Raw genomic sequence first — 132,859 nt, forward strand, 5'->3', positions numbered from 1 at the left:
AAAAATAATAAGCCAACAAAGATGTTGTAGATAAACAATAATACTCACAAAAATATCAACCATATGATTTGCATATGTCACTACTTTATCCACTATCAACATTGCATCATATTGTTCTTTAGATTACACATTTTTTGCTAAACTTTCTTTATTATTGAAAAATTTTATGCTTTGTAAGACTAATCCATAGTTATTTTTCTCTATGAAATCCTGATATAAGGGCAAGAAAGAGTGTTAGAAGTATTTGGATTATTCTATAATGTAATATACTACTTATATGTATAAGTACATAGATCAATAGTTGTGATTCTATAATTAGAGATGTGATTCATGGAAAGATTCTTAAATTCACATTTTAATGTGTAGATAATTAATCATTTTAATATAATTTAATATATTTTGAATATGATATTAGAGTTATAAATAAAAATATTTGATTTTTTTATAAAAATCAATATAGATAGAAGTTTTATTAAGAATAAAATTACTAAAATTAAAAATTAGATTGTAATAAAAATAATAAAATAATCTATTAAAATAATAAAAATTCATAAAGAATTTGAAGTTCTAAAAATCATAAAAACTAAAAATAAAGATAAAATAGAATTCCTTAAAAATAGATTAATAAATAATTTCAAATAAACTTTAAATTAAAACTATTGAAGATGATTCAAAAGATGGACATTAATTATATTGCCAAATTTAATGATTCTTATTTCAATATATAAAAATATAAACTAATATTAATTTTTAAGACCAAGAAGTTGTGATTCATCGTAAGTGGTGAAAAACTCTTATTAATAGCACTAATAGTAGCTAAAATTGCTACCAAAATTCTAACTTTATTTTCTGTAGGAGTAGAGAATATAAGCGCATGGATAGACAATGATGTCTTGTTTTCAATAATACTTCACAATTGCGTTGGAAAAGAACATTATTTCACATATATGATTTTGCACATCAACATATTTAGTATGATAAGAGTTAGAAAAAACAGTTGAATCATAAGATGATGTAACAAAAATATACTTAAAAAAAAATTACATGCTTTAAAGATGAGAAAAGTTGTTAGTATTATCAAACACATACAAATATTTAGAGTACATTTAATATATTTTTTAGTAAAAAGATCAACAATTTCAAATGATGAGGCAATTTTTATCCTAATGAGAAGTTTGTTTATAGTTCTTTTATTTGCTTTTTAAAAAGATATTTTAAAATTATTTTAAAATTATTAATAATGAATTTGATATAATAAAAATTCTCATGAAATAGATGAGTTTAACATCTAAAATTTATAAGTACTACATGTAGGCAAGAAATTTCCAAATTATAGTAAGAAATCATATTTCAATAAGAATTATAAAAAGGGTTTACAAGGAAAGAGTAATAATTCCAAACCATATGAAAAGATGAATCTAACTGTCGATAAGAAATATTCTTTCTATCAAAAATTATGTTACTTAATTTAAGAATACTGAAAAAGAATAATAATTGAAAAACATAATAACAAAGAAAAAAAAAAAAACAAATGAAGTTACAAAATTAATCAAACCATATATAGCAGCACTTATAGGCAATGAAAAATCAAATTGTATATGATAAGTGGACTCAAGAGCAATTCAATATATGTATTATGAATTAGAAGGATTATAAAATATGCTAAAAATGTAAAGATAAGCAAGTTGTCTACTTAAGAGACAATTATCCATCATTTATGATAAAGGGATACAATGATGTCAACATAAAATTTATAAATGGAGATGAAAAAATTATACCAAATATTTTATATATACCAAGATTTGTAAAGAATTTATTTTCTACCAAATATCTAAATAAGGCATGTAGAGAAATTCATATGACAGTTAAAACATCTATGCTCATAAATACATTTGGTCAAATAGTTGCAACATGCAAGTTAAACCTTGACTAATACAAATTAGCTATAATAATTATATTAAATAAGAATCAAATTGCTATTTCAATTACTATATATTTAAATAAATTTGATTTGTGGCACTTAAAACTATGAAAAATAAATCATTTTTTTTTACTAAATACTAACAATAGGAAAGAAAAATTTACTACTTTGATAAAAAATAAAAAATAAAAAATAAAATTAGTTCTATATTAGCCTTATATAGAAGGTAAGTAATATAAAGAAAATAAAATCCTATACAAGGTATAAAAAGAGCTACACAACAATTAGGACTTATATATTCTAATATTTGTAGACATAAGCAAGTTGAAACATATTCCAAAAGTATTTCTTTCATTATATTTATTGATGATCTGTCAAGATATTTTTATATTTATTTAATGAAATAAAAAATAAAAATATTTAATAAATTTTATTCATACAAAAAATTTATAAAAAAATACAAATAAATTTAAATTTAAAATTTTAAAATTCAATAGTGGAAGTAAATATAAATGGATTGAATCTAAAGATTTTTATGATTAAAAAATAAAATAAGAATATACTACAATCTATATAGCATAATAAAATGATTTTTTAAAAATAAAGAATAAAATATTAGTAGGAACAATTCTTGCAATACTATCTTATTTAAAATTGCTTCCAATTTTTTGAAATAAAGTGCTCCAAATATGAAATTATCTTCAAAGTAGGAGTCTTACAAAGGTTGTATAAGATAACAAGATTCCATTTGTATTATGGTATGGAAGGCAATCTAATTTATCTTATCTTAAATTATTTGGATGTAAAGCCTATGTTTTTATTTGTAAAGAAACTGAAAAGAATTAGATTTTTATTTTCAAGAAGCAATATTTACAGGCTATAATGAAGAATTCAAGGCCTATGAATTCATAAATATTAAAAATAGAAAAATCAATATTTCAAGAGATATTATTTTTAATGATGTTTTATATGATGTAAAAGAAAAGTTATTCTCACAAAAAGATGATCAAGAGATTCTTATTGAATTATGAATTTTAATTAAAAAAAACATAATTTTTTTTTCAATGAACGTCTTCACAACCAATAAAACCACCAAGAGATTGACATGTATATAATCAACAAATAATTCTACATATATTTGATTAATAAAAAACATCTAATAGTTCTTAAAATTTGAGAGGACAACTCCTTTCTTACATTGATGTAATTGAAGTATTCTCTCCACATTCATTACATAATGATTATAAAACCTTACTTCTTAAAGATAATAAAGGCAATTCTACAATAAGAGAGCAAAGCCTTCCATCTAGTGAATGACCTATAAGAACAATTAAACCAATTAAAAGGTTGTTAGAATCCATACAAAGAAAAAAAAAAGATATAAACACCAATGATAAAAATATCATTAAGCTCAAATAGTTTCTATTAATATAAAAGTTCTACAATCTATTCAAGAGACATTAAAGAAGGTAGATGTTAAAGAATGGCAAGCAACAAGTATTGCTAAATTTAAATCATTATACAAAAATAATACATGAAAAATGATAATTATATTTTCAAATTAATATCCAATAAGATCAAAGTGGATATTTAAAATTAAAAATAAAGTTGATTGAACTATTAAAAAATATAAAATCAAATTAGTTGTAAGAAGATTTATTCAAATTCAAGGTATTAATAAAAAGGAGATATTCTCTTTTGTAATTAAACTTAATTCAATTAAAAACTTCTTTGCATTTATCACTCAATATAATGTAGAGATATATAAATTATATATTAAAATAGTATTTTTAAATGATTTTATAGAAAAGACTATCAAGGACATGAATCTCAAAGAAAGAAATCCTCAATACACTCTTATGACATTAAAAAGAACTAAGAAGTCATTCAAAGATGATATATTATTGAACTAAAATGACTATTACCAAAGATAAGAAGACTAGAAAGTCTTGAAATAAGACTAAGGACTAGAAAGGTATTAACAAGAGTAAAGAAGGCTTCACTCTTGCCTCCATATATACTCTTAATGAGGAGCTATGTGGTATCCTATAGGACCTCCAAAACATGTTGACTTTATAAAACACGTATCTTAAATTGTAAAGTAAGTTTTTTATATGTACACCACATAGTTAGCTTATTTCGCAAGCTATAAACACGTACTTAACTTATTGACTAAGTTTCTAACCTACCAATCAAGTACAAACATATATAAAGACAAAGCAGTGTTTATAAAGCTTCTAAGGAGCTACTTTAAAAGATATTATGAAATTTTATCTACTTTTATCCACTTCCACCTAATCATATAAGTATTTATTAAAATACTTATGCATATCCATGATATTAGCTCCTCTTTTAGGAACAAGTTCCATGAAGAGTGGTCTTCGTATGTTGAAGAAATCTAAGATGCAATAAATTGTATTTGCACATACTTTGATCTTTGTTTTCTTTGAACATAGTTGATAGGTTATCTTAGCCATTGATAATATCTAATACCAGGACAAAAAGACTACTATATTATTTGAATGTTGTTGAGGCTTTCATAACTTCCTTCAAATAAAACATTTGGAATACCATCACAAGTTGTTCCTACCTCTAATAAAATCACCAAACATTGGGAGTCTCTTCCAAAGTCATGATTCCAAATACGTTGTATTTCACCATCTATTCAAAGAAGGATATGTTCTTCTTGAGGATCTTCATCTCAATTTTTTCATCTTAAAGGTTGTGACAATTATAATGTTTCATCTGGTAACTCTGCAAATAAAAGCTTTTAAGTTGAATCTGCTGATAGTTGATTCTCCATCTCCTTAGTATCACAAGTACATAAAAGCTACAAAACAAATAAAAAAAAGAGTGTTATCTTCATTTAATCTTGTTTATTTTATAGCAAAGATTTACTACTCTTTAGCTTGATTTTGATGGATGTTATCAATGAAAAGCTTCAACTCTCTTTGTTGCATTTGTAAGATTCTTTACTGGCTCCCGTGCGCATTCACTAATATCATATCTACGTAAATAAAGAAGATAGTCTAACCTATTTTGGTACCACTTCGAATCCTAGACTTCTTCTACCTTGAATTCTTGATTATTATCCACTTTATAGAAAGTTGTAGCATTAGTCTTCTTTCTGAGATATTCACTATTTTATATGGCTCAAAAAGAGATATGTGAAATATGAGGTGGATCTTCATAGATTCCAATCGATATAATTGATAAGTAATATGATTGATTTATCCAAGCATACAATAGTCAAACTTGTCACAAGGATAAGTAGTCTTAAGATTGCAATGAAGTAACTATACCTTATTGCATACATTGAATTGTGGTTGTTTCTTGTAATAGGTATCTCCAATAATTTTTTTTGTTCTTAAGCTCCCTTTAATTGCACCTTCATTGTTGCATATAGCTTTGACAAATAATTTGCCAAATCTTTTGCCGTATGATTATCAACTTTTGAAAAGACAAAAGTATCAAGTTCTAGATGATAACCATAGTTGACAAAAAAAAGTGTTTATTGAGTGGAAGAATATATCAAATTATTATATGCTAATTGAAATAAGACCAGTCTATGTCAAATATTTAAGACCCTTTTGATCCACAAAAATATAAAACTTTATCACAAAATAAGACAAACTGGACTAGAACAAAATTCAATAGAACTAAATAAAATGAAACACAAAAGATAAAACTAAGAAACTAAAATTAGAACAAAACAGAATAAAATATGAATGTATAAAATCCAATTATATTAAGAAAAAGAATCTAAAGTTATACTTAATCAGATGTTCCAAAAGGCTTTGGCCAATCCTATTTATATTTTGTTCTACTACCCTAGACTTTCTAAAATATTCTTAGATGATAGACCCTACTTAGATAACTGCCTTAAACTCCTTCTAGAAGATTCAACGATAGACCTTATTTAAATAATTATCCTAAATTCTTTCTAGAATGTTTTAAAATAGATCCTACTTAGTCAACTAGTATAACCCCAATTCTAAAATACTTTTATGATTTTTCAAACATGGTTCTAATTACATATTCCTATATATCAATAATATAAATATTTTATCTATACCCTCTATAGTTAATCCTCCTCTACTAATGCGAAACATCCTCATTTTGCTTTTGATGGTATCTCCAAGTTGTTTCTTGATAATAAGTAAAATTTTGTATAGATTTTCATGAAATTCCTTCAATTACAAAACATGAAAGATTGGATAGATCCAAATATGTGGCAGAAACTTGAGGCAGTATGTGACATTAGAAATCACTCCAAAAATGTAAAAAGGTCCAAGCCACCGAGGTACTAGTTTACATATTTAGATTGATGTAGCAAGTGACAAGTCAGCATTGGAAGTAATACCTAATCACCTTCCTGGAAGGACTTGTGTTGCCGGTGGTTATTTGCATATTACTTTCATCAATTTTATATAATAAAGAAGTAGTGTTGTACATCTTATAAGGCCATTATAAGCCATTGTATAAATTCGTCCATTGTCAGGTTATCGATATCAATGAGATGATGGAAAGTTGTCGGCATAATTGGATGTTGACCAATATTAAGAAAAAATGGTGAATGACTAATATTTGATTGAATACTATTAACATAAGTAAACTCAAAGGATGACAAGTATTCATCCTAATCATTATGATGAACTACCACAAATGCTCATAGCATATCTTTTAAGGTTTGATTTGTGCACTCTATTTATTCATTTATTTAAAGATAGAAGATTGTAGATATGGCAAATAATGTGCCTAGTAGCTTGAACAAGGCTTGTCAAAAACTTCTCATAAAGCATGGATCTCAATCTGAAATAATAACATGAGATAATCTATGGTGACAAAAGACAGTGTCAAAGAAGACTCGTGCAAGCATTGGGCTATCAAAAGCCAAGCAAACTAGAGCCAAGTGAAGTTGTTTAAAAAGTCGATCTATAAAGATAACAATTGCGATTTAATTATAAGGCATCTATAGCAAATACATAATTAAATACATAGTCACTTACTCTCGACGTGCCATAGGTAGCAAAATTAGCTACAATAGTCTATGAGACATTGCATTGCATGCTTTATGATGTTGACATGACTTGCAAGAATATACAAAAGCTCAAATATAACAATCCAAACTGATCTAAAATCATATCTTTAAGATTTGTTCTAAAGTCTTTTTTTGCCCCAAATGTCAAGATATTGGGATATCATGTCTCTCTTAAGGTATGAGTATTTGGAGTATAACATTGTCGAGTACATAAATCTACTTTTTAAAATAGAGCAAGTGATCATTAAGACTATAATCTTGATACTATATATTATTCAGTTTTAGCCTATAACTAACCATCTTAAAATAAGCATCTTGATGCGTAGCTTCTTTCTATTTTGCCTCTTTGGTTAGATTTGAAATGATACTACTAATGGTAGCTACTTTTGTTTTTTGTTTTTGTTTTTGTTTTTGTTTATTTATTATTTGTCTTTCAAGTCTAATCTTCATAATAAGCTATCTAGCATAATATGTTGTCATCCTTGCTTGTATTCAAGCTAGATATCAAAAAGTTCTAATTATTCTTCTTTATGATAATGTTGTGATTTTATATTTTTTAGATACAAATCATGTAGCAAAGATCAATGGTCAATCCAAATAACAACTAGCTTTTCCAACACATAGAGTTGCTACAACTTTGTGGCGTATATAATTGCTAATTGTTTTTTACCACATACAAAGTAATTGCACTTTATCCTTTTAAGCTTCTGTGATTCATATGTCACAGGTTGAAGGCCCCTATTAAAATCTTATTGAAGGATCGTTCCAATAGCAAAGTCAAAAGCATCAATGTCAAGCATACAAAGAAATTTGGGATCATACAGTTGCAATATGGGAGTAGTAATGAGTGCCTCCTTCAATCTATCAAAGGCACTTTGCTGCTCCAATTTCCATTCAAATGAGACACCCTTTTTAAACAAGTTTGTCAATAAAGCAGCAATGTGTGCAAAATGCCAAACAAAATGGCAATAATATCTAACAAGGCCTAAAAATGAGTAGACTTCAGAAGCATTTTTAGACGTTGGTCAATCTTCTACCACTTTCACCTTATTTTGCTCCATACGCATGCCTTTGGAGGACACTACATACCTTCAAAAGATGACTTTTGACTTCCAAAGTTTATATTTAAATTACTTGGAATAAAAGCAACTATCTTGTAGCTAGCATAACACTTCTTGTAGGTGTTGCTCATACTCTTCAAGGATTTTACTATGTACAAGGATATCATCAATGAAATCAATTATATATTTATCCAAAAGATCTTGAAATAATCTGTTCATGTGACTCGTGAAAGACGCTGGAGCATTGGTGAGACTAAATGATAAAACCATCCATTTGAAATGTCTGTAGCACATACAAAATGCGGGCTTTTTTACATCTTCTTTTGCAATAGGTATTTGCCAATAGCTGCTTCAAAGATCAAATTATTAAAGATGGTCGCACCTTAAAGTTGATCAAAAAGATCATCTACACATCGAAGTAGATATGCATTCTTAATAGTCAGCTTATTGATACCTTGATAGTTGATGCAAAGGCAAAGTCTACCATCCTTCTTGAATGCAAAGAGTATAGGTGCTCTCTATAGTGATGTACTTTTTCAAAGAGGCTTTTATCTAAAAATTCATCTAATATCTTCTGCACCTCTTCAAGTTTTTTTGATGCTATGTAATAAATTTTTCAACTTATTGGTTTGGCTCTAATGAATAGTTCTATTTGAAAGAGGGTACCTCAATTAAGAGGCATGCCATTAGGTAGGTCTATTAGAAAGACATTCCAATATTCTCAAATGAATTGTTTTGCTTGTTTTGTTTCTTCAGCTGACTTCTTCACTACTAATGCAAGATTAGAAACCACTATATGTACTGGTTGCTTATATTGTATTTGCTTCTTCATAAACATCATCCTTACAAGTAAGTCTTTGGTTGCAGATTATCTTTTCTCTTCACTTGATGCAAAGGTGCAAAGAGTCACCTTACATCCACCATTCTTAAAAGAGATTGTCTTTGCTATTCAATCAACTTACTTATTTTCTATTGTTAGCCATAGCATATCAAAGATAACATCATATCTTAGCTATGTCATCTTGAACCTCTCTCTTAAGCTATAAGTGTCTATCAACTTGAAGGTTTCTTTTTTCCATGTTTCACTCAATACGTTCTCTTGGTCATTTGCAAGGTATATGCTTCCTCCTTTGATTGCATTAGTTTTAATTCTAAGTCGATTGATAATTTTAATTAAAATTTAATTTTTTTCTAAAGTTACAATCTACAAGTACTTGACATAGTTGTCCTCTTAGTAGTCTCATTAGATGCACCAGTTGATTTTTTTTATAGTTGTCCAAAGTCATGCCATTTGTCTTTGAGAGACAATAGCTATATCTAGAATTAGTCCTCAGTGCCTTTATTAAGGAACCTCATTTTCTCGCTTTGTCTCATTATTGACTTAGTGAATTTTGAGATTATGAATTTACCTTGTTATGTTGATACTTGAATTTTGGTATTTTAGACAACCTCCGATTTGAAGGCTTGATTCCCAAGAATACAAACACAATTCCTTTTGCACCAATATTTGTCATCTTTATAGTGTCAATGATCTTTATATAACATCAATATCTATTAGTATTGATTGTTATGCCATAGTATTACATAGTGGCATAGAACTTTGTGCTTTAGGTCATACTCTACAATTTCTAAAATCTATAGTATCAACATTTTTTGCAATCCAGATTACCTCTTTGAATGTTTGTAGATCCCTTCGTTCTACCTCTCACTAGATTCTAAGTTTCAAACCTCGTAGGAATCAATCCATCATCTTTGCCTCCAAAATATTATTAATTTAGAGACATAAGAACTTAAATCTAGACACATAATTTTGCATTAAACTAGATTATGTAAGATTTGTCAACTAATTGCGTATTATCTTTTTTGCATTGATAGACCAAAATTGATTCCTATATTCGGTTTCAAACTCCTCTCAATCACAAAATCCACCTTGAGCTCCATAGTTTTGAACTTGATGTTTCCACCAAATGGCTGTCGTATCTTTCAAATAGTTGATGGTATACATAATTCCTTCAGTGATATTTGTTCTAAATAAATGGAGGTATTGTCGCATGTTGAAGAGCCATTGACATACATTTTTTTGTTTTGAAGTTCCAGAGTACATACTAGGCTTATGTAATTTCAGCTTAGTAGATGTCGACTCTCTTATCCTCAAGGCTTCTATTTATCCTTGTAAAGTAGCTATCTGACCTAAAATGTTCTATATTTGAGCCTCCATCTGGAATTCTTCTACTATATCTTCCATGCTGTAATTTCTTTATTAGATTCCACTATTGCAATGCCCTTTCACCTCTTAGTTGACTTTTTAAGAGTAGCTCATCATTGCCTCAACACAATAATTAGTGTGACTATAACAACTGACTTTGGACTAGATGATGACTATTGATATACTATTAAAGAATAATTTAACATTCGTTTTAATACCAATGAAACAAGACCAATCTATTTCAAGTATCTAAGATCCTTCTAATCTAGAGCAATACAAAATGTCATTACAAGATAAGACAAACTGGACTAGAATAAAACTTAAAGAGAACTAAACAACATGGGACACAGAAGACAAAACTGAGCAACCAAAATTAGAATAGAATAGAAAAAAATACAAAATTGGGTTTTGTATTTTGTTTTTCAATAGATTGTCTTCTTTAGCAACCATGCTTCTCATTTTGTAGTTGCATTGTTTTTTTTGGATAATACTAAGCAGTGTGTTTAGCTTCTCTACAATATAAGCATAAGCCTTTTTGACATTATTAAGACTTTTTTTACTCTTTGAGGAGTTTAAAACGTACTATATCAATTTGCATTGATTTTGGCCTCGATGAATAAGTTTCTAAAGACTTTGGAGTTGCCATCATTATTTGATTTGTTCTTCTCTAGCCAAATTGTTATTTTTGACATCTTTCAAATAATCAATTGTTGTATGCAATGTCTTCAGCAATAAATTATTTCAAAGATTCTATCTTTGGCATTGTCAATAATAAATCTTTTATTTTATCCTTCAATTCATATTAAATTTAATTAATAAAGGCTTTGTCATTCCAGTCCATGTCTTAAGTGAGGTTTTAGAATTCACTAGCATATATGCTGGCTAATTGTGATCCTTGCCATAAAGATAAAAGCTTAGTATGTACTACTCTTTTTCAATCACTTTCTCCAAATAAAGGCCATAAGCACTTCTAAGAATGAATTCAAATCATTAAAGAATTACAAATTCTTTTTCATTAAAGGTGCAAACCAAAAGAGAGCACTTTCTCATAGAAGTGCGCTTATAAATCCGACTTGAATAAATCCATGTGTGTATTGGAAGGGATACAATCTTAAATATAACTTGATTTGTTGTAGAAATTCTCAAAATTTTGATCTTGTTCCAACAAACTTCTCAAGCATATTAATTCTTATTCTTGTCATACTTGTAGAAGCAAAACTTCGTGAATTTGGTTGCAAGGTTGATCTACTTGCTTCTTTCAACTGCTTAATTTCTTGCTGTAGACTCTGAACTTCTTCCATAAGCATAGGCATAGTACTTCCATGATTCATATTAGAAAAATATGAGATTTTTACTCTTCAAGTGTTGACAAGCTCATAAAGATCTGCAATAGTTGTAAATCTATTTTTAATTTTGCTAAGAGTAGCATCCATAATCTTTCCTTCTACAGTCAACTCAAAAAAATTTAAAAAGTTAATTTTAAGGAGTATAATCTACAACCTCTAATATCAAATGAAATTTTTTATAAAGACGAGTAATTCACTCTCTTTAAAAAAAAGATCAATGTTACAAAATAAGATTTTTTGTTTAAAGTTGAATAGTCAACAAGCTTCAAAATACAACAATAGAAGTGAGATAATTCACTCACTTCTAAAATAAGATAAAAAATAATAAGTTGGAACTCTTATTAAATTGTTAAGAATATGAATCTTGAAAAAACAAATCTTTAATATACTCTTGTGACACTGAAAAGAACTAAAAAGTCACTCAAAGATGATATATTATTAAACTAGAATGGCTATTTCCAAAGACAAAAAGTCTAAAAAATCTTGAAATAGGACTAAAAAAATGTTGATAAGAGTGAAGAAGGCTTCATTCTTATCTTCATATATACTCTGAACAAAGAGCTATATGGCAATATCTTATAGGACCTCCAAACGTGTTGACTTTGTAAGACACGTATCTTAACTTACAAAGTAAGTTTTCTATATGTGTGCCACATAGTAAGCTTGTTTTGCAAGCTACAAATATGTGATTAACTTGATTAAGTTTTCAACCTACCAATCAATTACAAACATATGTAAAGTCAAAGCAGCCTCTACAAAGCTTTTAGAAAGCTTTTCTAAAAAGTATTATGAAATTTTATCTACTTTTACTTACTTCTACCTAATCATATAGGTATTTATTAGAATACTTTTGTATATCCATGACAAAAACATCTACATGAGTATTCTTGAAGATTTACTTACTTAACATACTAATATAGTATATAAATTAAAAAAATCATTATATTATCATAAGAAATCTTTTAAAACATAGTATCAACATTTATATCAATAATTAATTCTCCAAAACTATCATTGCTTAGAATCAAATACAAGCATCTATATATATAATATATATAAGATTTTATAATTATAATTTTTTATATTAATGACTATATTATTATAAATAATAATATTTTTTTAATTTAATAAGTCAAAATAATTCTACAACATGAATTTGACATGTCTAATGAGAGTAAAATATACTATACAACATTGCTATTATACAAAAAAAAAAATGGATAATCTTTTATTCATAAAAATATTTAATAAATAAGCTTAATAATTTCAATATGTTAAATTGCAATCTATTAATCATATCTATACAACCATGCATTTATTTAAGTAATGAAAAAAATTGACTTCATAAGATCATCCATATTCACAAATTGTTGGTAGTTTCATATATACCATTGTAAATTCTAGATCTCATTATCTTTATGCTATAAATAATTTAGCATAATACCTATCTAAACCAAAACCTTCACATATTCAAACTTTGAAATAAATAATGAGATATATTAAAGGTATACTAAATTTTTGCATAAAATATCAAAAATTGCCATAAGTAGACTTCTTGCATGAATTTCTAGGTACTGATTAGGTAGGTAATAAAGTATCTGAAAATTACTTGATTTTGTTTCTAACTTGCACAAGGTGTTATCTCCTAAGGTAGCAAGAAACAACAATTAATATCTTTATTATTAATATAGTTAAAGTACATGGCACTAATCAAGACTACAACTATAATAATATGTCTACAAAAATTACAAAGTGAGCTTCGCTATTTCCAAAATAAAACAACAAGAATTTATTTAGATAACTAAAATATCATTGTTTTAAGTAAAAAACTTAAATATCATTCATAAAGCAAGCATATAGACAATCAATATCATTTCACAAAAAAAAAAGTTACTTGTAAAGCACATTCAGCTTCAATATGCTTCAACTATATATATGACAATAGACATTTTTATTAAGTCCCTTCTCAAAGATAAACATTTTTAATGCCTATTTCATCAAGGATTATGTACAATTCTTTAAAGTTAGTTTAACTTGAGTGAATAAGAAAATTCTATTATGAAAATTCATACATTGATGGTTTATTTTAAACCACCACAATATAATCATGATATCAATTTAACAAAACCAAATATACAACAACACCTTGCTAATTCATAGAATAGGAGATTAATTAATAAGTCAACTTATTAATTATCCAAAAATTATCCAAGTGTAAATCAATAATAAAAATTTCTAAATCGATAATACATGATTTCATCAATGATGTAGTAGCAAGCTTTGTAGAACGAACAAAATCTTCTTCATTGCCAACAATTACTATTACTGAAGAGAAAACAACAAAAACAACTATATTAACCACAATATTAGTATAATCTATGCAATTATATTGGTACTAGCAACATTGGCCTCCATCAATAATATTAGCAACATTTGCAACAACACTAACTGCTATATTTTTGTAATTTCAATTAAAAAGAAATTTAAAAGAAATTACAAAAAGAATATAAAAAAGTTATAAATTAACCTCAAAGATAAATAACAAAGAAATTCTAAAGAAATACAAAAATAAAAACTTAAAAAAATAATAATAACCTTAATAAAATTAAAAAATATATATCTTTAAAAATAACAAAGAATCCTTTAAAAATACTAAAAATAAAAATTCTAATAAATCTTAAGTAAATCCTACGTAAATCCTAATCAAATTTTGATGTAGTTCCAATCAAATCCTAATAAAACTTTAATAATTTTAAACAAATCCTAAAAAAAATTTAATCAAATTTTAATCAAATCTTAGTCAAATCTTAAATAATTTTGAGAAATTCTTAAATAAATGTTAATCAATTACTGTAGATATTTTAGAACTTCAATAAATATTAATTGAATCATTGATCCTTATTGAACTTTCACTCAAATTTCAATCTACATGTAATTAACAATCATACAAAATTTGAATGAATTGAATTCACCAATTGAAAGCAAAGCTTCCAAAATCTCTTGGATGTTGGCCACCTTCTTTCTCCAACTTGAATGCTGATCTTTCAATAAAAAATTTTCTTTGCTAAACTATTCAATTGCTTCAAAATTTGATCAATGTGTAGATTTCGAAGTCTAAATGGCTTTCACCGATTTTTGCTTCAATCAAATAAGCAAATGTTGCAAGATCACAAAAACCTTCATTGACCCTACATTTCAATAATTCAAGACCATAACTCACAAAAACTCACAACCTTCAATCTGATCACTTGATTGATATCAAAATTTTCACACACATTTAAAACAAGCATAATGACAAATTGACAAATATTCACCTATAAATATGCTATAACACTTGCACAATCCTAATATGTAGATGATTGATCATTTTAATACAAGTTAATATATTTCCAACAAGATGTTATTTTGTTTTTTAGATGTTATATATTTTCCAACAAGATGTTATAGATATAAGATGTTATATATTTTCCAACAAGATTTTAATACAAGTTAATATATTTCCAACAAGGTGTTCTCATCCTGTAGAAGGAATGGAAATCTCATCCACAAAACTCCAATAACAAAATATTATTCTTGGATAGGTTGTTTTAGAAGTTCCTTTGGTTTAGTATTTATTTCTGTATTATTCTCTAGTCTTTGGACTTGAGTTTCCCACTGTAATGTGCTTAACTTCTAGCACTCTGACATCCGTTTTTTTAGCTGCTGACTTTGAAAACCTAATGACTTGGAAACTGCGGCAGGAACAAGCTGCCGACAGATCATGCCTGAGTGTGATCGACGTCGAGTCAGAGGAATCTACCTTATCGCAGGCAATGTGTAATTTCCAGTTGCATCTGCAAACTCTTATGCGCCAACCATGAGGATATAACACTTAGCTCAGCAACGAAAACCTGTGCAACATGCGTGGAAACGACAGACTCGGTAGTTGATGAAAAAGGTGAAGCAATTTGAGTACCACGATGGTTTCGGTGCGCATGTTTGGCTCAGACAGTGGATGCGGGAATTCCGCTTGACTTCTTAATTGCTGGAGCAGAACTCCACAACTACCAAGAATAGTACACACTACATTTCAGTAATCACGTACCGGATGTATCGATCATCTCTGGCAACAATGTACGTGCTAGAATAGTACACACTGGATGCATAACACAATATGCACAGTAAGGATTGAAGCATTCGTGAGCAGTAATCAGCGCTACTTGATGTGTATAGTACAAGGAAAATTTACAGCTTAATCTCGGTAATAGAAAAATCTGCATATACTCTTCAATTATGCTACGAAATTCACAAGTCACTCTGCCACAAAAATAAGGCATAGCTTGCCATGACGTCGGCATCCTCGGGCGCTACTTCCAACGCTTGTTTGTACAGTTCTTCGGCTTTGTCGGCGTTATTTAGCGTTTTCCAGGAGAAGCACGCATACTCACAGAGCAACTTGGAGTCAAGGGGGTTGGATCGCACTGCGAATTCGAAGTACTTCTCAGCACTGCCGTTTTCCATCCACATCTCGTTCAAAAACTCGGCAAATTCTTTGGGCAAATGCGTTTTTCTTCCTATGTCTAAGCCTCCACTCCTGCTGCCATGGAACACCGCCGTGCGAGACGCCAAAACATCAGGGGTGTCATCATGTGCTAACCATCCATCTCGAAAAGCTACTGGCTCTAAGGCATCGTCAAAAATGGGCCGGCATCCGCGGCTGTTACATTCCACTCTTCCCACAGCAGCGACCGACTCGAAGGAGCCTTGTAAGGCAGCTCCGGCAGTCTCACGACCGCGAGGTACAGCATTCTCCACTTCGACATCTACAACTGCGTCGACAACACGTGCACGCAACATGTTCTGCGGAAACCGGTTCACAGATGGTTGTCCAGCAAGATTTGCACGTCTCAGGGAAGGCCTCACCGTACAGTACTTGGCATCTTCCCTATCCGTTGAAGATGGACACGATAACAGCGCCTTTGAACCGAGTCTGGGCGAGAAGAATATTTGTGCAGCTGGTGTGCAAACAAGTCGCAATAACGAGCTCCCGAAAGCCATGACGTCCAACAAAATCTCACCACAACCTTTCGAAGACGACCTCCTCTTTCTAACTAAAAACTCGTCAATCCAGTACTATCACACACCTTAAATCATAACCGCACAACTTCCCCCTCATGCCTCAAATGTGCATCACACGAACACATGCATTTGACCAAAAAACATTAAAAAAAAAAAATTAAAAAATTAAAAAATTAAAAAAACATTAAAAAGAAAAAACATCTACCGATCTACACCGCAGCTCACACAGAGTCTCGCTTTAACCTTATCTCACAGCCGTATCCGGTGATCTAATCCTCGAAACAAAAGGAAATCGTCAACAATGCATGACCGTTCTTCTAAATACAATAAAACGAAAAAACTCCTTCAAGGAGCTCTCGAAATGGTTCCTACAAACTGCCTGAACACAAAGAGAACCACAGCGAACTTAACAACGCGACGAGTCTGCCAGCTAGTTTGCTAATCGACAAGAGGCTCAGAATCGGAGCAATGCGGGAGCTCGTCTCCGCAACACACCAACAACAACATTAAGGCTCCCTCAATTTGCTCTGCAATTTTGTAGGCCGAGCTCCGCGAGGTCCAGTGGTTGAGCGTTTTCAAACGAGCTGATGACAAGTGGCCTGGCGCAGCCACGGCCATAGGACCGGTCCCAGAGGGCCCGTAACCGACAACAGGGGCGCGGTGACGAGGCGACGGAAAAAGCATGAGCGGCATGGGGACCAACGTGCCATTACCGCCTACTTGATAAGCCTATTCTCAAGGACTGGACTCTTCTTATCATTCCCGTATATATATTCCGTATGTGACCCCCGGGTTTTTATGTACCTCTATACCCTTGTGCATACTTGGCCCGTCTGGCGTGCTTTCTTTCGTATCTACGTATCTGAGATCGTACTAGTGTGATATAATGTCAAGTGGTGCAATTTGTGTTTGAATATTCAACATGTTGAGTTGGGTGGGCGATCAATAAAGTTTTCTTTTTTTCTTTTTTACTGGTTTTCTATACAAGTGCCATTGAGAGACGTGTTGCTTGCAAGGGAATCAAAAAGTTGGATAAAGTTTTTGTTCAATATGGCAATGGAAAAAGACTAGCTTGTAACATCTCATGAATTGGCAGCGGTTTCTGATACAGTCACCCAAATTGAATACCAAACAAGTTCTGGATGTGCAAAAGTGAGAATAAGAATGATGATGATTGTATTATTCTTTTCAATATCAACTTGGACCTTTGTGCTTCTTTAGTCTTATTAAGAGAATGACTTCTACAACTGCAATATTTTTTAAATTGGAAGAAGGATAAGTTGATTTGATATGGCTTAAATTTTCTATCGATGGAAGTTTTTTGTGATTAAAAAGTAAAATGAAATTCCAGGGAGGCTTTAATTGTACACAAGAGAGACTCTCCTTGTTGAAGTTTGGTTTTAAACCTGGTTCCTGGTTTAGGTTATGCAACTGTTGGTTAAATTATTTTGTTAAAATAGCCATGTACAGGCTTGCTTAGAAAAAAATGAAGAAAACAAAAATCATAAAGAAGAAAATTTAAATATACATATACATGCAGTTTTAATAAAAGATGGCAGCACGCTACTGCTAATTTAATCTTTTGTACTCATGACGCTCTTAAACGTAAATTAAAACTCGTACATTGTGAAAAAAAAACATGACGTCAATGAATTTCTTGAACAAAAAGATTTGGATAAAGAATTACTGAGTACTGTTTTTAGAATCATGGAATGATAACATACTACATCTCTAACAATCACATATCTAAACTAAAACGTATATGAAAACTTTGTTACCATTCAACCAACAAACATTACCCAAGTATAATAAAACTTGAATCCAAGGCAGGTAGAAACTCTCAAACGGCACGAAGCGCGGAATTCCATTCCATCGCATCGCCTCGGAAGGGGCGTCGCAATCTCTGAATCGACTCGAATGGTGCATTATCGAAGTGGGTCCGGATCCGAAGCTGACCGGCACCGGAAGTGAGCGCTGGTCTCCCGCGCGCCTTGTAGCAGTGGATCGATTCTACAATTACGGTGTTGCGCAGTATCGATTTCTGATCTGAGGGGGTGAAACTTCTGCAGGCAGGCCTGACTCGACAGGTGACGGCCGGCATGGCCACTGTCGCATGTCTATCAATAGACAGGCTCATTGTTGTGTTCCCGCACGGGGCTCAGACCGGAAAAAGGATGCCTCACATGGCCCGTGGCGCCTGTAATCTCTTCTCGTCCACAAGTTCGATCTGCGCTCTGGTTTGCTTTTTGAACATGAGGTGCAAGCCACTCTTTCGGATTTTCTAACCTGTCGCCGACCAATCGTGGCCGCGGTCCTGATTAGGTCAGGATTCCTCCTCCCCTACGGAGAATCGGGCCAATGCTTAGTTGCTTTCGTATTTTGGAGTTTTCACATGAGCGGACACCATGACAAGACGCTTCCTCATGTCTCGCCCCGGGCCCTCTCTTTCCTGATGGATCCGCTCTTCTCTCTGCCATGTAGACTCCTATTTGGTTTTGTCACTGAATGCAATGGATCATTAAGTTTGCTGAGGTGGATGTATTGTTCTTAGGATTCCGAGCTTCAGTTGTCTGTAGCGGAATTGCCAGAAGTGGGGGTTTAAATCATGATAAGACACTTCATTTGGCATGATGCTGTTGTTTTGCGTCACTTGTAAAGATCTGGAATGGGGTGGTGTTTGATCGAGGGTTGGAGCGGTGGCGGGTTCTGCACCGCTTGTGGCTGTTCAAGCATGGTTTTGCAGATTTTGGATCATTGACGGATCGATTCAGGAAGATATGGAAGTGCGACGTAAACGGTGGCATAAAAGTGAACAGTGTTAACTGAGATTTGGTTCAAGATGAGTCTGCGTATCTTGATTAGCCAAGAAATGTCGTGAGCCCCAGATTGTCTTTCTTTGACGTGGAGGTGGTCTTCAAGTTCGTATTTACTGAATACACTATAGGGATGTTGTCTTTTCACACAGGATAATTTTTGGAAACCTTGTAACGCAGTAGTAAAGCCACTCTCTGCGTTGTGTTATAATTGTGACAGACGATATAGTTTCACTTACATGACCATGAAAGTGCTTCGGATGAAATCTTCGTAGTGAACGTCACGGAAGGATGGGGGATGTCGTAGTGATAGTCACTGCCTTACTACCGACGGCGACGTTAGTCTGCACGGTGGCATGTTAAGTGAATGATCGCCAAGGATCTCAATGTCAATATCATCGTGGTCATCCTTCTTCCCCTCCGATCCATGGCCTCGTAAATCTCTCTTCACATGAAAAAATAGTAAATCAATAAAATATTAAGTGTGTGAGGACTGGAAACTGGATACTACGGAAATCTGCTGCACTTACACTGAATAAAAGCCAGTTTCGTGAGAGTTACCGCATTACAGGTGAAACTTGAATCAATGGTTTCTGGTGAAGTGTTGAAGGTTGGGTTCGAAAACAGTAGCACATTCTTCAATTTTCCTGACTAGAAAGTATTTACCGTGGAGGGCATATCGAAAAGAATTCCACTCTTTAATGTTCTTTCGCTGGCTGTGCCATTGACGCCAAGAACATTCTTTTTGTTACTTTGATAAGAGGTTCTACGAGTTCCATTTCAAGTATCCATCCGCAGCTGAAACACTTGGTAAGGAATAAGCGCAGAAAACTATCACTAGTATAACGCGATGTGTTTTCCACATGGCCATGTTCAGAGAAATTTCTCTGCACTGACATCAAAATACGTTTGTCAACCAACGAAGTGCACAACTGATCTATTAGTTTTCTTGTTTTAATCTTTAGTATTGGTTTCAATCTTTAGTATTGGTTTCAATATGCGCATGTTGATATAACTGCTCAACACAAACAATTCGAAAATTATCTATCCGAGTTCGCAGGGAATGTGAAAGCACAGAAACAGCGATAGGATTGCGCATCCTCATTCAGCAGGTCGAATAGTGTAACTTGTCACTATTTCCAGAAATCACAAGCTTACTCCGCCTTGCTCGAATATCCACTAGTTGCAACTGGATCGACACAGCATAAATGCTGCTGCTACTTCACAATCCTAGACACCAGAAAGCAGGATACCCAAAAGAGACGTCGAAGCTGAAGACAAGGAAAACCATCACAAAGCTATATTAGATGTTGAACCCAACTAGAGAACATCTTCTCATAACAGGAAAACTACAATATGCCGGTTGCTTGTGATGGTGTGTGCATGAGTTGCGGACATAGAACAAGGACTAGTGCTGTAATAGCGAAGCTTGAGACCACGAAATTCTCGACGCAGCAAGGGACACAGGAGACTTATAAGCAAAGCTTCAAAACGCTCTGGAATCAATGAGACACAATATGTGCGGTGGATCAGTAGTTCGGCCGACTCTGTGGAATTTGCAGTGAGCTTCAAACGCCACCATGGCCCACCGTCAACAACCTTCTTCCCTTTCAATTTTCCGAGCTGGCACAATCTATTTCATGCTTTATTTTACTTTTGTGCGCTGGCATGGTTCACAAGTAAGCTCCACCCGGCACAGTCCACGCTGGCTGTTGAGAGTTTAAAGACATTGGATTTGGACATTGGGTTCATGCGTACTTTCCATGGGTCTTGTTTGGTACACCATGTGATCAACTTATTTATGTGGGATTGTTGGAAAGTATGTAGTTGTAAGGTCTTCGATTTAGTTGTAAAAAGTACATGATTGAATGCACTCACAAAATCTGTATGCTTTCAACTCTTCAAAATATCAGTATATGCAGAGGATTACTTTGCCTCTTGCAGCACGTAGAAGAGTTTGGGTTGAGTTTGTTACCAGATGTGGCTCAGGCCATGAAAGCAATTTCTTTTTGCAGGATTCCTAAGGTGTAAGAAAGGGTAGTCGTCTATTTTTATTTTTTGTTGTTTTTGGTTTGTATCTGCTATTGTGTGCAACATAATGTTAAAATTTGAGAAATTAATAAAATTTTAGAATACATCAAGTTCTGTGTTAAATGAGTTGAAATGAAATAAGAGTTTCAATACATAATATTCTCTAAGCATGTGTCTTATTAGAAATTTTTGTGACTTACTAAAAAGAAAAATAATCTATGTAAGTATGTAGACTACACTATAAGATTAGAAAACCACACTCAATATCATTAACTCTCATTGTTAATGAATCATTGCTAAAAGCCATTTCAATAAGTTATATTAGGTTTTATTGCAAAAATATACTTAAATTTATAAATTTTTTATAAAATCATTGGAAAAGAAAAACTATAAAGTCTCAATCTCCTTAGGAATTACTTTTGTAATAATTATCATTACTAGCCATAATAAATTATAGAATAATATTCTACTATTAAAGCTAAAAAAATTATATTTTTATAATTTTTAAATATAAAAGAAAGAATAATTAATATTTGAAATTTTTTACCATATAAAACTTAGTGTATATGTATATATTTCAAGCACATGATGCTAATTTTATGCTAATGTTATTTAAGATTGAAATAAAATCAAAGATATAGATTTCATTAAAATTACAAAATTTATTATCTTTATGAGCCTTCTATATAAGAATAATTTCTTGCAACTAAAAGCAAATCTACATCAAACTTAAGATAATATATTTCAAATAAATCTCACTATTTAATTATTTTATTTTTTAGAATTAAAAAATAATAAATAGAGGTTGAAGTTAATAATATGGTTATGATACAAAAATATTTTCTTATGATTTATAAAAAATTGTTTATGAAATTTAGGTTAGTTTTAAAATCGAATAATCAGATTGAAGATTTTGAATATTGATAAATTAAAAATTAAAGAACAAATGTTGAATGGATATCATTTTTAAAAACTACATTTACCTTTGTAAGAAATTAAACTTTATTCCTATATTTTTTTTTCTTTTTTTATTTTGAATAAATTGCTTGGAGCTAAATTTTAATATGATTGTTAAAAATTTGTTAATATTTTATCCTAAATAAATATTATTTTACTAATAAAAAAATAATTTATGATGAATAACACATCTATAATAAATATCATTAGATATATTCTATATTTAAATTTGATATTATTCATATTTATGGTTTTGAAATATTTTATTTATTTATTTATAAATTCTTGCCATATTTTCAAGGACATGAACATTAAAGAATTAAAATATCAATATACTCTTGTGACACTTGAAAAGACTAAAAAATCACTCAAAGACGATATAGTATTAAACTATAATGGCTATTGCCAAAGACAAGAAGACTATAAAGTCTTGAAAGAAGACTTAAGACTAGAAAGGCATTGACAAGAGTGAAGAAGGCTTCACTCTTGCCTCCATATATACTCTTAAGTAAAAGCTATATCGCAATGTTCTATAAGACTTTTAAAATTTGTTGACTTTGCAAAACATGTATCTTAACTTCAAAGGCAAGTTTCTATATGTATGCCATATAATTAGCTTATTTCGCAAGCTACCAAAATGTGGTTAACTTATTGATTAAGTTTCTATCCTACAAACACATATAAAGTCAAAACAGTGTCTATGAAGCTTCTTTAGAAAATATTAAAAAATAAATATATTTTTACCTACTTCTACTTAATTATATATATATATATATATAGATATAGATATATAAATAAATATTAGTATAAATATGTATGTCCCTGACATTATCTCTCTTTTTAGGAACAAGTTCCACAAAGCAGTCATCATATGTTGAGGAAATTAAAGATGTGGAAAATTGTATTTGCCACATACGTTGATCTTTGTTTACTTTGAAGATTGTTGATAGGTCCTCTAAGCCATCGATAGTGTTACATACCATGGCAAGAAGACTATCCTATCATTTGATTATTATTAAGGCCTTTATAACTTCATTCAAATAAAATATTTGGAACATCATTAGGAGTTGTTCCTACATCTAATAAAATCACCAAACATCAAAAGTTTCTTTTAAGGTGATGATACAAAATACATTGTATTTCACCATCTATTTAAAGAAGGACACATCATTCTTGAGGATCTTCATTTTGATTATATCTTCTTGAAAGTTGTAACAATTATTATATCTTATCAAGTAAATTAGCAAGTGAAAGCTCTTGATTTGAATCCACTATTTCTTGATTTTCCATTTGTTTAGCATCACAAATGCATTAAAGTATCAAACAAGAGTAGAAGATAGAATATTATCTTCCTTAGATCTTATTTTTTTATAACAAAGATTTTGTATACTTCATCTTGATTTTGATGCATGTTGTTGATAAAAAACCTCAACCTTCTTATTGCATTTGGAAGATTCTTTGTTGGCTCCCATATATATTCACTAATATCATATTTGTACCAATGAACAAGATATTTTAATCTATTTTGATGCCACCTTGAATCTAAAACTTCTTCTACTTCAAATTTTTAATTATTATCTACTTCTATAGAAAGAGGTGACATTTGTTTTCTTTCCAAGATATTCATAGTCTTATATGACTCAAGAAGAGATATATAGAATATGAGATGAATCTTCATAGATTTTAGTAGATATAATCTATAAGCAACAAAATTGATTTATTCATAAATAGGAAAAAGTTCAAGCCTATAATAGTCCAACTTGACACAAAGACGAGTAGATTTGACATTGCAATAAAGTAATCATACTTTGTCATCCACATTGAATTGTGGTTGTTTCTTGTAATAGACATCTATTATTGTATTACATGTTGTCTTGCTCAGAAATGCATTGGGCACCTAGCTGTGGAAGATGGGGTTGTGTTTCACAAGTATCCAAGAAATCCTAATAGGTTTCACCCATATGAGAAGAATATAATCTGAATTTCAATTCAAAAGTGCTAAAAAACACTCTTCTTAGTAGCCTTAACTATACATAAATCCCAATTACCTTATTACTTTCATATTTAAGCAATTTAGATTTTTCTTATAAGCCCCAATCCTAATCATTGAGTTTTAATAAGCTGTAACATCCAATCTGACAATCCACTTGATATAAAATTTTGCATACAATTGTCAATATAAGTCTTCTATTTGCTCGAGAATTTTTATCCCAATCGAACTTACAAATTGTGAGAAAACCTCCAAAAATTGCACTAATATTACTCGGCCTCAAACTTGAAAAGTGAAGTAGAAATCCCAGTAGTGATTTCTCCTTTTTCAACCATTAACTTTGACTCAAAATTGGTATGTAGCTTAATCTTCAAGTCTTTCAATACCATGCCAAATTTCACCTTGATCTGACTAATAGATCTCCAGATATCATAGAAATTCTACCCAACCTCAAATTGCCAACTTCCAAAATCCTCTTGTGCTAAAAATCAGATATTCCTAAACCATGCCATTAGATCATCACAAAATTTTGTATACATTTAGCATACCCAATAATCCAAACAGAATCAAATATTTAACTATAGATGTTACACCAATTGCATGAACTAGCCAAAATTGCTAGCCTTAAATATATTATATAAAATCCAAATCACCAATACAAACTCTAACTTTGAATAAAAATTTTTAAGTCCTCAAAAATCTTCCAAAAAAAAATCCTTATGCCTTTGGAAAGAACTTTAAGCTAACTCTCAAACTCTATCCTCTGATCTTCAAATAGATCCTTATATTGTCCTTGGCCATCATTTTAGTGGTCACATGTCTCATTTCAACCCTGTCTCACAAATGGTCGACCCTTGGGTGTCAATCTAACATATCCTAAGGATTATTTAGCGCAATCCTACTCTCAACTTAATCCTAGTACCAACCATACTAATTATTTACCTCTTCTAACTTGATTTCATCAATTTATGGTCTTTCTAAAGTAGTAGAAGAGTCTCTACAACCTATAAGGTAAAATTACTAACTAACCTTCAACCTACTAACTATTGAGATAAAAAAATAACCTAAGAGGCTTTTATAAAAGCCATGTTTAGATACATCAAATTATAATTAAATCAAGATAATTAGATTTTAATTAGAAATTCAATTTTGATTATAATTTCATTATATAGTCGTATTACATTACGACACCATATTAATTTCATGTCATTCATAAGCTTCCTTTAACTATGCTTTCATTGTTGTATGTAGTTTTCACAAACAATTTGCTAAATCTTTTGCTATAAGATTATGAGCTTTTGAAAATTTAAAAGTATCAAATTATAAATGATAACTATAATTAGCAAAAAAAGGTATTTCTTTAGTAGAAGAATGGATCAAATTATTATACGCAAATTCTGACAATGGTAAAAGATTTGTCCAATCATCTTGATGACAATTGATGGTACACTTCAAATACTACTCCAAAACTCGATTCATCTTTTTTGTTTGCTTAATAGTTTGAAGATGAAAGATTGAAGAAAGCTTTATATCTACCTTTAAAATCTTAATATAAATTGAGTCCTCCTATTTGATATAATATCTTTGGATAATTTATGATAGTAATAAATGTTAAGAAAAGCTTAGCCATTTCTTCTTCTATAATAGATTTTGTATATGGTACAAAATATGCTATCTTGATAAAATAATCTACTACCATGAATATAAAAATATACAAATCTGAGATTAGAAGATCCATAATAAAATCTATAGAAACAAAAGACTATGATTGTTTTAGAATAGGCAATGGCTGAAGAAGTCTATAAGATCAATGGCAAGGAGTTTTGGATCTTAAATAAATATCACATGATTGCACAAAGTCTTTGGCTGGCTTTTATATTTGAGGCCATCAAAAATCTCTCGATATTAGCTCTAAAATCTTATTATATCTAAAATATCCAACTGTTAGAAAGTTATGACAAGCTTAAAGAATACGTAATCATGTTTTTTTTATTTTATTTTATTTTATTTTATTTTATTTGGATTGTATAATCATTCGTCAAATTATGATAAGTTGTTTTAAAGTCAAACTTGAAAGTATCATGAGATATAAAAGATTTTTTTTTGATATCATAAACAAGAGGATTAGAAGATATATTTGATTGAATTTGTTGACAAAATTTAAATTAACAGTCGATATTGACTTTATTGCTTAAAGGTGAAAATATTCCAACTTTAAGATAATTATTCTTTATTAATTAAAAGATACATTCTCTTCTTTTGATATAAGATAAGAACATCTAAAAAATGTGTCTAAGAAACCTTGTTATTTTTCATGTCAATAAATGATCTTAAAATCAAATCTTGATAAAGACATGATCTAACAAGCTTAACAATAATTTAAATCACATGCCAATATAAAATATTCAAGGTTCTTGTGATCTATATACATGGTGATTGGACTTGAGGTTCTTTCTAGATAATAATGCCATTTTTAAAATGAATCTACAATTACAAGGAGCTCTTTGTCATGGATCCCATAATTAATCTTGGTTGCTTAAAATTTTCTAGGATAGAAAGCTATTAGATGGAGTTTATCATCTACTTTGATTTGTAACAATAGTGCACCTAAAGCAAAATTTGATGCATTTGTTTCCATAAAAAATACCATAAAAATGTCAATATAATATAAAATTGATGTAGATGTAAACACCTTCTTTAAAACATCAAACAATGCTTTGGTTTTTTTATTCTACTTAAATTTGGCTTTATAAATCAACATATAAATGGAGCTACAATTTGAAAAAAAATCTTGAGGAAGATTTAATATTAATTAGCAAAGTCTTGAAATTATTGCATATTTCTTATTTTTTTTAGAATCTTTCAATCCATAATAGTCTAAATCTACTTCAAATCTATTATTATCCCTTGTTGGAAATGATATATCCTAAGAAGTTAATTTTGAGTACTATGGAAGGTATACTTTTTTAACTTGGCATATCATCTTACATCTCTATGTTTTTGTGACACATAATGAACATGGACTTTATACTCTTTTATATTCTTAAAATAGATTAAAATTTCATCCAAATAATACACAACAAAGTTATCAAAAAATTCACAAAAAACATCATTCATTAGATATTGAAAAGTAATTCATACATTCATGAATCCAACGAGAATGATTTTATATTCAAAATATCCATACCTGGTTCAAAATGTAGTTTTCCATTCATCTCCTTCTTTAATGCATATTAAATTATATATTCCACATAAATTTATTTTTATATAGATCTTTGTTTAATTAAATTGATGAAGAAATTTTGAAATCAAACATAGAAGATACTTATTTTTGATGGTGATCTTATTGAATTTTCAATAATTCATATACATCCGTAGAGATTTATCTTTTTTCTTCACATATAAGATAAGAGCACTAATTAAAAATTTAGAATGGTGTATGAAGTTCTTATCTAAATTCTCATCAATGTATTCTTTGAGTGCAACCAATTCGTTTTGTGATAGGCTATAGATTGGTTCAAATGGTGGTTGAGCTTCTTTTTAAAGATTAATGAAACAATCATAAGGACAATGCTCTAAAAGAATATGTGCATTCATCTTTTCAAAATCGTCCTAAAAATCTTGATATTGATTAAAAATACTACTTAAAATTTTTACTATTAGAAATGGATGTAGCATATATAATAAAATATGATCCTTCTTTTGCCGCATGTATAAAAGTTCTCTCATCAGTTAATAAATATTTAGATGTATTAGACTTATGTATTTCTACTTGACTTACAATTTTTTTTGATTAAACTATCAAAAAAATTAAGATTACAAGAAATCTAATCCATTTGAAGATTAAATTATTTTAACCACAATAATCCTAAAATAATTGGATTAAAAGAAGTTCTTAGCACATTAAATATTATTATGCTATTATAATCTTTAATTACTACATCTACAGGAATAGTGTCATAGGTAACATCTCCAAAAGACAACAAATAACCATCTATGACCTTTATATGTACAAGTTTAGTTTTCTTGACTAAAAATACTTCTTATTTTTTGACAAAAAAATTATCCATAAAATAGGAAAAGGCTCTTGAATCTAATAATACAAAGACTTTGTGATTTTTAGGTCCTAAAGACACATCTATTGTAAAACAAAATGAAGGATGTGAAGAGATAATTGGACCTTTATTAGGTGTTGCATATGATTTTAACTGCACAATTTCTATTATTGTTAAAAAAACTTATTTTTTGACACATTGTCTTTTTTTGGTAATTGTGATCCTTATTTTGTGATTGCATTGCTTTTTTGGATAATGTTAAGCAATGTACTTAGCTTCTCTACTACACAAGCACAAATCATCTTGATGATGTTGTTGTATTGTAATTATTTATACTATGTAAAAATTAACTAAAATAGATAATATATTTATAAATTTTGATATATTTTAGAGTATTTAGTAGATTAATTTAAAGAGAGTTGATGTAAGAAAATTTATTTTGATATTTACTTATATTGATTATAGTATTTAAAATATATAAGATTTAAATATTTAGTATAAAATTTAAGAAGAAGATTGGAGTTCAAAAATGAAGATCTAAACCTCTAAGAAGCTTATTTGGAAAGATGAAAGCAAGGTATGGATTGATGAAGGCTAAAAATAAAGATCTTTATCCCTATTAGTTGAAGGCCATGTTTAATAGGCATTCAATAGGTTGTTTGTGACCATAACAAGGATTTTGGTAACTTTTAAAGAACATTCGAGAATCAACAGTAAGGATTGTAAGGTTTAGGATTTGGGCTACAATTTTTGTATAAATTTTTGAAGATTTGGAATTATGGTAATAAAGTTATAGTCATTTGAAGTTAAAGTATCTTTTTAGATATATTATTGCTATTTTGACGATACAATGAGTTTCATGATAGATTTTAAAAATTGAGAGAGACAGCCGCAAGGATGATTTTAAGATCTATATCTATTGTGAAAGAAATTCTACATTTGGAATTTCTATGAAGAGATTATAGAGCATTGAAAACAACATATGTAATTCAAAGGTAGTAAGTAAGTTGTTTTATTGATAATAATGGTTGGAGCCATATCTTGAGTTTCTAGATGAATTTTTGACTCAAAATTTTCAGAAGTGTGTTATTAGATTAAGAAGTTATATATCAAAATTTTATGGTATTTGAATACTTATTTTGTGAGATATGAAGAAATTTGCATATGAGTATATATAAGCAAGGGATTGAAGATACTGTTAGGATTTTGACAATATCTTAAGATCTGTAATAAATTTACAATTGAAATTTGTTAAGATAGTTGTTAAAAGTATATTAGTACTTTATATAAAAAATTTGGATTTTTTTGGACAGTCTTATCATGAAATATGAGTTATTGAAGTTTGGAAAAAATTCACTTTAAGGATACACATGGTTTTATAATATTTTTATCACATTTTAGGTGATCTTTGGTACTTAGGGCTTATATATTGATGTAATTGCCCCTATAGGGACAATTTTATATATAAAATTGGTATTTTTTTTTATTATTCTTTTATTTTATCTTGAGGCTTAGTTGAGCAATTAATAATAGCTAAAAGTTCAACGCTTTTTTAAGAAAAATTCTTTCTAATCCAACAACATTAAATCTTTTTCTGCTGTGTGAAGGATTTAAAATGTATTGCATGAATTTGCATTGGTTTTGGCCTTGATAAATAAGTTTTTGAAAACTTGGAAATTGCCATCATTACTTGACATATTCTTCTTTAGCCAATTCTTTAATTTTGATGCCTTTCAAGTAATCAATTGTCACAAGCAATAGCTTGCATAATAAACTATTTTAAGGATTTGTCACGGACATACATATAATTACCTATATGAATAGATAAAAGTATGTAAAAGTAGATAAAAGTAGGTTAATTGTGTAATATCTTCTAGAGAAGCTTCTTAGAAGCTTCATAGACGCTGCTTTGACTTTATAGGAGTCTATAGTTGACTTTTAGGTTAGAAACTTGGTCAACAAGTTAGCCATGTGCCACGCATGTTGGAAGCTTAAAGAACAAGCTAACTACGTGGTCCATCCATAGAAAACTTGCCTTGCAAGCAAAGGCATGTAGCCTAGAAAGTCAACATATATTGGAGGTCTTATAGAACATCGCCACGTGGCTTCTAGTTAGATAGTATATATAGAGGCAAGAGTGAAGCCCTCTTCACTCTTGTCAACTCCTTTCTTGCTTCTAGTCTAGGTTCAAGAGTCTTTAGTTTCTTGTCTTGTGGCAATAGCCATTCCAGTTTCCTTTTAATATACCTACTTGTTTATATTTTGACTTATTATATCGAGATAGCCTTTTGGTGTATATTTTTCCTCATCGAGTCTTTGTCCTTGACAGATTGACAAGAGTACACTTACAATATCAGAGCTTTGTCTTTTCTTGATTAAGAGTGGATTACCCCTTTTTCTTGATAAGACATAAGCGCATTAGAAGTTGCGGATTACCCTCTTTTAAACTGATATTGTTCTTAGTATTTTCTTTGTTATCAATTCCTCTCTTCTATTTGTTTTGAGCGTTGTTAGACATCTCTTCTTTTCTAAGTGCTACTATGGCAGAGCTTGTTGAAATGAAGAGTGCAATGGCACAGATGCAAGAACAATTGAGGGAGTTAATGCTTGCGATGTATCAACTCAATTTACCACCACAAGGAGCAACAAGAATGGTAGGAAGTGAAGATATAGAGATGATTGGGGCTGCTTCAACATCTGCACCAAACCATGTCCCTTCTCCCAGAATGGAACACCCTTCGAGTGTTAGAGAACCGAGAGTTGCCTTGCCCGAGAAGTTTGATGGTACCAGATCCAAGTTTCGAGGATTCATCAATCAGGTCCAACTAGTGATTGAACTTCAACCCCAGAGCTACCCAACTCCAGGGTCACAAGTAAGATTCATTGGTACACTTCTTTCAGGTTCAGCATTGTCATGGTTTTCATCTTTTCTTGAACGACGAGATCCAATATTGGATAATCTGGAGGCTTTTTTGGCGGAGTTTCGATCCATGTTTGGAGAACATGATGCAATTCGTGTTGCAACCAACAAGATCCGTATTTTGCGACAAGGCAATCGATCAGTAACATTATATGCTTCGCAATTTCGACAACTTGCAACTGATATCAAGTGGGATGATGCCGCACTTGTGAGTCAATTTCTCTATGGATTACAATATGAGGTAAAGAAATTGATGCTTAATTTACCTGATCCTCAAACATTGAGTCAAGCAATTGACTTTGCTGTGAAGTGCGACAATCGACTTTTTGAATTTCGATCCGAGAGTCGCACAAGTGGGCCTCAACGTTACTACAATTCAATGGCAACACCGACGTCTCCTCAACACATACCTTCGGAAGTAGAGGATATGCAAATTGATGCGGTACGTTTCAAACCTCTTACTGAGCAAGAAAAGTCTCGTCGTCGACAAGAAGGATTGTGCTTATATTGTGGAGAACCTAAGCACACTGCTCAACATTGTCCAAAGAAGCGACGTAACTACAAAATGAGGAGTACGGCTGTCAAAGAAGACAGTATGTCGGAAAACGAGTACGTCCAGCTACAATAGGGACCGTGCGGCTGGAATCTTGTACAACTTCTAATAAAGGTCCTATCCTCTCCTCAGAACCATCTCCTTGTTTTATAATAGATGTGCGTTTAGGACCTAATAATTACAAAGCCTCTGCCTTGGTAGATTCAGGAGCCTCATCTTGTTTTTTAGATGAAGAATTTGCTAGATGTCATAGAATATCATTAATACAAAAAACTAAACCTGTACACGTAGAAGTCATAGATGGTCGTCCATTGTCTTCTGGAGATGTAACTCACGAAACACTTCCTGTAGATGTAGTAATAAATGGTCATAGTAGTTGCGTAATTTTTAATATAATTAGATCTCCCTCTAATCCAGTAATTTTAGGCTTATCATGGTTAGAAAAGTATAATCCTCGAATAGATTGGATTTCTCGTAAACTTGATTTTCCTCAGAGCATTAGTAACAGTTCTATTAACCAAGTAAAAAACCATGAGTCTAGTATAGTAAAACTCACACCTATAGGTGCAAAAGCATTTATACACGCAGCAAAAGAAGGATCAACTTTTGCTATTTATGCTGCACCTATTTCTGAAAGCGTAAAGACTTCAAGTGGCATTCCAAGTCAATATCAGGATTATCAAGACGTTTTTGAGAAAAAGAATGCAGATATTCTTCCTGAGCATCGCCCATATGATTGTTCAATCGATCTCAAGGAAGGAACTCAGCCACCATTTGGACCAATTTACAGTTTATCGCAAGATGAGTTGGCTGAACTCAAGACATATATTGACGAGAATTTAGCGAAGAATTTCATACGCCATTCAAAATCTCCAGCAGGAGCTCCAATTTTATTCGTAAAGAAAAAAGATGGAACTTTACGAATGTGTGTTGACTATCGAGGACTCAACAAGATCACAATCAAGAACAGGTATCCATTACCTTTGATATCAAGACTCCTTGACCAGTTAAATCAAGCTAAGATCTATACAAAAATAGATCTAAGAGGAGCATATAATCTAGTACGGATCAAAGAAGGAGATGAATGGAAGACTGCGTTTCGAACCAGGTACGGGCATTTTGAATATAATGTCATGCCTTTTGGACTCACGAATGCACCAGCTGCTTTTCAACATCTCATGAATGATGTATTTCGTGAATTCTTAGACAATTTTGTCGTCTGCTACCTAGACGATATCCTGATTTATTCTAAGAATGTTGAAGAACATGAAATACATGTTCGTCAAGTATTACAAAAACTGAGAGATGCAGGATTGTACGCCAAGATGGAAAAGTGTGTATTTCACACTACTCAAGTTGACTTTTTAGGATACATCATTTCAAATGATGGTCTTATGATGGATTCTAAGAAAGTCCAAACAATCATGGATTGGAAGATTCCAAAGACTGTGAGAGATGTCCAATGTTTCTTGGGATTTGCCAATTACTATCGGATCTTCATCAAAGACTTCTCACGAGTTGCAGCTCCACTTACACGCTTGACTAGTAAAGATAAATTCCAATGGAATCAAGAAGCGGAAGCAGCATTTGAAGCCTTGAAGACATCGTTTGTCTCTGCACCAGTCTTATATCGTGTTGATTTTTCCAAGGCATTTTTTATGGAAACAGACGCATCGGATTTTGCCTTGGGTGCAGTTTTATCACAAATGGGATCAGATGACAAACTTCATCCGATAGCTTTTCATTCAAGAAAATTCTCAGCAGCCGAGATCAATTATGAGATCCACGATAAAGAACTTCTTGCAATCGTGGATTCCTTTCAAGAATGGCGTCATTATCTAGAAGGTGCTTCTAGTCCAGTCACTGTGTATACAGATCACAAGAACCTCGAGTATTTCATGTCAGCACGCGTGTTGAATCGTCGTCAAGCTTGTTGGAGTATGTCTTTGTCAAGATTCGACTTCATTATCACTTATCGGCCAGAAAAACAACAAGGTTTGTCCGATGCCCTGTCTAGACGTTCTTATTTTGCACCAAAAGAAGGAGATGCAGCTTTTGAGCAACAAAGAACGGTCCTCTTGAAACCGGAGCAATTTCATCTCCGAGCAATGAAATCAACATTGACTGTTGATTCAACTTTTCTCAAGCAAATCCAGTCCAGTATGTCCTCAGACCCTCTTGTTCATGATATCGAGAATAATTCTTCCAAGTCTCATGATTCTTCTAAGTTCGAGTTCAAGAATAATCTATTATATTTTGAAGGACGCCTATATGTTCCAGAAGGAAAAGCACGTTTGCGTGTTCTTCAAGCACGTCATGACTTTCCAGCAGCAGGGCACTTTGGATATAATAAGACTCTGGAACTCATATCAAGAGATTTTGGTGGCCACAAATGTGGAAGTCAGTCAAAGACTTTGTACAATCATGTGATATTTGTTCAAGATCAAAAATTCCTCGACATCGACCTTACGGACTTCTTCAACCATTACCTATACCAGAACAACCATGGTCTTCTGTTTCTATGGATTTCATCACAGATCTTCCAAACTCAAGATCTTATGATTCTATATTTGTGATAGTAGATCGTTTCACCAAGATGGCACATTTTATGCCATGTACAAAATCTATCACAGGTGAAGAAACAGCTAAGCTTTTCATTGATAATATCTATCGCTATCATGGATTACCTAAAGATATCATATCGGATAGGGGAACTCAATTTGTGTCGAGATTCTGGAGGACTCTTTTCAAGATTTTAAAAGTGGACATAAAACTATCTTCAGCTTTCCATCCTCAAACTGATGGACAAACAGAGCGCGTAAACCAAGTCTTGGAACAGTATTTAAGGTGTACCATCAACTACCAACAAGATGATTGGACAAACCTTCTACCATTGGCAGAGTTTGCTTATAATAATACGGTACATTCCTCCACGCAACAAACACCTTTCTTTGCCAATTATGGCTATCATCCACGACTTGATACTTTTGATTTTTCAAAAGTTGATAATCCTGCAGCAGAAGATATGGCAAATCGGTTGTCAGAGTTACATGCAATAATGAAGGCGCAGTTGAAGAAAGCTCAAGAACGACAAAAGATAAATACAGATGTATATCGTAAAGAGCAACCACAACTCAACGTGGGTGATAAGGTATGGCTACTTCGTCGCAATATCAAGACCACTCGACCTTGTGACAAATTGGACTATCGTAGGCTTGGCCCCTTTTCTGTTTCTGAACAGATCAACCCAGTTGCATATCAGTTACATCTACCGGAGTTAATGAAGATCCATCCTGTATTCCACGTGTCTCTTCTTGAACCATATAAGACAGTGGATATACAAAGAAGAAGACAAATGCCACCGCCTCCTATAGAAGTAGATAATAATGAAGAATTTGAGGTGGAAGAGATATTAGACTCAAGGCGGCGCCGAAATAAGCTGGAATATCTTGTTCATTGGCGCGGATATGATATTAGTGAGCGCACATGGGAGCCATCCAGGAATCTAGGAAATGTATCAACTAAAGTCAAAGTTTTTCATCAACGACATCCATCAAAACCAAGATGAAAACCTCTCTTATAAAAGAGACAAGATTGAGGCAAGATAACATTCAATTTCCTATCCTTGTTTGTAACTTCTTTACATTTGTGACGCTAATTAGATGGAGAGCCAACAACCAGTGGATTCAACTCAAGAACCTTCGTTTGCTGACTTACCGGATGAGATATTGCGATTGTCACAACCTTCAAGACGACGCAACCGAGATGAAGATCCTCAAGAACGACATGTTCTTCCTCGAATAGATGGTGAGATACAACGCATTTGGTATCACGACCTTGGAAGAGATTCTCGATGTTTGGTGATATTATTGGAGATAGGAACGACTCCTGATGGTGTTTCAAATGTATTATTTGAAAGAAGTTATGAAGGCCTCAACAGTGATCAAATAACAGGGTGGTCTTCTCGCCCTGGAATGGGACACTATCGATGGCTAAGAGGACCCATCAACTATCTTCGAAGAGAACAAAGATCAGAGTATGTAGCAAATACAATTCGCCGCATATTAGATTTTCTCAATATATAATCACCGCTCCTCGTGGAACTCGTCCCTAGAAGGGGGGGTAATGTCACGGACATACATATAATTACCTATATGAATAGATAAAAGTATGTAAAAGTAGATAAAAGTAGGTTAATTGTGTAATATCTTCTAGAGAAGCTTCTTAGAAGCTTCATAGACGCTGCTTTGACTTTATAGGAGTCTATAGTTGACTTTTAGGTTAGAAACTTGGTCAACAAGTTAGCCATGTGCCACGCATGTTGGAAGCTTAAAGAACAAGCTAACTACGTGGTCCATCCATAGAAAACTTGCTTTGCAAGCAAAGGCATGTAGCCTAGAAAGTCAACATATATTGGAGGTCTTATAGAACATCGCCACGTGGCTTCTAGTTAGATAGTATATATAGAGGCAAGAGTGAAGCCCTCTTCACTCTTGTCAACTCCTTTCTTGCTTCTAGTCTAGGTTCAAGAGTCTTTAGTTTCTTGTCTTGTGGCAATAGCCATTCCAGTTTCCTTTTAATATACCTACTTGTTTATATTTTGACTTATTATATCGAGATAGCCTTTTGGTGTATATTTTTCCTCATCGAGTCTTTGTCCTTGACAGGATTTTACCTTTGGCATTGCTAATAATAAGTCTTTGATATTATCTTTCAACCTATATCAAAATTAATTGATAAGGCCTTTGTCATTCTAATCCACGTTGCAAGTAATATTTTGAAATTCAATGGCATATATGGTGGCTAATTGTGATTATTGCCATAAAGATAAGAGCTTCGTTTCTGCTAGACTTTTTTGATCACTTTCTTTGAATGTAGCTATAAATGCTTTTAGGAATGAATTCAAATTATAAAGGAGTTACAAATCTTTTTTTATTAAAGGTACAAATTAAAAAAAAATACTTCTTGATAAAAGTGCATCTATGAATCCAACTTAAATAAATCTATTAGAATATTGGAAGGAATGCAATCTTAAATAGACCTTAACTTGTTGTAGAAATTTTGAATTTTAAATCTCATTCCATCAAATTTATTAGGCATACAAATTCATATTCCCGTTATATTTGTAGAAGCAAAACTTCTTGGATTTAGTTGTAAGGTTGATTTAATTGCTTCCTTCAACTACACAACTTCTTACTGTAAGTTCAAAACTCCTTCTATAAGCATAGGATTAGTATTTTAATGATTGGCACTAGTAATGCGTGAAATTTTCAATCCAAGAGTATTGACAAGTTTGTAAGTATCTGCAATAGTTTCAAATCTATTCTCACTTCTATTAAGTATAGAAACTATGATTTTTCCTACCATTTCAAACAACTTAACACATCCATAAGTCAAATTAGTTGGTGTCAGGGTAGAGAGGAGTTGCCTCAAGAAAGCACTGGGTTCTTCGCTGTCACTTATTGCTCACTCAAGTCTTGAAATAAGAAAGCAAGTACATCAAACATATAAGTCTTAAGTTCCCAAAAATATCCAAAATATAATAAAAAACTCTAAATTCTTATATATCCTTATGAGTATTATTTTTGAACTTCAACAATGTATATCTTCCAATTGGACTATTTAAACATATTCAAAATTTACATGAAGTATTGATGTACTTCTAACAACTACCATAACAAATTTCAATAGCAGATTTATTGCGAATCTTAAGATATTGCCAAAACCCTAGTAGTAGCTTCAAACCCTAGTTTTTATACACGTGCATGCTATTTTCTTCATATTTCACAAATTAAGCATTCAAATGCCACAAATTTTATATATATATATAGCTTCTTAACAAATTAATCTACCTTCTCTAAAAGGTTTGAGCCAAAATTTCATCTAGAATCTTAAGATATGACTCCAACCATTACTATGAACAAAATCACTCACTTACTACCTTTGATTTGGATGCACTGACTTCAGCTCTCTATAACTTCTTCATCCAAATTCCAAATATAAAAATTCTTTTATAAAAGATATAAGTCATGAAATTGCCGTTCCAGCCGCACCTTTCGAATTCCAAAAACTAATGTAAAACTCCTCGTATGCTCAAAAGAGCAACAATATGTCTTAAAATAATAACTTAACTTCAAATGGCTATAACTTCTTCATCCTGATTCCAAACTCACTAATTTTTATGCCCAAATTGTAGCCCAAACTCTAAACCTTACAACTCTAGCTTCTTATTTTCAAATGCTCCTTCTGAAGTTGCCAAAATCCTTGTTGTGGGCACGGACAGCCTGCTGAATGTCCATTGGACATGGCCTTCGACCAATAGGGATAAAGATCCTTACCTTTTGCCTTCATTTGACCATGCCTTAATTTCATCCCTGCCTATTAGCCTCCTAGTAGTTTAGATTTTCATCCTTAGACTTCCACCTTCTCTTAAAGCTCTATACTAAACATCTAAATCCTATATAATTTAAATACTATAATAAAAATAGATAAAATTCAAAATAAAGTTTCTTAAATCCACTTTCTTTAATTAATTATTAACCATTCTAACGTACATCAAGACTTATAAACATAAAATATGTTTTAACTAATTTTTATATACTATAGGCATTTACAGTTTGACAATGGAGATAATCTTCAACTTCTAATATCAAATGAAAATTTCCACAAAGAGGAATAATTTGCTCTCTTTAAGGAAAAAAAACCAATGTTAGAAAACTAAATAGTTTCTTTTAAGATGGATAATTTGCAACCTTCAAAACACAAGAATAGAAGTGAGATAATCCACTTATTTTAAAAACAAGATAAGAACAATAAATTAGCACTCTTGCCAAATTGTCAAGAACATGAACCTCAAAGAACTAAAATATCAATGTATTCTTGTGACACTCAAAGAGACTAGAAAAATTATTCAAAGATGATGTAGTATTAAACTAGAATGGCTATTTTTAAGGACAAGAAGAGTAGAAAGTTTTGAAATAAGACTAAAGACTAAAAAGGAATTGACAAGAATAAAAAAGGCTTCACCCTTGCTTCCATATAATCTTAACTAAGAGCTAAATGGCGATGTCCTATTAGACCTCTAAAATGTGTTGACTTTGCAAGATACGTATCTTAACTTGCAAAATAAGTTTTCTATATGTACGTCACATAGTTAGCTTGTTCCACAAGCTACCAACATGTAATTAATTTATTAACTAAGTTTCTAATCTACCAATCAACTACAAATACATATAAAGTCAAAGCAGCGTCTACAAAGCTTTTAGGAAGCTTTTCTAGAAAATATTATAAAATAAATCTATTTTTATCTACTTCTACTTAATCACATATGTAAATATTAGGGTAAATATACATATATCCATAATACCTATTCATACTTGATAATGTAATTATTACATTATTTATTATTAAAAAAAGAATAAAAGTTTAATAAAAATTTAAATTTATAATTATATTTTAGAATAGTGACAACAAAAACCACAAAATAAACAATCTATTAACATTTAAAGCTTATGATGTTATAACATAGAAAAATTATTCTAAATTATTTATAAGGATTAAGAAATTACTTAGACATGTATTGTCAAACTAAACATCATCAAGTAAATTTTCATAATTTTAGATTTTGTTATGGTCATTCATTGATGTAAGGTCATAAACTATTTACATTTTATTTATTATTTTATTTTATTATTTATTTTTAAATTATCAATCACTAATTTGCATTCGAAATTATTGAAATTAATAAATGAAAAAAGAATAAAATATTTAAAAATATTTAATTTTAAATCATTGAATTCCATTTTTATTTTGATTATATTTTTGGAAAAATCAAACAATCAACCCAAACAATGTTACGAAGGCGATGGCGTGACGGCGGCGGCGACGGCGGCACCGCGCGGCTGAGGCAGCCAATGCCAAAGCAGCGGTAGCGGCAGAGCGGCGGCGCTTTTGGCACCGACGCTGCGTGCCACCTGCACGGGGCTTTTGCACGAGAGTGCAGGTGTGTCTGGATCGCGCCGCTTCTCCATTTTGTAGGATCAGCTCCTTTCCCTGCATTGATTGAGATTGTTGTAGAGCCCCCATCTGCCAGCCAGGTGGTGGTGTGTAGTTGCAGCTTCTTCGCGTAGGGAGAGCTCCGCCTGTTTTCGAATTGCTCTCTTGGTTTGAAAACTGGTTCAACTCGTGGTCTGCCTCTCTGTGTTGGGATCGTGCGCAGTTGGGCTGGGGCGGGGTTGCGATCGATTGATCAGGGGCATTGAGAATTGGGTTTCGTCCGAAATCCTCTTTGGTGGGGAGAATGGGGATGGATGCGGCGGAGTCGACGTGAGGGTGCTTGAGCTGAGGTCCCCATTTTTGAATAGGGTTAGTAGATTCTGTACTTCTGTGACTCAGCTAGCGATTTCGAATTCATGTTTGACATTTGGTTTAATTGCAGTGTATTTGTGCTCTTGGTTCGAATTTCCTTTTGGAGGGCTGTGGTTTGGTTTTTTGGGAGAGTTTGTTTCTTTAGCTCTTCTCAGTTGTTCAGTGTGTGAGTAGGTGCAACACTCGTGCTAAGTAGTAGTACCCTAAGACGTCTTTGCAGCTCAAGCTGAGTATCCTCCGTTCTTTTTTTGTCTTGCTTCCTGTTACAACTTTGTGTCCTTGAATTGATTGAACGGTGGCTGTTGTCGAATAGCTCTGATAGCATCATTAGAAGAGAGATGGGTAGCCCAAGGGAAGTTTATAAGGAATTAGCAGCCGGACTGCAATGTTCTCTTGGCTCTATTGTGCGCTTGTTCACATTCAATGGCACGGATAATAATTATACCTTTGTGACGACCAATCGACCTTCAGAATATCCCTCCCAGTCTTCTTTTTTTCTATGTCTTGTTTTTCAGCGATGCTGCTCATTGAGAAGACTCAAATCTCTTGGATATTTCATGCCTTGCAGAATATTTGATCTTGAACGGAGGAAAGTCTTCGCTTGGATTGCGAGAACTATAGCGCGGCGGCGAGAACAACGGATTTCAAGGATTCTTCGAATTACTGTCCTGTAGTCAGCCGTGGAAAACTCTGTAGAGATGGTTGTCGTATTAGTTCCGCCAGGCAACATGACCTCAATGAAATATGCTGCAGCTTCAGCCACCTCATTATGCAATAGAAGCAATAGAGTAGTGGTTACAAATTCCAGGATACACTTACAATTTAGAAACGGAATTTGTTATGGAAAAAGACAGATTGGGATTGGTGGATGCTGGTCAAAATCATTAAGAATAGGGTATAGGAAGTTACAATTTTGTAAACTTCAGAGCTTTGGTTTTAGTGGCGTGGATCAACCGGCCAGATCTAGTAGCGGTTCACAATTTAATGGCAGAATGAACAATCTCAATCATTCTACTCGAGCGGGTAACTTCTTCAACCAAGCCTCATTATAAATTCTAATTTGCCACTGTAATCGAAATAGCTCGTTCTCGATTCGGTCTAACCGAATTTTTCAGACTGCCGTTTGGTCGTGAAATCCTTGTGTAAGTTGGTTTTATAACCCCGCTCTGTGCTGAAACTTACAGATAATTGTTTTGCAGAATGGAAATCCACTGAATCTAGTCCTTTTGAACCTAAATTATGGCTGCCCGCTAAACTCGAAATACCCAAACAATTGCGATTTTGGGAAGCAAATGAGCAGTGGAAAAGAGAAATTTCAGCCTTGAAGACAAATCCAGTAGCCCCACAGGAAAAAGAATGTTCTGATTTTGAAGAGGAACTTTTGTTTAGTGAACACACAGTAGATGCTCAAACTGCTAGAGGATATCTATCCCCAGCTGCCATAAACACCATCGAACAATTTAGCAGGTTTATTTCCATGATAACTCCGCCTTCCTGCCTCCTGCTTACTGACCTCTTTTCGTGCAGTTTTAGGAAGATATTTGGTAAATATTATGGTTGACTCGGGATGGTAAGTTTTAGCTTCGAGAAGCAGATTATAGTAATAACTCGTCACTGGCATGAATTGATGATTTGAAACTTACGTTACAAATAATTCGCAGATGCATCACGTGTTGTCATCCTGGTTTTACCATCCTGTTGGAAGGACATCTGGATGAACACTCCACCTTTGTAAAGCCCAGTCAGTCGTTTTATCACTCATAAGGAGTTGTAGCATAATGTGCAAGATTATTTTATAAATGAACAAGTGTTCACTTTATTTTTTAAAGAGATATTCTTTGTCACAAGTGGCCGTCATAATCTGAGCACAGCGTTTTGTTCCTATGTGTTCTAGATTAAACGGCATGACCGGAAAGAAGATGAGGTCCAACTTTGAAGCAACTGCATCTGTTTCTGTTCAGAACGACGCAAAGAATCTTGTAGAGTTTTGCGTCTTTCGGTATTTGGTACGGTCAGGCGCTGATGTTCACCCTTCACTCTGGGTAAACATCCTCTCTGATCCTTTTTGTTGTTCTTTACGCGCCTCTTTGTTGTTCTTTACGAAAGAAATGCCTCTTCTACGTGTCTGTCATTCTGAATTTCGTGAATGCGATTCTATGAACGACATGAATTTGATCATAGCTAGTTTCCGATTGATGAAGTCGAAGGGCATCTTTTCTGTTATAGTGCGAGGCGCTGTTGGCAGAACGGTAATGGCAACCTTGACTTGGACCTTTTAATTGAGAGTACGTATGGCTCAACAGGATGCAGCCTTCCGGCGATTGACATTCACAGCGATGTTAGCTTGGCAGCGGCCCTACCAAGAAGATCTTCGGTCTCTTAATAACGCAAGCAACCGTTCTAAACTTGTGAGTACCTAGCGAAATGCTGTTATACCTGATTTATGTTCTAAACAAGCATGTTAATTCGGTTTGGTCAGTTTTCCTTGTTCTGTTGTTGCTTGAAAGCTTTGCGAACTTAAGATCTTTTTAATAGAAGTGCGCCGTGCTTTTGACAAGAGCTTGAAGATGTTCATATAAATTGTGTCCTTGCTGCGCTGCCAGCCAAGAGGTTTAGTTGGTGAAGAAGCGTTCGTTAGGATAGCTTCCTCAATTCCTGGGGCCGCGGATCGAGTGACAGCACACCGTCTTTATCGGGTCCTTTCTCGTAACATGAAGGGGCTATCATTTGAAGTTTGGGACACGTATATCAAAGAGTTATGCGGGTGAGTATTGGCAACATTCAGCTAGTAGGGTCTCGCAATTTTGCAATGCATCTCTGTAGCTTGAAGATGGTTTAGTAGATTAATGATGTCATTTTATCTCTGGTCAGGACTGGAGACATCGACGTGTTTGCTCCTCATTTGTTGTCAGTTTAATTTCTGTCACCTTCCAAATTTTCGTACTGATGTATGGACGATCATGTACACACACAGTGTGCTCGACGAACGGAAGCTCTACCAGCGGACGGAGGCCTCAACTCTTGGCCTTGAACCAGGTGAGACGATCCTCAGTGTTGGAAAAAATAAACGACAACCAGTGCAGAAATGGAATGGGACTATGGTGTGGCCTGGCCGACTCACGCTTACTGACCGCGCTCTTTATTTTGAAGTAAGCACGCTTCTTTGGAATGTCGATGAGAGATATTTTCATTCGATCATCCCAGTTTTGCCAATGTCTTGTATCAACTATGTCATGCAATACTTAAGATTGTGGGAATGAATATTACTGGTTGGCTGTGCGAATAATCCTCTTATTTCAGTCTGGTCCCTTCTTCTTTTCTTTTCCCTAAAGGAGAACTGGATTGTATGAGCATTATCGCTGTAGACGCGTAAATTTCCTTGCTTGATTAATTGCCAGTAATAAAAATTCAGTTTAGATTTTAGTATCAGAGTCTTTCAGTGTACGAAATGAAGTTTGCGTTGTGTAGGCTAACAGCTTAACTTCGCACCAAGCTCCCGTCAGATTGGACCTGACACGCGGAGATGCTATAGTTCACAAAAAGAGAGTTGGACCTTTCGGTGCGGAAGTGTTCGATTCTGCTATTTCAGTAGCTTCCAAGCCAGAGTAAGCAATGACCTTGTGTCTTATCACCACTTTGCATAGTTCTGCTTCTTCTGTGTTTTTCTGATTTAGTTCCAAGCGTCCCTTGAATTTGTTTATGCAAGTTTTCTCGTCTCGTTTTTCTAATTTGACACTGCCGCATCTTCATTGACAGTTCGGAGCCGTGGATACTGGAATTTGTGGATTTTGGAGGGGAGAAACGACGTGACACTTGGTTAGCTATTGTTAAAGAAATTGATACAGCATACTGGTTCATTGGGACGTATGGCCCCAAAGATAAAGATCCTTCATTGAAGTACATGGATGGGTCGAAACTAGGGCGTAAGAGGGCGCTTGCATCTGCTTCGAACAGCATTGCTAGGCTACAGGTATCATTTTTTCTCTTGACCTCAACTTACGAGGTCCTGTCTTTCTATCAATAAATAGTCACGCGCCTGTATCGAATTTGGGCTTTTTACAACGTGACAATGCTTTTATGATTGAACAGGCCGTTCAACACATGCTTGGACAATCGTCAGAAGATCCAAGCAGCCTACTCCAGTTTTATTCCATTAAGGATGCTCCAAGTGCGGAGTTGGTATTCGAGACGCTTGCAGTCACAAATTGGGCTGGCCGCATGGACTCAAGGGCCAAGGAGTTAGCTGTATCCAATGGGGTGGGAGAGGAAACGCCAGGAGCTGGACAGAATGCTATGGGTGAGGATGGGAGCATCTATCTGTCCAAGTGGATGACGGCGCCAACATGGAACTCAACCAAGTCTCAGAACTTCTGGAAAGCTTACAAAGGGGGCATATCACGAGGCTTGGTACTCGGTAAGAACTACGTCGTTGGGGGCTTGACGAATCTAGACCGAGCAGTTCGAGCATGGCAGGAGCAGAGCCGCGTTATTGACAAAACAAAGGCAACGATTGATGGGGCTAAACTGAAGGGTATCCCTAACAATGTGGATCTTCTCAAGGTGGAGCTTCTCGTTTCCGAAAGGATTATTTCGCTGGATTTAAAAAGATTATGTAGAACATGTTGTCTAGTTTCTATGCTGCAGGGACGAGTGGCCCTAAAGCAAATCCTTGCCAACACCAAGCTAATGTGAGGTTTACTACTTTGCAGGAGCTTATGCTACCATTTTCAATAATTGCCGTGAACTTCCAGAAACTGAAACGATGGGAAGAGCCAGGAGTAACTGCAGGGTTTTTAATAGCAGCTATGGGCGTGGTGTACATGTGCGTTGCATCTATCTGATCCGCTTGAAATAAGTTGAAATTTTATTATCGTTCATTTTTGTAGTAAATTTTGCTGCCCTTAATTGTACTGAAGTGGAATGCAATATTTTTTCTTGTCCCCCAGGAACTGGCTCCGCTACTTGTTTCCTACGATGCTGCTTACATGCGCTGGAATACTTGTTGCATTGCGAGGTCTAAAAGTGCAAGGGCGACTTGGGGATGATTTCGGGAAGTTGACCATTCGGGATCAACCGGAAACGAACACTATTCAAAAAATTATGGCATTGAAGGACGCATTGACATCATTAGAAGATTTTCTACAAAAGGCCAACATCGCTCTTCTGAAGCTGCGGACCGTTGCACTCTCGCGGCACTTGGACGTTAGTGATCGTCTTCTCCTCTGCGATCCCTCTCCTTTTACTCACTCTCTTAACTGTGATTTGCCATCGACGATCTTCAACGATTTCTGCATATTTCAAAACGATGCCGCGTTCAAAGTCACCCATGTTGGTTGTCTTTGGTGTGTGCAGTCTACGAACGAGGTACTTTGGTCGCTGCTGGCAGCTGGCATTGTCTCTTGGTTCGTCCCCTTCCGATATCTTTTGGCTGCAGTTCTCGTCGATCAATTCACTGCTGATCTGCCGTTCCGAAGGAAGAGCGTGGAGGAGTTTTTCAACCGTGTCAACGACTGGTGGTCCATGATTCCTGCTACGCCTGTGGAGGTCCTGCCCCCAGAGAATACCTCCAACACCACTGACGCTCATCTGCCAGAGTCCAATCAAGGAGAGGCCGTGTTGCAGGCTCTCTCCGAGTGGTTGGGCGACGATCAATAGCTTTAGTTCTAAGAGCAAATTTTGTAGGACTTCACTACTACAGCCTCGTAGGGGCATCTTGTACAAGAGCCATGTTCCACATCTGTACCATAACAGCTTAGCGTCATCCATTTGGGTGTGCTTCATTTCTTTCCAGCTACTCCGCCAAAAACTTGACGAAGACTTCTTTTCACTTTTGGAGCAGAACGCTGAGATCTAGAACATACTTGCAAGACTGCACAAGCACCGCATACTTGTTCACATACATGCCCTTCATCAAAGGGAATTATGGTGTGACTCTCACCGACACTGTACATTCCCATCCTCAGACAGTTGGCAGAATTCATTTTTTCCTACTCGTGATACTTATAAATTTGGGTATTTTGATCTGTACTTTCACATTAGTCTAACACACAGAAGTGTACTGGAATGTATTAGTCTCATTCATAATTATCGAGACAGTGTTACTGATCTAATGATATTCTCCTTTGATAACTCAAACTACAGTTTGTTTCTTTTTTTTTTTTTTTTCTTGAAAAATATACAATTAATTATTATCAAATGTTTTAAATTGATTACTTTGAGTAGTCCTTTGTTTTTGTCACCAATGGAATCCAACATTGTTTTGGCTATGAAGTCCAATACCTACGCCCCTACTACAACTTATTAGACAAGGGTCTTAAGAGCAATTTAATTTTTAAAAATTAAATATATATATATATATATAAATTGTAAATTAAAAGATATACATAATATGAGAATTTGTTAAGATCTTTGGTTTATTTTCATTCATTAAGTAGAACTAACAATTAAAAATGAATAATATAAAAAGTAGAAAGATTGAGATTATACTTGTAGAATATTGTGACATAGGAAGAATTTAGGATTTGATGTGGCTATGGTCTTACTTTATAGTTATTATACTATCTATAATTACTAACATACCTTGTGTCTATATATTATCTAACTAGGAGCTACATGGCAACAATCTATAGAACATTCAATACGTGTCTAACTTGCAAGACAACTTTCTTAGACGTGTGCTACATGGACAACTTATACTACAATTCACCAACATATGTATCATATTGCTAACTTATTGGCTAAGTTTCTAACCTACCAATCAACTACAAACATATACAAAGTTAAATCCATGTCTATAATGCTTCTAAAAAGCTTCTCTATAAGATATTACCAAATCTATCTATATATACTTTCTACCTAATACTTATAATTTAGATAATTATGTACATTTATAATATTATTCCTCCTTCTAAAAACAAGTTCTACAAAAAGTAGTAATCACATGTTAAAAATATCTATAATGTGACTAATTATATTTGCTATATATTTTAATCCTTATTCTTTTTGAAGATAGTTGATAGGTCCTCTCATCTAACAATAGTGTTCTATACTAAACATGAAGACTACCCTGATATTTAATCATTGTTGAGTGCTTAGTAACTTTCTTCAAATAAAAAATTTAAAACACCATCAAAGGTGGCTCCTACCTCCAATAATATCACCAAACATCAAGTCTCTTCCAAGTTTGTGATACCAACACATTGTATTCTTCTATCTTTTTAAAAAAGAATATGTTGTTTTTGAAGATTTTTATCTCTATTACAACATCTATAAGGTTGCAATATTTCAGTATGTTGTTTGGTAGTTTAATATATAATAGTTTTTGAATTAAATTTATTAGTTGTTGATTCTCTATCTTCTTAGTACTACAAATACACAAAAATCACAAACAAAGATAGAAAAAAAAAATACAATCTTCACTAAACCTTGTTTTTTTATAGTAAAAAATTAATTAATTCTTTATTTTAAATTTGATCTATATTGTTGATGAAAAACATCAATCTTATTTTTTATATTTGCAAGATTCTTGGTTGACTTCCATGTGCATTAAGTAATATCATATCTACGTCAATGTACAAGATATTTCAACCTATTATGCCACTATTGTAAGTCTAAGACTTCTTTAACTTCAAACTCTTGATTATTGTCCACTTTTATAGAATGAAGTAGCTTTTGTCTTTTACTTTTATAGATAAAAATAGACTAATAATTTTTTTGGAAATTATAATTTAATTTTAATAATTAAAAAATATCTTCTTATAATATGACTTGTATATTTGATAGTATTTTTTTAATATATAGATACAACACTTATAAAAAGTGATAATAAATCTATGTCATGGACATACATATTTATTTCAATAATTACCTATATGATTAAATAGAAATATGTAAAAATAGATTAATTTCATAGTATCTTTTAAAGAAGCTTTATAGATACTGCTTTAATTTTATGCATGTTTGTAATTAATTAAAAGGCTAGAAACTTGGTCAACATACTAACCATGTGGCACACGTGTTAATAGCTTGTGGAACAAGTTAACTATGTAGTGCATATGTAGATAACTTGCATTGCAAGTTAAGACATATTTCTAGCAAAGTCAATACATGTTGGAGGTCCTATAGAATATTGTCACATAGCTCCTAGTTAGAGAGTATATATAAAGACAAGAGTGAAGCCTTTTTTAGTCTTATCAATGCCTTTTTAATCCTAACTCTTATTTTAAGACTTTCTAGTCTTCTTAGATTTGTCAATAGCCATTCTAGTTCAGTATGTTATCATCTTTGAGTGAATTTTTAGTCTTTTTGAATGACACAAGAGTATATTGAGGATTTCCATCTTTGAGATTCATATCCTTGACAATCTACTATTGTTATAAATCTTTTAATTTTTTTCAATATTCTTTAAGTAGGAATTTCTTGTATTATCAATCTTAAATATAGAAGAAATATTTTTAAGTATAAAAAAATCAATTATATCTAATTAGATATTTTAAAATTTTATATATAAATTATTAATTAGTTTAAATTAATTAATATAAATTGTAGTCTAATTTAAGTTATCATTTTTTTTAATTAATTAACGTTTACATATCCACTTAATTTTTATAAGAAGATCTTGTATGATCAAACTTTAAAGGTAAGATAACTTTTAGTTTTCTAATGCTTGAACAATGTTCTTCTTTAAGAGAAGTAATATGATTTTGTGTAGATGTTGAAGCATCTCTAATGATCTTTATATATTATATCTTGCCAATCTTGTTGTTCCTTGTGGTGGTAAATTGAGTTGATGCATTGCAAGAATTTACTTCTTGATTTGCTCCTGCATTTATATTATTGCACATTTCATTCCAAGAACCTAGGCTGTAATAATAAAATAAAAAAAAGATGTCTAATTTCACTCAAGATAAGTAAAAAAGAGAACTTAAAGACAATTAGATTTTAATAATAATATCAAATTAGAAGTAGGTAATCTACAACTTCTAATATATTTATGTCTTATTTTTTTTTAAAAAAATAATCTAATTTAAATAAAAATAAAAATAAAAAGCTCTAATATAATAAGTAAATCTTATCAATATGTTAAAGATAAGAATTCAAAGAATGTAAATAAACAAGTGAGAGATCTTTTAAAAAAAGATATTAAAAAAGAAATAAATAAATATGTGTATTTGAAAAAAAATTGGAATGACTATTATCAAAGAGTAGAAAACTAGAGTCTCTAGAAAGTAAACTAGAAGTAAGAAAAGAATTGGTAAGAGTAAAGAAGACTTCACTCTTGCCTCCATATATATTATCTAATTAGAAGCTATATAGCGACATTCTATAGGACCTCAAATATGTATCCAACTTTCAAGACTCGTGTCTAACTTGCAAGACAAACTTCTTATGTATGTACCACATAGTCAACTTGTATTACAAGTCATCAACATGTACAATACATGGCCAACTTATTAGCTAAATTTTCAATCTATCAATCACTTATAGACATATATAAAGGCAAAGCCATATCTATAAAGCTTCTAAAAAGCTTTTTCACAAGATATTATAAAATTTAACTATTTTTGTTTACTTTTATTTATTCAAATTATCTAAATAATTATTGGAATAAATATGTATAGCTATAATAATAATCTACAACTTTTATAAGATAATTAAAGAAGTCAAATAATTTACTTATTTCTAAAATAAAACAACAACAAATTAGCATTCTTCTTAAATTACTAAGGATATAAATTAAAAATAATAAAATCCTCAATATATTCTTGTGTCACTAGAAAAGAGTAGATATTTACTCAAAGATAGTATGGTATCAAAATTAGAATGGCTATTGCTAAAGACAAAAAGATTAGAGATTCTTAAAGCAAGACCAAGGATAAAAAATTTGTTGACAAAAGTGAAGAAGGCTTCATTCTTGCATCCATATATATTATCTAACTATGAATTACATGACAATGTTCTATAGGACCTCTTACACATGTCTAATTTATAAGACAAGTTTCCTACATATGCGCCATATGGCCAACTTGTACCACAAATCTTGAACATATATAATATATGACCAATTTGTTAATCAAATTTTCAACCTATCAATCAACTACAAATATATATAAAGTCAAATTTGCATTTATAATGCTTCTAAGAAGATCATCTATAAGATATAATCAAATCTACATACATTTATTTTCTATCTAATACTTCTTATCTAAATAATTATGTATGTTTATAGTATAAAGTGTCATTTAAAGAGACATAAGAATTTAAGAAAGACTTTAATAAATGATTAAAATAGAAAAAAAGTAAAAGACATCAAATAAAATTAATTTAAAAAAGATGTTGTATGCAAGCTAAATATACAAGCTAATTAGGTCTTGGTTAATGTTGGAAATTACATTTAAAGCTAATCCATGTTCTAAAATTATTATGACTTTAGCATGTAATATACTTAAAAAGTTCTGAATTGTTTGTTAAAAAAAATAGATATAGGATATTTAATATTTATTTTTGATAAAACTTTAAATTAACTATTTAAGTATTATTTTTAACAAAAAAAGAATTGAGTTGTGATTCTGCAAAGTATATATAGAGATGTGAAATATATATAATAAAAAATACAAATTAAAACCTTTTTATTGTTTACATGGTGATTCTTTTGTGGCATTTGCATCAACAAGATAATAAAATTCAATATATATATATATATATATATATAGATATAAAGAAAATGTGGTTTATGATTTTGATGTAATTAGTGATACTATTATTTGAAAATTCAATGGAGTATTCACATTTAGATACACCATCAGAGCATGTTGTTGAAAGTCAGAAAAATGATCAATTCTTCTTATTAACATCGTATCTAAAAAAAAAAACCTCCTAATGGACTCCATGTAGGCTCCACATAATATTTTTCCATTTCAAAAACTTTGCAAGTCAGCTTTAACTAATATCCAAAGATTTTAACACTAAAAATAGAGCTTCGCCCATTAGAAGGAATCGTTGAAGCTTCTCGTTGAGAATTTCCTTCAACGTAAGTGACTCTCATACAAAGCCACCTTCATCTTTGCTTCTAGAAACCACAAGCTATTTCCCACGTGGAAAGTCCAACTGGACTCCAACTGAGAAACGGGGCTAAGGTGGCACTCGCCACTTTCCCTGCCCCTCCGTCCGCCACGTGGCAATCCACCATGCAGCGCCACGCCGCACAGTCCCATATACTTTCCATACATCAGTTAGCCCAGCTCATGCAAGAGACGAGGCGGCGGATCCAGCATCCAGCGCTTTGCTGTTCACGAGCGGCAGACAAGTGGATTGCAACGCAATCTGCAGTTGTTCCAAAGAGCGGATCTGGTGTGGGAGAGATCTGTGGGCCGTTGTCTCTTTCCTTCCCAGTCCATTCCATGGTCTTCCTATATATTTTGCCCTCTTCCTACGTTTCTCGTGTTGTAAGTTTTGATTACTGTAGCTGAACTAACAAGCTTAGGATTTTCGAGACCGAGAGGTGGGTTCTTTCGTTACAGCGTAGGAGTTCAGTTCCGTCGTTGACATTGTTGTGTTTAGATTGTAGTGTTTGTTCTTCTGGATAAGCTGCGGTTTCGACGTGGGTGATGTGTTTGCTTATTTGCAGTGCTGTCTTGTGGTATATTTAGTGTGTTGACTTGCATGTGGTTTTTTTTGCGTGCTTTGGAGCACTTGCCTACTGTTGTAATTTTCATCGCGTGTAGACTGCAAAATTTGAATGTGAGTTGTAGGCTTCTCGTTGAGTTTTACAATTGGCTAAGTCTTGGTCGAGCTTTCTGTCATATAGGTGTACAGAAAAGGTATCGTGACTGGATCGTGAAGTTTTGAGGAGAAGAACGCAAAGAATTGGTGTTGATAAGTCTTTCGTCTTGACGTGCAAAAAGCAAGACGAGCAAATATGGCTTCGGCACATATCGAACCCAAGGATGTACAGACGTATTCTACCATGTTCAAGAACCCAGAGCACTTGGAAACGCAAACGTGCACCATAACCTCCAAGAAAGATGAGTCACAGCCCATGCGCGTTGTAGAGTTTCACGGGAAAATGGACATGAAAGTGAAGATCCGCCCAAAACCTTTGATCACAAATCCGGTGAGTAAGACGCTCATTGTTCCTCTAGGCATGTGGGTTGCATGTGGGTTAAGAATTCGACGGTATGATTGTGTGGTTTGGAGCAAAGAGCAGCTACATTTTATGTACTCGCATAAAATTCACAGTGGCTCAAACATACGATTCAATTGTGGACAAGGGATTTTGCAATGGGTAACGTAAATGGAAACTGGAGTAAAGCGTGACTTGTTGAGTTAATCATCTGCAGGCAGACGTGATTCTTCGTGTCACCACAACCGCCATTTGTGGCTCCGACCTGCACATGTACATGGGCGCCATGCCAGGAATGAAGAGTGGCGACATTGTTGGTCATGAGTTCATGGGCGTGGTGGAAGCTGTGGGTCCTGAGGTTAAAGATATTAAAGAAGGTGAATTAAGCTCGCATTCTAGATTGTTATTAAACCTCACTCATATCTCGGCAGTCAGTTGTGGTTTAACAATAGGTTCAACGATCTGATAAATTGTGAGTTGAACCGGCTCGGTCTTCTCGACGAGTGCTGAGAACTGGATCGTGGTCTTGAGCTAGGTGACCGTGTAGTCGCCGCGTTCGACATTGCGTGCGGGCAGTGTTCAGCCTGCAAATTGGAAAACTATTCTGGCTGCGATTCCACCAATCCATCTTGGGAACAGGACGTGATGTACAAGGACAGGTATATTGAAGGTTTTTGTGGCTCTTTTTCATGCTTTTAAGCTTCGGATTACGGAAGCCATGCAGGCACACGGTTTTTGTTTTCAATTGCAGTGGTGTTTCTGTTAGGTTTACCAATACAGTGCTGTGTACTCCTCCGTGCAAGAGATTGTCTGGTTCTAGTCTAGAAGTTTGATATAGTCCTCGCGTCTTGCAGAACTTGTGGCATGTTTGGCTACTCTCATTTAACCGGCGGATGGGATGGTGGTCAAGCTGAGTTCGTGCGCGTTCCATTTGGTAAACCCCTGTCGCCCTTTCAGTCAGTAGGCTGATGCCAATCGTCTTACATAGAGTCAGCTATTTCGAGAGTCGGAAGATTGTCGTGTGGAGTTTCTACTTTATAAATCTGATTTGCAATTTGGTTGTGAAAATGCAGCTGATCGGAACTGCTTGAAGGTTCCGGCAGAGCTCGACGACGAGCATGTCATTCTCTTGTCTGACATTTTACCTACCGCATGGCACGCGAATGAGTTAGGCCGTGTTGGGAAAGGTGACAATGTTGCAATCTGGGGTTGTGGACCAGGTATTTAAACGATTCGATTGTATGTAAAATCCACTTGTCTTGAGGGTCACGATTTAATGTTACTTTTGCTGAATTTGATAATTTTCTCGTCCCTCAGTTTATAAGCTGGTCGGTATTCTCAGCTAGAAGGTTTTCTGGACTTGTGCTGGGGATACTCGATTTTTGTTTATCCCTGAATTCCCTGTTGTGACAAATGAGGCAGCTTTTTGGCTTATATTGTGGGAAACGTTCCTGAATTTTATGCTTTGAAATGCAGTTGGTATACTGGCTGCTCAATGTGCGTTTCAGCGGGGAGCATCCCGCGTGGTCATAATCGATGAACAACCTTTCCGCTTGGACTTCGCTAAGAAGAAAGTGCCGGGCCTGGAGACTATAAATTTCAAGGAGAAGAAAACGGTCGAAGAGCTCCGCAACTTGTTTTCACACGGTCCCGATGTTGCTATTGAAGCCGTTGGGGTCCATTATGTGTCGGTGAGTGAAGAAAACAAATCTCTGCACACATAAGATCTATATCGAAGTTATGCACAATTAAAAACTGCATTCCGTGTGCTTCAGCTGTGCCTGTTAGTTAATCTACAATTTCTGGTTTCGTAACTATCAAGCGTTTCTCTTTGCAGAATCCTCTCCATAAATTGGAGGTTATGATTGGATTGGAGACTGACAGTACTGAAGTCATAAACGAGTGTATTTATGCTGTTCGCAAGGGAGGGCGTATCGGTGTTGTGGGTGCTTATGCTGGTTACGCCAAGTAAGTTGGTTTTTAATGCAAATGTTTGGAATCACAAAATTGAGGATGCAGACAAACATTCAACGATTCCTTTCACCTGACGTCTGCATTGGTTGATCAAATGAGTAGAATGTAAGAGTTGCTCAAATGAACTGGTTCCAAACCTCATAGATTTAGGATCTGTGGATTCTAATCTTTGAGGAGGTTTTGATTTGCAGCCATTTCAACCTTGGAGCCTTCATGGAGAAGGGTTTGTCCATGGCAGGAGGTCAAACACCTGTGCAGAAATATTGGTAAAATACATGACTTGCGTATCACTATCTTGTCATTTCTTTGAACGTAGAACAATTCCTTTGAATTCACGTACTTAGAACGGGCTATATGCTTTCCGCCTCAAGGTGCCGGTACAACTTCCAGCATTACAGCTTTGTGGACAGAAGCTGTTGACCTCAGTTTGCCTATCACGGATTGGAAATAGATTAATAGATATTGCATCTTTTGAAGCTGTTCACTTTTTAGAAGTGTGTTTTCACAGGCCTACATTACTGCCACTTGTGCAATCTGGAGAATTGGATCCAACCACAGTCATCACACATATCCTAGGTCTGGGTGAAGCTCCGGAAGCTTACAAACATTTCAACGCAAAAGACGAAGGATGGATCAAGGTCCTGGACATTAAGACCAACAAAAGTAGCGTAGACGCATTCACTTTACTATTTTGTACCTAAACTTTGTTTACCTCACAAAAATTTAGTGACTCAAGAATTTCTGATTCTGGAACGCAGGTGCTGATGAAACCACAAAGCGACACCGATGTCATAACCGTAGAAGGTCCAGGCTTGAAAGAACGTGCTCGTAACTTAATCTCTGGTGCTGTCTCTGGAACTATTCACACTGTCCAGAAAGTATCAGAGACCGTGTCCTCTGCTACGGGAGTCATGAGCACTGATGCAAATAAAACGTAAGCAACATGCTTGTCGAAGTCAAGCAATCTGGAAAAACAACTGTGACTTCAACCTTCTTGCACTGTGATCCACTTCATACTTGTCAATGACTAAACGTATGTTATTTTTTTGTTATCTTGCAGGGCATAAAATTATGATGGCCAACATTTTAGTTGCTCTGCAGCAAGAAGCTGTCTATTTCCAATTTCCACGAGGGTTATATGAGAGTGCTGTCAAGACTTGACTTAATGTGCATTGTGATGAGATCTTCTGTACAGTGCACAGTTTCGGAGGGCATCTTGAGAAGGATGGAATTTCTGGCTTAGTGCGGTGTGTGACATAAAGAAGTCTTCGTCCCATTTCAAAGGGATTTTTAAGCAGTTACAAAAGCCGTCTCTGTGCTCACCGAAATGAGTCGGTGGTGCTGATCAAGTAGAGCTAGGAATCAGTGTAATATCGGCAGGGAAAAACATTGCGTGTGAAGGTAGGATTTGTTGAAAAAGGCCTGAAGCATCCAACACTGTATGTGTGTCTATATATGTATATATACATATGCATGGCTGTTCATATGGATGTTTCCCTTGATGATGCAATGCACATTTCGTGCATTTACTCACGGCACATGAGCTCTGCTCTTTATGTTTGATTCCAGCTAATCAACTTTAATCAACAGAAGACTTTATCTCTCGAGAAACTGCATGTCGACTGAGCGTGTCACCGTTACCTTCATTAAGTCTTACAATCACTAATATTATATGATTATTTACAGTTCCTAAAGTAAAGGAACAAGTGAAGCTTGTTGATTGTAGACATTTGAGTATGGTCGTAACTGTTTGAAAAGTCAGTGCTGAATCACATGGAATATTAAGAAAAGACAAGTTTTATGACAAGTTGAAGGTGTTGTAATTGTATTTGACAAAGAATTTTAATACTACCATTTGTGGGGTAATGGATAATATGTTACCATATCAAAGGATTAGTTGGAAATGAAAAATGTCTGTTGGATAAAATAAACAAAATAGCAGTAACAAATGATTTTTTACAGTTGTGCTTTGTCTAAAAACCTAGATAAAGAGTTGTCAATTTCATCCATGGAATCTTACGTTATAATTTTAAAGAAATTTCGATACCTTTCGAGCAAAGTGCGTCACTTTACGATTCTGCAAGACTCTTCAAATCATTAGAAATCTAGAAGCCCCTATAACTTCGTCCTAGTTTAACTGTTTGCTTCCAACATTTGTTTATATTAAATATTGTTCTTCCTTGAGATTGTGATAAGGCTGTACTACTTAAAATTGAAAAGAATTTTTATTTTAACTACGTAATTCAAAATATAAAGGGTAATTTTCTTTGGTCTTAAAAGAATTGAACCTCAAACCTTCTTGTCCTAATACAAGATTAAAAAAATTAAAATTAGATTAAATTAAAACTCACAAATTATTATATATGTTTACAAATCTATCCACAAAAAAAAATATTTTTTTATAAATTTTGATGGCTTTAAAAATTCAATATAAAAAGAAATAAAATATGAATCTTAAATCCAAAATAATTATTCCTTGTAGTTGTGATAAGGTTGTACTACTTAAAATTGAAAATAAAATGTATATATATATATATATATATATATATACACACATTTTATTTGAGTAATGTTTATTTGTAACATCAATATAATATTTATTTTTAATATCCAAATAAGAACATAAAATATCTTATATGAGTTTTTTTCTAATATCACAAAATATACACATATTTGTAAATTTTTCATGTTATAAAACTTTGAATTACTAAAGATATATCTTTAACATTTAATATTTACTTTGCATCTTTAGAATAATATTTTAATATAAATTTCGATTATTACAAAATTTCATAATTTTTTTTACATTTACATTTTATTACAATAAAATTAATAAAAAATTCATCTTTTATTTTTTTAATTGTAGTGATTGTTTTGAATTTTTAAATTTCAAATTTTTATGGTGAAAAACTTTTTATCTTCTTTTAATAATAATTTTTGACATTTCGTATGAATTTAATCCACAAAACCATAATCATTAATCTTGTACATTTCTAGTTTTATTTCTCTCTTAAATACTTACTTGTAAATGGTTTTATATTATTTTATTATTAATTATTTTTAATTAATTAAAAAAATTAAAATTATTGATTAAACGAATAATAAATACTTTTAGAATTTTGGCTTCAATATATATATATATATATATATAATATTTTTACATATATGTTTAATATAAAATTGGTATACATATGTTTATATATATTCTTAAATTAATATACTAATATCTACTAAGAAATTATTAAAGATTATAAACTACTTCCAATCTTATCTTTAAATTGACTTCATAGAATTTGAAGGATTTTGTTTTTATTTAGAATTAGGAAGCTTAAAAGAAATAAGTAGAAATATGTAAATTTAATAATATCTTGTAGATAAGCTTCTTAGAACCTTCATAGACTGAGATTTGACTTTCCATATGTTTGTTGGTGATTTGTAGATTGAAAACTTGGCCAACAAGTTCATCAGGTGTTCCAAACATTGACCACTTGCTTTTTCAAGTTGGCTTCTTATTGTGCAAGTTGTCTATGTAGCACACATGTTGGAAACGTATCTTACAAGTTAGATTCATGTCTCATAAATTGGACACATGATAAATGACCTATAGAATGCCACTACATATCTTCTTAATAAGATAGTATATACAAAGGCTAGAATGAGATCTTTTTCACTCTTGTCAATGTTTTTCTTGTTTTTAGCCTTATTTTAAGAGTCTCTAAACTTCTTGTCTTTGGCAATATCTATTCTTGTTTCTTTTTGAATATATGTACTTTTTTATTTTTTTTATTATCTCAATTTGGCATACATCTTATTTTTTTATTTATATTCTTTAAATTCTTGTTCTTGACACAAGTTTAGTATAACACTTGAGTCTAATAAAAGCCTTATTAAAAAGTTTAGGAAAGATGGCAAATAAGACATTGATATTATAAAAAATTTTATTCCATTAATTATGATTTTTTTTCTTTTAGACCAAAAAACAACAAAAAATTGAATACCTTAGCTATTTGCAGAATTGTTGTAATATGCAAGTACAATTATAGACTATTGTAGAGATAGTAATAAGAATCATGAAAAACATAAATTTATTGAAGTATCCAACAAGTTATTTCTTATCTATTATAATTGAGATTAACAACTACTTCAAAAGAATTCTATATTATTTAGAATTACATTGAAAAAAAAGAATAAAATTATTTATGTTGACATCTAGCTACTAAAAAAATAAAAGAAATGGATACAATGAATAAAATTTTGTTGGCATGAAGTATTTGTGTAGGAAGATAAATCAAAGCAAGAAGGCAATTACTACACTTGTTTCTTTTACTATCTTTGAATACACAAGTAATACTCTAATAGCTTGATCTAAATATTTTTTTTAAAATATTAAATGGCTATAAAGGGTATAAATCTAAACAAAATTCAAAAGACTATACATTCATGTTTTACTAAAGAAAAGAGAAAGTAGGTAGAGAAGAAATAAATATAAGATGGAAAATTATTATATTGGCTATAGTGAAGTATAAGGTAGATAGAGAATCTAGAACTAAGATTAGAATACAAGAACTTTTTTGAGAAGACTAAGAATGACCTCACCTTTGCCTCTGTGTATACTATCTACAAAGAAGACCTTGTAGAAGCTTTCTAATGACCACAAGATTAAAGGCCAAAGCATTAAGTTGTAAGTCACTTTTAACACATCATCTTAAAAATAAAAAACTTGTAGAATATATTTTAATAGCCATGTGAGATATCTATAGGAATCTAAAGATCTGATTTGTATCTAAGAAACTTTCTTAGAGTTTATTAACTTTTTTTAACATGTTCTACCTACTTCTACTTACTTTTATTTACTTCTATTACTTAAGTAATTTAAGTATTTATTACAATTAAATTTTAATTTAATTTTATATTTTTAATTTTATTATAAAGACATAGAATATATTAAAGAATATAATATTATGCTAGGTAAATTACCTTAATGAAGAAATAATACCTATAATACTATAGATCAATAATTTTAAAACTCTAGTTTTTAGTAAAAACTAAAAACATTGATATTATTATTACTTCTTGAAAATCAAAAAAATCACATGTCAAATTAATAAAATTATTTTAGATATCTATAAAAAGTAAATAAATATAAGTAAATAAAATTAAAAAGAAGCAACTTGAAATAGATTGAATATGTAGTATATTGCTTATAAAACATTAAAAAAAAAGGAGGTATATGGACACCCTGCTTGTGCCATACACTACATGTACACTTAATAAAACTTGTATTTATATGAAAAGAAAAAATTAGAATGAATTTACAATACAAGGTTCCTTAAATGAAACTAATAAGCTTTTTAAAGTGAATGAAAGAATTACATAAAATTTATTATGATTTTTTTTAAAATTAATTTGTGCACTAAAATAATAATACTTTTAATTTTTAATTTTTTCTAATATTCTTGTGATCAAAATCACCAAAATAATCAAGCAACAGCTTTAAATGTTTTACTGAAGTAAAATCATCCAATGCTAAAAATTATGAAAACATTTATATAAGGCAAGACGACACACTAGTTCTTAAATAACACAAACAATCTTTAAATTTGTTTAAATAAAGAAAAAATTAATCTTTAAATATAAATTTAGAGAACCTAAACACAACATTTACTACTAAACACACAGCAAAAACAAACAAACACAAATTTAACACTTCACATATTTATTCAAGGAACAACAAATATACCATTCTTCGTGTGATCATTGTACAAAAGCAATACTACGTAATTCTTTTGAAAAACTATAGAAATTAGCCACAATATTCCTTCTCTCAATCAAGAATGTGCTCACCCAACACATCACAAAGGGGGGGGGGTGTGTGGGTTCACAAGGGGGTGTTGAATTAGGGTTTGCATGTCCGATGCTCGCTCCACCATCACATCGTCTTCGTCGTCGTCGTCGTAGTTTTGTGCTTGCGCGTCCTCTTGGTCATGATTCGGCGAGCCAAGTGCGAGAGCATCATCACCACAAAGCATGCGATCCACGCAGCCCGACCTCCGAGAGCCTGCTGCATGCTCACCACCCATCTCGCTTGCGACGTCGTCGTCCCCACCACCAGCAACGCCACTAACGCTGCCGCCACCGGGTACCGGCTCACCACGACACCGATCGTCGGCTGCGTCACCGTCACAGAATTGACAGCGTTGGATGATGGAGCAGATGCGACTAGCCTATCGAAAGCAAATTCGGACAGTTTACCTTGAGATCTGCGTCATAACGGATGATTGAATCCTGCTTGCCAGAGTACGAGATGAGAGACAGCCCTGTTTTCGGGCTGTAGTGCTGCTGCACTCCGCGGCCGTGCGTGAGCGAGTAGGCATACAAGATCTTCAATCGGTACTTGCGCATCAATCCCTCGAGGTCGACCTGGTTTTTCTCGTATCCCTCCCACGGCAGCTTGAGCTTGTGCATCGGCCCCCTTCCTCGGATGTAAATTTCTATCGTTACCCCATCGCTTCCCCACTTCGACATTGCCACACAATCTCCCTAATTTTTCAAAACTTTGACCCACACCAACCCTGGCATTGAAATATTCTCGGCGCTGGTCTGCGTCAGTCAATAGAACCACTTCGGATTTGCAGCACATTGCATGCGTTGATACAGGAATATTATCGCCTTCGTAACGGAATGAAAAACAGGTTGAACTTAAAGACGGAGGACCATTCTACATGGAACGGTCATCCGCGATTTCAGGGATCTGGGTTCCGACATCGAGCACAATAGGCAAATGAAAAAAATGTGTGAAAAGGACTTGTTGATTGGAGCTCATTATCAACACCGCTTAATCCTTTTATTAGACATTGAATTAGAGCAGGCTAAGGTGTCCATTCTTCCAAGTGGGTTCTAGCGATTGAACTCGATACTGCCCGCTTTCCGAGGATTGTTTGTGCACGTCGAGCATTGGGTATGTGTTTGGGATGGTTTTAATTGTCACGATGGGAAAGTTCCGGCTGTTTGCGCAGTAGATTTGGCGGATGCGGAACCTTGTTGGTTAGTAACGGAGGTGCGTCATGCGGTTTTCATTATCAGTAGAAGATTCTTACTGTTCGAATCGGACGTGGTTGCAGGGAGTGTGCATCGCATTGCATCGGCGATTTCCCTAGGGTTTGGTTCGAGAGATTGTGGAGGTGGGTTTGGGGGGAAAGGCTTCGTGCAGTCCCATATTGGAAGAGTATGTAGGAATTTTCCTGATCTGAAGAGAAACCCTAGAGATGGTGATGGAGGAGGTGTTCACTGCCTCAGCGCCGGCAGTGAACATGCTGGAACAGATCCGAACGCTTACGGATGTTGGGGCCATGACGCGGCTGCTGCACGAGTGCATAGCTTATGAGAGGAGCATTGACAACGAGCTGGAGGCGCTGCTGGAGGAGCGGCATGGGCTGGAGAAGAAGCTCGGGGGGTTGTATCAGTCTGCGGAGGTGCTAGAGTTTGTGAGATCGGATGCTGAGCAGATGTTGCGGAGTGTGTCGTCGACTTGCGATTTAGCGGATCACGTGAGTGGCAAAGTTAGGGAGCTGGATCTGGCGCAGTCGCGAGTGCAAACGACGCTTGCGAGGATTGATGCTATAGTGGATCGCACCAATTGCATCGATGGGGTGAAGCAGGCTTTGGAGGTTGAAGATTACGAGACGGCCGCCAAATATGTGGAGACGTTTTTGCAGCTCGATTCGGAGTTCCACGAGTCTGCTCCGGGTTTGGGCAACGCCCCCGGGAGGGAGACTGAGAGTGAGCAGCGAAGGCAGTTGTTTGAGTCGAAACAGAAGTTAGAGGCCATTTTTCGAAAGAAGCTCGCGGCAGCCGTTGAATCCAAGGATCACGACAATGTGGTGCGATTTGTGAAGCTGTATCCTCCTTTGAGATTACAGGAGGAAGGGCTTCGTTCCTATGTAGCTTATTTGAGGAAGGTGGTTGCTATGCGAGCGCGTGGCGACTATGAAGTTTTGATCGAGGCTTTGGGATCCACAGATGGGGGGCGAGGTGCAGGAACAGCGGATTTTGTTGGAATTTTGAACAACATTTTTAAGGATATTGCGTTTGCGGTAGAGGAGAACGAAGACCTTTTATTTGATTTGGCGGGGGAAGAAGGAGTTGCTTTGGCTTTGGTGGAGCTTCAGGAGGAATGCGATGCAAGGGGTTCTTTAATCATCAAGAAGTACATTGAACAGAGAAAGCTTCTGAAGCTTACAAAAGATATTGCTGCCCATTCTAAGCATGATATGAATTTCGACATGAATTTATTGGCTGTTGCTGCCCCCCCAGAAGGACCGGATCCACGAGAGATCGAAGTTTGTTTGGAGGAGATGATGCTGTTGAGTCAGACAAGTGAGGACTATTTCCACTTCATGAGCACAAAGATGAAAGAGGCTGGGGCTACAAGCGGGCAACTGAGCCCGAGGGAATCTAACAGTTTCAAGGCTGGAAGCTTTGGCCTCTCAGTGCAGGAGTTGGTAGGGTACTACATTATTCTGGAGGAGTATTTCATGAGCGAGAACGTGAAGAAGGCTATCCAGATTGACGAGCTTGTGGCAGACGGGATGACTACTTCTATGGTTGATGACGTTTTTTACGTCCTGCAGAGCTGCACGAGGCGAGCGATCTCGACCTCCAGTCTACTATCTGTGCAGCAGATCATTAACCACACTGGTTCTTTGCTAAACAACGATTTCAGCGAGGCTTTGCAACGCAAGATTCGGGAACCAAGTCTGTTTCTGAAGCTATTTTCTCAAGGAGTAGCCGTGCAGAAGGCGGGCGCTGAGGTCTCCGCAGCTCTGAACAACGTTGATGTTAGTGCGGAGTATGTTGTGAAGCTTAAGCATGATATTGAGGAGCATGCTTTTGAGGTAACTACTTTGATTTACGACTGAATATTACAATACTTACACTTGACCTTAAACAGCTAATCGAATCACTAGAGCAAGTTGTTTTTGAAATCTTCGCCATACAGAAAATCTGTTATACCGGTAATTTATTGCTGTTGTCCAGATTCATGGCATCCGTTTTAATATCAAGATTTGGAGTCAAGAAGATGATGCAGATTGGTTATTGATTATGCGTTTAATGTAGAAATTAAGCATTTTGATGTTGAATCAATCATGGCAGAGTTTGTAGTTCTGTTTAAAATTTGAAGCTTGAATGAACCGGAGGTATAGGAATCGGGAACAGAACCACTCTAGTTCTGATTGCCGGTGATTATGTTATGTTGAACTGTAAAGGAGATCATTAAATTAAAGAATGTTATATGAGCTTGGGATTTCTGAAAAAAGGAAAGCTCCGGTCTGACCGCGCGTGCGTGATTGCTCTCAGACACTCATAGCACCTGGAGAAAGGGAGAAGGTGAAATCTGCTCTTCGGGAACTAGAGGACATTGGAAACCGTTACAGGCACATTGGAAATCAAGGATTGGAGCAATTGGCCAACAGCATTGTACCGAGATTGCGAAATCTTTTAGACGTGGTCAGGATCTTTGACCCCTTTCTCTTTACAGTCTTATCTTCTCAGTTTTTATTGGCTTTCATATAATCCATTCTTAATATGGAGAAACATCAAGCATGAGCAGTACTTCTGACTTGCTTTAAAACTTGGTCTCGTGCTTTGCAATTGAAGACTCCTGAATAGAACCTCCTCGCGAACCTACTTGGTTTTCTTTCTTTCGGACTCGATGATCGCCTCGGAAAATAGGTTCTAAATCTACTTCGTCATCGATTATCAACTGTTATTGAGGCTTGCTGATTATTCGCATTTGATGACAGGTCGGAACTGTAAGCTATGAATTAACAGAAGCTCAGTATGCTGAGAATGAGGTGAATGATCCATGGGTACAGAAGCTATTGCACGCAGTTGATGTCACAGTGACTTGGCTGCAACCACTTCTGACAACAAGCAATTATGACTCGCTGGTGCATCTGATAATTGATACCTTAGTGAAACGTCTGGAGGTTCTAATGATGCAAAAGAGGTTCAATCAACTCGGAGGTCTTCAGTTGGACCGAGATGCTCGTACACTGGTTGGTCATTTCTCAGCCATGACTCAACGAACAGTCCGTGACAAATTTGCTCGTCTTACACAGATGGCTACGATCCTGAACTTGGAAAGGGTGTCGGAGATTCTAGATTATTGGGGTGAGAACTCCGGTCCAATGACATGGCGCCTCACTCCTACTGAAGTGCGCCGCGTGCTTGGACTCCGGGTTGATTTCAAGCCTGAAGTAATAGCGGCTCTCAAGTTGTAGATTTCTAGCCCACCATGTTATGCAAGCCCTTTCAATTGCTGGCGTTGAATTTAATATTTGTTCAAAATCAGGCATTATGAAAAATAATGATACTACTAATAACAATAACTATGATGGTGTTAAGTGCAACGTTTTCGTAAATTTACTTTTTACATCCGCAATTGCTGAGACGAAAAAGAAAACACTTTCCAAGTTCAAACCGATTGTAACTATGATTGATAAGGAAGTGGGTATAGTGCAATGTCCATGATGGATGAACATGACTTCTACACTACAATAAATAAATTGAAATGTTTTCTATGCTGCATCACCCTGATACTGTCGCCTCAAAGACCAAAGTATTGTAAGTGCCACTTAATAGCAAATAGCATTCTTATGAGTTTGTATCGTTTGAGTTGAGCACGTATTTCCTCTACTGGTCTATCGTATCTGCAGTATATCTTCCGACCTGTTCTTGACTTTGCTTGGATTCGAAGTGCAGTGACATCCGTCCTCCCTCCTGCATTAAACCCAGGAATAAGCAAAGATGTCCTGGAGACAATGCAAATACAGTTCAAATGTCAGCTCACTTATGTAAATAATAAGCTGTGAGCACACTTAGGCTCTGGATCTCTCAAAGTAGGAAAGTTCAAACCAGAAACATCCTAAGAAAAAAAGAAATTGCGATTAAACACAAGATTACAATGCCAGTCACCGCATTAGTAAATGATACAGAAGAGATTCAATGAATTCAGAGAGCAAAGACTTGGTATGCTTACGTTCTTTGTCGTCGGTTTCATTGCAGGCGGTTTTGTAAGCCGGCTATAGTTTCCTTTCTCCTTGAAGAGTTGAGAATAGTGATGCTTGCAATATAACCTTCCTTCTAAAGACGCGTAGCTGGATACACTTATGGTGCAACTACCATGCGCGCATTTGAAGCAGGACTTGTGATACGGCAGGTCTTCCACAGTTGTCTGGCATCAGATAGACGGATCCGTGAGTTGGAACGGAAACTACCGAGAAGCGCCTCACTCAATCTATCACCAAGGATTACAATCCTCAAGCAGGCATGAGGATGTGGTAAGATTTCACCTTTTCAAGGGGGTAGACAGTTTTGCCACACGCGACACATTTTTCTTGTGTACCAACAAACTGGGTCGAACCTTTGGAAGGCGTCTTGTTCTCCAACATCCAAGGCCTAAAAATGTTAATACATGAATGCATGAAAATGATAACTTGGACAATTGCGAGGTTGCAATACAACCATCGCAATCCATCAGAACCACGCAACAAGAAGCTACGAATATGTATTTCTGTTACAAAAATATTCTGTTCAAGCACTACAGTGGAGTAGAACAAAAGAGGCACACCTGAAACCTCTCGTAACCAGATTGCCCTTTCATAGAAGCTGCTCAATCAGAACACATGTGCAATGAGAATTTTAACTCTAACAGACAATGCGTTCATTGAAAAACTAAACAAGATAAATAAAAAGAGTGAAAAAACTAAGATGCGAGACACATACTCAACTGAATTCCTGAGTGTGCAAAATCGAATCTATGAGCTCAAGAGGCAAGTGGTGCTCACCCTGTTGATCGAAGCTCTTCTCAAAGCTCCCCGTCGTTTTGAGTAGTTGGTCGAAATGGGGTCTGCAGTAGAGAACTCCTTCCAAAGATGCATAGTTCCCTAACTGTGCAAAGCGAAGTGGCATATGAGTGTGACATGGCAACGCTCGTCGTCTCTGCAATATAGAGGAATTATCTAGCAGAATTGAATTTCGGATACGATGCATACCATCTCTTACGGAACAGAGAAGACCTAATCACTGCAATCTCGTACACTGCCAAGACATTCCAACACACCAAGGGAGATCCACAAATCCTAGACAACATCGAGCCTCCCTACGAGAATTTCACTTCTCCTTTAGTAACTCCAAATTCTAAAATGGCTCCTGACCTACGAACACGTTGAGGAGTGTGGACGTCGATTTGGTCTTCCCCCAGAAAAAAAGGACGTAACAGGAAATACTACGATGAACCATTGCCGAGAATGTGGACAACGCCAAACCTCTAAATTCGACCAAGTCCTGCAGACATGGCTACCGAATTTTACCATTTGATTGCTTATTGGTTAAAGATGATTGGTCGACTCATTGAAATGCACAAAGAACACACCATGGAATATCAATACAAAAGAATGAGTCGCAATTCATGTGCTGACCAGCCACGATGCTTTGACAATGCATGGAATGCCAGCCAAAAACTCATTCTACGCAACGACCTTGAGCGTCCCCTTGCAGTGATGGCACCGGAAGCAAGCCTTGTGGTACAAAACGCCATCGGCTCTCAACTGATCCACCAAGTAAACAGTCTTGTCGCACGTCTTACACTTGGGCTGTGCTACAACGAGCGCCATCACGACCCGATCTGCGCACCACTCCCGTCCAAAGCGCCGTGCCCTGCCGCTCCAATTCGTGCCGCGCGTCTCTCTCACCCAAAATCTACCTCCATCTGCGCAAATCTCCGCAACCCATCACGCGATTTTTCTCTCTCGGGGACACCCCAGCGGCAAGAGGCGCAATCAGCCTGAAGGGTGGGGACCATTTCCCAAGCGCCGTTTCTGTTTCCTTACGATACAGTATTCAAATTCCCCAGTAACGAACACCGCATTGGAAGGGACGCCGATCGGCGGAGTCGGTATTCACAAGGTGGATGGTCGCTCTTCAAATCAATTAGTTTATACAGCAGGGCGGATGAACATGTGAATTGTGGGAAAGGTTCAAATTTTATTGAGTATGCGTGCTAAATGTAGTGGGCCAAACATGAAGGGTGATAAGATTTAGTCATAGGAAGGTACCCTACATAGAAGTTTGAGAGATGGAGAGTAGATAAGTAAAAACCTAAATCTTTAAAATAATATAACAAAGGAAAAGGAAAAATAACTATTGTCAATACTAAGATTTGAATTTGAGATTTACTTGAGATGAAACACTTTTCTAGTCATTCAAAGAGTCTCTATAATTCTTGATTTTAATTTGAAATACACAATGTTTATTTTTAGAAAGAATTCTTTCTATTGTCCATTTACCTATTGTCTATTTAAACTTAAATATAAAGCATAGGCAATGGACAAAGACTACACTTCTTTGCTCCAAATTTAACTTTACAAATAGAAATCTATTGGATAATATTTATATATGAATTAATTCTAAATTTTGCCTACAATTCCTATGGTTGCTTAATGTCCCTCTTGTGGTTGCAATTCTAAAACAAAAACTATGTTTTTGTTGAGAATGTTTAGAAAGACACAAGAGTAATAGTAAGTCATACACACACATAAGAGTAGTAGTAAGTCATATACACAAGAGGGTTTCTAATGAAAGAGAGCTTCTTACATAAAAATCTATTGGTCTGGTTGTGTCTCGTATATAAGAAGAGAAAAGGGGAGAAGATAAACAGTACTTCCCTATTAGATACTAAATATTGTAGCTACAGTATTTACTATAGTCTACAGTAAATATTATGGAGAGCGCTAGCTACATTTAATGATCTCAACACTCCTCCTCGCTCATCATAATATTTACATAATATAAAATTTGTATAGAATTATGATCTATACTTTTTTGTGATCTTCCAAGATCAATAATAGTTGCCTCATTAAAACCTTATCTAAGAAAACCTTATTGTATTTAAGGATAAAACCATAGATGAAGGAAAAAGAGAACAACATCATTTTCTTTAATTATTTAAAGAGCTCATTAACTTTCTTATTCAAGAAAAGCAATTCGCCACATACCAATACCATAAGTAAGTCGACGATGGTTGCATAATGGGAAAGCTTTGGTGAAGAGATCAGCAAGATTATTTGTAGATTCAATTTTCTTAATTATAAGTGTTTGATCAATTATCAAGTCATGGATATAACTAAAATATTTTGGATCAATATGATTTGTCTTGTCGCCTTTAATGAAACCAACTTGCATCTGTGCAATACAAGCAGTGTTATCTTCATGCAAGATAGTTAGAGAATCATCATATGAAAATCCACAGGTTGTTTGAATGAATTTATCAATTGATCGCAACCAAATACATTCTCGAGATGCTTCATGTAAGGCAATAATTTTTGCATGGTTGGATGAAGTTGCAGTTACTATTTGTTTCATTGATTTCCATGATATTGTACCTCTATGTCTTAAAAATACATATCTTGTTTGAGATTTAGCTCTTGCAGTATTAGATTTGTATCCTGCATCACAATATCCAACCAATTTTGGATCTGCTGATTGTGTGTAATATAATCCCAAGTCTTCAGTACCTTTTAAATAACGTAATAAATATTTGATGCCATTCTAATGTCATAGTGTTGGAGGTGCACTATGTCTTGCAAGAACACTAACTGCAAATGCAATATCTGATCTTGTAGATGTAGTTAAATACAAAAGTGCTCCAATTGCTGCGAGGTATGGATATTGATCTCCTAATATTTCCTCCTCCTCTTCGCATGGGTGGTATGGATCATGACCATCACGACCACATCCAACCATTGGTGTGGACAATATAAAAGCATCAATCATATTAAATCTTCGCAAGATTCATCTAATAAACGTTAGTTGGTAGAGATTTATAACAAATGGTAGTATTTTTATAATGTTTATTTGTCTAATAAACGTTATAGTTGTAATACATGTAGATGTAGTATCCACTAGGTTAAGATCATCAACATATACAGCGATGATCACAAAACCAATTTTATCTTGTTTGATAAATAAATAAGAGATTAGTGGATCACTTATAAAATTATTTGTAATTAAATAATCTCAAAGATGTTGATACCACATGCGTCCGGATTGTTTTAAACCATACAAGGCCTTACATAATTTAATACCACAATATTGTCTTGGAGCAGGTCGATTTGGAGTTCCTGTTTCTAAGCCAGGTGGAACTTTCATATAAATATTTGCATCAAGAGAACCATATAGATATGTAGTTACTACATCCATCAGATGCATCTCAAGGGTGGCATGAACTATCATTCCAATAATATATCAAAATGTAATTGAATCCATGATTGGAGAATATGTGGATTCATAATCAATGCCAAATCGTTGATTAAATCCTTGAGCAACAAGACAAGCTTTATAGCGGATCATTTGGCCTTGAGCATCTCGCTTGCATATTAATACCATTTTATATCCCACAGGGCAAGATGTAAGAGTATCTACAGTTGGACCAAAGTTTTTCCTCTTATGCAAAGAGGCATATTCCTCCTCAATAGCAGTTTTTTATTTTGACCAATCAGAGCAACACATCGCCTCTTCAATGGTTTGAGGTTCAGGATCATCTTCCTCGCAAGAAAGGGCTTCTATAATCATATATGCAAATGATTCATCTACCGAAATAGATGGTCTGTTCCAAATATCATATGTAGCACAATACAGAATAGATAATTCTTTACTCAACTTGTTCTTATTCCTTCCAATTCTAAGATTGTTTTTCATAGGAATTGAAAGTACATTATGCATGGATATGTCATCATGAATTGATAGTCCCGCAAGATGAGTGGCAATTTCTTGAGAAATAATAACAGGATTAGTCAATTTTATAGCTTTCTTCTTACGTGGTTGCTTATCTAGTCCACAAGTTCTTTTAGTTGTTGTTGTTATAACTTGAGGTATTATAATCAATGGCACTGCAATCTGAGTAGGTGCATTCTGAGCCTCATTAATAGGAACTCTTGTAATTCTAAGTGTATCATTGAAGCCATTAGGTGTTTCATCTGCGATCCGTTTTAGATGCAAAATCTTAGCAACTTCAATTTCTGCCAAAGATGTCCTAAGATCGGGACTCATTGTAAACGTTTCTAGTGCTTCAAATATGAGTACTTTATTTCTTTGTTGATTGGATACTCCTCCTTGAAGAGGTGAAAATATATTTTCTTTAAAACGATAATTTTACAAATGTGCACGTAATAATGTGCCAGTTGATGGATCAACAATATGAATAATGCTTCATGAATCAAAACCAACATATATGCCTTCTTGTCGATGAGCTCCAATGGTACGTCATTGAGGTTTTGGTATTGGAATCCAAGCACGGCAAGAAATTACTCATAAGTGAGATACATTTGGAACACAACCCAAAATGAGCTCATGTGGTGAAACAATTTCAAGAGAAGAAGGGAGGAGGCGTATTAATGTTGCACCATGTAAAATTGCATGATCTCACATAGATGCAGGTAAATTTGCATGAAAGAGGAGTGGCCAGGTAATGAATTGTATATGCTTTATAAATGACTCTATAAGTCCATTTTGAGCATGTTCATATGGAATATAATATGTCACCTCAATTCCTATTGTAGTACAATAGTCTTCAAAAGACTTTGATGTGAATTCTTTTGTATTATCCATACGTAATATTTTTATAGGATAATCAGGAAAATGTGCCCGAAAATAAATAATCATAGATACAAGATTGGCAAACACTATGTTTCTAGTTGATAATAATGAAATATATGATTGTTTACCTAATGCATCAACAAGGACCAAAAAATAACGAAATGGTCCTGATATTGGATTAATAGGACTACAAATATCACCATGCAATTTTTCAAGCATTGGTGGTAATTCTTGTGGAAGTTTCCAAATTGAAGGCCGAGTAATCATTTTACCTTACACACATGCACAACATAATTCCATAGAGTCTACATCCGTAGGCTTTAAATTGTGCCTAGTTATACATGGAATGATCTTTCTAAATAATGTGGATCTTGGATGTCCCAATCATCCATGCCACAAAGAAACATGACTCTCTATGATAGATGATGCAAAATTAAATATAATGGAAGGCCGAATCACAATTTGGTATAAACCATTTTTTGTAGCAAAAGCTTTTTCAACAACTTTATGGTTCTTCGCAAGAACCAAAACCTCTTTTCTATTTAAAGTGGCAGTCGAGAGATGATAACCATTAATACGCACATCTCAATAGCTGATCAAACTCCAAGGTGATGAGGGTGCAAACATCGTATGTTTATATTTTATGATGGAATCCACAGGTAATTTTACCATGGCTGTGCCCTCTTAGAAACAAAACGCATTTACTCCAGCCATGGTCATCATATTTTTAGTTTACCAAGTTGAAGATTTTTCAATAAAAAATCTTCTATCTCGCAAGATAGTATGTATTGTTGCAGAATCAATGAGCCTATCATTTGATTCATCATTAGAGGTTTTGTCATTCATATAAGCCTCTAACTCATCAACACCAATTGAATCCATCAATGCATCCATAGTATGAACTTGACGAGCCTCAGCTCGTAGTTTCTTATTTTCTTGGAATATTTTAATAAAATATTCTGAAGTATGGCATGCATGTGCTAAATATCCAATCATTCCACACTTATGGCAAGAACGCATCTTTGATTTTTTTTTTCTACTATAATTAATATTAGAATATTTATTCTTTCTATATGGGTAGAAATGGTCATGACTATGACTACCCTGATATTTATGAGCATGTTTTCCATATTTATATAATTTCTTCTTAGACTTTGAAATATTAAGTGCATGAGATTCTAGAACTATAGTTCCAATAGGACGAGCTTTCGCATTGCATAAGAATAGCTCATTTTACTTCTCTGCAAGAAGTAAATAGGACATGAGATCAGAATGACTCTGAAATTTCATATTCATGTATTGTTGTGCAAGCACAATAGATACAAGAGGAAATGTAGAGAGAGTTTTTTCAATTATTTCTTCTTTAGAAATGCTTTCTCCACATAATCATAATTGTGAGACAACACTATATATTTTACTATTGAAAGCATTTAAATTTAGAAAATTTGATACGTAAATGTGTCCAATTATGATATGCACGTGGAAGAAAAATGGTCTTTTGATGATCAAACCTAGATTTAAGATTCTTCCAAAGTTCTATAGGATCTTCCATTTCTAAATATTGATGTTGTAATGCAAGTACAAGATGATGACGAAGGAGAAGAAGTGCTTTCCAATGAATAGCAGGAGATATAAAAATACTTATTATAAGAGATTCTTCAAATATAATGGCATCTGAGAGTTATTCTATAAATAAATTTACTTTTACCATTTTTGTCCATAATAAATAATTATTTCCATCTATAGTCAATGGTGGAAATAAAAGAGCTTGAAAATGTTGGGATGTACTAATAATAGTTGGAACCATAGTAGAAGCAGTTGAAGATGTTGAAGCACTCATTATAAATAAATCTGTAAAGAAAATACAAGATCAAGTAGAAAAGTTGAGTAAAACATACCTTAAAATATAAAGTCAAATAAAATGATAAACTTGAACTTGAAATATATATATTACTCAACTTTTACATATATATATATATATATTAGGGAGGTTGTGGATTAAAATAGCAGAACAACAATAAGATGGCGGCAGCAGGCAGTGGTAGGGTGGCAGGGTCGCAGTGGCGGGCAACATCGACAATGGGTTTGGCAGCAACTCAGCAGCAATTTGGCGACTGTTTGGCGGCAGTTCAATGGCTATTTGGCGGCAGTTTGAGACGCAGTAGGGAGTAAGCTGGGATAGAGCTGGGCTGGATCAAGTACTCTAAACAAGTATTTTAAGCAAGCAGGGCAGAGAGTGGAACAAGTGCTCTAAGCAAGCAGCTAATGTGTGAGGCACTAACAAGAAGAGCAACAAGATCATGAGGTAGACACAAAACAAGAGTAGCAACAGGTTTGAAGAGTCAAGACTAGAACAAAAAAAATTGTGATAGTGTGTAGAAGAGAGTCATGCTGATAACATGTTGAGAATATTTAGAAAGACACAAGAATAATAGTAAGTCATACACACACACAAGAGTAGTAGTAAGTCATACACGCAAGAGGGTTTCTAAGAAGAGAGAGCTTCATACATAAAAATCTATTGATCTGGTTGTGTCTCGTATACAAGAAGAGAAAATGGGAGAGGATAAATAATACTTCTCTACTAGATTCTAAATACTGTAGCTATAATATTTACTATAGTCAACAGTAAATATTATGGAGAGCGCCGGCTACATTTAATGATCTCAACAATTTTACAATTATTTTAGACTTGGTAAGCTTTTACCAAACCAATTACCTAATACTACTTGGGGTCATTAAAAAATACTTTTTAGCTTTTATTCATTCAAGATTTGGCCCAAATTATTTGGCACATTTTTACATGTTATTCATTTGTTTGTCTCTTTCTTCTTTTTTTTCTTTTGTTTTTGATTAAAAAACAATATTTAACTTGAGTGCATATTGCTCGTGTTCATTCTGAGCTAAGATTTATCTTTTAAGCCTTTTTGAGTTTACTAGAATATAATTGACTAGATAGAATTATTAGAATAATATATAATTTGTATGCTATAAAATAGAGATTAATATTGATTTAATAATTTTATTAATAATTATTAATTGAATAATTTTATATTTATACAATCTATCAAATATAATAAAAAATAGAATTCTATGTTTTGTTAGAAAATAAAAAATTGTGTTTTTTTAATTAATATAAATAATTAAATAAAAACTTTAATAACAATAATTTTATAATATATAATATATTTTTTATAAAAAAATAAATATAAAATCTCAAGATATATTTTTATACAAGTTTTGTTGACAAGACATTAAATAACATTCAATAAGATGATAATTTTGATAAAGGTGGAGGATGATCTCTTTTGATGCATTCACACTCTAAACATAATTAAATATAATTGCATTATTACTTGTTATTTTTGTCAATTCATAAACTCCTATTTAATCTTAACATCACTAATTAGGCATTTTTAGTCACATTAGTCTTTTTACTAAGTCATTTTATTCAAGAAGCCTATCTTCTATTATTCTAAAATCTCATTATTTTAAATAGTAGAAAAGTATTAGTCTATTTGAACTCATATTATAGATTGGTTTTCCTTAATAATCAAATATTAACTAATATTTGATGCTAATAAAATTTATATTTGAAATTTATTGCATATTCTACAAAATTTTACACATTTCTTATTTTTGATAATAAAACAAAATTTCCTTCTCTAAATATTAAAACTTTTAAATAGTTTTTATATTTTAATTTTAATTTTTAAAAATAAATATACATATACACATGTATATACACTTATATTTTATATATTATATTTTTATAATTTATTTTATATTTTAAATTTAATATAACTTTATTTCATACTTTTCAATCTCTATAAGTCAAAAATGAATTTTCTAAGCTCAATAAATAAAACTTTACAAATCTTTAAAAATATTACTCAAATATCACAATAGTATAATTTGGATTGACATTGAGGATGAAAAAACCACCCTAAACTACAAAATAACACCAAAAAAAAATGATAGTTCTAATCCCAAGTATGAAATCTAAACAATACTTGTATCCTAGCACACAAAGGTTACTCTATGTATTAAAAAGTAAAAAAAAAATTGTAAAAAAAAAACCTGATGGTGCTTATGAATGATAATTTTGCATTTCACGATAGAAAGTTGACTACACTATTGAGAAATCTATTGGTCCAGGTACAGGAAAGTACGAGCTCCAAGTGTGGGTGTGTCGGTGTGTGCACATACCGACAAACCGACACCAGGCAGAGTGAGTGGTGTCCCAACCGAGATCTCCTCATCGGTGTGCTCGACATGACTTGTTGGAGTGTGAATCCACCGCGTCATTCTCCCCGCCCTCAATCCAAGTGCCGCCTGTGTACAACATATAACACAGGATGTGCTTGAGGCTGTGTGGAGATCTGTAGGCTTGGTCATCTATCAAGGTTCCTGACGGTCTTCCTGAGGAGATGCTTTGCTTAATCTCTTGCTTGCAATGTACCACGTCATGTTTAGCTCTGCTGGATCGTAGAGTTTCAGTTGATCTCCTGCAGAAGGATCTGCGACAAACTGCGGTTGCCCGAGTTGGGGTTTAGAAATGGGACAGAGTTTATGATGCGGTTCTTGTTCAAGTCGGAGTTGCAGCAATTGAGACAGCTTGCGCTGTTCAATGAGGTGGGAATGCGTTCTGTACATGCGCAGGTTAACGTTTGGAACTAGATTCAGAGGTGGTCTGGCGGAGGCTGGGCATGTGGGTTTTGGGATTTTCCTGGGACGGTCTTTGGGTCTCTTTCTTTGACTGAACATACACTGTTGGCACGATCTCGTGAATTGTGAAAGTGTCTCGTACGACCTCTTATCGGAGGAAACGAGATGACTGTGCTTGGTCTTGGGAAGTCCGTGCGCCGGCGGTTGTTTTATGTGGAATGAGTTGCATGTCATGGTGTACATCGTGGCTGGATTAGATGCAGAGTGTGGAGCGAAGCTGATGGAATTTTGGAGGCTTAATCTGTTTTACGCAGGCGAGGATCAGCCATCTGGTTATGTCCATGAGATAAACAGGAACCGCTTGGATTCTCCCTGAGTTGTCTTCAATAAGCTCCATATCACTCCAGCTTCCGGTTGCTGATTATTGAGGGCATAAACAGGCATTTTGTGAAGATTTGAGGCATCTCTAATGAGTAGTGTAAATGTGGCAGCATCGTTAAATAAGGGCTACATGGATAGGAATTCAATTCGATTGCTTCCCCACAAGACCAATGCAGATGAGACATTGAGGGGGGAAGTTTGAAATTTTAGGAAATCCTTGAGAAACTTTTGGAAGGGCATGCGCATTTGTTATGCAGTTTCAGAGCTCAAGGAAGATGTATCCTAGACAGAATTTATACGAGTGTGGCTTAGGGGAGCATTGGCGTCTCCAGATTGGGGATGTGAGTCCTGCAGCCTTTGCGCGCCAAATCGGAGGCTGTGAGGTATGGAAACTCCTCCCCGGATAAGACGAGAGTAATTTCCTGGTCTGCTCGTACATCTGGCTGCTCCTCTGGCAGCAGACCAGCATTATTTTGCATGGTTTCGGTGCTGGATATATCGTAAAAAATAAAGCGTGTTCGAGTAAATGTCTACATCACCCTCGGCAAGGAATCATAGCAGGGACAGCTATTAATTCATATCCCGCCTTGACAAGGTTCATGTGCCTTCTCCCGTTACTTACAACTGAGTTATGAACCGCAGGAACTTGTTCGCCGTTTTACTATGTATGGGGAATTGAGCGGTCATGGTGGATGTGTTAGTTCAGTGTCTTTCGATCCAACCGGGGAGCTTTTAGTGTCTGGATCATTTGATCAGGTTATAATTGTGTGGAACTGGGCAGAGAGAAGGCCAGTTTTCACTTACAATTCTGGCCACGAAAAAAATGTGTTCCAGGCCCTGGTAATGCCACATTGCGATAATCGCATCATTGTGACCTGTGCGGCCGATGGCCAGGTCTGTTAAACCTATTCTCTTCTTCTGGGTTTCCTGTATAGAGACATAATTTTTTATTCGATTGTGATTAGTTGATCATTTTACTCTTTCCATCCTAGTTTTATGTTTCTGATTGCGCTTGACAATTTCACTACTGTCAATGCTGTCGCAGACCTTTCGGTTGTTCCCTTGGACACCTTAGAGATGCTTTAAGGCAAAGCCCACATGAGTTTGCAAATGTGTCATACTCTTGCTAGAAAAAAAGTAGCTCTTGAAGTCTTAATATGGATCTTCTCCTTCTTTTCTGTTTGTTTGCATTGCTTCTTTCATGTCTCAGATTCTTTGCTTCACTTATTTTAGCTTCCACCCTCGAGATGCGCATGTTTCGTGGGCTCAGGATGACGGTCGACTTATCACAAGTTCTTGAGCAGGTGAGATATGGAGCCATACTACAAGATGGGTCAGCAAAAACGAAATGTCTTGGACAACATAGGGGCCACTCTCACAAGATGGCAATTGAGCCTGGCAGCTCTCGCATTATTTATAGTTGCGGAGAAGATGGCGTGGTACAACACGTACGTTTGCTTTTTTCCTACTCTTCCTCATGTGTAAGGAACATAGAGATTGCAACAATATTTTGTTCATTGGAAGGTACACATTGTAATCATCAGTGATATGTGCAGCTCCACCTGAAGAATTTCTATTACATTGACTAAGAAAGTAAGAGTTCTGCGGTTAATTCGAAAAGAAGTCTATCTTCATCATTTGACAATCTAATGGAGATATTTGTTTGGTTTTACTATGAGCTTACCACGGTAACCCATTAAAAGATGATGTTCATTATGTAGATAGTGCCGCAACAGTTAACATGGACCAACCTTCCTGTTCACTCACGTGAACCTGCAGCTGAGGAAGTTTGGTTCTTATGAATATTAATGTTCATCTGGCTGCTTTGAGTCTGAATTTTTTTTCATTTTATATCCGAATAGAAACCACTCTTGTTTTTTTATTTTCTATCTCACTAAGTAGTTGTTCCCAGATTGATTTGCGGGAGGAGAAAGCCAAAAAGCTCCTCACTTGCCATAAATATAAACTCAACACCGGCAAACCAAGCCAGACTAGATCAATCCGGCTACATTCTATTGTCATGGACCCAATAGACTTGAACTACTTTGCAGTAGGGGGATCGGATCAATATGCACGCGTTTATGACATTCGGAGGTTAAATGCAAGTGGGTTGATAATGGAGGATCAACCGGTTGAGACTTATACTCCAAAACACTTGCAAGGCCTCGGTAATGCTCTTCAAACTCCAAATGATTGTAACTTGTGAATACATACGACAGAGTGGAAGCACAGGAGATTGTATCAGGTAATCCTTCCCACTAAGCTGGAAATTCTATTCTAACAAAGTATTCACGTGTGATTTGTACAACTGTGATATAGATTACAGTGAACAGATAACATCCCTCGCGTACTCACACCAGAGGGAGCTTCTAGTTTCTTACAACGATGACCTCATCTACCTCTTTGATAAATCCATGAACCTGGGTGACACACCCCATATAAACGTCCAATTTTACGACCTCGAAGACGATATTGAAGGAGAGGCCAGGGGAACTTCCAATCTGGAATCCTTATCACCGCAAGTGTACCAAGGGCACCGCAACTACAAGACTGTGAAGGGGGTGAACTTCTTCGGCCCGCGTGCAGAGTACGTCGTCAGTGGATCAGACTGCGGAAGAATCTTCATCTGGAGGAAGAAGGGAGGGAGGCTTGTTGCTCTAATGAAAGGAGACCACTCTGTTGTCAATTGTGTGGAGCCCCATCCTCATGCCACCATTCTGGCCACCAGTGGCATTGATCCTACCATCAAAATTTGGTCTCCAGAGGCGACATCCACCCCTCACCATCCGGAGCACACCGACACGGTAAGTCTCTGTGTCCACTTGGTTTCCGTTGGATTTGTACCGTTGAACCTGAGAGGTTCATATTGCTCACATACTAGACATGTTACTGGCATGTTTCTGCAATTACTAGGAACAGCGATGGAATTCTCATGTGACGGGTGTTTTTCCCTGACTGGGTGCCTATGTTGTGTAGAGCATGAGAAGACAGTGGCGAAGAAGGTATAGCCATCTGACCTCGAATCGTGTGAGATTTTTGTTCCGGACACAGCATCTGCGAGTTGGACAAGAGGACATAACCCGCACCCAACTTCGCGACCAGGGTGGGCCTGACCGTGAAGGCCTTGCGGCGATGCTTGACGACATCGATGACGACATTTTTGCAGATGCCGACACTCCCAGCCCAAGCGAATGCATCGTCATCTGAAGCTCGATGGAACACGACGGAACACACTCTGGGTCTAGATGAGCAGCCTCGGAACCAGGATGTTGTGCTTTAGGTTTCTCAATCAAAGGCTGAGTTCATCTTCTCAGGTTTCGTAGATATTTTCAGTTATTCCAGAGTGGTTGTGTGAAAGCAATTCCAAGCAAGGAAGTGGCAGAAAATGACCACCTGCTCAAGATTCTTGTCAAAGACTTAGCATGTAGTGAATTTCATTTTTTTCTGTTGTCGATTTCAATTTGAGGGTTGGATCTTTGCGTCTTCGAAAAAAAGGAACCTCTTTGGCATTGACTATGTGGTGCCCTTTTTCGTTTTTTTAGTGATTGCGTTTTGTGCTTATTTCCACACTAAGGACAAGATCGAATACAAAGCCAATGCTAAGAAAGTACCTCAATTTTTTCTCACCAACTCTCTACCTTGAATCATCCTTGGGGTCATGGCAAAATTGACTCCTATTGCTCACGAGCCCGAAATTTGTCCTCTAACCAGCCCATACAGTTCTTCAAATTATAATTCAACTTTTGAAGATCGTACATGCACCCATCAATCAAAACTACATGCTAAGTTGATCTTATCAAAATGTTACCACTGCTTTTCCTTTTCCAAAGATTCTTCAACTTTGGCTTTTCAGATGGGTGAGGATTCCAAACATGCTGCTGTTCAGAAGACATATCTTGTTTGCCCTAGGATAAGTTCTAACTTGTCAAATTCATGCCTTGAGGAGCAACACATTGCCATAGGGAGGTGTAGGCTGGTAGGTCTGCTGCTGTGATTCCCAAAGCGGCTAAACGGCGACCATATTCCTGTTTGACAACCAAAATGAGATTTAGACGCCTTACACATTGCTATTGTACATGGCAAATAACAATCAGATAAAACAATTTGCTAACGAAGTATAACTAGTAGATCACGGTATTCTTTTAAACTAGTAGATTCATAGCGAAGTAAAGTCTTGTAGTACTCATGCAGTATTGGCCTAATAACTTGATTCCAACAGGGAGAAACTCAAGTTACCTGGACGTCCAGGAACAACTGAGCACAGATTTTATCAGAAAGATTATCAGAGACGTTGTCGGTAGTGTCAGCAGATCCAGCACCTCTCTGTCGAGCACCTCGTCTTAGAAGCAGCAACGAGGCTTCCGTTTGTCTAGCCTGCAGATAATCACGAGGAAACATCATTAGAGATGCAGAAGGGATGCATGGGTATTCAAACACATGAAGGAAATCATAATCTTAAATCCAGTAAGGACAGGGACGCTTACCATTGAAACCATATCTCTCGCCAAAACATCGTACTGGGACGTTATTTTTTCTGAGACGGAAGCAATTAGTTCTGCGTGCATCTCATTCGTTACATGGGCATATCTGTCATCTTCCAGAAACGTCTGCACAAGCAATAAAAAGTTGTGGGGGTCAACACCAAAACGATCTTTCAAGAAGACAACGACAGCACAGGGAATGTCTTTCTAGGGAAAAAAATTGGACATGAGATGAAAATTAAGTCAATAGCAAGGACGCACATGAATGATACCAAGGAGAGCAAACGTTTTTTGTATGTAAACCTAACGGTCATTGTGATCATTATGATCGTAATCATCATTAGATAAGAGTAAGAGCTGTTGACCTTAAGTGGCTGAAGGATACTGGTAACATAAGGAGAGTGGCGACTGGGAAGAGGCCGATTTGTCATGCGGTATGTTGCAACGATACCTTTGGCTTGCTTTAGAACCTGCAAACAAGTATGATGATCAACAAATGAGCACGGTAGATCAAGATTGAGTAACAAAAGATATGAGATAGACAACAATGATGAGCATAGAAAATTACGCAGTGTTGCACACCAACATACATTTATTAACATGAGTCAATAGTTACATATGCAAAATAAAGAAAGGCAATCTTACCTCAACACATTTATCGGTCAAAGCCTCTATAAGAACATCAGACAGATCAGGTACCATAGTCAACAAAGATTGTGGCCCCAGAAACAGGCTTTCACGAACCATCACCCTGACATTATTTGGGCTACCACTAAGAAGTGCCAATACTTGATCGGTATATGACCTCTTCACCACATGCACCAGAAGTTCTACATCATGTCTCAGCTGCACACAAAATAAATTCATTAGAGTACAGCCACATCACCAGAATCAGCTCATAATAAAGAGCATGCTTGTGGATGAAAATTCACGTGTAGGAAGCAATGGCAGCGCAAAAGGTGAAGTTGAGGATTTAAGCCCCACAAGGACAAAGTCTTCAGGAGCAGAAGCTAGCGCCCACTCGCCTCCAGGATGATTATTAGCATCGCCAGTTTTGCGAGCAGCCAAACCAACCGCTAGCCATGTACCATATCTGAAAAATTTGCAAAACGCTGGAATCAATTCAAACGCGCATGAGATGAGGTTGAACAGCAAAGAACATCCATGCAAAAAAAAAGATAATGAAGAGATAACCACACCTTGACAACAATTGTAGTGAAAGACGCAGGAATTTATCAGAGATGGCATCAATGTACACATCATCTTGCCAACAGCGTTGAAGACATTCCCATAGCGTGATACTAGAGCTTAAAGCCAGCCCGAGCTTATTCTCTTCAGCTTTAGAAGGGTCTTTCTGTGTTGCTGAAGGTCCGGCCAGGGAATTATCTAAAGACTGAGCAATTTCTTGGAATCTACCACAAAAATGTTAGGTTAGTTCCCTGCACGAGCTCATCACTACATGTTAATGACCATCCATTTCAATACAAACATTTACTACCACAGCAGAATAGCATGTGGTTCTACCAAATGCAACATACCTCAGAGTGAAATAAATCTGCAAATTCCACTGCTTGAGGAAGTCCGTGTATGCAACTGATGCCCGAAAAGAGCCTACTTCATTTTTTGAACGACAGAATCCTGCCAAAGGGTAGTCAAATCATGAGGACACCGACACTCTTACAATGGCAAAGACCTGAAGTGAATAACTCAGGTGACAGCTAACAACGCACGAATTTCAATACACTAGTTATGTGATTTTTATTTATAGGAAAGAGCAGAACGAGTGAATAATGATAGCAGAACCACCCCTGGACCAAAAAAACATACAACTTGCACGGAAGCAAGAAACAATAATAAAAAAATAAATAATTACATAAAATTCATATTAATGATTGACCCAAAGTAAGCGGTACCTTCTAGAAAATTTAAAAATTTCAGACTGGACCTGTAGTTAGCCAAAAACTCTTTTGGTTTTCCGGGGGAAAAGGCACCCGGCTTCCCCGTTTGTAAAGCTGAGAGAACCTCCTTCAAGATCGAATTGCTCAAAAAGTCAAAAACCTGTAACCCTGAATTTGCTACAAGAATCCAATGACACAGGCCAAGTGCGTTAGTCACCCACCACATCTCTCCTTTGGGACTAATATAGTCACAATCTACGGAAATACAGGAAATAAGACCCAACATACCCCTCATTTAACTACCTGTGATATTTACAACAATGAGATATTCGCTACTCAATATTCTATTAAGACCTATTAGTAGCATTAGAGAAAAGAGAGTATTCTCTTTAAATATTTTCTTATGAATATTGTAACGTTGTCATGTGCGCTTCATCAGCCAGATATCTTTCTGGATAACAATTAATCCCAAAGTAAATGTGACGTAACCATGCACCTTTACACAACTCTTGAACAAAATAGAGAGGTACATGATCTTCTGATCAGCGAAGTCATACGATACTTGACCTTGAATCAACAAGAAATGTAGAGACTCTGAACATGAGGCAACTATGAAATCATTGTTCCCATAAAAAGCAAGAGTAACACACAATAAGAAGAGTAAGAAGAAACAATCACATGCCGCAGCCTTCTCGAGAAGAAACAAACAATCAGTCTGAATGTGGGTCTTGATATCCTCGAACATTTCTTCAAGCCTGTCACTTCTTTGTGGCACTGCAACCCCTGACGAAGAGAGAACAATTCTCTGCACAAATGGCGACACTACAGCAGACCGGAATGCCTCCTGGGCCCCAGCACTGTTATCTATAGCAGCGTAGGCGCGCAAGCAGTGGACAATCACCACTTCATTCTGCCGTTCAAGAGCTCCCACAAAACAGCACCGCAAACTAGCATCCAAAGTCGCATCTGCAGTACTTATGCGAGCCTGTATGTTTTGAATAAACGGCAGGTCCTATGCAAACATAATGAAATGAAAGTTCAGATAGAATTATGTGAGTATCAAAGCCATTAACAATGGACAGTCTCAATAAACCAGATAAATCTCCAAAATAATACATAGAGTTTATAATATGGCTAACTACGCATAGGAGTGACCTTGTAGGCCATTCAATGTTGAGACCTTTACAAGTAGTATGTGAAATCCTGCGCTGGAGGTCAGAAAAAGTAGATCTTTCTGTACAAAAAAGCACTGTATCTTGGAAGATAACTACCATGATGGTACTGCAAGAATAAAGGACTTGAACAAGATTACTAAAATTTTGAAATATAATTTAACTAAGCCTATTTCTGACACTGACGCAAAAGAGACTACACGAGAATGCCTTCAATATCCAGAAATGCATATGCAGACCATAACTCATGATCAACAAACCTGAGCACGCGCAACATAGAACTTCAAGCGATTCATTTCACTGGCTATCCTTTCCAGTAATCGACTCCGCGGTTCCTCCAGACTGGCACCATGATCTTCGCCCAAATTGTTATTGCTATTGACTTTCCGAAATCCGTCGTTCTTTTCAATTTGAAGCGGCTGAGGCCCATCTTCAGGCATACATTGCAGCTCAAGTAGAAGCTTTTCAACCTACATAAAATTCAAGTATTATTGTTAGTAATGTGCATTCAGGAAACGATGTAAAAAGGCCACATAGAATGAATCAGGAAACGCGCAGTCTTGAGGTCGACAGGCCTTGATCGCAATCGGTGGTCAACCCTGTATTATTTGAGGGTCACGGTCTCGGTTTAGGAGACATGACCTACAGTCGATTCTCTTCACTGGCTGCTCCATGAAACCAATAAGCATTTAAAATACGTCCAAATCGACAGGACGCACATTGAAGTTGGTGAATTCTTTCACCGTATACATAAATGTACTAACTGTCGCCAACACTGTTGTACACTTCAAAAATGGGCCTTCCGAAAAGAATAGTACGTACTACGTGTTAGTCTCACGCTGTGAGATTATAATATACAATAACATATAGACTAATAATTATGCTGATGTTGAAAAGCGTTGGGTTTTATTAACAGACTCTTCATTCGAGTAAATAGAGGAAGTATGAGAGCACTATATCAAGCAAATTCTCAAAATAATACGATTTCCGCAGAGTTTCTATGCATGTGACTTGTATGGACTTAAAGAATTGCCAAAACGTTTACCTACCACCAACATTTTTTGTATTACGTCACAGCATATAGGAGGCTTAAGGAAGTCACGATGAAGGAAATCTCCTCGAATTGGACAACATTGGCCTTTACTTGTAATTCTTCAAGAGCAGCTTCATGATAAATATTTTGAAATAATTAACGAATAAACAGGCTAGCGAAACTACATCAAAATGAAAAGGAAACTCTGAAAAAACAAAGCAATAGGTAAGAGCTGACAGGAAATAAACCTTGGAGACAACATGACAAGTGTCCAATAGCAATTCCAGCGTTTCCCTTGAAGCAGAAGCATCCGACCGTCTCTTCAACCCGTCTTGCAATAAGAGCAGCGTGCTGTTCACATTATCCCTCACTGAGACAAGCTTCCCTCGGAGCTCGTTCAGAGGCATCCGCATACGTAGTACAGCCCCATCGACGTCCACGAGCTTCGTACTCAAGTTCACAAAATCGGCATAATCTCTATTAATAAGCTCCACCAGCTCGCTCTTCAATCCTCCCAGATGATCACGAAGCTCAGCCCTTAGGGTTTCAAACGGTACAAAGCGTCTCAGATCTGAGATATAAGCCTCTGGATCAAAGGAAGCATTCGAAAATGCGTCTTTCTTAAACCACAAAGGTCCCGAGGTATCATCCTCAAACAGAAATGCCACGGACTTGAGGCTCAACGGCAGCTGAAGTGGCGATGGAGGATTAGCATCCGCTACAGGAGCCATTGTTGCTATTCCCAGCTATGATAACACAAACTAACAACACAAATGCTGCACAGACGCACTCGAGTTCGTCATTGTACCCTAGCCAACCAATAAACTCACCACCTAACGCACCTCTCACCTTATACATCAGAATTATCTTCCGAGAAAAAACCTCCTAGAGAATTCAACCCCATTAGATCGTCATTGGCGACAGAATTCACCGATTCCTTCATCAACGAGAGAGTTTACACAATCTATACTACTGAACAACGTCTTTTCATAACACCTCAGCAGTTCATTCCAAAATAAATCTCCACTAACAATGAGGATAGCCCCGACACTTAAACGCGTCGACTAGAATTGCAAAGCTTTGATGCAATACAGCGAGTATACTACACAGTAGATCGTGGAGCTCTGCTTCGCACGAGTTCCGCGATCCAATGCAATGCTCCGGGGTCTCCGAGGGGCCAGAGGCGAGAAAAAACTTTTCCCACTGGACGAATGAGGAATTGGCCGAACGCGACCCTTCGTCTGCAGTTTTCGTCATCCACGTCATCAGAACAATACATCCAGTTGGCATGCTTGACAGTCTGAGTTGGCTCAGTCCTGAATGCGCACACAACGATGCATGCTTGTATGTTGGTCTCCTTCCACTGACTCCCCCGAACGCCCTATTTTGTGGCGTGCTGCCGAGAATGATAATCAGAAGCCAGTAATAACCGTGAACCTTACGTTGTGTTTTATATGACTTGGGTCGAGGATGTCGCCTTGATGGAAGGTTCTGTAGTTTCGAAACGAAAGGCATCTCATTTAGTGTTACCTTTATTGATCGTAAGATGTCAAAGGCTTGGTCCTCACGAAGAAGGATTTCACTTCTTCTTTTTGTCAAGTTGTATGGGCGATTGTTTGAGTCTAGCTTTTAAAAATCAAGTCTTTTGAGTCCTCTCACTGTGAGAATGAACTGTACAAAGACTGCAGAATTTTTCGCTGCGAAATCATTTGGTTTGGGTCTAGTTAGTCAGGTCAAAGTACAGAAGTGCAGAGGTTCTGTAGCACAAAAGCAGTCATTTAAATTCGCATGTAGAAAATAATTGTCGCAACTAAGCCTCATGTCAAAGTGGCAACCTCTTGCACTACTATATCTAGCAGAGTAAATTTGTCTCCATCGTTGCAATTAACAGTGTATGACAAAAATATAACGTTTGGAACTGCAAAGTCTATTACTTTGAAGGTTGCCTTTCGTTGTATGCAGATTATCATAATGGGAAGATTAGATGCTGATTGTTTTTTCTTATAGTGTTATATGGACGAACGAATTATACGATGACCTTGCCTGTCTACTTGCTTTAAGTGTCTGCTAGCAAGTTTAATCTGATGGGGTAGGCCGAAAATGATTACGCCTGATGATTCTTGTGGTATGCATTCTTGTGATGAAGTTATAAGCTGATGATGGGTTGCAGATGGTGCTTCTGCCACAAGTTTGACCAATATAGAACTGGAGCATCCCAATACCACTCTGTCTTATTCAAACCCTAATCTGCAGATTGGAATACTAACTGCTGGATTAACGAATACTGTTGACATCAAGTGTGTTGCACCTCACTCTTGATACCTTCTTTGGATGTTTGACTTGATGATATTGCTGTTGTGGAATTTAAATATGTAGATCTCCAAATGTCGTACTATTTTTACCCAATTTCACCAACCTAATGTTTTCTTGCACATGAACTTCTACTAGTTGGAGACAATTTGGCCACGGATTCTTGTTGTAGACAAACATGGTGCATTCGCTTCAAGTTTTGTAAGAAACATGGCCAGTCGGAAACTTCTTACTTTATTGCTCTTATGAGTGTGTTATTCTTTCACAAGAGATATGTTTGAAGTATGAACTGTAACTATATAGACAATCAATTTGTCTGCTTTATCGAGTTAAGGCATGTTCTCGTGATTCTAAAGGTTTGCATGTGTAAGGCAGATAGGAGGCTAAATTCTCAGTTTTAGGTATCTTATCAGATTCCCAAGAGAGATATCGTAAGGTCAATCGGCATGAACGGCATTCATCAAATCGAGACCTGATGATAGCAAATATAGATATATTCACTGCATATAAGCTATATATATATATATATATATATATATATATAGCTTGTTGAAAAAGAGTTGTTAAATATGTTCTTTTCCATGCAAACTTTCTCTTAAGGTTTCCATCATAGATTGATTTTTGTTATCATCTTTTGTGGCTGGAGTCTCTAGAAATCACATTTCCATTTAGCAAGTTCTTTCCTTTACGGAAACACATCCTGCTTGATGCTCTGCAAATCATTATACTCAGCTTGTCAATCCTGTCAACAATGCTAGTAGAACCTATAGTTAAATGCCATGCTAACTATGTAAGGTAGACAACCCATTCACAACATTAATTAATTCTAACATATTATGGTCAGAAACAGGATTATTGTGAATGAATTTAGTTTTAAGAGTAGCAAATAAGACCATAATTTTTATGTATAATAGTAGTGTAAGTAAGTTTGATTCTCTTATTAGAACTCAAATTTAGGATTATGAAGCACTTGAGATTATACAATTGTAAAATATGAGAAGTGGCTAGGGTGGTAAAGTTGATTGAAGAGCAAGGAGAGGGATGTGAAGTTTGAGTGGATAAGGCTAGAGCAATAGAGTTTTGGGTGGAGGAGGATGAAGCTAGCAATGCAAAAGAGAGGTAGATGTAGTGAAATAGTGAACAAGACCAAAATGAGGAATTAAAGTATAGTACTACTCTTTAACAATTCCAATGTCGAGGACATCACAGGTATTTAGAAAATATTAGGAGATGTTAACAACTAATAATTCCAACCACTCTAATGAAGCCAATATAGGAGCCATTTTATCAAAATAAAAGAAAATTCTTTTTAGAGCAATGAGCAAATGAGAGTAGCTTCAATAGATCATTAATAGGATGTAAGCATAAAGCAAGTAGCTTCAAGCCATGATATTCTATACTCAACTTTTAAAAAGTAGTACTATGATGTGCAAAAATCTAAAAACGGAGGAATTCAAGGTGTTCTAATTATAAAAGAAGAGAGAGAGCATATATAGTACTATGTGGCTATGTGCAATAAGAGCTTAGGTCTAAGTTCTACAACTTTAAAAATGACAGTTTTTGAAATAATTAAGACTTGATGCATGTCATTCAAAAACATGGTCTTTGGTATTGGATGGTTGAGGTGATTTAAATATTGTCACCTAGAACTTACGTTGACAAAAATATAAGTCTTTGCATCTTCTAGAGTAAAGGCACTATATAAAAAAAATATGCAGAGCTTCTATAATAATTTAAGTAAATTTTATACCTCGCAAAGTATCTTCTAAATAGAATGTGGAATTGTGACAAGTTTAGTGTATAACAATGAAGAAACAATGGTGTGTTTGTCTCAGCTTGAAGAAATGTTTGTCAAGTACATTGCATTATTTATAATCAAAGTCAATGGCTTTTAGTTTTGATATGCATTAATGCAATAGAATTAATTATACCATACTTCTATATTTAAAATATATATATATATATAGATATATCTATATATACTTTTTCCAAAACTACATAGAACAATGTAAAGTAAGTTCATCTATAAAAATGTAACCTAGGGCTTGGATGATAAGTTATTTGTTTTTTTTTATAGATGTTTTACTTTATTGAGAGTGTCAAATAATTTAGTGGCATTTATCCTATTCAAAGACATCTACTAATCTTTTACAAACATATATGCCACATTACTATTGAAGTGACAAAAATAGTACAAAAATGACAATTGTCCATTCTAATCTTATTATCTTATACATCCCATTCCATGTAGTCTCTAGATAAATGTGTCTTTGGACCATGCAAGACCTATTTCAAGGAATATGAAGATTATTAGATAATTAGAAACTTGAACTAGCTTGCACAAAAACAAACTCTTACACAAGGTATGTTTCTAAGCTTAAAGCAAGCTTTCATAGATTATCCAATTAAAGATTTGAATTGCATCAAGACATGGTTTGACACCAAGTAGTTTTTTATGTAGAGTAACTTAATTATTAGCTTTTATTAGAGAAATATTAGTTAGTTGTGTAGTTGTTAATAAGGTTTTAGTTTAGAAAAAATCTGATGATTTAATTGTAAATATCATTTTGTAAATTTTTTTAATAAAAATTTGATTCTTTCTTTTAAAGGGTCCATTTTAATAAGATTCTAATAGAGCCATTAATTCAATTTTAATCTTTTTTATTAGTAGTTTTTTAAATTCTTTAGATATAAATTCTCTCCATTTATCTATTCTAAAAAACTATGTAGTTGTTTATATTGATTTTTTATATATCAAAAGAAATTTCTAAATTTATTTATGGTTCATCTTTAGTATTTAGAAAATAAATCCAAATATATCTATTAGCTCATTTAGTTCCAAAACATGTTCTTTGTTTTGAACTATTGTTCTAAACATGTCAAACTTTTTGGATAGACCACAAAGAATCTTATACATAATCATGGATTCTTTTGGATATTCATTGATTTTATGTAGTTAATTTAGCAATTGATTAACGTGGTGAAGATAAGTCATTATTATCATATCTTCTCTTATCTTCAAGTTATTTCATTTATCCAATACTATCATATTATCCACCACTATTTTTATATTAGATAAAGTTTTAGATTGATCCATACATTTAGTGGATCTTATATGCTTATGATTTGTTCCTTGACAAGTTCTCTCAATGATAATCTCCAAATTCCTAACACCTTATCTTGTTTTTTTTGTATTCTTTAAGCTCAATAGGATTAGTGAGCAAGTATGACGGCAATCTAGTTTGTGTCAATTCTACACTTGAGGCGTGATCATCTTTGCTTTTATCTACAAAGTCTCCTTCAAATTTTTAGTAGATAAAGACACAAGTTGTAATACTCTCCTCTTAGATTTCAATTTTATAGCCTTTGTTACTAGTTTTGTCTTAATAATATGATCTTAAAGATCTACTACATTAAATAAATCGATGTATAATAAGACATTTGTCATGACATCTCTCTATTTTGCATTGTTAGATACACCATCTAGTATTTCTTATGCACAAATAACTCTATTTATTTCTCCCATTTGAAAATAAATCGGCTACTCTTGTAATAAGATACTCTTGTAAGAATCTTTGTAATTTTTTCTTTCTTGATTCACCAAGCTCTTGTAAATACAATCTCACACTTTCTTCATACCTTGGCTTATATTCACTTTAAGCATAAATTAACCTTTAATATACAAGGCCTCTATCTCTTATATTGACTCTTGGAACTTGGCTTATATTCACTTTAAGCATAAATTAACCTTTAATATACAAGGCCTCTATGTCTTATATTGACTCTTGGAACTAAGCTCAATAGAAAGAAAACTTGTCCTTGGATCAAAACTCCTCTAATACCATGTAAGTACCTCATTGTAGTTTGTGAAGGTAAAAAATAATTTTAGGTGGCAAAGCCATGTATACATATACAATTGATGATGGCACTCAACCACCATCCTTCATTAAGTCTACTAACCCTGATTAGATAAGTATAAACTTAGTATGTATAGACATAATGGATACATATTTTTATACTAACAGCCTAAGCAGTGGCTGCCCTCGTTTTCGTCACAATTGCCTCAAGATTTTGAATTCGTTTTTTCCAATGACCATGGCTTATCAACAAGAAACCAAAATACTAATTATTGTTTAGATAGGTAGTGGAAAAAGAGTAGGCGAGAATTGATGGCTTTCCATTGTCCTAGCGGTTTGTGCCTTGATTAATCTTTGGCTTTCTGAATACAAGAGACTGCTGCGCTTGGCCAGAGTTGGTGCGAATACTTTCGTCCGTTGAGCACCGTGATGAATGGAGCTGACTCCATGATCTGACTTATGTTTTTTTCTTTCCAGTCATGTTGTGATGTATTACCATTGGTTCTCACGACAGTACTGTAATTAGTTATTCCCCTGAAAGATGTATGCCGGAATAGTCACGCTATGACACAAACGTCGCTCCTGGTTGAGTTAATAGTTGTTGTCAAAGTCGCAAACACCGCTGTTCACATTTTCATCGAATGAGGACAATGAACGTGTCTGCGACGAGGATGATAAACTTCTGCAAGCGCGCTTGCTAACGGAACCAGTATTCCATGGGCTTATTATTCTGTTAGCAAGGAGTCCCGAGACCTGAGCATGGTGAGGAGAACTGGCAATTGCATTCATATTAGGCAATTCTCTGACAGCCCCGTCTATAAAGTAATTCACACTTGATAACGACTTAATAGATTTGCACCTAAAAAGTTCAATATGGTAGTGAGACCCTAGAATTCTATGAGGTTTTGTGAGGCACAGAGGACGAGGGGAACAAAACAACCCCAATTTCGTAAAATTATTGCGATGCTCCTATTAACATAATGAACAGGGCACAAAAGTTGTGTTTATTCTGTTGCAAGAGATTAGACTCTTCACTGAAATATATTCTCGGCAAGCTGTAACATTTAATGTTCATTCATGGTTATGTCTCAGTACATGTACATCAGTGCAGTTTTTTGCTGGAAAGTTGAATTCCTCCGGAAGTTGAAAAGCATACTTTCATCATGATGTCCGACTCGAAAACATCAGAGTGCGACATTTCCGTGCAAGGTCTGTGATGACGCCGCATGTTGGTAGAGTTAATGGCACCTTCAGAAACACATCTAATCTGTTTTTGCTGTGACGTGCTACACCAGCATGACGAACCTGAAAGTCAGCTTCGAAAGTAATACGCGAAGGTGGGAATGCTATATCTGCGTACTTTTGCATAGGATGGAGTGATAACACAGATGTAGTAAATCATGTCTAGAACAGGAGCTTCACCTCCGCTGAGCAACATTGATGTGCAAACCATGGTGCTGAATTCCGACGCACCTTGTTTTGTGAAGACGATTACACGGGCGATGACGGAGAGAAATGACCGACTGGTGAGATCCCGCAATCGTCTGTGTATTGCCTGTACTTTTCTCTCTTCGATCCTTTGAACTCTTTCATGTTTATGCACCTGCTCAGATAGACTAACAAGTGCGTGTCAATGCTGCATGAAGGTAATTCCTATCGAATTCATCAACAAACACGGCAATATGCTTCATTCAGTGATCTCGTTGACAGGACCCAACGGCTGTCCGCTGCGTGTGATGCTCAAAGTGAGAACCTGCGCTGGAAGGGATGGCCGACTAAATGTCAGCGTTTTTATGGCTCATGGATGGAAATACTTTGTGACGGAGAATTGCTTACAGATGGGCGACCGGATCATTTTCCAGCTGGTAGCAAGGTCAAGATTTCGTGTCCTTCTCTGTGCCCAACCACACGAGGAGGCGGTGTTCGGAAACCTCATTTCGTCCAGCAAAGACCATGAAAGTCAGCTTGACAGCCCCTCTGTAATCTCAGAAGCTCCTCCGCTGCCGGAGGTTACATCTAACCAAACGAGCTCACTATCTCCTAGTAGAATCAACCTGAACGCAGTAGAAAACTGCTTGAATGCGGAGCCGATGCAGTGGACCTATTCTGAGAGAGCGAAGATCAAATCCGTCGAAGGAATAAATCCGCTTCTCCTGTCAAAAGATATTTGCCACAATTCACTAGGACTCAATTCTGCGATCAATTTGAACTCCAGATACCCACAGTTCACGAAGAAGCTAACAGGAATCAATGTTCCCCAGAAAGGTGCCGGAGACGACTTACGGCTGGTAAGATTAATCCGCTACCTGTGTTGGAGATGAGATCCTATCTGCAATTTGCAAGCTGGGCGTATGTCGTACAGTTCCTGATTTTAGACTTTCGGATTGTATGCACAACGATAGTGATTCTAAACCTTATTAACCCTGTCAACTCAACACATATGGGGCTGATAAAGTGTTGATTTGCGGAGTAATGCTGTCAGGAATTGCCATCTCATTTCGTGCGAGCGCACGGCGACAGATTTCAAGCGAGCGTGTTTCTTCTTGGGCCAGGGTCTAATTTCGTTGTTGTGAAACTAAGCGTTAGAGTAAACGGTAATGGGAACAGAGTGCAATTTCGTGGAGGGTGGAAGGAATTCTCAATTGCACATGGTTTAAAAGTAGGTGACGTGCTGCTTTTCTCCCTCATAGGGCTGTCAAAGTTCGTCGTGAAGGTGTTTTCCTTGACTCCACAATAAGCTTGTGAGTAAACTCGGAACTTCCTTCCCATCTGTTCAAAAAGACAGCCGTCAGAGCTGCACAATTTCTTGAATAGACTATCAATTGCAGTAAATATGGGGGATATTATTTGAAAATAAGTTACCACGCTTTCGGTGCAAGTGGAAAATCCATCCTTGGTGAATGATTGGTTATCTCCGAACAGGACGCACATGCCGACGAGAGACGCTAACATAGAAAAATCACAACACGCATGGACAGTTTCAGAGCACGGGTCTGTAAATAGATCCAAAGTTTTGACAACATTCGTTACTTGAACATGGTAGGATCTTTCACAGACACTTGTCCTGGAAAACTTTTCTCTAACAGAGCAACTCTCAGAAGAGCACACAATTAGGCTGTGAAGCGCTCATCGCGTGATCAACACATTTCAGAAGAAACTCGGAACAGTAGGTCACTTATTACCTCATTTACAATCAGTAAATACACATGTTGAATACGAGACCAAGTGTCTTCATCCTAGGGTTGGAAATAGCCCTTTACAGTCGTCCAAAATTTTTGATATGCTTCTTCATGGCCGCTTGATGGAGAAAAGACTCACGCAACCCCATGTCTGCACATCTTAGACTTGAAAAGTGATTCCTTCATTTTACCAAGCAGACACTAAAATTCCGTTCTTGTATGATACAAACTTGTTTGGTCTGAAGGAACGTGGCAAGAAACAACTAAGATAGCTAAATCATTGACGCACGTTTTACTTGCTCTTGCCACGAAATAATAAAGTTTTGTGCATCTGAGAGGTCAGGAAACACAGGCACACCAGCCTCCCTTGCAACGCGGGCTTCCTTGGATTTGAATCTGTCAAGTAGCATCGCGTGCATGCCAAGTTCTCGAGCAGGAAGATAGTCCTTCACAAGGCTGTCTCCGATGTGTAGAGCATGCTCAGGGGCTACTCCACCAGCTTTCTTGAGTGCAATCTCAAAAATTCTAGGGTCGGGCTTCTCAATTCCGACGATACCTGAGAACAATCCAAAGTCCCATTCCGAACCCTGATTGAGACCTAGAGTCGGCAATATGATGTCACGGTACCGGTACTCAGCATTGCTCACCACTCCTACTACAATCCCTTGCTTTCGCGCCCATCGCAAGAAAGGCTGTGCATCGGAGTAGATCATGTATGGCGCAGTGGACCCAAACATGGAATAGATTCTCTTGAACACATGGTCGAAGATTTCATTACTGTAGTCATAGCCAGCCTGCACCAAACAGACATATCTTATTAGCCACAAACAGTGAGAAATCCTAGCCGAAATGAACAGGATGATACATCTCGGTGGCCATGAAACAAGACTTTGGATTTACTACAAGCTTTGATTCTGAAAGTTGATCCATTTCTGGGCGTCAGGGTGAGATACCTCGCGGAAAGAGTTTCGAACGCACGTCCGCCACCAATCTCTATTAGACATCTTGGTGGCCTGGCCAAAACATGGATACTTTGAGGCCATTTCCGTGTACGCAACCTTAAAGCCCTCGTGCATTTGATCATAATCGGGGCAAGGGACGCCCACGGCTTTGGCAGCTTTACAGTAGTAATCTCCCAGAAGCCCCTTGTATGCTATCAAGGTGCCAGTAACGTCCACTGTGATGCATTTTAACTGTCGCATTGCGCATGGCGCAGCTTTGCGCATCATTGCTTGTGCTGCCATTTTTCTTTAACTCGTCTAAACAATACTCCTCACTCTGCATACACATATTCAGTTACTACAGATTGAAAACATGTATCCATCTTGATACTTGAATCACAATTTCCCCTACACGAGAAAGTATGCCCACGGGCTCTCACAAGAAAGAATGGTCGGAAGCATTGCTCCTGATTTTCTCAACCAGATAACCGAGAGCCCTTGCACATGTAGTAACTGATCACAGAGACTGACTTGTAGTAACATGAAAGACAAGTTTGAGAACTGAATACAAATCCTTCCGTTTTCCAGGTGCTAATTGCTTTGAGAGGAAAGAAGAAAGTAAGACGGGAGGGAAGTAGGTTGTGAACGAGACGCACATGCTCCAACAGTGGCCCGAATCAAGCAAAGCTGACTCCCCCTCCTAGAGCGAGCCAAATTGGCAGACATTGGTACGTCTTCCGTTCTCCACGCAAGAGCTTGGTCGGCTGTAGAAACATCAAGGGCGCTACAATTGCCGTCATGCGAGCGTATACTCTAACAACAGCAACGCACACAAACAAACACTCCAAGAGTATCTCACAACATAAGCACTTCACCTACAAATAATTCAGTAGATTTCAGGCTCTAAGACACCACGGATTCATAGATGTAGAGAGCTCCATTAAAGCTTATTCTGACACACGATGAACGTCAACACAGCCACAAGCGCAAGCTGCGTATCAAAATCTCCTCAAGTGGTCCATAAGCGATCTGCGAGAGGAATCTCTCAGTTTCTAATGGTGGTGAATCTCAGTTTGAAGGGGGACCATACGTGGCCACTCATGGAGATGCAGCAACGGCAACCAATTAGAAAATCTGACAACCATCCCATGGATGGCAAGTCTGCTTCTCTGTGGACCTAGCGTCCAAACGGCAGCGGGACCTCGCGGATGCAAAAGGGACGAATCGCATCCGGCGATTTATCCATCTCAAGTCCGTCCAAGCGCTTATCCCGCAATGCTGACTCCACAGCGCGAGGTGCTTCTGCGTGCAGATAGAAAACCATTTCAGCATTCCTTCTCGCGGAAGACACCGATCATCTCGTGTTACCGAGATAAACGCATAATGCTACGAAAACAACGAAGCACTCAACTAAATCCAAAACCTGAACAAAATACCTATTCACGAATAAATCAGGTGGAGACTGGATTTTCCGACCACTGGTCGGCGACCTCACTACCTCCGTCACGTACGACCAGTTCAGGAACATTCCACATTCATCGTGATGGATGAATATACGGATGAAAAACGTTGTCCCGTTCGAAACAATAATGTGTGGAGACAAAAAAGTTGTTCTTAGCCACTGAAAAATAATAATTGTCTACCATGAAATTTAAAAATGAATAAACTAAAATGAAAATTGGTGATTCTTGTTATTGTTATTTTTTAAATCTTCAAAATAATAGACTTGTGTATATTTTAAATTGGATTTATGTGATTCAATAGTATTAAAAATAATAACTTGATTCATATTATAATTGAATGACACACAAATTTATTATTGCAAAGTTAAGGACTATCTTTTCTATATATTTTATTCATCTTTGCAATTATATCCAAATTTATTATTACATCATAATTGATTTTATTATTGATATCAAAAAACTGAAAGATTCTTTATTTATCCCAATATTTTAAAACATTCATGAAAATTTTATATAGATATTTTAATTCTTGTAAAAAAAAGAAACCAATGTCTCTTCTTTTTAGTGTAAACAACTTCAAAAAAAACTGCAATATTCTAAATTACCACTATTTCTAATTTTCCAAAAAGTTACCAAAAAAGTATATTTTAATTAAATATTATCGCTTCTTTTTTATAACAAATGAACACACATAGTTAGAAAAGATGTTTTACAGGACTTAAATACAAGTTTGTATTCTTAGTTATTATTTTGAAATTAAAATAAACAAGTATTCTCAAAAGTAATATCATTCTTGATTTCATAAATCCTTCAATAATAATCTATCAAATCATACAAATTGACTAATATGGCATGGAATTAGTATAAGTTTCAAGCATGTACTATCTACATCAAGATCCAGAAAAAAATAACTCTCTATATATATACACAATTTTTTTTACATATATTTCTTACAATTTATCAAAAAAAATATAAAATATAAAATATAAAAAATCTAATATAAAAACTCTACTTTTGAACAACGTACTTAAAATATTTAGTTCTATATATATATGTCCACAATATATATATATATATATATATATATCCACAAGACATGTTGAAAGAAAGGACATTACAAATATAGACTGAAAACAAAGAAAAAAATTGGAAGAAGATATGGGCATTATATTAGATACATTGTGTGAACTAAAATAAACCCCCACTAGTTGGAAATCTACCTAATTCACTACAATTTAAATTATCTAATAATTCTATTATTTTATGGTTATTGTTTAACTTGTGTCCAACAATTCCAAGAACTCTCTAATTTTGATCTAAATAAATCCCTCTAGTAGGTGGTTTGTTCTAATTCACAACTATTGATTAAATTGTGATTTGATTAAACAAAATGTCTTTTCACTTCTTATTAAAAGATCCTTAAGTTCTCTAATTAGTTCACTTCCACTTACACATCCACAGCAACAATACATGCAATCTAAAATACTTTAAAATCCACACGTTTTAAAAAAGAAAATTTTATATGAGTTTATTTTTATGTGATTTTATTTTATTTTATTATCTAATAAATAAAAAATCATCCAAACATAACTTATCATCCAAAGATTCTCATCCAATTCAAGATTTCATCTGCATTTATCTAACTTCATCTAATACACTTGTCTATCCAAACAAATTTTCATCCAATTTGAGATGGTTTATCAATTCCAGAATTATTCAACATATACAAGATGATTGTTTTCTATACAATATGATCTGGAAAATTCTGAAGTAAAGGTGATGGTTGTTGACAAGAGCCCTTGACCGCCCTTGGACAATTGCTTCTATTGGAAATCCTATCTGCTTTTGATTGCCTCTCTTCTAGCAGTAGCCAAGCTTCGCAGATCAGCAACCCTTCACTTCTGTGCACCTGCTCAAGTATCCACATATAAGGAGGTTGACGCCAAAACTGATCTTCAAATTTGTTGCAGTTCCACTCTCAGTCTTGTTGTTAAAACAACTACTCTATTTACCTACTCTTTACAGCTACGCAAACCCTTGTGTCAACAATAGTCATGAGGAACCGACAATTCTCATGAATCGGGTGTTGATGAAAATGTGACCTCAATACCACGGTTCCACTAGATGAATCAACCATGAACATCATAAGTTCCAGAGAGTTAGCCTGCACTGCCAATGTTGTCTTACTCACCCGATAAACCTATGGTTGCAGACCAATCTGTGGATGCTACTGCAACAATAACTTATGCAAATCTTAATTGTCCAAGCTTGAGGGTTGTTCAATTGACGATGAAGGAGCACAAGATTCAAGACTAGTTCTTGGTAAAGTCATTGTTTCTGGGCTCTAGCATTGTTGACCAGGAGGTCATCAAAAGCGTTGCTAGGCCTGAATATGAGTCAGGTTGTAGCTCAGTCGAAGGAATTGCAAGAAGGGCGCAAAATCTTCTTGGAAGATCAAAACCCCCTCTCAGCTAAAGATCAACTACTCTGCAAATAGCGCCGGCAATGTAGCAAAACACCGCACTAGATAAAACTCGATTTGAATGCAGAACCACGTGAAAGGAAAGGAAGGAAACACTAGCGCCACTTGCTTCTACATCAATGATATGCACCCTTGATCCGCTGCAATGCCAACACATGCGCCTCAAATCGGTGATGAATCGGGGGACACTCCCAACAAAAGAAATAAAACCACTTCAACAATAGGTCGCTCTGCAATTTGCCACTAAAGGAGGACCCCAATTTGATAAGGCACAACACTAAAAGCACCATCGATTGAAGGCAGTCACGCTTCCACCAGAGAACCATCGCATCTCGTACAGCAATCTTTTAGAGCCCCTCAAGGATCAGATTTTGGAGAAGAACCAATGAGGGTCTCGATAGCCTGAATACAACATCCTTCGAACAAAATCGCCACAAACAACAAGGAAGTAGACAACTAGGGCCCGTATGCCAGAATCGCCGACGCCGCAAAAATCCGAGCACTACAAGAAGAACAAAACATGATCCAAGTCATGACAGCACCGCCGCCATAGAACAAAGAACAAAAAAACTTGGTTTAGAGTTAGACTGCCAATACCAGCTTCCTCTAGCCCACGAGAACATAGCCGTGAGGATAACCTGAAGCAAATCCGTTGACAACAAGAGCTTCTGCAGCCACCAGCCTCGACCGCAGCACACAATCAATGACCGCAGCACACAATCAATGAGGAGCATGCTGCCAAAAACGGAGCTCCAACCGGATGAAGAAGCAGAAAAAAAAACGAAGAGAGAGTGGGGTCTAGGGCTATCCCAGTCCCCTGCTGACACCCTCCTCTTAAATTTGAGGGCTAGCCTCGTCCACCCCGATACGAAGGCTCGATACCCGGCTTTGACACCCGGGAAGATTGATACTCGAATACGCATGATCTAGCCATAAATATCCGTGCTCGTATACAATATCGTACCATGTACATAATATACTATACTATATCATATACACCAAATCAATATAACACCAATATGGTGTCAATATCGTATCCCGTATAATTTTAAATCGTATTAATTCTGCATACATATTATATCCTATACATTGTAGCTCATATCAAAGATGGATGTATATATATCGTATATACTAGAAACTTAAAATATTTTTGATTTCTTCTAAATACTCTTAGATACTAAAAGGATGTCCAATTGATGCCTTCTACATGAGAATTTCTACTAGATTTTTTTATGCTAACTATATTTTCTCCATTAACACTATTTTACCTATATCTAATTCATTAGACTAAACTTCAACTAATAATTGCAATGTTAGCACTCTTAGTATATTCTATTGTTCTAAAACAACAACTCAATCAACATAGTGACTCACATATTGATTTAAAAGTCATTGCTAATGATAGATAATAAAGAAGTTTTAAGAATGCATGATCAATTATAAGATATGGGTTGTATGATTGTTGAAGTTGAAGTAGAATACAAAGATGCAGAAATTTGAAACATGAATATATAACCAATTTATAAATTATTAAATGAGATATTATATATTGATCTTATTTAAATGATATTTATAAGAATAAAAAATTAAAATTAAAAAATATTAAAAGATAAAATATTATATTTTTGATATTAATTAGATAATATTATATTAAATATGTTTATTTTGTTGCATTGATATATTTTAAATATTTTTTATATATCTAATATTTTTAAAACATGATAATTTTAATTTTAATTTATTTATTTGTATGGTGTTGTTAAGTAGTTGAAAGAAGTACTTTACAACAATCAAAATAACAATATACTTAATAAAGTTGAAAGTAATGTTTTTACTTCTATTGGATTTTTGAACTATGATATTGGTGCAAAAATACTTGGTGATTTTAATGAGTCAATTAACACTTTAATTATATTGATAAAAAATTGTTTTAAATTAAAACATCTTTTATTAAATATATCAAATTTAAGCCAATTACACAAAAATCTATTTAAAAAAAGTACAAAAAATGCTAAATAAAAGTGAGATTTGGACAAATTATAAAAATTTGAATATCTTATAGTTGAAAATTTGTGATTTTCTGAAAAAACAAACAAACAAACAAACAAACAAACAAACAAAAAACAAAAAACAAATCTATTTACAAAATTTCTACATTATCAAAACTTGACACAAAAGGATGTACAAACTTACTTATATTACCAAATAAAATGCAAAATATATTCTCATTAATAAACCTCAATATTGAAAGTCGTTTAGATTTGAAAGTATTATCAAAATTCTTAGGAGGAATCACTATTTTAAAACAATTAAATATACATAAGTGTTTGAGCTTAATGTCATTGCTAATTGAAGTAGGTGCCAAGAATAAGATCTTAAAGAAAATACATAAAAAAGTGAGAAATAAATTAAAGAGAGCTGAAAAAATAAAAATAAGAAAATAAATATATTTAATAAAAAACTAGAATGGCTATTACCAAAAATTAGAAAGCTAGAGAGTCTTGAAATTAGATTGGAAGTAAGAAAAGAATTGATAAGAGTGATGACGACTTCACTCTTACCTTCATATATACTATCTATCTAAGAGCTACACAATGACATTCTATAGAACCTCCAACACATGTCTAATTTGCAAGACATATGTTTAACTTACAAGACAAGTTTCTTATATATACGCTAGATAGTTAGCTTGTTCCACAAGCTATTAACACGTGTGACACATGGCTAACTTGTTGGCCAAGTTTCTAACCTATTAATCACCTATAGACATGTATAAAGATAAAAACATGTCTATGAAGTTTCTAAGAAGTTTTTTTATAAGATATTATCAAATTAAACTATTTTTATCTATTTCTACTTGTGCATGTTATCTAAATAACTATTAGAGTAAATATATCCATGACAATAGGTAACCTTACATCTTTCTCTATACTTGATATATTTTTGTGTTTAAGCTTGGAATCATTGCTGAATGAATTATGCAACCATATATCTTTGACTATACTTGATATACATATATTCTCAAGTTTGATGTCATTGCCAAATGAACTAAAAACCTTATAACTTTGACTACACTTGATATATCTTGGTGCTCCAATCAAATATTATTACTAAATGAATTAAACAATCTTATATCTTTATCTATATTTGGTATATTATAGTGTTTAAATGTAGCATTATCATCTTGTAGACTAAAGAATTATATATTTTTGATTTAATTTTATATGTCTTGATGCTAAAGCTTAATAGTATTATTAAATAAAGTTGGCAAATTTTACATCTTTGTTTTTAACAAATATACTATGTATTTAATTTAATATTATTTCTAAATAGATTAGAAAACCTTACATCTTTGACTATATTACATGTATTGTAATACTTAAGCTTAAAATCTTTGCATAATAGATTAAGCAAGTTTGTATCTTTAATTCCATCATTTTTTTAGTAACCTAATTTGATATTATTATCAAATAGATTAGGCACCTTTACATCTTTGGCTACACTTAATATAGTGCTTAAATTGAATATAATTGAAAAATGGATTTGAGGACCTTAAAATCTTGTATGTCTTACTTGTAAAGTTTGAAAACATTGACAAATAAATTAAACAATTTTATATCTTTGGCCTCACTTTATGCATGTATATATAGAAACTTGATTACTTATAAGATGTTCAAATAAGATGTAATTAAGATGTTCACATTTAAGATGTTTATAGACACTTATTTTACTTATATAAATAGAATTAAATAGAAGTAAGTAGAAATGTGTCACATATGTCATATTTTCTTCAAAAAATATCTAAATTTACAGATGTTTCCACACCCAACATGTGGTTCAAGAAGCTTCTTATAGAAATTTATTACTATAGTGATACTAATGTAGAAGTTATGAAGAAGATTTAGTATAGGCAAACAGAAGGTTTTAAGCTACAATTGAAACACCCTCAATTGCAAGTCATCATGTTACAAAAAAAGTTGTTATTCTACGTTGATCGAGAGTGGCAATGCACAGAGTCAGTTCTTACAAATCGTGTTGGCGTTAATTCAAAGCCACCTGCGCCAGCCCACGACACCTCGGGAATCACGAAAATTCAAAATCGGGCCGCAAGCCTCGTTGGCGTCGGCGGACTTGTCTCTCACACAATCCTCGGGGCTCCCTTCGAAGACTCCGAATTATCATTTGAGCGTCACATCTTCTTCCGTTCCGCAGGGAATTCATCGAGAGTCGGTGCTCAGGATGAGAATGAATTGTGGCTTCTTTGGCAAGCATGACTGCTGCAAACGATACCTTGCAGAAATCTTCAAAGAGTTGTAGCCTTTGTTACAGTCTTGTTGAGCGTTATGGTGGGATGGATCGTGATTGTTTCGGATACTTTCTGATCGCTGTGGAAAAAAATTAGATGGGTGTATAGTCGGGATCTGCAACAGGATGAGGAGATTAGGAGCAGTGTGAGAGCTAGCGGGACATATCCCTGCGTAGCATATGCAGGTCTCATTCTTCCAGCGACTTGTTTTGAAGAGGTCCACGAAGACGCACAACTGGTTAGACAATTCATGGACCAAAGGCCTTTCTGCTTTCGCGCGTTGATGTCCCTCCTTGACGGTCACTGGATTGGTGACAGCATTTGGGAAGCGGCAGGTTCTTGAATGCCACAGGGATTTTGCATTAATTAGAGACGTTGTAGGGTTTGCCACATGAGCTGTGTTGGTGTGAGTCCTGTGCTGCGGCAGCAGAGTATACCATCATACACAAGGTGCTGGTGCCTGTGGTGGTGGATAGCTTTAAGTCGATGGCGAGATTACTGTTCCCGTCGACGAATCATTCGCCAGAGCCATGAAATTAGAGCTTTTTGAATTTCGCAAATTTCTGCGTGCTTACCATAGAAATAATGGCAGGATGCATACCTTGCTCATCATACGCACAATTGTAATTTACTGTGATTGCTTTCTTGCATTTCCTTCCTGGAACAAGGTGGGTGTTATCAGCTCGTATGCCTTTCGGAAAAGAAGCCAAATATTTTTAACTTGGGCTTTAGTAGAATATGCCAGTTGACATACCCTGAATTGATCATAGCACTGTACCTGCACTAGCATCGACTTAGTTACCGTAGGGTATGTGAGGAATGAGTAGGATTTGTCATGAAAGCAGTAAGCATTTTCTTGCAGCTGGTTTCTCCTTGCAAAATATATCAGGAGACAAATTGATGACATATAGGGAACATATCTCCTCTGTGAGAGCTAAATTTCTGGAACTTGTAACACTTTACTGTAGAATAATTCTTTTCGCAACGGTCCTGTAAGGCGGTTGTACTAAAGATTACGTTTGATACGTGTTAGCAGTGAGATGCGTCATCTTCAAGTCGTGAACAGGTTTCTAGGTTGGACGTTGTGATCTGACGAATTCTGTTGACATCACCAACACTTTGGATCATTACAATTCATGTGTGAACGTTCAATATTGGAAATCACTGGACGTGGTGCAGATTGAAGAATACGAAGAATACATCAGATTATCTCGAATAAAAATTATGCACACAAAAATGTTGTGATGCTGATTCTATCTCTGTGCTATTGCCGTCATCACCCGCAAAGTGCGATATTTTCACGGCTCTAGCTTCAGGGATATTGCAAGTAACACTACCTTCCTGCTTTCAGCTGTAGTTACAACATCGACTCGGTTATTGACTTAACTACTGTAGACCTAATTTGCACAGTGGTCCTTGTTCTGTGTCACTCAAATTTTCAAGATTTACCAATCGGATCTATGTAGAGCAGAAACAGTGAATGTTCAAAAATTCAAAAGAAAAAGGAAAGGTGAAAACAAGCATACAAAAGTAAAACACAAAAAAATAAATTAAAAATAAATAAATCTGGGTGACTCTCATTCTAACTTGATGCTGTCCGGGCTCACTGTGTTTCTGGTTTACAGACAAGCTCCACCAGAAAGTGAATCCGATGGCCAGTTGTCTAATCAGGAAACAATTTTACCAGGGAAGCGGAGAAATTCCAGCTTTTCAACAATTGAAGTGAGCAAGGGTCACATGACCCTAAGAAACCCGGTTCTGATATCGGGTGTGTATTCATCCGTTGAATCATAGTTCCAACAGAGGGACTAACTCAAGCCATGTCAGATAAGACTGCAGCAAACCATGCTTAATGATCAGAATACTAATTTGATGATATCGATGTATGATGTGCAGCTGTCTTCCGTGGTGATCTTTGGAGCTGATTCTGGACCAAGTACGCTGGCATCGATTGAGAATTTAAATCTTACCCACAGAAGTGGCTGGAGAAAGCTGTTGGAATTTTTCCCGTGCGGCGAATGTGCTCAGACCTTGTGGCTGTCTTAGCTGCTTGCTCGCACCGAAGGGCCTCAGCCTTTGCACGGAGATCCTCGGCACGTCGCCTGGCTGCTGCCAGCTTGTTCATCAGCCTTTCATGTGCATGAGATCGCATTCTTTCCACCTTCACCTGGTCAGATTTCTCATCCAATCAGTTCAGCAACCTGATGTACATATTGCAATCATGCCCTCACGACGTATTTCGACATTGGTAATTTCTGTCCAACTCCTGCTAGGGCACCCTTGAATCGAACAAGACATTCACTCTCTACTTGCCAGTGACATGTATAATAACAGCAATATTTATACTATTTGTCAGAGTAGCCTAGACAGCTCGCTTAGGCGTTTACGACGTTACCACATTTCTGTGAAATTAACAATTATAAATCGAGAAGTTGAGACGAAGAGCTGGATCCTGACGGAGGTAAGCAGAAGCAAGGACATGAGACGAACCTCCACTCTGCGCATTTCAGCCTCAGCTTTCGCTTTCTCATGGTTTTCCCATGCTTGAATCTTGGCTTCCTCACGCTTGAATCTGCACATAACAAGTTAGTAAGATTAGGATTATTCTTTGTTAAGATGTTGACAAATCTTAGACTTTACCTGCAAGTAATTTCCACTGTAGCAGTGTCGTTAATGAAAGGGATACGTCATGTTCTATTAGAAACTTGAAGCTGGTGGTAAACAAGAATTACCTGGCAATCAATTTTGCATGTTCCGCCTCTTCCCATGCAGCAGCTCGACTAGCCAACAAATTCTTGCGCACTTCCTGTATCTCCAGATTTTCCTTGAGAGCTTGAGCAGCATCAGCCTCTTCTTCCTCTTTTGTCGCCCACGCTGCAATGTTCGCCTTACCCAGTTGAGTACCTAAGGCCAGAATCTCCGCTCTAGTTTTGTCTCTCTCAGACAAAATAGGATTTGTCTCAGTGGACTTGGGAGCAGCCTTGCTGGCTGTGGAGCTGGTGCTTGCAGGTGTGCTATTTTTCTTCCTCCCTGGGGATGAAGGTCGCGAATTTGCAGGACTTCCAAGGTTTGGCGTAGTTGCCATTAACGGAGTGGCAGTGCAGGATGGCTCTACACTCGCTATGGGGGTCATTTCGGTGCCCATGTCACGCATACAGACTGTTCGCATGTTGATTACATCTGATTCGGCAAAAACAGATGTGTCGGTTGAGTTTGGTAGCGCGCTTGGATCATTCGTTCCGTCGATCTTTCCTACTATCTTTCCATGAGTCTCTGCGATTGTAAAAAATGACACGTCTTCCTATCAGTACCTCAGAACAACGAAGTGTAAGTAAGCTTCTAAACCTATCGAAGTTGTAGTATTAAAACCCAGGTTTACAAACACAGTGTGGCCATAAATTTCTTTTTTACACTTATCATAAGTCTTGTTTGAGAAATGAATTTCAGGAGTCCCCGGTGGTCATGGAGATTGTGCTTTAAAGTCCACAGTGGTTAACAAGATGTAGCTTCATGAACAGGGTTAAAGGAGCATTTTGCACAAGAAAGGTGAAGAAATGGCGCACCGATGAGATCAGTTGGTTTCACATTATGATACGAGTATGGCTCATTAGGAGCTCTCGCACTGCTGTCGTCACACCGAAAGACTTCCTCCAGCGGATACCGATCCACTGTTGCCGACGGTGGCGGCAATGGCAAAGGCTTTCCTGCTGGCATGAAGGCGAATCGTGGTACTTCCTTCTTCTTCGTACAATCCGATTGGAATGTATTGCACTTTTCCAATGACATGTCACCTCTATCGAAGCAATTCTCCCCGGAGGAGTCATCAACTCCGTTTATTTCATCGAGCCCATCTACTTCTGGATTGGGATTTGCATTACTTTTCCTCCCAGGGATCACTTGAGCTCCAGTCTGAGATAGAGCAGAAAGAGGAGAAATCTTAGACCTTACTTTTGCAGGTACCGCTTCACCAGAGGACAGCCATTTCTCAGCATCATCCCACTTTGATGGAGTGGACTTGGTGAGAGGGCCGACCACTGATCGATTTGCAGCAGCCCGGTTGATTTCAAAGCTCACCTTGCTGTCCTTGTCAAAGTTGCCGTCATCGTTGCATGGCTCAGCTTCGGTGGCAGCTTTCACACCGCGGCTGGAAGTGAAGCTAAAGGCGTTAATGGGTCCATGGCTTGTCATATTACCAGACGGCATCTGCGTGGCTACTCGAGCTGTAAATAAGGTCCCGTTTTGAGAATTTGCCCTTGATTCATCCGCACTCAACTTATCAATTGATGTAGATTGGATGGATTTGAAGGGGGCTGTTAGAGATTCCTTTGAGTGTGCATCACGCAATGCTAGTGCATTCTTGGTTACGAAGGCCATATCGGCGACTGCTTCTGAGAAATGGAGGCCATGGCCAACATCGTGCACCATCGCCCACCCACGTGGGTCTTTTTCAGAACGCTGATTGGTAAATGCAGCTGCAAGAATCATATTGAATCAAAGATTGCAGCGAACTCTCTCAAGTTTCGCCTCACAAGTGGATCAACTCAGTCATTTCCGTGCTTTCCCTTCTTCTTCAGTAAAAAAATAACGACCACAACAAATCATTTGAAGCAAAAAAAAAAAAAAAAAAAAAATGTGCGTTTAATATACCTTTAAGGTCGTTCCTGTTTCCAACTTCTGCTCCAATTTTTCTGAAGCTTCGGAGATGCCCACCCTGAGGTAATTAGCATACAGGTCAGTCTGCTAGTCAGTAGGATTGAAAGAATGAGCGAACTAGAATGTAACAAGAAGCCTTTCAATGCGACTTGCTCCCGTGTCTTACCTTCGGAAATGCTTCATCCTGTGCTGAGCCGCAGACGACTGAGTTTTCACCGTCAAAAGGAGAATTAGTCGGGCAGTTGGAATTGCTTGTAATGAGCTCCTTTACTTCGGAGTAGTCACTTTTTTCCATTTCAGATAATCTCTCTACAAGTTTGAACAAGTTCGAACTTGAGGATGTGCCCCAAAATCTAGTACTTCCTCGCAACAATATATGGTCTGCGTGCGCTACTGTAATTGTCTGCAATAACACGATTGCATCTGTTATTGCAAAAATACGAGCATTGACGCTGCTGTTCAGGGCAACTCTCCTCTCAGATGCTCACAAATTCAGACAATATTTCTAGGTCTATGCATGATAAAGATGTCGCGAGCCACCCTTTGATGTCTCTTGAATCTGTGCTTGTTTCAGGGTTTGGTGAAAGAATAATCGTAGGACTCGCCATGCTGGTGTTTACGTGGAAGGGCAAACGAAGAATACCTGAAATGTTGCCACCGAGGTCTCCAACTTTCACAGCTGAGCGCAATGCAGTGTTTGACTGCATAAGCCAGACTATTATTTGGAATCTTAAACGCTGAACACTGATTTGAGAGTCCCCTTGCAACCTGTCTCGGCAACAACGATCACCAAAGACCAGGATTAGCAGCCCTGCTCACAATGCAGTAAAACGATTTTGTATCGCCGGGTGTAAATTCATCACGACCCTCTATCACGAAACATTTACTCTCAAGAATCCTTGCAAAGAGCTATTATATTCGAGGACATAAAGGTAGTTTTTCAAAAACTACGTAAGTGTTATTTTCTAGACTGCTTTGGTGGTCTGTGCTGAGGAGTGTGTTTCCAGATGGAACTTTTACTATCGCGGACTGACCAGAAGAAAGTCTGTCCAGAACATGAGAGAATGGTTGCCAGAGCGTATAATATCAGGATTGGAAGGGCAACCAGAGAACGAGCACGATGCTCTGCCTTCAGTGTGTCAAACTATGATAATGGGCAAAATTGAACAGCAGCTAAAAGCCTACACTGCATATTGGCCCCTGCCATTAATCACCAGATTGTATTCGGCTTTGTCGTAATCTCCCGTCATGGCTTACACTCTCTTTCAACGGTTGCAGTTGTGACTCGGAGGAGGACGACGAGTTACAAGGCTTGACGGATGCAACGTAGCATTGTAGGCGCCGTCGCCAGTCCAGATCTGACGAGAAACAAGTTTGAGAGCATAGATACTGAAAGAGTTTGTTAGCTAAGTTTTATCAGTACCTTATGGTATGTCGAGACCTGCTGCATTGAGAGATGTGCGTGCAAATCCGGGACCGCATTGATTATGTAGAGAACGGTTTAATGCACAAGAACAATCATTGGGACGGCGGTTGAGTAGTCTTCGTAAAACTGGAAGTTCTACTCCGGGGGTATGATATTAACGCTGGATTCAACAATGTTGGCCAGCAGCGATAACAGAAGCCACCATCCCCACGCATGAGCTATGTACTTGAGCCGCTGGATATGATTTTCGGTTCCTTTCTACAGTAGAATGGATTGTGCAGGTCGCAGGAGAATCACACCCCATAAACCACGCGTTCATCTCGTCTGGACCTCCGAAACTGCTCAACAGAGGTGGTTAATTTCGTCTTTCAGACCTCTCGTTGCTCCCCATTTTTGAAAAATGAAGCTAATCGACAACAGAACCTCAGCCCTGCATTCAACCCCCATGATATCTCCAATGCCATCCAGCTCCACCACGTTACCAACACCGTAAACGCATCACCTCACTCTCACATTACTATCATCTACCACACCAATTCCACAGGAAACACAGAAATTCTGAGCTTAATGCCTCCTCTCGCGAGCTGAACTCGTCCCAGCTCATGCACGCATGGGTACAGCCAGCCAACTACACGCCACAAGAATACTCCTTTTGCAGCAAAGTCCCACTACACATCACCCTCGCAGCTCCTTGTGGAAGCCAGCAATTGGTTGCCAGCACCATGGACATAATCTTCAAATGCTACGCGCAGGGTGAGGCTTCCAAATCCATAACGAACTCAGCACCTAGAGACAGGAGGGAGAAGGACCCAGCTGCGACAAAGCACACCCACCGCACCCAGAAAAAAAAAAGCGAGGGAGCTCGTCAAAAGCGCAAAGGGGAGGGAAGAAGAATCAAGCGCGGAGCCAATCTGGGTGTGCTCAGTAAACGTTGCCGCGCCCTCACGGGTTAATCAATACAACTGTCTGAGGCATTTGTCTCCCCCAGTCTGCTCGTGTGTACAGAAGAATGTGGCACTCTGGCATTCAAACCGCTCTCTGGCTCGTATTCGATCTTCTGTACCAGAGTCGACGGGTCCATGTAACCAGTAGATTAAGAACAGACCTTCGGGTTTGCGAAGGGCGACGACGAGGCTACGAGTCCAGATTGAGACCAGTAAGGCTCTTCTTCCCCTGGTGACCCCCCATGACTGCTTGCAAATCTCTCCACGCAGGCTCGAAGTTACAGCTCCACGATGTTGTCTCTTGTCAATTACCTGCCCCGTGGTCAATTCGCAGCTCACAGTGGCCCATGCTGCCGCCGCGGTCATCGGCGCAGGCAGTTCAGAAGCTCCATATCTACGTGAAACAAAACAAATTGCGACAGCACGAGTCTGTCAAAAAGCAGCAGACCTCGCTGCTTCAGCCTGGGACCGAACCCGCTGCTCGGGCTATCAGTGCGCGCCAGTTGTCTTTCTCTTGCGGCTCGGTTGTGGCGAGTCAGGGCCAGTCAAACCGGTCAACGTAGTCCGTATCTCTATCCGTATTGTATTTATATGCGTGAGCGTATATATACTGGAATATGTGTATATGTGAACAGGTCTTTAAAATGTGAACATACTGAATCTTCTATGTATACCATTTGAACCATGTTACATGAATGTTTGTCTGCATATGAAAATGAAAATATATACAGCTCTAGAGGTTCAATCCAAAGATGACTTCAGATACATCTCAACTTCCTAAAATTCACACACCCCACTAGCTAAGAAGTTTTGGTTATATATATATATATATATATATGGTTTGCTCTTAGTTTAAAGTTTTTTATCCACCAAGGACAAAGCATGATGTGACTCTTGAGGTTAGAACAACTTACCAATCCATTTTACCAACTCTCAATTTTAAGTTTTAGGGTTTGTGGTGAGAAACCCTAATTTGGGCATGAGCCCAAGTAAAAATTTGGAAGAGTGGGGAGTTGGGAATCTTTTTTTTCACAAAACGGAATAGGGAGGAGCACTCATTCTGCATCATCACACTTACACATGCAGAGGTATCGTAGCATGTCAGGAGAGCAGAATTTTGACTCTGGGACTCGATCATCACTAACAAACAGCGGTTGATAAACACTCTCTGCAGTGTACTCATATTGAACTTGGTGTGCAAATTTATTTCTTAATAAATTAAATCTGTATGGAGCATTAGACTGCATTTACTCACTACTTTTCTTGCTTTTTTCGAATTTATTGGAAAAGTGCACCCTCAAGTAACTAATCAAAGTTAACTAATAGAGCAAAGTGTTCCAATTGGGAATACAGGTAGCAACATTGGGTCACTAAGTTCAACACAAAATATACCTATGTGTGTGCATGTGGATACGAATATATATATATATATATATATATACACACACACATAATTCGTTGTTCATTTTTAACTCTGTTTATTCCATGTAGAGGTAAAACCTAGATAAGGCTTCCTCACAATTACGTGTAATGTTATTTTGATTCAGATCATTAGAAGTAGATGATCCATTAAATTATGCATGATTTAGTATAGAATGGCTATTATTTTCGTATCATAAATTTAGACATGCATTTCAATTTTTTTCAGGCTGTCAAATATAAGATGTACATTCTCATAATTTTTTTTTAAGAATCAACTAAAATAAAAACCTAAATTTGTTGAAATGGGCCTCTGTACTAATCTGTTTCTTTTTCTTTAAATGATGTGATGAGTAATTCCATAAAATATTGTTGGTGCAAACATTTGATGATGTTTGACTGCAATAAGATTGTGTTGTTTTGTTTTCTTTTTCCCTCTATCATAAGTTTTAGCATACAGTACAGTCATAAGATGCAAAAGTTTGAATGCAATGTCTAGTTTTCTTTGAAAACTTTCTAGATAATAAGCAATGAAATAAACCAGAGGATTTACGCCAATTGATTTATGAAAAGAATGTATTGTATATAAAAACAGTTGAGCTTTTAGCATGCATCCATGTGCACACACACACACACACACACATATATATATATATATATATACACACATTTTTGCTCTCTTTTCACCTCTGATGGGAACCACAGATTCTGATTCTAACTCAGAATCCTAACCTTTCCATGTGCATATAAAAAAATTAAAAAAAAAAAGAAAAAGAAGGCAATTTTCACATTTATCCATTACTTAGAATTGTGTAAAGTGTGGTTTCTACAACAGTCTGCCTTGTTTGTGTGGCTTCTTTGTGCATAAGGTAGGTTTTAGGGTTTGGTTCCCAGGTGTAGAGACTATCCATTGGATTTCCATGGATGTGCTCCAAAAAACACTTCATCATGGAGTTCATTTGAACTGCCTATAATCATCTTTCAAAGCTATAATATAATGACATGAACTTATAATACTTGACATGGATAATTAACTAATACTGACAAAATTCATGGTTTATATTGATTGGATTGTTGTAAGGATTGAGAATGTGCATGCTATTATTTGATTAAATTAAAACATCAGTTTTTCCTATTACTTTTGTTGTTTTATAAGCTATAATAAAATTCATTATATGTTTGTAGCATAGAGAGTTGTATTCATTTTTTAATGGATCAATTATTTTATGAGATTCCAACTGACTTTAGACTTGTTTTTGTGTTTACCATTATTTTCATTAATAATATTTCCTTTTTAATTCTTTGATATACTTAAAAATGCATTTAGATTTTTTGAAAAATATATTACCAGTTGTGTTATATGTTACTGTAAAAAAAAAAAAAAAAAAAAAAAAAATTGGGTTCTTCTTTAACTAAATAAAATAAATGATATTATTAGTTAGTAGAGAAGATAATTCGATCAAATTATATAATACTAATTACTGCCAGCTGTACTGATTGTAATCGGTAAATCAGTAAATCTAGCAGTGAACAATACTCCAGATTATATATTAGAATTGATGATTAGATAGTACACTTGAATTCCATACACTGAGATGATAATTTGCAAACCACTTGCAAACATAAAGAATTAGCTGAAAAGTGCACACAATGCAATTACTTGCTCATACAATGCTATGAGTGGGTGATTTAACCATTAGGAATTTTGTCTAAATGAGCCCCTAGTTCAGTTTCCAGTGACCTCACCTACTTAAAGCAACATTTTGCCTTTGCTCATTCCCTACTGGACCTAATCTGCAGATCATTGATTTGGAAATGCCAAAGTAGATGTTTAAATTTTTATCAATTAATTCATAATATTCAATAAATCATTGAAATAAACAACAATGAGCAGATTTGCATATCTTCACACTTTGTTTCTTCCTTATAGTGGAGCCCATGCTGCAACTACCGCAGTTTTTGTTAATTTATCTGACTGTGGGTGGTCTGACATTAGCCTCACCAAAGCTTCTAACCCTAATCCGACCATCCACTAACTTAACCCTTCAGAGAGCCCTGCTTCCTTGCATCCGGCACTCCTCCATGCAACTCCTTTTCTACTTGTACAGGCTCTGTTATTTTATCCCCAAATGGGTCAGTTCTGTTTGTCCTGCTTGGCATGCTGACATTGATGGAGACATGTAGGACAGAGGAAAAAATAAATAAATAAAAAGAGGGACAAAGTCATGCTGACTCTTGCTTTATCTCTCTTGCTGTTCCCCTTACAGCACTGGCAAAGCTTTTTTTTGATGTGAGGAAGATGAGATGGCTGCTCTTTTTCTGGGACTGAGCAAGTGAAGCTGATGGGAGAGAAGCCATTGCCATCAGCACCGAGCTCCATGGGGTCAAAAAGCCAACAGAAGCCAAGTATTGACAAGGTAGTTTGTTTAGTACAGGTGGGTTTTGGAAATATTTAACAATAGTATTGCAGTTTGCAAGCACAATGTGTGGTACAAAACATTTAAAAGCACGTTGTGATTTGTCTTGGATCCAATGGTGAATTTGAATTATGAAAAACTCAACAATCAAAAGAGCAGCATGCTAACATGTGACTACTGAGCACGATTAGCATTAACTTGCAAGACTTGTGGGCATTAAAGAAAGGTAGTACTTAAACAGACCAACATCTGGACCTTACAGCCATTGGGTGCTGATCATTGCACCCTTGGTGAATACCTAGGTAGTGGCAATTAACAGTTTACATATATTATTGAGCCCTGATCATGCTCTGTTGATTGATCTGTGAATGTAGAGATTAGGGCTGTAATGGAATGCTCACTGCCTTTACTTCAATTGCCATACACCACAGTACAATTGTAGGTTTCCAAACTTACTACAACTACCACAATTTTAATCATGTTAAAGTGCTGGTTTAATGATCAATCAATCATTAATCCTTCACAGTTGTGTGCTGATCTAATATGCAACATGCTAATGTGGGTTACTTAAATTGTTTAGAATGAAGCTTCTGACATATGCCTTGGGACAAGCTCACATTATATAGGCCTTGGAACCTGGAAGGTTGGCATCATGAGCAGAAGCAAATAAGCCCTAACTTGTCCCTTTGTAGTAATCTGATAATGTGGGGCACACTTGGTGAGCCATCCCCAAAAAAAAAATTAATATAATGGATAAACAAAATGAGACTTCATGTGAAGTTCAGTGGTGTCTCTAGATCTAGCAACATACTTGTTAATTCCCCTTTTTAATTTCCTTCTTTCTTTTCAAATAAAAAATGTAGATGTTTATCATCCATCATTGACTCCATCAAGCTTCAAGACAAGTGACTTGCCTAATAGGGGAGCCTAGAAAAACAAAGGCCAACTTGTGTCCATGTGAGCTGGCTGGCCAATTCCCCAGCACCTGCTGCAGATGGCATCTTCAAAGTGCAGCACAATAGCCTTCAAGTCAAGTGAGCTTCAAGCCACGAGGCTGATCCTCCTACAGGTGCTTTCCACTGTGTGCCACATAAATTCCCTGCTGCCTACACTAATTAATCATTCCAGCACCAAATAAATGTTTCTTAATCAGTTCACTGTTTAGGCATAGTAAGCATGGTGTAGAGATCTTTGCAGTTGTAGAGTGTTACATGATCCCTGTGTAAGAACGTAAAATGCTCACAGCCTTCTTTTATGAGTTGTGCAGAAAAGACCCAGAATGAAAGACTGGTACCAAGGGCAAAAAAAAATAAAAATAAAAAAATAACAATTTTTTTTTTTTTAAAAAAAAAAACAAAGAAGCATTCAGTTGGTGCTTTGTTCAAGCCCCATCTTAAGCTTAGAGACTCCACCAGAAGTTGATAAAAAATAAAATAAAAATGGTCAGTTGGCAATTGCTGACTTGCCAGGTGACCAGATTGTCAGCCGATTTTTTTTGTTTCCTGAGGGTTGATTTCATGCCAGAGCATATGCAAATGCTGCCTCCCAGAAACAGTGCCCTATGTAATCAGCCTTGCCTTCACCACATTTCAGCTGGGAAGGGCTTAGGACAAGGAAAAATATAATAAAACTGAAAGTTGAGTTGATGCAGCACCCCCCTACCCCTGCCACATCACTTACATCAAAATTATAATGAACTGGTGCATTGCACATGGTGAGGGCAATTGCAGACGATAAAGTATCTCTATTATTATATCTGCTTCCACTACTGATATTTGTTTTTTCTAATACCATTCATGACAGTCCCCCCTACATAGATGTAGATAATGATAAATGCAAAGGGGTCAATTGCAGATGAACCACTTCCTTCTAATACTTCTTTTTTGAATCATATGGGGGTAGGACTCCTGCACTGATTAGTGTGAAATTGGAAGTATATTATGGCATGGTTTGATAAGGGTTTTGCTAATTGGAGTGTAGTTCCATTGAATGGGATTACCCACATCTATTGTATCTAGTTTCTTATTTCAAATCCATGTTTTCTCTAACTTCTTGAGTTGCTTGAGCTTATATTGATTTATTTTATTTTATTTTATTTAATAATAAAAATAATCCTTTAGTCTTTTTCCAAAATTTCTATTTCTATTTTTATTTATTTTTATGATCTCTTTCACTATATCAAATTATTATCTTTGATTTGATATCATTTTACATATCTTGTTTATAAATCACATCATTTTGTTGCTCCCATATTGTGCAAAAAGATGCATGACTAAACACTTTGAAGTGGACTTCCATTGGGTTCTCTCATTTGTCTTTTGAAAGTTAGTATATTTACAAAAATATTCATACATAGTTTTGTCAATTTACATGACACCTTTTTTAAATATTTAAAATTTTAGAATTGTGAGATTCAAAAATATGTATATATAGAGAGTGTAGAATTATAAGAAAATATAAATATATTAAAAAAAAAATCAAAACTGAAAATAAATTTGATCTCATTATTTGAAAGATTAACAAATAATAATAAGTGTTATTGGTTTAATTAGATGGTGCATTTTATATTAGTTTCCAAATAACAGAAGAAAAATTTCTATAGTACTCTAAATCTTTTAAGTTTAAGAATCAACTTAGAAGAAAATTTTTCTTGTTGCTATGTAAAAGCTCTCCAAGATTAAAATTTGTATGAGTGAGAATTTTATTTGTATAGCATGTGGCCTAATTCTATGTCATATATGCTTATTTGCACTTCTCAAATCTATATATAAAATAGTCTCATATGTACTTAAAAAGAAAAAGAAAAAAATATGGTAAGATTTTTATACTTATTTAAACTTGCTATGCGTTGACTTTTATTCTTTGTGTTATATAAGCCATATTAATATCGGTTCTTTTTTATATTGGATCTAGAAAGATTGATATTACAATGATTTTTTTTATTGATTGTCAATTTGATAGATTATAATTACAATTTTTTTAGAACTATATGCAAAAGATATAAATCATAAAAAATAAAAAACTTAAAAGATAATATAATAATATACTACTAAAAATAGAAGAAAGTAAATAAAAAAATGAATTTAAGAAAAAAAATCAAAATAATTATTTTCAAATATAAAGAGATTAAAAAGTCTTAAATTAAGATTTGATAAGAATAAAAATACTATTATACTTATTTCTATATATACTAATATTACTTGGGCTTTTGAAATTGCTAGTAAGTAAAAGATAAGGTCTTACAAGATTAGACTAAGCACATACAATGATCAAGAAAAAAAAGACAAAAACCAATTTATTGCTCACTTGGAAGTATAGGGCCTCCAACTCAATACTCGCTAACTTGTGGTGCTACTACTAAAAAGCCACTAAGTATTGTACTACTTCTTGATTATCAAGTAAGTATTTTTTCATATCTTTAAATATTTTTCTACCTTATTACATCTATGTTAATTTTGATGGCATCATAATGGCATCTTATTTTCTTCCTTACTACTCTTTTAATGCCATGCCATTGAGATATTTTGGTAGGTATAAGCTCTTTAGACGAGTAACACTATCATAAGTGGATGTAGTTACTTTAAGCAAGTAACATTTCACCTCTTGAGGTAATTCACATCTTTTTCTGATGATATTTGTAATGTAAGAATGTTTTTAGCTATACCTTACATGGCTAAAAATATTCACTATAGGGTGGTTTCTATCTACCATATAATTTTTGTATTGCCGCAAAAAATTTACAATGTATATAATAGTAGTTGTATTAGGTTTTTGATATATACTGATAGACATCAAAAACTAGGTTGTATGTAGATTTTGTGCAAATTAGATAATCCTCCATGTTGATGTAGGTAGCATATTTTTTTTCTTAAGTTGTGGATTTTTGATAGAATATTTTAAAATTATATATTGTATCTCCAATACAACCTTGGTCTAATTGTCTAAATCATTATTATATCTATTATTATTTTTGAATCTATACTTAGTGATTAGATTCACATATTGTATCATATGTCATACTAGTGGCATTGGTTGGAGTCAAAATGGATTTGTCCTAATCTTGTTCTATTGATGTAGATAGATCCTTTCTATATATTATCTTCATTCTTTGTATTGGGCCTTTGAACTATAATTTGCAGCTCATTTATTGCAAATTTTGATGTTGATTGAGCCTCTTGTAGCATTGTATTGAAGACTTGCAATTCTTTTATTTAGATTTAGACAATATTATTTAAGATTATCATAGTTGGCTTTTTTCAAGTATTGTTTAGAAGGTTATTTAGGTTAGAAGGATTTCACCAATAATTCCTTAAGTGTATTTTGTGGAAACATTTATATGTTACTAATGTTCAATCAGAGTTCTTTTGTTCAAGTATTAATGCAAATGATAACATAAGTCCAATCTTTAGAGCAGTCTTAAGTATTCCTTCTATATTTCTAAGTTGCATGTCTATCATGTCTTGTGTGATACTTGGTAGTAAACCATGTTTAAACCACATGGTCTAAATAGAATTACTAAGAATAGTATCAATTTTTTTATAAGATTTATAAATTGGTCTAAATAATCTTTTATTATTTTATGATTAGCTCGTCTAATTTTTGACAATTCCAATATAATATTGTCATTGGTTTTTATATGATTGAATCTTTTTACTAAGTTTAGTTCAAACTTCTCTTAAGTAGCTTCAAGATGTCTATAAATAAATAGTAAGATCAATATAATATCTATTTTTTCATAATATTATTCTAAATATTTATTTAGTATTTTTAAAAATAAAATTTTAATAATTTTTGCTACAATTAAGTTTATTTTAATATATTTATTAGAATCACCTATGTAATTATAAACAAGATATTTAATGTGGGATAGTATCAAATTGACTACCATTGCTTAGGTTGAAATAGATGTTAAAGGTGGATTTTTTTGTAGGATTTAGCTATAGTCTTCTTCCATTTTCACACGTCCTTGCCTTGTTTGGAGTGCTTGGAATCTAAGTTGTGAATTCTTCACTACTTTCTTAATTGTTTTGTAATATTATAACATCTTGTAAAGTTATTTTCATGTAGTCTTTGATGGCCGTGGTATATTATTGTAATAAACTTTGTATAAGTCCTTGGCTCTTATGAAGGTAATGGTCTATTCCGTATTCTACTTGCCAAAATTATGTCAACAAGGAAGCAATCTTTACATATTTCTTTTTGTTGTTAAAGTCAAAAATTCAAAGAAGATATATAAACAAATGAAATATGTATTAAAGAGAGATGATAAAATAGAAATAAAATAGATATATTCAAGAAGAAATTGAAATGGCTATTGCAAAAGTCTAAAAAATTAGAGACTTTTGGAACTAAACTAGAAGCAAGAAAGGAATTGATAAGAATTAAGAAGACTTCATTCTTGCTTTTGTATATAATATCTAACTAGGATCTACGTAACAACATTCTATAAGACCTTTGACATGTATCTAATTTATAAAACATATGTCTTAATTTCTAAAGTAAGTTTCTTATATGTGTACCAATACATTAGCTTGTACTACAACCTACCAACACATTTTTGTATGGCATAATTTTCTATTCAGAAATACAATGGATACTTAGCTGTAGAAAGTTTAGCTTTAATTTATTAGCCAAGTTCCAATAAGTGATTTATTTTTATTATAAAAGATAAATAAATGCAATAATATCAATAGATATTATACTAGTAAAACCTTTTATATTTAATTATGATTTTTAGAGCATCTAAAAATTTCCGAACATTATTTTCTATACCAAATCATAACTAATCATTTGCTACTAAATTAGATCTTCAATAATTCCAAAGAAAATCCATATTCTCCTTTCAAAAATTCACCTTTATATCATAAATTTATCATAGCTCCATATCTCTATCTTTAACATATATATAAAGTCTTGGCTCTCAAAAGTCCCATTACTTGGCATAAAATACCTAAATTATAGAAAAATCCTTTCAAAATATTTTTCTCTTGCAAAAGATTTTTTCTTTTTAAACTTTTAGAATATCATATCTCTTGATTAAACTAGTTAATTTTTTTCAAATTTCTAAATAATATAGTATTTATCCTTAAGCTTTTCCACAAAAAAAATGAATCATAAATCTTTTATAGATTGGCAAGCATCTTAGAAATCCTAGCAAGTGCTCTAAATTCTAATTTACAAGCATTCGAGTATTATTTTCTTTATATCTCCAAAATCCAAAATTCAAATGCTACAAAATTTGGTGCATAGCATTATAACATATTAGTACATATTTGTGACAAATTTTAGCTAAAGATTTTTCGATATGATTGAGATATGGCTAGAACCAAATCCCTCATGAAATTGATTCATTGTCAAACTTCAATTTGGAAGCACTATCTTCAAGTAGTCTTTGCTCCTCCAAAACAACTTGAAATCTTATACTTTTTATATGATAAATATACATCTTTAAATTAAATTTTTAATTCTATAATCCAATCTTCAAAAGCCTTTCATATATAAGCATTATGTCCTAAAGAGTGATAGTAGGTCCAAAATCAACACCTTGACTTTGAATGCCTTTAAATTCTTCACAAAAATTTCAAAGCATACAAATTTTTTACCAAAACCATATCCAAAATCTTAAACTTTATGATCCTAACCTATTATGTTTAAATAGAAATGAAAGAATAATCCTAATTCCTAATAAGGCCTTGGGCAGCCTCCTTGAAGCACATTGGATATGACTTTTGGCCAATAGGAATGGAAATTTTTATCATCCATCTTTATTCATCCATATTCTTAGTATAACTATCCTTTTTTATATAAAAATTCTTCTCTAATAGTTTTTCTAATAAGTTTTACATAGTATTTGTTCTAAACACCAAATAAAAGAAACAAAACAAGATTTCAAGATTCACCAATGTCTAATAAAAGTGGCTCTAAATATATAATACTATTAAAAATATAAAATTAATTTTAATAATAGTTTTTTTAGACTAAATACTTCAAAATATTAATCTAATTGTATTTTATAATCTATTAAAATCTAATAACATGGCTTTTACTACATTATATAATAAATTGTATATTAAATATATATATGCATTGTTTTCATATGTTAGCCAAACTACAATATGGCAACATGCAACATGTAGCTAATATATTGGCCAAGTGTTCAATCTATCAATCACCTATAGACATGTTTACAAGTGAAACTACATCTATAAAACTTCTAAGAAGCTTGTCTATAAGATATTACCAAATTAATCTATTTTTACTTATTTCTATTTATTTATATTATTTAGATAATTATAAGAATAAATATATATGTTTGTGATATTATCCTCTCTTTTAAAGATAAGTTCTACAATGAGTGGTGATTACATATTGATGAAGTTAAAGACAAAAAAAATTGTATTTGCCACATACCTTAATCTTTGTTTTTTTTTTAAGACAGTTGATAGGTCCTTTTAATCATCAATAATATCCCATTCTAAGGCAAAAAGACTATTGTGATATTTAATCTTTATTGAAGCCTTAATAACGTCCTTCAAATAAAATATTTGTAATACTATTAAAAGTCATTTTTACCTCAAATAAAATCACCAAATATTGGGAGTTTCTTCCAAGGTTGTGATACAAAATGCATTGTATCTTATCATTTATTTAAAGAAGATTTTTTTTTTTTTTTTTTTTTTTTTTGAAGGTCTTCATCTCTATTACATTATTTTGAAGACTTTGGCAATTATAATATATTGTTCAATAAGTCATTAAATAATAGCTCTTAAGTTGAATTTGCTAACTATTGATTTTCTATCTTATTAGTGTTATTAATACAAAAAAATCACAATGAAGGATAGAAGATGGAATATATTTTCTTTTATGGCAAAGATTTGATTAATTCTTCATCTTTACTTAAATAGATTTTGTTGATGAGAAGCTTTGAAATTTTCTACTAGATTTGTCAGATTCTTTGCTGGCTCTTATGTACATTTTTTAATATCTTATTTGAATCAAAGAACCTATTTTGGCATTGCCTTGAATTTAAGACTTTTTCTTCCTTAAAATTTTAATTATTATTTAATTTTATAGGAAGCAATGGAATTTATCTTCTTCTCTAGATATTTATTGTCTTATATGGCTTATGAAGAAACATGTGAAATATGGAATGGATCTTTATAGACTTTGATAGATATAATCAATAAGCAATTTGATTGATTTATTGATGTATAGAAAATGATCAAAGTCTATAATAGTCTAGCTTATCACAAAGGTGAATAGTCTTGATATTATAAAAAAAAATCATATCTTATTGCAAATGTAGAATTCAAGTTATTCCTTGCAATAAGCATCTATATTAATCTTTTATTTTTCTTGATTTTCTTTTAATTGTATCTTCATTTTTATATGTAGCTCAAATAAATAATTTTTTAAATCTTCTATTATAAAATTATCAACTTTTGAAAAGTAAAAAATATATAGTTGTAGATGATAACCATAATTAATAAAATAAGGTGTTTATTGAGTATAAGAATATATTATATTATCATAAAAAAAAATTTACCAATGGCAAAAAATTTGTTTAATCATCTTCTTGGTAGTTGATAGTACATCTCAAATACTGCTAAAAAATTTGATCTATGTGCTTTGTTTGTCCATCAATTTAAAAATAAAGAATAAAAATAATTTCATATCTATCATTATAATTTTGAAAAGAGTCTTCTAAAATCTTAATACAAATTGAGTCCCCATATTTAATATAACATTTATAAGCAATCCATCATAGTGATAGATATTGTCAAAAAAAAAACTTAGTAATTTTTTTACTTGTGATAGATTTTGTATATGATTCAAAATGTACCAATTTAATAAAATAATCTATTATTATGAATATAAAATCATAAGAACTTGAAATTTAAATATTTGTGATAAATTTATAGAAAAAAAATTATAATTGTTCTGGAATAAGTAATCGCTGAAGAAGTTGATAAGGTCAATGACAAGGAATTTTTAAACTTGAACAAATGTCACAAGATTGTAATTTTTTTTAAAATAATTTTTATATTTGAAGCCACCAAAAATCTTTAGGTATTGATTCTAAAATCTTATTATATTCAAAATATTTTTCTTTTAAAAAGTCGTGATAAACTTAAAGAATATATAATTGTGCTTCATTTTTTGGAGTATATAAGCATCCTTTAAAATAAAATATATTATTTTAAAACTCAAATTTAGAAGTATTATGAGACTTTGAAGAATTATTCTTAATATCATGATAAGAAGATTAAAAGACGTACTTGATTCAATTTATTTGAGAAAGATAAAATTAACAATCAATATTGATTTCATTACTTGAAGATGAAAATGCTTTGGCTTTAAGAAAATTTTTCTTTGTTGATTAAAAGTTGTATTTTTTTTGATATCAGATAAAAATTTCTAGAAAAGATATAATAAATCTTCTTCCTTTTTTTAATTCATAAGTGATCTTAAAATCAAATATTATTAAAGACATTCTTTAATAGGATTAATAATAATTTAAAACAAATGTTGCTATAAAATATTCAAGGTTCTTGTGATTTGTATATAAGATGACCAGATTAAAAGTACCTTCTAAGTAATAATGCTATTCTTGAAGTGAATCCACTATTGGAAGAAGATCTTTATTATAGATCTTATAGTTGATTTTGATTGCTAAAAATTTCTTAAAATAAAAAGCTATCAAGTAGAGTTTATTAGTTTTTCTTATTTATGATAATATAACACCTAAAGCAAAGTCTAATGTATTTATTTTCATAAAGAATGATTTCAAAAAGTCAATATGATATAAGATTGGTATAGAAATAAATATTATCTTTAATGCTTCAAAAGATGTTCTAGCTTCTTTGCTCCACTGAAGATTGTTCTTATATATCAAACATGTAAATAAAGCTATATATATATATTAATAAAAATCTAATAATAATTAAAAAAATTCAAAAAAATTAGACATCTTTTGTTATTTTTGATACCTTCCATTCCATGATAGTTTGAACTTTCTTAGGATCCATCATAAGATCATTATTTGAAATGATGTATCTTAAAAAATTAACTTAAGTAATATAAAATATATACTTTTTTTTTTTATCTTAGTATATAATCATATATTTTTAAGTTTTTGTAATATATAACAAATATAAAATTCATGTTCTTTTATGTTCTTAAAATAAATTAAGATGTCTAAATAGAAAAAATAACAATCATCTAAAAAATCTTGAAACACATCATTCATAAGATAATTAAAATGTCCATAGTTAGTTTGAAATGATATCTTCTATTCATCTCATTCTTTGATGTATATCAAATTGTATATTCTTTGTAAATCTATTTTAGTATAAATTTTAGCTTTATTCAATTCACTAAGAAATCTTAATATCAAGGTTTAAGGGTACCTATTTTTAATAGTGATCTTGTTAAATCTTCAATAATTCACATATATATGTAATAATCAATATTTTTTCTTTACAAGTAAGATAGAAGTTCATACTAGAGATTTTAAATGGCATATGAAATTCTTGGCTAGATTCTCATCAATGTATTTTTTGAATTCAGTCAACTCATTTTGTAATAAATTATAGATTTATCCAAATTATAGTTGAGTTTTTTCTTGAAGATTAGTTAAATAATCATAAAGGTGATGGTCTAAAAGAATATTTATATTTTATAAACTAAAATAAACCCCCACTAGTTAGAAGTATATTCTAATTTACAACAATTTAATTGGCTATTTATTTTAGTAATTCTTCCTAAATACTTGATTTATATTTAACAACTTCAAAAATTCTTCAATTATAGTCTAAAATAAATTACTTTAATAGGTGATTTATTCTAATTTATAAATATTAATTAGCTCTCAATTTGATTATAAAAGTTGCCTTCTATTTTATCTTAAATTCTTAATTTTTTAATTAATAAAAATCACTTCCATCCAACCATCAAAGCAATAAATGACATTGAAGTAACTAAAAAAAATTTATACTTAAAAAATAATTCATTATATGATTTAATTTAAGTTTTTATTATTATAATTATAATTTATATCTAATATTAGCTTTCATTTGATTCCAAATTTTCATTTAAAGTGATTCTTATCTACAAATGACTTATCATCTATGATCAAATATTCATCCAAAAAGAATTTTCATTCAACAAGATAATTCTTTATTTGTAAATTTTCATCCATTAAATCCTAAATTCATCTATTAAATATTTATTCATTATAAAATTTGACCTCTATTATAATTTCATTTAATTATGAAATTTTATCTTACATAATTAGTAATTTTGAATTTTTCATGCAAAATTAGTATTCATCATAGAAAAATCCAACCTCTTATTTTGTAGCATTTAGCTATTCTTAATCCCACCAATAAGATAGTTGGCTACTAATTTCTAGTGACTAGGTGGAGCTCTATTCTTCTAAATGAAATCAAATAATACTGAATTATCATTAACTATGATTGTACTATCTAGTAGTTATCTAAAGTCCTAGCTAGCTCTTTGATCTAACTTAACTACAAAGTGGCAATTATCAATGTTGTAAGCCAAATCTACGAGCGCCTTTGTATACAATCACTTTTGATCTCTAGCCATTCTAGAGTAAGAGCTTTGTAAGATTTGTCCATACAACCATGGTTGATGGAATATTACCACCACATCAATAGCATCTATAGTAGTTGTTGTCATGTAGTAACACAATCTTTAAATGAAAGAAGAAAGAAAGTATTTTATTATAGAAGAGCCTACTTAAAAAATTATAGTAAAAAAATATAGATAAAAAATAAACAAGTAATAAAATCTTATAGTATTAAAATTCTCTTTTATAAAAATGGATTTGATTTACTTTGTACAGCCATAAATATGGCAAAACAAGGTAGATTAGAAAAACAAAAGATAAAGGCATGTGTAGGAAGAAGTTAGAAATTGATTTTAGCAAAAATTATATCAAAAATATAAGAATTGATACCTACAGAAGACGAGTTGCCAACCATGGTCAAAACCAAACCTTAAGACATAAAAACAAGCATCTACATTGTTTCCAAAGTTTCTTTGTCAATTTACAAATAAATTTTTTGAACAAATTCAAAAAAATATTTTTAAGAAATAATTTTATATCGTTTGGATTAATATTGAGGTTTTGAAGGATTTTCAAAGTTAGTGATGTACTTGATAGATTTAAATATTAAGAAATAAAAATATGTTTATAAATTTTAGAATTTTTTAGAATTTTGTAGCATATATACAAGTAAATTTTGGCACTTTGTTGTTATATTTATTATAAATGTGTGAAAATTTTGAAGTCAATTGAATGGTTAAATTTAAGAGTACAAATTATTTTATTAGTTATGATCTTAAATAATTGAGATTTAGGATTAGGAAGGGATTTTATGATCATGCAATATCTACCAATTCAATTGAAGCAAAAATTAGTGAGAGAAATTTAGTGTCAAGGACACAAACTGGAAGAAGATGCATAAATTTGTAGAATCTATATCACAAAAAAAAAGACAAAATAGAAAATATTATGTATATTCAAGAAAGAATTAGAATGACTATTATCAAAGACTAGAAAACATAAGACTCTTGAAACTATACTAAAAGCAAGAAAGGAATTGAAAAGAGTGAGAAAGACCTCACTCTTGCCTCCATATATACTACTTAATTAAGAAATACGTGGCAATATACTATAGGACCTCTAACATGCATCCAACTTACAAGAAACATGTTTAATTTGCAAGATAAGTTTCCTAAGTATATGCCATATGTCCAACTTGTACTACAAGTAATCAACATGTCAACATGTGGCCTCCTTGTTGGCCAAGTTTTCAACCTATTAATCACCTATAGACATGTATAAAGGCAAAGTAGCATTTATGAAGCTTCTAAGAAGCTTTCTACAAGATATTATCATATATGTCTACTTTGACTTACTTCTACCTATTCTTATTATATAAATAATTATCAGAATAAATATGTATGTCTGTGACTTTATTCCCTCTTCTAGGGAGAAGTTCCATGAGGAGTGGCGATTACATATTGATGAAGTCCAAGATGCGCCAAATTATATTTACTATGTACTATGATTATTGTTCCCTTTGAAGGTAGTTGATAGGTCCCTTCAACCATCGATAATGTCCCATACCAAGGCAAGAAGACTACCTTAATATTTGATCATTATTGAGGCCTTCATAACTTCCTTCAAACAAAACATTAGTAATACCATCAGAAGTGGTTCATACCTCCAAAAGTATCACTAAACATCAGGAGTCCCTTCTAAGATCGTGGTATTAAACACATTGTATATTACCATCTATTTGAGAAAAAATATGTCGTTCTTGAAGATCTTCATCTTGATTTTGCCATCTCGAAGGTTGTGATAGTTACAATATCTTGTTTGGTAGCTCAGCAAATGTTAGCTCTTGGGTTGAATCTGTTGGTTGCTAGTTTTCTATCTCCTAAGCACTAAAAAATCCAAAGAAATAATGATATAAGATAGAATGAAATCTCCATTGGGCTTGCTTTGCTTTATAGCAAAGAATTTGTTGACTCTTTATCTTAGTTTTGATGGATGTCGTTGATGAAATGCTTTAACTTTGGTTGATGCATTTGTTAGATTCTTGGATGGCTCCCATGAACATTCATTAATATCATATCTATGCCAATGTATCAAATATTCGAACCTATTTTGGTGCGCCTTGAATCTAACACTTCTTCCATCTCAAATTCTTTATTATTGTCCACTTCTATAGGAGGTGGTAGTATTTATCTTCTTCCTTATATATCCATTGTCTTGTATGGCTCAAGTAAGACATATGGAACACATGATGGATTTTCATAAACTTTGGTAGATATAATCGATAAGCAATTGGATTGATTTATTCACAAATAAAAAATGGTCCAAGCCTATAATAATCTAGCTCGTCATAAGAGCAAATAGTTTTAATATTGCAACAAAGTAATCATATCTTATTCTCCACATGGAATTGAGGTTGTTCTTTGTAATAGACTTCTATGTTGGCTTTTTGTCATTCTTGAGTTTTCTTTAATTTTGCCTTTATTGTTGCATATAGCTCTAAAAATTGATTTGCTACATCTTTTGTTATAGGATTATTAACTTTTGAAAAGTCAAAAGTATCAAATGATGGATGGTAATTGTAATTGGAAAAGAAAGGTGTTTGTTGAGTAAAAGAATATACCAAATTATTATAAGCAAAATTTGTCAATAGCAAAAAAGTTGTCTAATTATCTTATTGATAGTTGATGATACACCTCAAATACTACTCTAAAACTTAATTTATCCATTCTTTTTTTCCATCAATTTGAGGGTAGAAAGTCAAAGATAGTTTTCTATCCACCTTCAATATCTTGAAAATAATTTTTCAAAATCTCAATAAAAATTGTGTTCCTCTGTTTGATATAATATCCATCGATAATCCATGATAGCGATAGATATTGTCAAGGAAGAGTTTAATTATTCTTTTACCTATAATAGATTTTGTACATGGTACAAAATGTGCCATTTTGGTGAAAAAATCTACAATCACAAATGTGAAAACATATGAACTTGAAATTAGAAGATCCTTAATAAAATCCATAGAAACAAAAGACTATGGTTGTTCTGGTATAGATAATGGTTGGAAGAGTCCATAAAGTCGATGGCGAGGAGTTTTTGATTTTAAATAAATATCACATATCTACACAAGTTCTTTAACAACCTTCCACATTTGAGGCCACCAAAAATCTCTAGATATAAGCTCCAAAGTCTTATTATATCCAAAATGTCATAATATAGGAAAATTGCAATAAACTTCAAGAGCACGTAATTGTACTTCTCTTTTTGGAATATATAAGCATCTTTTGAAATAAAGTAGGTCCTTTTTAAATTTAAATTTAGAATTATCTTGAGACTTAGAGGAATTATTCTTAATATCATGAATAAGAAGGTTTGAGAATATACTTGCTTGGATCTACTTGAAAAAAATCAAATCAATAGTCAATGTTGATTTTATTGCTTGAAAATGAAATTGTTGTGGCTTCAATAAAATTATCTTTTCTTAATTAAAAGCTACTTTTCCTTCTTTTGGTATAAGATAAGAATGTTTAGAAAGGACATCAGACAAACCTTGTTGTTTTCTTGGCCGATAAGTAATATTGAACTCAAATCTTCACAAAGACATGCTCCAATAAGTCTAGCAATAATTCAAAATACGTACTTACATGAAATACTCAAGGTTCTTGTGATCTATATATATGGTGATTGGACTTGAAGCACCTTCTAAATAATAATGCCATTCTTGAAAAGAATCCACAATTGCACGAAGTTCCTTGTTGTGGATGTCATAATTAATCTTGACTACTAAAATTTTTTTTGAATGAAAAGTTATTAGATGAAGTTTTTTATTTGCTTGTATTTATGATAAGATTACATCCAAGGCAAAGTCAAATGCATCTGTCTCCATAAAAAATGCTTTGAAGAAGTTGATACAATGCAAGATTGGTGCATAAGTAAAAGCTTTTTTCAAAGCTTCAAATAATACTTTTGATTCTTTACTCCACTCAAGCTTGTCTTTACAAGTTAAGCATGTAAGTAGCGCTATAACTTGAGAAAAGTTCTTGATAAAGATCCAATAATAATTGGCAAATTTTAAAAAATATTATACATCTTTTATTATTTTTAGAATCTTCTAGTCCATGATTAGACCATTGTTTGAAATGATGTATGCTAAGAAGTTAACTTGAATAATGTAGAATATACACTTTTCTATCTTGGCATACAATCCTACATCTCTAAGTTTTTGTAACACACAAAAAACATGAATTTCATATTTTTTTGCATTCTTAGAGTAGATTAAAATGTCATCTAAGTAACACACAAAAAAATCATCTAGAAACTTACAAAAAACATCATTCATAAGATATTGAAAAGTAACTAGTGCATTTGTAAGTCCAAAAGGCATGACATTATATTCAACGTAGCTATACTTTGTTTGAAATGCAATCTTCTATTCATCTCCTTCTTTAATGTAGACCGGATTGTATGCTCTTTGTAAATCTATTTTTTTATAGATCTTAGCTTGATTTAATTGATTAAAAAGTCCAGATATCAAAAATAGAGGATATCTCTTTTTAATGGTAATCTTATTGAATCTTTGATAATCCACACACATTCACAATGATCTCTTTTTTATAGCATGCAAAAAAGCTTTTGTACCTATAAGAACATGTTTGGCTATACTAGATTCATGGCTTTCTATTGAATTAGAAAAACTCTTAATGATATTCGAAGAAAAGTGAAGTTTACGTGAAATCCAATCTATCATAGGATTATACTTTTATAGCCATGATAAACTTTAGATGACTAGATTAGATCGAGATCTAATTATATTAAAAATTATATGACTATTATGACTATTTATTATTACATTTATAGGAAGTATTTTATGAGTAACTTCTCTAGAAATAATAGATGACCATCTATGATTTCTATATGAATGGATTTAGTTTTTTGTACTAACTATATATTATCACTTTTAACAAATTCTTGATCTAAAAAAGAAGTTGAGGCTCTTGAGTCTATTAAGAAAGAGGCTTTGTGATTATCAGATCCTAAACATATATCTATTGTAAAACAAAGAGAGGATTTAAGGAGAGAATAGGACCTTTATTGAAAATTGTACAAGATTCTAGCCACAAGGTTCCTATTGTAGGTAGAAAAATTTATTTTCCGACATGTTTTCATCTTTGACAGCAGTACATTTCATTTTGTAGTTGTATCATTTCTTTGAACAATATTGAGCAGTATGCTTAGCTTCTCTATAATATAAATATAGTCTTTCTTGATGATGACAAGTATTTTCTTATTCAATAAGAAGTTTAAAATATATTGCATGAATTTGCATGTCTTCTACTTCCAAATGCTTAGATTGAAAAGTTGTTAGTATCGTCATTGAATTATAATAATGTTGAGATTTTCTTATTTGATTCTAAGATCAAAACTCAAATAGCTGATTGTCACATTTCACAATAAAGTCAATTACTTGACTCAATATCTTTACTTCATATTTCTTTATTTCATATTTCTTGAGCATCAATTTCTTTACTTCATATTGTAATCCATAGAAAAATTGGCTGATGAGTGCTGCATTATCCCACTTGATATCTATCACTAATTGTCAAAATTATAAAGCATATAATATCATGGATCGATTGCCTTGTCATAAGATACGAATCTTGTTGATTGCAATATAGATTGCATCATGTTTTCTATACACAGATTAAGAATGCTTCCAAATTATCCAATATTCGATCACATTATTCAAGAAATGATAAAAACCATAATAAAGCAGAACTTGAAAGTAGTATTCCAATAAACTTGACTTGTGATCCTTGAATTGGATAACTTTGAAGTTTTAGTTCAATCACCATTTATACCTGATTGATGAATTCTCGAAAGTTAGATCTTCTGCCATCAAACTTTTAAAGCAATCCAATTTTTGGTTCATTAAAACTTAAATGATGCTCCATTGTAGGAGCAGTAGTATGGCTTAGTATAGATGTTGAAGTAACTCTAATAACCTCTATATCTTCATTGCTTGATAATCTTATTGCTCCTATTGGAATGACTATTGCCAAAGACTAGAAAACATAAGACTCTTGAAACTAGACTAAAAGCAAGAAAGGAATTGAAAGAGGGAAGAAGGCCTCACTCTTGCCTCTATATATACTACTTAACTAAGAAATACATGGCAACATGCTATATGATCTCTAATACATGTCCAACTTGTAGGACACATGTCTAATTTGCAAGACAAGTTTCTTAGGTGTGCGCCATATATACAACTTATACTATAAGTGGTCAACATATCGATATGTAGCCTCCTTGTTTGCCAAGTTTTCAACCTATCAATCACCTATAGACATGTATAAGGACAAAACAATGTCTATGAAGCTTTTAAGAAGCTTTCTACAAGATATTATCATATTTATCTATTTTAACTTACTTCTATCTATTCTTATTATCTAGATAATTATCAGAATAAATATATATGTCTATGACATTTAGACTTGAATATCTACACATAATGTCAATTTTGAAGCAATTAAATCGTTCAACAAAGAAAAAACTTTGTTAAAAGATCAATGTTTGAATTGAAGAAGAAAGATGACTAATAACCAAGAGGTTTTTGGAGCTTTTCTTACAATTGATATAAACAATCTTTTTCAAAAATTTTGTGCTTTTTGATAACTTAGTTGTTACAAATTTTACAAATTTTGAGTCAAAATCAATGGTTTAAATATTAGTTATTGAATTTTTAATTTACATTAAGATTCGATTAAGATTTTCTTTAGAATTGGTTTAAGAATTATTTAAGATTTGATTAAAGTTTAAGATTTGACTAGAATTTTATTAAGATTTGATTAAAGAATTTTAAAGATTTGATTAGGATTTTATTAAGATTTGGATAAGATTGGTTTAGGATTTGATTAGAATTCAATTAATATATTTATTTTTGATATTTCTTTAAGATTTTAATATTATATATATTTCATTAAGATTAATTTATTATTTCTTCATGTTTCTTTTATAAATTCTTGAAACTTTTTAAAGATTTAATTAAAGATTGATTAGTATTTTTATAATTTAATTAATTTTTTAAAAAAATTCTTTTAGAGTTATTAGAATTATCTTCTCATAAGTTCTATTTTTCTTTCTACAACTAGGTGCTTGATGCATTTTCAAGC

General features: G+C 34.3%; 11 protein-coding genes and 3 long non-coding RNA genes across 31 annotated transcripts; 5 read left to right on the plus strand and 9 right to left on the minus strand.

Moving 5' to 3' along the window:
• Positions 1-15,552: 15,552 nt before the first annotated feature.
• LOC149987566 (uncharacterized) lies at positions 15,553-16,612 on the minus strand. Its single transcript, XM_090243837.1, has one exon. The coding sequence runs from the start codon at positions 16,610-16,612 to the stop codon at positions 15,860-15,862; it is 753 nt and encodes a 250-aa protein (XP_090099963.1). The 3' UTR covers positions 15,553-15,859.
• A 1,174-nt stretch (positions 16,613-17,786) lies between these two features.
• Positions 17,787-20,017, minus strand: LOC141046464 (uncharacterized). Its single transcript, XR_012219469.2, has 2 exons — positions 18,433-20,017; positions 17,787-18,046 (listed from the first exon to the last, which is right to left on the minus strand). It is a non-coding gene; the product is annotated as an uncharacterized LOC141046464 (long non-coding RNA).
• A 19,923-nt stretch (positions 20,018-39,940) lies between these two features.
• LOC112294794 (uncharacterized) lies at positions 39,941-46,429 on the plus strand. Its single transcript, XM_024545636.3, has 13 exons — positions 39,941-40,316; positions 40,888-41,342; positions 41,519-41,786; positions 42,214-42,361; positions 42,623-42,727; positions 42,923-43,083; positions 43,294-43,468; positions 43,788-43,924; positions 44,076-44,289; positions 44,409-44,879; positions 45,029-45,141; positions 45,266-45,521; positions 45,672-46,429. Exons 2-13 carry the CDS (start codon positions 41,018-41,020, stop codon positions 45,972-45,974), a joined length of 2,676 nt encoding a protein of 891 aa, XP_024401404.1. The 5' UTR covers positions 39,941-40,316; positions 40,888-41,017; the 3' UTR covers positions 45,975-46,429.
• Positions 46,430-51,607: 5,178 nt separating this feature from the next.
• On the plus strand, positions 51,608-55,898 carry LOC112294194 (uncharacterized). Its single transcript, XM_024544430.3, has 12 exons — positions 51,608-51,819; positions 52,126-52,431; positions 52,658-52,817; positions 52,976-53,099; positions 53,295-53,374; positions 53,514-53,660; positions 53,917-54,131; positions 54,278-54,408; positions 54,606-54,680; positions 54,923-55,052; positions 55,173-55,348; positions 55,475-55,898. The coding sequence occupies exons 2-12, from the start codon at positions 52,237-52,239 to the stop codon at positions 55,479-55,481; spliced, it is 1,440 nt and encodes a 479-aa protein (XP_024400198.1). The 5' UTR covers positions 51,608-51,819; positions 52,126-52,236; the 3' UTR covers positions 55,482-55,898.
• Positions 55,899-60,113: 4,215 nt separating this feature from the next.
• Positions 60,114-60,939, minus strand: LOC112294533 (uncharacterized). The gene is made up of 2 exons (XM_024545082.3): positions 60,667-60,939; positions 60,114-60,583 (listed from the first exon to the last, which is right to left on the minus strand). The coding sequence occupies exons 1-2, from the start codon at positions 60,937-60,939 to the stop codon at positions 60,344-60,346; spliced, it is 513 nt and encodes a 170-aa protein (XP_024400850.1). The 3' UTR covers positions 60,114-60,343.
• Positions 60,940-61,077: 138 nt separating this feature from the next.
• Positions 61,078-64,826, plus strand: LOC112294531 (conserved oligomeric Golgi complex subunit 4). Its single transcript, XM_024545078.3, has 4 exons — positions 61,078-61,372; positions 61,536-63,308; positions 63,772-63,921; positions 64,218-64,826. The coding sequence occupies exons 2-4, from the start codon at positions 61,680-61,682 to the stop codon at positions 64,695-64,697; spliced, it is 2,259 nt and encodes a 752-aa protein (XP_024400846.1). The 5' UTR covers positions 61,078-61,372; positions 61,536-61,679; the 3' UTR covers positions 64,698-64,826.
• Positions 64,812-67,312, minus strand: LOC112294532 (LIM domain-containing protein WLIM2b). Of its 3 annotated transcripts, none has more exons than XM_073540265.2 (6): positions 66,957-67,312; positions 66,264-66,417; positions 66,047-66,084; positions 65,769-65,852; positions 65,456-65,650; positions 64,812-65,228 (listed from the first exon to the last, which is right to left on the minus strand). In XM_073540265.2, exons 1-6 carry the CDS (start codon positions 67,089-67,091, stop codon positions 65,202-65,204), a joined length of 633 nt encoding a protein of 210 aa, XP_073396366.1. In that variant the 5' UTR covers positions 67,092-67,312; the 3' UTR covers positions 64,812-65,201. The 3 variants fall into 3 exon arrangements, with proteins under 3 accessions (XP_073396366.1, XP_073396365.1, XP_024400847.1); XM_073540264.2 differs by having other exon boundaries at positions 65,769-65,858; positions 66,957-67,296; XM_024545079.3 differs by having other exon boundaries at positions 65,769-65,858; positions 66,264-66,366; positions 66,957-67,274.
• Positions 67,313-75,335: 8,023 nt separating this feature from the next.
• LOC112294630 (uncharacterized) lies at positions 75,336-79,633 on the plus strand. Its single transcript, XM_090243838.1, has 7 exons — positions 75,336-75,705; positions 76,230-76,502; positions 76,762-77,013; positions 77,424-77,567; positions 78,032-78,287; positions 78,439-78,923; positions 79,096-79,633. The coding sequence occupies exons 2-7, from the start codon at positions 76,371-76,373 to the stop codon at positions 79,324-79,326; spliced, it is 1,500 nt and encodes a 499-aa protein (XP_090099964.1). The 5' UTR covers positions 75,336-75,705; positions 76,230-76,370; the 3' UTR covers positions 79,327-79,633.
• A 181-nt stretch (positions 79,634-79,814) lies between these two features.
• On the minus strand, positions 79,815-85,871 carry LOC112294629 (conserved oligomeric Golgi complex subunit 2). Its single transcript, XM_024545305.3, has 12 exons — positions 84,952-85,871; positions 83,931-84,140; positions 83,177-83,510; positions 82,514-82,675; positions 82,139-82,238; positions 81,800-82,012; positions 81,585-81,693; positions 81,246-81,446; positions 80,966-81,070; positions 80,604-80,726; positions 80,356-80,493; positions 79,815-80,144 (listed from the first exon to the last, which is right to left on the minus strand). Exons 1-12 carry the CDS (start codon positions 85,432-85,434, stop codon positions 80,037-80,039), a joined length of 2,286 nt encoding a protein of 761 aa, XP_024401073.1. The 5' UTR covers positions 85,435-85,871; the 3' UTR covers positions 79,815-80,036.
• Positions 85,872-91,842: 5,971 nt separating this feature from the next.
• On the minus strand, positions 91,843-94,195 carry LOC141046459 (uncharacterized). Of its 13 annotated transcripts, none has more exons than XM_090243850.1 (6): positions 94,053-94,195; positions 93,733-93,815; positions 93,177-93,639; positions 92,707-93,023; positions 92,344-92,473; positions 91,843-92,081 (listed from the first exon to the last, which is right to left on the minus strand). In XM_090243850.1, exons 2-3 carry the CDS (start codon positions 93,799-93,801, stop codon positions 93,394-93,396), a joined length of 315 nt encoding a protein of 104 aa, XP_090099976.1. In that variant the 5' UTR covers positions 93,802-93,815; positions 94,053-94,195; the 3' UTR covers positions 91,843-92,081; positions 92,344-92,473; positions 92,707-93,023; positions 93,177-93,393. The 13 variants fall into 13 exon arrangements, with proteins under 13 accessions (XP_090099976.1, XP_090099972.1, XP_090099973.1 ...); XM_090243846.1 differs by having other exon boundaries at positions 91,843-92,156; XM_090243847.1 differs by having other exon boundaries at positions 91,843-92,156; positions 92,344-92,486.
• Positions 94,016-95,815, minus strand: LOC112294687 (uncharacterized). The gene is made up of 3 exons (XM_073540447.2): positions 95,647-95,815; positions 95,003-95,327; positions 94,016-94,843 (listed from the first exon to the last, which is right to left on the minus strand). The coding sequence occupies exons 2-3, from the start codon at positions 95,291-95,293 to the stop codon at positions 94,322-94,324; spliced, it is 813 nt and encodes a 270-aa protein (XP_073396548.1). The 5' UTR covers positions 95,294-95,327; positions 95,647-95,815; the 3' UTR covers positions 94,016-94,321.
• Positions 95,816-98,118: 2,303 nt separating this feature from the next.
• Positions 98,119-99,754, minus strand: LOC112294147 (uncharacterized). Of its 3 annotated transcripts, none has more exons than XR_012219359.2 (3): positions 99,533-99,754; positions 98,645-99,075; positions 98,119-98,362 (listed from the first exon to the last, which is right to left on the minus strand). It is a non-coding gene; the product is annotated as an uncharacterized LOC112294147 (long non-coding RNA). The 3 variants fall into 3 exon arrangements; XR_016498001.1 differs by having other exon boundaries at positions 98,645-99,437; XR_016498000.1 differs by having other exon boundaries at positions 98,119-99,437.
• A 5,077-nt stretch (positions 99,755-104,831) lies between these two features.
• Positions 104,832-106,421, plus strand: LOC149987567 (uncharacterized). Its single transcript, XR_016498002.1, has 2 exons — positions 104,832-105,009; positions 105,138-106,421. It is a non-coding gene; the product is annotated as an uncharacterized LOC149987567 (long non-coding RNA).
• LOC112294040 (uncharacterized) lies at positions 104,965-110,253 on the minus strand. Of its 2 annotated transcripts, XM_024544138.3 has the most exons (9): positions 109,318-110,161; positions 108,538-108,662; positions 108,061-108,297; positions 107,889-107,952; positions 107,316-107,713; positions 106,805-107,150; positions 105,974-106,514; positions 105,732-105,813; positions 104,965-105,408 (listed from the first exon to the last, which is right to left on the minus strand). In XM_024544138.3, exons 3-9 carry the CDS (start codon positions 108,187-108,189, stop codon positions 105,208-105,210), a joined length of 1,761 nt encoding a protein of 586 aa, XP_024399906.1. In that variant the 5' UTR covers positions 108,190-108,297; positions 108,538-108,662; positions 109,318-110,161; the 3' UTR covers positions 104,965-105,207. The 2 variants fall into 2 exon arrangements, with proteins under 2 accessions (XP_024399906.1, XP_024399905.1); XM_024544137.3 differs by having other exon boundaries at positions 106,805-107,713; positions 109,318-110,253.
• Between the last annotated feature and the right edge of the window lie 22,606 nt (positions 110,254-132,859).

Source organism: Physcomitrium patens, chromosome 17 (genome assembly GCF_059467195.1).
Source record: "Physcomitrium patens ecotype Gransden chromosome 17, ASM5946719v1, whole genome shotgun sequence".
Taxonomy (NCBI): Eukaryota; Viridiplantae; Streptophyta; class Bryopsida; order Funariales; family Funariaceae; genus Physcomitrium; species Physcomitrium patens.

Excerpts from the sequence above, each read along its gene's own strand:
- LOC112294687 (XM_073540447.2), bottom strand. The coding sequence starts at position 95,293 with ATGGCAGCACAAGCAATGATGCGCAAAGCTGCGCCATGCGCAATGCGA. Across the intron at positions 94,844-95,002 it reads TTCGAAACTCTTTCCGCGAG|GCTGGCTATGACTACAGTAA; the intron begins GTATCTCACCCT and ends TGTTTGGTGCAG.
- LOC112294531 (XM_024545078.3), top strand. The coding sequence starts at position 61,680 with ATGGTGATGGAGGAGGTGTTCACTGCCTCAGCGCCGGCAGTGAACATG. Across the intron at positions 63,309-63,771 it reads TTGAGGAGCATGCTTTTGAG|ACACTCATAGCACCTGGAGA; the intron begins GTAACTACTTTG and ends GATTGCTCTCAG. Across the intron at positions 63,922-64,217 it reads TGCGAAATCTTTTAGACGTG|GTCGGAACTGTAAGCTATGA; the intron begins GTCAGGATCTTT and ends ATTTGATGACAG.
- LOC112294040 (XM_024544137.3), bottom strand. The coding sequence starts at position 108,189 with ATGGAAAAAAGTGACTACTCCGAAGTAAAGGAGCTCATTACAAGCAAT. Across the intron at positions 107,953-108,060 it reads AGGATGAAGCATTTCCGAAG|GGTGGGCATCTCCGAAGCTT; the intron begins GTAAGACACGGG and ends TAATTACCTCAG. Across the intron at positions 106,515-106,804 it reads GAAACCAACTGATCTCATCG|AGACTCATGGAAAGATAGTA; the intron begins GTGCGCCATTTC and ends TTACAATCGCAG.
- LOC112294532 (XM_073540264.2), bottom strand. The coding sequence starts at position 67,091 with ATGGCGCTCGTTGTAGCACAGCCCAAGTGTAAGACGTGCGACAAGACT. Across the intron at positions 66,418-66,956 it reads ACTGCAAGGGGACGCTCAAG|AGACGACGAGCGTTGCCATG; the intron begins GTCGTTGCGTAG and ends TCTATATTGCAG. Across the intron at positions 65,859-66,046 it reads CTGGTTACGAGAGGTTTCAG|AACAAGACGCCTTCCAAAGG; the intron begins GTGTGCCTCTTT and ends TGGATGTTGGAG.
- LOC112294794 (XM_024545636.3), top strand. The coding sequence starts at position 41,018 with ATGGTTGTCGTATTAGTTCCGCCAGGCAACATGACCTCAATGAAATAT. Across the intron at positions 41,787-42,213 it reads ACCATCGAACAATTTAGCAG|ATTAAACGGCATGACCGGAA; the intron begins GTTTATTTCCAT and ends TATGTGTTCTAG. Across the intron at positions 45,522-45,671 it reads CACTCTCGCGGCACTTGGAC|TCTACGAACGAGGTACTTTG; the intron begins GTTAGTGATCGT and ends TGGTGTGTGCAG.
- LOC112294533 (XM_024545082.3), bottom strand. The coding sequence starts at position 60,939 with ATGTCGAAGTGGGGAAGCGATGGGGTAACGATAGAAATTTACATCCGA. Across the intron at positions 60,584-60,666 it reads GTTATGACGCAGATCTCAAG|CCGACGATCGGTGTCGTGGT; the intron begins GTAAACTGTCCG and ends ACGGTGACGCAG.
- LOC112294630 (XM_090243838.1), top strand. The coding sequence starts at position 76,371 with ATGCAGTTTCAGAGCTCAAGGAAGATGTATCCTAGACAGAATTTATAC. Across the intron at positions 77,014-77,423 it reads CCTGTGCGGCCGATGGCCAG|GTGAGATATGGAGCCATACT; the intron begins GTCTGTTAAACC and ends GTTCTTGAGCAG. Across the intron at positions 77,568-78,031 it reads AAGATGGCGTGGTACAACAC|ATTGATTTGCGGGAGGAGAA; the intron begins GTACGTTTGCTT and ends AGTTGTTCCCAG.
- LOC141046459 (XM_090243850.1), bottom strand. The coding sequence starts at position 93,801 with ATGTGCGTCCTGTTCGGAGATAACCAATCATTCACCAAGGATGGATTT. Across the intron at positions 93,640-93,732 it reads CCACTTGCACCGAAAGCGTG|ATGGGAAGGAAGTTCCGAGT; the intron begins GTAACTTATTTT and ends CTTTTTGAACAG.
- LOC112294194 (XM_024544430.3), top strand. The coding sequence starts at position 52,237 with ATGGCTTCGGCACATATCGAACCCAAGGATGTACAGACGTATTCTACC. Across the intron at positions 53,661-53,916 it reads AATCTGGGGTTGTGGACCAG|TTGGTATACTGGCTGCTCAA; the intron begins GTATTTAAACGA and ends TTTGAAATGCAG. Across the intron at positions 54,409-54,605 it reads GCTTATGCTGGTTACGCCAA|CCATTTCAACCTTGGAGCCT; the intron begins GTAAGTTGGTTT and ends TTTGATTTGCAG.
- LOC149987566 (XM_090243837.1), bottom strand. The coding sequence starts at position 16,612 with ATGGCTTTCGGGAGCTCGTTATTGCGACTTGTTTGCACACCAGCTGCA.
- LOC112294629 (XM_024545305.3), bottom strand. The coding sequence starts at position 85,434 with ATGGCTCCTGTAGCGGATGCTAATCCTCCATCGCCACTTCAGCTGCCG. Across the intron at positions 84,141-84,951 it reads CTTGTCATGTTGTCTCCAAG|GTTGAAAAGCTTCTACTTGA; the intron begins GTTTATTTCCTG and ends AATTTTATGTAG. Across the intron at positions 80,494-80,603 it reads CGAGAGATATGGTTTCAATG|GCTAGACAAACGGAAGCCTC; the intron begins GTAAGCGTCCCT and ends GATTATCTGCAG.